General features: G+C 39.0%; 6 protein-coding genes across 7 annotated transcripts; 2 read left to right on the forward strand and 4 right to left on the reverse strand.

Annotated features, from left to right (window-relative positions):
- Positions 1 to 10,935: 10,935 nt before the first annotated feature.
- Positions 10,936 to 18,878, reverse strand: LOC131941965 (metabotropic glutamate receptor 8). Its single transcript, XM_059301601.1, has 6 exons — positions 18,719 to 18,878; positions 17,186 to 17,456; positions 15,915 to 16,044; positions 15,535 to 15,686; positions 13,503 to 14,999; positions 10,936 to 11,699 (listed from the first exon to the last, which is right to left on the reverse strand). The coding sequence occupies exons 2-6, from the start codon at positions 17,405 to 17,407 to the stop codon at positions 11,142 to 11,144; spliced, it is 2,559 nt and encodes an 852-aa protein (XP_059157584.1). The 5' UTR covers positions 17,408 to 17,456; positions 18,719 to 18,878; the 3' UTR covers positions 10,936 to 11,141.
- Positions 18,879 to 21,355: 2,477 nt separating this feature from the next.
- On the forward strand, positions 21,356 to 25,816 carry LOC131941972 (tumor suppressor candidate 2). 2 transcript variants are annotated; one of them, XM_059301609.1, is made up of 4 exons: positions 21,356 to 21,503; positions 21,549 to 21,763; positions 24,377 to 24,491; positions 25,024 to 25,816. In XM_059301609.1, exons 2-4 carry the CDS (start codon positions 21,621 to 21,623, stop codon positions 25,123 to 25,125), a joined length of 360 nt encoding a protein of 119 aa, XP_059157592.1. In that variant the 5' UTR covers positions 21,356 to 21,503; positions 21,549 to 21,620; the 3' UTR covers positions 25,126 to 25,816. The 2 variants fall into 2 exon arrangements, with proteins under 2 accessions (XP_059157592.1, XP_059157593.1); XM_059301610.1 differs by having other exon boundaries at positions 21,356 to 21,456.
- Positions 25,817 to 26,927: 1,111 nt separating this feature from the next.
- LOC131941940 (alpha-L-fucosidase-like) lies at positions 26,928 to 49,871 on the forward strand. Its single transcript, XM_059301569.1, has 8 exons — positions 26,928 to 27,319; positions 30,541 to 30,647; positions 30,997 to 31,127; positions 32,159 to 32,292; positions 33,073 to 33,170; positions 45,701 to 45,833; positions 46,813 to 46,983; positions 48,549 to 49,871. The coding sequence occupies exons 1-8, from the start codon at positions 26,949 to 26,951 to the stop codon at positions 48,802 to 48,804; spliced, it is 1,401 nt and encodes a 466-aa protein (XP_059157552.1). The 5' UTR covers positions 26,928 to 26,948; the 3' UTR covers positions 48,805 to 49,871.
- LOC131941941 (trichohyalin-like) lies at positions 34,623 to 37,028 on the reverse strand. Its single transcript, XM_059301571.1, has one exon. The coding sequence runs from the start codon at positions 36,920 to 36,922 to the stop codon at positions 35,723 to 35,725; it is 1,200 nt and encodes a 399-aa protein (XP_059157554.1). The 5' UTR covers positions 36,923 to 37,028; the 3' UTR covers positions 34,623 to 35,722.
- Positions 49,872 to 53,513: 3,642 nt separating the features above from the next.
- On the reverse strand, positions 53,514 to 112,743 carry LOC131941954 (uncharacterized). The gene is made up of 5 exons (XM_059301589.1): positions 112,598 to 112,743; positions 62,410 to 62,521; positions 56,300 to 57,107; positions 55,321 to 55,586; positions 53,514 to 54,795 (listed from the first exon to the last, which is right to left on the reverse strand). Exons 2-5 carry the CDS (start codon positions 62,480 to 62,482, stop codon positions 53,966 to 53,968), a joined length of 1,977 nt encoding a protein of 658 aa, XP_059157572.1. The 5' UTR covers positions 62,483 to 62,521; positions 112,598 to 112,743; the 3' UTR covers positions 53,514 to 53,965.
- Positions 112,744 to 128,592: 15,849 nt separating this feature from the next.
- Positions 128,593 to 129,153, reverse strand: LOC131941955 (protein LIAT1-like). The gene has a single exon (XM_059301590.1). It carries the CDS (start codon positions 129,151 to 129,153, stop codon positions 128,593 to 128,595), a length of 561 nt encoding a protein of 186 aa, XP_059157573.1.
- Positions 129,154 to 142,442: the final 13,289 nt, after the last annotated feature.

Below are 142,442 nucleotides of genomic sequence, written 5' to 3' on the forward strand. Positions count from 1 at the left end.
TGGCGAAGCGGTGAGATCAATCTTAAAAAGCTGGGGTAGGCTTTCTGAAATAGAAAAATGTCGTGCACGTTATTGTAGTAGTATTAAAGACCTAAATGCTGGTCGGTAAAACATCATTAGGGATGGAGGTAATTAATTACAAGCGCGGTCAGTGTCCAATGGTTCCCAATAAAACGGCCCCCTGGACAGGACATGTGCTTATAGCACACTACATGTGTGAATCCCGACAATTAGTTCCTATAACTATATTATCCCTCTATATGGCACATTTCAATAAGGCTCCTGACATTAAGGCTCCCAACAATAAAACACCCATTGCTATAGTGCGTATAGCCACCGACAAAATGGCTCTAGTCCATATGGTCCCAAAAAAAATGGCTCTAGTCCATATGGTCCCAGAAAAAATGGCTCTAGTCCATATGGTCCCAGACAAAATGGCTCTAGTCCATACGGTCCCAGTAAAAAAATGGCTCTAGTCCATATGGTCCCAGAAAAAATGGCTCTAGTCCATACGGTCCCAGTAAAAAAATGGCTCTAGTCCAAAAACGGTCCCAGACAATACTCACAGTGAAAATAAAACTTTTTTTTTCTGATTTTAACTCTTGCCTTCTGTATCTCATTACGATTTAGTCTTGCACGATGTAGTTTAGGGGAAGTAGCTCCCACTTATTTTAGATGTGAAGTGATGATGAAACAAAATAATGAGACCCTAGTTTACTCCTTAATTGGCCTACTAAACAGAGTTTCTTTAAGACATCTTTCTCTTTGGGGTCATGAGGTACTTGAAACATCCGTGGTGGGGGGAAGGGAGGGGGGGGGGAGGGGGGCATATAAGAACAAACACTGGCTAGAGCATATATTTTTTAGTGTTTTTATATTTTTATATTCAGTTGGGGGGGGGGGCGTTGGACGTGACCCGGGCTATAGGGACCCCCCCCCCCCCTTTCGCCTCCCCGAAGAGATGCCTGAAAGAAACACTGCTAGTGAATATGATGGTATCTGTATCAGCCTGCCTTATTACTCAGTTCGTCAAACATTGTCGAGAAGTTGATGACTGGAATCTCAACGGCTCCCAACAGGCTGGAGATGATGGTAGACAAAAAATTGAAGATCGGCCCGATACCCCCAATCACACGGTAGCTACGCAGCATTCCATGCCGTACTTGAGAAAAATAGAAAGAGAATTACTTTGTTTGAAACAAGTTTTTATTGCTAGAGTTTGTACGTTCTCTAAATAGGAGGGGGGGATTTTTTTTTAAATTTATGTGTAGGTAACATAAGTGATTCGAAAATTAAGCTATAAAATAAAAAAAAAATATGGAAACTAAGAGATACTTCACATCTAAGTTAATTTACATGGTGTCAACTAATAACATTTTAAGAGGTACTTTACATATAAGTTATTTAACATGGGGTCCAACAAAAACATTTTAAGAGATACTTCACATCTAAGTTATTTTACATGGTGTCAACTAATAACATTTTAAGAGGTACTTTACATCTAGGTTTTTTTAACATGGGGTCCAACAAAAACATTTTAAGAGATACTTCACATCTAAGTTATTTTACATGGTGTCAACTAATAACATTTTAAGAGGTACTTTACATATAAGTTATTTAACATGGGGTCCAACAAAAACATTTTAAGAGATACTTCACGTCTAAGTTATTTTACATGGTGTCAACTAATAACATTTTAAGAGGTACTTTACATATAAGTTATTTAACATGGGGTCCAACAAAAACATTTTAAGAGATACTTCACGTCTAAGTTATTTTACATTGTGTCAACTAATAACATTTTAAGAGGTACTTTACATCTAAGTTATTTAACATGGGGTCCAACAAAAACATTTTAAGAGATACTTCACATCTAAGTTATCTGACATGGGGTCCAACAAAAACATTTTAAGAGATACTTCACATTTAAGTTATTTTACATGGTGTCAACTAATATTTTTTATTTTTTTATGGTGTCAACTAATAACATTTTAAGAGGTACTTTACATCTAAGCTATTTTACATGGGGTCCAACAAAAACATTTTAAGAGATACTTCACATCTAAGTTATCTGACATGGTGCAGGGGAATTACCTTTACCCTATTTTCTAGAAAGACACCATTTTCCTGAAAGTTTTTTTTTTTAAAGCATGGTCACTTCCCCTTACTCATGAATTATTCCCTCCCCCACATCACCGGGTAAAATCTACGCGTTTACGTACCCCCTAAACACAAACACAGACACCCCCAGACACACACGCACGAACACACACACACACTCATACACACACAGAGAGACACACACTGCCTATTTCCATTACCCTCTGGGCTTACTGCCCCGCCTAAGACAAATATTTCTCTGGCAAATCTGTTTGAGGCCAGATATATGGTCAGTGTACGATGTACAGGCATAGCAGACGGTCACCTGGCCTAAAGCTTTTGGGACGGACGGGCATTATGCCAAGTAGGGAACACAACACCCGGCCTGCTGCTAACCATCCAAGTGTGTTGATGATTGGACATGCTCTACCAGTGGCGTAGCCAGGATCGTCTCAACGGGGGGGGGGGGTGCCAATTTTTACCCGGGGACAAGCTTTCGATTTGCACCCCCCCCCCCTCAGACTTTTGTTTTGCACCCCCCCCCCTTAAAATTTTCGATTTGCACCCCCCCTCATACTATATATATATACCGGTCTATGGGGGGGGGGGGGGGTTATGACCCCCCTCCTAACCCCCACCCCCCCTGCCTACGTCACTGTTCTCTACAAAATTACTTGACTATAAACGTGACCATCTCTCAGTGACTAGGTTGATTTTGTTGTCTTTTTTATTCCCACGTTTTCTTTAACTTGCTTTCTCTGTTTGTTTGTTTATTTGTTTGTCTTTCCAATCAAATCTTGCGATCGAAATTTCTGGCACTTCCCAGTTAGCTAGCGCGCTGAAATTTTCAGGGAAGCTTTCTTTTGGATGACCATAGAATATGCAATTGTTATTATTACTAAATTGATCAATGGAAACATTTTATTGAGCATTTTAGACCGCTATATAATCTATATATATAATTCTCCTCTGCGAGCCATTAGAAAAAAAACGAGCGACGCGTACCTCGCGCGCAGTGAAGCGAACGATCCCACGTCGCCACAGGCTTAGGGGCAGATAATTTAGTTTGAACCGAGTTTAAAGTTACAGGAGGTAGGCCAGTTTGGGGGGAGACGATATGGTCGAGTGGATTGGGCACACGATTGCTATCCCACTCGACACGGGTTCAAATCTATGTGTTCTAGTCAGTAACGTATTCACACAACAAAGCCATTGGCCTAATTTCAGACGCGACCAGATTGATAAAGGACATTCTCCCGACTTAAGCATTGACTTTGGACCAGATGGAATCCATCGGATTTTTTGGTGTTCGTCCTTTGTGAGTGTTTGTCTTCGTTTACCCAAAACAAAAGTGAATGCGAGAAGATAAAATCGATAGCAAGATTTTAATGCAAACAAACAGACAAAGACTAAAAAGTAGAAAATAATAATCATTAAAAAAGTTTTAAAAACCCACGTTTTCTGATTGAACTAAAAAGTAGAAAAATAAACGCTATACATCACAATAATGCAAGCGATCACTCTACTATAAGCGATCAAAAACGTGGGGGCTCCGTGATTTTCTTACAGTTTCTAATACTGCTGACTCTCGTACAAGCTCCCTAATAAAAGTCAATAGTATTATCTAATCAATAGTAATATAAACTTTTACTTCGGCGCCCCACGTTTTTCATCGCTTATAGTAGAGTGATCGCTTGCATTATTGTGATGTATAGCGTTTATTTTCTACTTTTTAGTTCAATCAGAAAACGTGGGTTTTTTAGAACTTTTTTAATTATTATTATTTTTACACTAGGAATAAAACAGTTTACGGTACACGATTTTCACAATGTATTTTGTTACTATTAGTTTAGTAAGGAGTTAATGTTGGAAGAATTACGTTAAGGAGGGGGGGGGGGAGAGTTGGGGACAGTGTTTCTTCCAGATTTTTTTTCTCGGGGGGGGGGGGGGGGCTCTTGAATTTTTCGGGAGGAGAGGCGGACAATATTTTCAGGATGGGGGGGGGGGGGCGGACACTGGTAAAAGTATATGTTTTCTATATTTGTTTCCATTTCGTTCGAAGGGGGGGGGCGATAGGACCCGAAGAGATGCCTGGAAGAAACTCTGTTTCGGGGAAGTAATAAGGTGGTTAGTGACGAGGGGGGGGGGGAGGAGACAAATCAAAGGTGTGGTAATTAGGGCGAGGTCGGAGACAAATCTCAAGTAATTGGTACGGTTTGGTTTGGACAAAGAAAAAAGTTTGGTAATTGATAGGGGTTAACTTGATGAGAACCTTTGACCTTTGACCTAGTACCTGTGAGATCAGCCGTCGCGTTCTGGTACTGGACGAAGCGTAAGGTGTTGAGGGCGCCGATCTTATCGCTGAAGCAGTCGTCTACTACCACAAATCCAACCGTCAGCCCAAGGACGCTCTCGACGTACTGCAGGAGATGGTGGTGTAGCAATGGACACCAGCGAGAAAAGTCTCAAAGGTATTTGAGAGGTCCATAAATTAATTTAAAAATCATGCACAGCGTAGTTACAATTAATATGGTTATAAAATCCTGCCTGTCTGGTTTTTTTCGGGACTTTACTAAAGATTGGATGTATTTGATGTTTTTAATATTTTCGGTAACTAAATAAAAATTTAAAAAAAGCAAAAACAATTTGGTTTGTCACGTGTAATGGCGACATAAACAATGGCATCCTGCTATTGGATAGGCCGCCATAAAGTTTTATTGTACACATTATAAGCTAAAAATAGAAAACTAGGTCATAGGGTTTTAAATTTGCATTGTTATTTAAAAGCTTGATCTGCAAAGTTTTGAAAACAAATAGTTATCGATCACTAAGTTACTGTACAGCCAATCAATATTTGTCTTACGAAAGTGAAACATCCGGTTATAACTTAGGCTTGATGAAAATTAATAGAAATGTAGCCTTAAACTCAACAAATTATTTTCAAGTTTTCTGGATTTGCAACTTTTATAGCATTTATTCTAAAAATATAAAATTTCTAAATTAATTTTAGGCTTAAGTTTTTATTTTTTATTTTTCTGGATTTGCAACTTTTATAGCATTTATTCTAAAAATATAAAATTTCTAAATTAATTTTAGGCTTAAGTTTTTATTTTTTATTTTTTTTTTACGGTCTAAATCTAAAAAGCACGTTTTTATTCCATGTCAACAACGTTATGGAAGGAATCTCGTCAACTCGCTGGTGTCCATTGTTAAACACGGGCGTTTGAGAAACTGTCTGCTTGAGAAATTGTCTATCAGTAAAACAGACGGAAATGTATTTAAGGGCGTCAACCATGAGACGGTACATATGTTGCCTGAGGGTTATTAAATATCACACATATTACCCCCCCCCCCATGTTAGTTATCGCCTGTATATTCCTCCACTTCAGTTAAAAAAAACTGAAGGGGTATAGAGATAGTTAGTGATAGGGATATAGATAGGATGGTTTAGTGAAAGGTCTTAGAGAGCTTAAGATAGGATAGTTTAGTGAAAGGTCTCAGAGAGCTTAAGATAGGATAGGTTAGTGAAACGTCTCACACAGTTTGATATAACATAGTTTAGTGAATGGCATCTGACAGCACAGATGACGCCTAAATGTGACAGTTCATGTGACACACAAAAGTGACAGTTCATGTGACGCCCAAATGTGACAGTTCATGTGACACACACATGTGACAGTTCATGTGACACCCAAATGTGACAGTTCATGTGACACCCAAATGTGACAGTTCATGTGACACCCAAATGTGACAGTTCATGTGACACCCAAATGTGACAGTTCATGTGACACCCAAATGTCACAGTTCATGTGACACCCAAATGTGACAGTTCATGTGACACCCAAATGTGACAGTTCATGTGACACCCAAATGTCACAGTTCATGTGACACCCAAATGTGACAGTTCATGTGACACCCAAATGTGACAGTTCATGTGACACCCAAATGTGACAGTTCATCTGACTACCAAATGTCACAGTTCAAGTGACACCCAAATGTGACAGTTCATGTGACACCCAAATGTGACAGTTCATGTGACACACAAATGTGACAGTTCATGTGACACCCAACTGTGACAGTTCATCTGACACCCAAATGTGACAGTTCATGTGACACCCGAATGTGACAGTTCATGTGACACCCAAATGTGACAGTTCATGTGACACCCAAATGTGACAGTTCATCTGACTACCAAATGTGACAGTTCATGTGACACCCAAATGTGCCAGTTCATGTGATACCCAACTGTGACAGTTCATCTGACTACCAAATGTCACAGTTCATGTGACACCCAAATGTGACAGTTCATGTGACACCCAAATGTGACAGTTCATGTGACACCCAACTGTGACAGTTCATCTGACTACCAAATGTCACAGTTCATGTGACAGTTCATGTGACACCCAAATGTGACATCACAGGTGACGCCCAACTGTCACAATGCACCTGTGACAACACCCGCCCCTTACCTTACTTATCCTCTCTATCTCCATCCGGAAGTACACGGTGTACTCAACACTACCGAAGTGCAACATGTCGTGGCACTCCGTGTCGTTGAAGAAGTCGGGGCTCCGGATTGACACGAAGCTAGCAATGAGTATGTCTCCGGGCATGAAGTACACGAGATCCTCCACCCCAGGGGCGATTAAGTAAGGACAGCCCGCCCTGAGTGTCATGAGTAAGATGGTTACGGTCATCACGTGCTTCTCAGGCCTCATGTTGTTAGTGCTCCGCCTTCCTGTTTTAGGGACTTTAAAAAGTAGATTTATTTTCTTTTGAAACAATCTATTTCTCTTAAAACAGCTTTGGAGACGATTAAAGATCAAAGCTAATTGAAGAGAAACAGCTGTGACGTTGAGATTAAACAGATTTAAACTTTACATTTGTTTCGATGTATAAGTAGATTTTAATTTGAAATGTTTTGATTTGAAAACAGATGCAAACTATATCAATTTATAGTTAAGTTCCTTTTTCCAACCTAATTATCCATGGGACAAGTGAAGTAGAGTTCCCCTGTTTCAGTAAGCGCGGGTTTTGAAGGGATAGCGTGGCAAGCACTCGGTCGAGACCACTTTACTTTCCTAACGTGAGTTAATAAGGTTGGTAAGTAGGTCACCAACCAGTTCTATGGCTCATGCAGGTTTTATTGAGCCGTAGAACTATTTGGTGTCCTACTCACCAGCCCTAATTACCTATCAGAACTGGGTGTAATCTGGGATGTTCTACTGACTTGAACCTAGATTCGAACTAGTGAATATCGGGATAGCAGTTTACCGCTCTACCGCTAGGCCACACCGTCCCATTTACGATTCAAAAACAGATTTAATTAAACTTTAAATTGTTCGATTTATGAGCAGATTTTTGTCTTTAAGTGTTTCGATTTATTACAAGTTTTGAATTTTTTTTTTTAAATTTACAAGCAGATTTAAACTTTAAATCGTTTAATATAAAAACAGATTTAATTATACTTAAATACTTTGATTTATATGATTTATGTGTATATTTATGTTTTATTTTTAGATTTGGAAACAGATTTAATTCGACTTTAACTTGTTCGATTTATAAGTTGATTTAACTTTGAATTTCCTGATTTATAAGCATATTTAAACATTGAAAGAGTTAAATTAAAACGTAAACATTTCGAGAAATATTTGTTTTAAAATTAGGAATTAGACAAAATACACCAAACATATATAAACGATGACAAGTAACATGGTAAGCAATCATGACAAACGTGTTACTCTAGAGCAGGGGTCTCCAAACTACGGCCCGCGGGCCGGATGCGGCCCGCGAGGTCCTCTCATCCGGCCCGCGGAGATCTTTTTGTCCACGGAAAAAACGTTTGTTGGTAATGGCTGAGGAACTTTGCCCAGAAAATCAAAGATATGCGTGGAAGAAACTGGCCCCCGAACTGAAATTTGATAGTTAATGCGGCCCTCGGACTGAAAGTTTGGAGACCCCTGCTCTAGAGTGCCCATAGCACATTTATATAAGTGTTGTTAACATATCATAGTTAACATATCAGTGTTGTTAACATTTCACTGTTTTAACATATCGTTTTTTTAACATAACAGTGTTGTTAACATAATATTGTTGTTAACATAACAATTTTGTTAACATAACAATGTTGTTTACATAACAATGTTGTTAACATATTAGCGTGGTAAACATAACAATGTTGTTAACATAACAATTTTGTTAACATAACAATGTTGTTAACATAACAATTTTGTTAACATATCAGTGTTTTAACATATTAGTTTTGCTAACATACTAGTGTTACTAACATATCAATGGTGTTAACATACCAGTGTTGTTAACATATTAGTGTTGTTGACATACTAGTGTTGTTAACAAACCTATGTCATGTTTTAAACGAAAGAGGCATTTGTACATTTTTACCTTTATCCAAATAATACTCACCAAAGTACGTAGAATGTATATACAAGTGATACAAAACATATTTTTATAACAATGAAATAATATTGTTTTAATACTCATGGGAGTCGTCATGGCTGGGTTGGTATAACCCATGATTGCTAAACCGAATAGTCCAAAGTACAACCCCCCCCCCCCCACCCCGGCTTAGGCAGATGAGGTTCGATAGCTGGGGACAGCTAAGAGAAACAACTCTAAAATCAAACAACTGCTGCCTTGTAGTTTGGTCTTGGGTGTACAAAGGCTATAGAAGCAAATATAAAAAGAAAAGCAGGCTGAAATCGGAGTCAACGGCCTAATTGGCGCATAACAGTTTGACATAAAATAATTAATTCAGTTAGAGGAAACCCAGTCCAACATTACAATTAAGATCGAAGAAGAAGAGGGAGAATACCCCAACTCACTTCAGTAGTACAGTTCAGCTACTGACATTTGTTTACGTTTGTTTTGTTTTTTTTGTTTTTTACACTTTTCTTTTCTAAGAATGGCTATTGCGTTTAGTTTGTGTGATAAACTTCTTACGTCAATGTTATCATTTTATATTATGTTAGCTGATATGGCCCACATCTGGAGTACTTGCAGTGTTTACATTGTAGTGCAATTTAGTGTCGTCGTAATCGAGTAAATTGTGCGAGAAAATACACTAAACAGTATGTAGGATATCCTTTTCAGCTTGCTTAGCATCGGTGCAGATCAGTGCTCAGTATTTCTTGTCGGTGCGAAAATACAACGCGATATTCCCCTTAAAGCGGAAATAATATTACAAGTGGAAATTTTTTTAATGCCCTATCAATATGTAAGACCTTTATTATTTTCTCGTCTACAGAATATCGAGGAAGTATTGTATTCGTGCACAAAAATTAAATGAATTTTTGAGAGTTTTACCCCTGCCTACTGTATCGTATTAGTTAAGGATATATATTGTAATGTTGTGCAAAAATCAAAATCGAGATTTAGACAAATTTTGATGATTTATATTCTTCCGAAACCGAAAAACTTAATTTTGCAATTGTGTCTGTATGTCTGCGTGTCTGTCTGTGAACACAATAACTTGAGTACCGTATCAGTAAGATTGGCGAAATTTCATATATAAGTATTATTTCGGATCTGATGTTCTGTATCAGTTTTTCAGCGATTTCCAGTAAACTGTTGTACTTACTCTACTTCCGGTTTCTCAAAAGCCAATAACTGGAGCATCGTTTAAGCAACGTGAACGAAATTTCACATTTTAGTACTATAATGTTTCTTTCAACTTTTGAACTATTTCCGGTTACCGGAAGTGGTACTTCACTCTACTTCACTTCAGTCTCGACACTCTAACTTGAGTACTTTTTACTTTCTCGTATATACGTAGTATAGAGAAAGTATTGTAATCGTGCAAAAAAAAAAAATCAAGATTTTTACAAATCTCGACGTTTTACACCTCACTGATACGGAAAAACATAATTTTGCAATCTTGTCCGTATGTCTGTGTGTGTGTGTGTCTGTGTGTCTGTCTGTCCGTGTGTAAACACGATAACTTGAGTACCGTTACAGCTAGGTTGATGAAATTTCATATATAAGTATTTTATCAAAATCGTAGATCCGTATCAACTTTTGAGCGATTTCCGATAACCGGAAGTGGTACTTTTCCTACTTTGAATTTTTCAAAAGCCTATAACTTGAGTACTATTTCAGATAGATAAATGAAATTTCACATGTAAGTAAAAGATCTAATTCTCTACCTTCTGTTAAATTTTGAGTAATTTCCGTTGACTGGAAGTAGTAATTTACGCTACTTCCGATTTCTCAAAAAACTAATGTAAATTTTTAAAGTACTAATAATATTGCGCACTATTATACGCGTTTTTATTCGGCGTTTGCTTGGTGCGCAATGTTTTTTTTATGAGATTCTATTCTATTTTTAAAAGTTTAAGTATTTAAAATGGATTAAAAATCATAACTATATCCACAGTTACCATCCCCTGTTGTTTTATATAAGAATATTCGAGAAAGTTTAGGGGAGATCACTACCGGTTTATTTAAGCTAGAAAGACGAAAATGTATTTATAAGGAAACTAATTATATAGATGCATTTTTTTTTTCATTTTTTTTTAATGGCATCGCTGCTAAAATAGCCACAACGTTAGTACCGTTTCATTTTGGTGAACGATATTTTATACATTGACATAAGGGGAGGTCACTCCCACTTCACCTTTTTTTAAACCAAGAAAATAGCGGTATAGCTCGACATTTCTTGACGTTTTTTTTTTTTTTATCTTAACCTTGTGTTTGAGAAAAATGAAACAATTTTGTAATTTAAATCTTTCAAATTTCCCTTAGCCAATCACGTTCAGCGATATTATAAGAGATTTCTTCCAGATTTCTGTAGCATCGCAACAATCAAAGCCCGAAAAATAAACTTTCATTATACTTTAATGCAAACTTGTATAAAAAAAATTACATGACAATGTATGTACAAAAGTATCTCAATTCTTAGAAGGAAATTAATGACAAATAACATAGGAAAGATACAGTTTTAGAATCAAACCCTCGTTTTGCGGTCGACTAAATGCTAAAGGATTGATCTAGAATACACCGTCCCGTTAAGTTATGTGCTAGCTTTAACTAGATGCTTCCTCGACCTTCTCTACTCTACTACACTCACTGCTATGTGGGTCTGTGATTCGGGGTTGGAGCGTCACTTCCAACTTTGTTTTGTCCAGTGGCGGTTGTTTAGCAACCTCCGACGCGTTGTTCAGTACCCTGATGAAAGTCTGCTTCGCTTTGTAGTGCACGTAAAAGTACCGGCCGACGTGCGCCATGATGGGGGTCAAGGCCGTCGTGTGGTTGGCTAAGGACGTTATTGAGATGTAGTACAGCTTCAGCAGTCGTTCGTTGGTTATGACGTAGCCGATGATGAAGGCAAGCCATATGATCATGGATATGGAAATGCCGATGATGGTGTACTTGGTCTCTCGGCGACACTCCCTGTTGGAGTCGGTGGTCTCGAAGCAGAGCATGAACGACACGGTCAGGAGGACGAAGGTCAAGCCTAGGAACATGTAGATGTAAAACTCGTTGAAATAGCAAGCCCACTGTGCCACTTGAATGGACTTTGTGGGCTGGTAGGCTTCGGCTGTTATGGGCTTCCAATTCCCTATCTGGTTAAACATCATGGTCTGGGAAAATAGAAATAAATCAATTAAATTAACGTAGAGCAGTTGTTCACTTTGATTTTTTAGAACTTATTGGTGTATAATAAGACTTTTTGGTGTTGCGAGTGTGTGGTATACTGTCTTTTGTTTCGCTACCTATTTGTTTTTTAAATTAAAAGTTCATCTAGTTATGCGATTAAAAAGTGTACAGGAAAAAATCTATAAAAATGTATCCTCTATCATAACAGCTGCGCCTCACCTTCCACGCCGCTGGGTACCTAACTCATATTGGGGAAAGTAAAGGCGGCTGGGCAAAGTGCTGACCGCACCATCCCTTTATATGCCGAGGTCTAACTAAATACATATGATCTCTATTTCTTCTGTCCAATGGATCGGTAGGTCTAGAGAGAATTCTTTTTTAACCTTATCTAGTGCTAGAGGTAATTAATATATGAAAACATGTTTACAGTAACAAGTTTTAATACACGCACTGATAACAGTAAATTAAAAAATTGTCTCCAAACTTAATAAAGCACCACTACTTAAATTACTATCGAGGAAAGCATTGGTCGCTCATAAAATGTGCAAATACATTCGAAGTTAATATCCATTTGTCTTGCATTTTCCTAGTTGCCCAAAATCTAAATCTAACTAATCACTTAACCCCTGTTAGTGTCGTTAGGGCAATTAACGTCATCTCTTTATATAAATTACCATTGTGGGGTCCGTCTGTCTGTCTGTCCGTCCGTCCGTCCGTCCATCCGTCTGTCCGTCTGTCCGTCTGTCTGTCTGCCAGCCTGCCTGTCTGTCTGCCTGCCTGTCTGTTGTGTGTCCGTCTGTCTGTCTGTCTGTCTGCCTGCCTGCCTGTCTGTCTGTCTGCCTGTCTGTTGTGTGTTTTTTGTTTGGCTTTTTTTTTTGGTTTTGTGTTTGCTTATTTGTTTGTTCGTTTGTTTGTTTGTTTGTTTGGTTTTCTGTTTGCTTGTTTGTTTGTTCGTTCGTTCGTTCGTTCGTCCGTTTGTTTGTTTGTTTGTTTGTTTGTTTGTTTGTTTGTTTGTTTGTTTGTTTGTTTGTTTGTTTGTTTGTTTGTTTGTTTGATTGATTGATTGTTTGTTTGTTTGTTTGTTTGCTTGCTTGTTTGTTTGCTTGCTTGTTTGTTTGTTTGTCAGCTGATGACAAAATGATGACCAATCTGGTAGATGCCAGCAGTTGACATCAAGATGACGTATTAACATTTGGATACCGTAAGGTTTTACGAAATAATTTCCTTTTTTTGCGAAAAGAAGTGGCATTGGTAAAAATTTTGAACTATATTTACTCCATACGGACGAAATGATCGCGCGGGATAGCTCATAGCTGCTAAGTCCAAAAGCCACGAATTTAGATCCAGGGCTCATTTGCTTTAGACAGCAGCCCATCTAGGAGAGACAACTCCGAAATCAAACAACCGCTGCCTTGTGACCTGGCCACATGGTATCGAAGCAAATCCAGAAAAAAAAATCTGGCTGAAGTCATGTTGACACGTACCAGTGGATTGTTTTGGAGGAAATATCCTCTAATATATTACAATTAAAAACAAAGAAGAAGCGTGCTCGCCAAAATGTTGCTACTCATACATATTGTTGACAGGATATTACATTCTAAGAATCTAATCGTAGAAAAATAGAGTACTAATAGTAAATATGGTAAGTAGTAAAATGAGAATGAATATACTAAACCACCCCAATGGGCAAACATTTAGAAATGTCAGTATTACATAAATGTCAATAATAATAAAATTGCAACAGAATGGACAATATATTATAAAAATCAAAACAAAATTTCTCTTACCTGCAGAAATTGACATAGCAGAATTGTCAAGAATAGGTTAAGAGTCTTTCTTCTCGCTTTTTTATCCGAGGGCATCCTGCTCCGGATGTACTTTGTGTAGGCTTTCAACGTTATAGTTGTGTAGAGAATATTAAAACTCAACGCGAAATTTATAAACCAAGCATAGCATTGGACCGCGGTGGCCTGTTCAACAAACAGAGGCACCGTGACGTACCCCCACACGGCGCACACGATCTCGACAATCCGGAACGTCAGGAGCTCCGTGTCTTTCGTGTTGATGCGCTTGACCAGAGCGAACACTAGCAGCCAAACCGCGAAGGTGGCCCCCGACCCAGACAGGACAATAAGCGTGGCCGACATGGGGGACGAGAGGCTGGGAATCTCTACCGGAATGGGCAGACACTTGTCTCGAGTGCCGTTTGTGTAGCCAGGCCAGTGAAGATCCGGACACACCTCGCAGCTGGTCTTGTTGCCGGTGACCACTTCGTTGTCTTGGCAACTCCGGCATTTCCAGCAGCATCGTATGACGGGGTACTTGTATTTATTCGGCTCGCAAGGCTTCTGGCAATGGTGTTCAATGTACACTTCGCTTTTATTAAATATATAATGATCCCAATTTATCGGGTCTAGGAGGACGGTCATCCTATTTAGCGTGGAATAAAACCCCACGATAGCTTTGTACTTCTCCTCCGTATTGAGCATCTGATGGATGATTATATCGCTGTATCTGTCGCCTTGCTGGTTGAAAAATAGGGTTCCAGAACTACCAACGAATTCAGTTTTTTTTACATAGCTATTGTAGCTACGGTAGTTTTTGTAGAAACATTGAACGGCTGGCCGGCCAACCAACCCAGGGCATTTTTCCGACAGCATTTTTACCAAAGACACGACTAACACCTTGACGCCGTCCACAAGTTCTCGAATTCTGACAAAACTGTGCAGTCGTAATTTCGTCAACTGCTCCGCACAAATGTCATCCGTGCAGTTATGTATATCATGAAGCGCTTGTATGAACCACGGATTATTGTGATTCATGCCTAGGTTCGCGTAATGTTCTTGGAATCCTGTAATCCCCAGGAAAGGCGGTACAAATATAACAGCACCCTTGGGACCGCCAGTCATTAAAAGGTTGTACCAGTTCTCCGTGGTCACGACAATCAGACGCTGATCGGCGCCGAGCTTTATAATAGCGTTAGACAGTTTGCTTATGCACCGCTGCGTCACGAAAGTCACAAGGACCCGCGAGCCGACTTTGGTCAGGAAATAGTCCACAACCTTCTCAAAGTGGGAGGTCGCGGTAACGGCAACAACTTTGGCGATACAGATGTGCCTCTGAAGAGCTCGCTGGCGAAAGAACTTGAAAGAGGACTCCCCATAGAGGCCGTATTCGAAGATTACGGCGACGAATCGCCAGTCATTTTGGATGAAAAAATCGACCATAGCATCAATCTGGAAACTATTCTTTGGCACCATTCTTACAAATGTCGAAAATTTGCGCTTAAATTTGTAAATTAATACAGTATTAATTACAGTATATATATATATATATATATATATATATATATATATATATATATATATATATATATATATATATATATATATATATATATAAGGCCTAACGTTTAAGGTAACATTAGCAAAACAGTGGTACACATATCTTATAATACAATCATAATATAAGGTTTAAGTTTATACTAACAAAACATACATACATATTTACATACATTATATATGGGTGTGTAATTAAGTATGTATATATATATATATATATATATATATATATATATATATATATATATATATATATATATATATATATATATATATATATATATATATGTGTGTGTGTGTGTGTGTGTGTGTGTGTGGAAACTGTGTGAGCGAGAGAAAAGAAAAGCGAATTTGTGTGTGTTTTTGTGTGTTTTTGTGTGCTTTTGTATGTGTGGCTGTGTGTGTGTGTGTGTGTGTGTGTGTGGCTGTGCATTGTTTGACCTTGTTCCTACCATGTACACCAGACAGATCAAACTACCTTGTCACTTGTCAGTATGTCGGCTGTGGAGTACGCGCTAAGTATGGGAACGTTAAAAGCGCCGAACAGTGGCGCCACAGCGTACGTTGTGATGCTGTCTTCTGTTCCTATAACGCCTATCACCCTAAAACTGCGATCGATTGATTTATGCTCTGAAATATTAGGCTTTCGTTGATATGCACAAGTTGTTGTTTATGTGTGTGTGTGTATATATATATATATATATATATTTTTATATATATATATATATATATATATATATATATATATATATATATAGATATAGATATAGATATGTTCAAATATATTATTTTTATAAATGCACATTTCTTTAATTTAGATAAAGGCTTTCGTGTAGAGAAAGTCCTTGTAAACCTTACCTGTAATGTTATCATAGTCTACACCGCTGTGTTCAAGAAGTCGGAGCGTTTGTCTGATGGCCATCGACTTATGTCTACACACGTCCATCATAACAAAACCAAATTTAAACTGCAACTGCTCAGAAAATTCCTGAAAGATACAAAGGCAAGGAGTGACATTTGAAGAAAAGAAGGTGCAATGCTTATGCCTTCTGCGCATAGGACAGACGTGTTCCATGTAATGGAAATGATATGTAATGAATTTGATATGTAATGGAGTTGATCTGTAATGTAGTTGATCTGTAATGTGTTTTCGTATAAGACATTCGTGGTATATGTAATGGAGTCAGTCGATCGGTAATAAAGATGATCTATAATGGTGGTTATATGTAATAGAGTTGATGTGTAATGGGTTTGATTCGTACATGTGTTCCCATTTAATTAATTACCCTAATGATGTGTAGTGGGTTTGATGCAGTGGCGTAGCGAGGTCGGGTGTCACCCGGTGCGGCACTTAATGATGTCACCCCCCAGAGGGGTAGCGACACTTCCCGGGGACAAACTTAATCTTCGATTTGCACCCCCCCCCCTCCTCAAACTTTCGATTTGCACCTCTTAAAATACTATTTGTCATTTTTCTCTATATATTTTGCTATTTTTTGCCTTGGTGTCACCTCCCTAAATGGTGTCACACGGTGCGGTCCGCACCCCCTCCCCGCCCCCCCTTCCCCTCGTTACGCCTCTGGTTTGATGTGTACATTAGTTCCCATCTATATATATAATTCTCTTCTGGGAGACGCTAGAAAGCAAGCTGTAAACGCACTCCCTACCACCCCCACCCCTACATGGTCTGGTGAGCTGTGGTTCACTCTAAATGTTTACAAACAGAGCCGGGTTTAGTGACGACTATTAGGGGCAGATAATTTAGTTTGAAACGATATTAAACGTAGGGGGGGGGGGTAGCTAAGTGGAGTTTACTTTAACGGAGGGGGGGAGGAGGGGGGGTTATGGTCCTTAACGAGCTACTTATAGTGTTTTAAATACATATTTTCAGTGGCAGCGTTGGTAGTGTCGAATTTCCAAATTATGAATTACTGAAAAGTAGAAAAAAACAACAACTAAATAGCGGCGTATGATATGCCGCGGATCGGCTCGTTTAATTAACTACTCTAATGAAGTGTAATGGGTTTGATCTGTACATTTGTTCCCATTTACTTAATTACCCTAATGATGTGTAATGGGTTTGATGTGTACATAAGCTCCCATTGAAATAATTACCCTAATCCGCTCACCTCGTTCACCTTCTTAATGCCATACGCGAGCGCCTCCATAGAGTCGACGCCATCAAAGTTTATGATCGGGCCGTCACAGGTTTCAGACTCTGATGATATGGACCAGAGGGCCCCAATCATGAGCTCCCCGTGCTCCACGTACGTTGCCCGCTGCAAGTTTTCGCTGGTCGAAGTATTTAAAACCATAGCGAAGACGAGGTACAGTGTACGTCGCGTGATCATCACTAGTTGCGAGAGCTCTTCAGCATCGGGAGGAACAATTTTAAACTCACTGAAGATGGAAAGAATGAAAACGACTTATAACTTTTACCTTGACGCCATCCGTTAGTGTATAGCTATACTTAGTTCCAGAGGCGTAGCGAGGGGGGGGAGGGTGGCGGGTGCGGACCGCACCGGGTGGCATCATTTAGGGGGGGGGGGGGTGGCACCAAGGCAAAAAATAGCAAAATATATAGAGAAAAATTTGAGGGGGGGGGTGCAAATCGAAAGTTTGAAGGGTGGGGTGCAAATCAAGAATTGAAAGTTTGTCCCCGGGAAGGGTCGCTACGCCTCTGAGGGGTGACACCATTAAGTGCCGCACCTGGTGACACCCGACCTCGCTACGCCACTGCTTAGTTCTAATATCCGCAGCAGCATCGCTAGGCCCTGTATTTCATCATCATCAACCTTCCTCAACCCTTATTGGGGACGTTGGGGCACCACAGTTGATCTTATAATTCTCCGCAGTCCACCTCTGCTACTTTGATCAGGTCTAAGACGGTCAGCCCCGTCAAATCCTAGATGTCTACCAACCAGTGTCGTCTTTGCCTTTCCCTTTTATCCCACCTGGCACAGTGCCTTGTAATACTGTTTTGGATAGGCCGTTGATTCGAGTGACGTGTCCATACCGACTCAATTTTCTTGTTTTGGCTAAACTCAATAGACTCTCAAAGGACCAATCGCACTAGTGATCCTTTCCCGAATTTCTTAATTAGTAATAATTAGTAATGTATATATCCATGCGTCTGCTATGCTACCACAACACAAACTATTTCCCCAGAAATATGTACATACGGAAAACTGCGCAACAGAAAAGAACGCAAATTAAAACTAATTATATTAATACACTTTAATTGTTTATCGTATTTTGTGGAAAAACTTTTTATTATGCTAGAGACATGCAGTCATTTTTTGATAAGTATAAATGTTCGATTTAGATTAATTTAGAAAGAAAAAACATTTTTGTGCGCAGTTTTTTCTTTACACATGTAAATTCTTCTCAGATACCAAAAAGCAATTTGTATTTAGACTCATCCTAGACCAGTGGTCCTTAACCTGGGTCCTATCGAACCCCAGGTGTTCGGTGAGTCAGTCTCAGGGGTTCAGCGGAGGTCAAGACACACACTCGACTCAAATGATTCACAGTATGATTTTGTCAGTGCGAACAATAGAACTATTAAGAAGGGTTGGGTCAAGACACATATGAAACTGGTGGGGTTCAGTACTCCAAGTCCATTATTATGTATTTTTATGGCAATAAGGAAGAAGAATTACCATTCGGCCTACTCTATTCTGTGGTCCTAGGTAGACGAAGATATGCAGGTGCTGCTACAAATGGCTTGTGCTATTGTAAAGACATGCTCTTAAGCAAACCCTACGCACTCTGGTGAGATAGTAATTCTCAAAGTATATATCTACTGAACATGCAGTTTACTTGAACATAAAAGAATTACAAACTTTTTGTTCTGTCAAATGGTTTATGCAGTTCCGTTCGTGTGTTCAAGCACGGTGTAAAGACGTGCTCACTAGCTAAAAACGACTAGCAAGTTTGCTGGAAAATATCTTCAAAGTAAACGAGACGTATCAAGGCGTGAAAATAAAATAATACCCAGTACACATTTTTAGTGAGATTTTTTTTAAAGTGAAAGTGAATAACTTTACAGGAGTTGGAGATTGGGAGATTTGTCGGGGGGGGGGGGGGGGATTGGGGGATTTGCGGGGGAGATCGTGCACATTTAAAAATTTTAAACAAAGAAGTAGATTAAAATTGTAGTCAGTCATAGCCAGCATGTTTAAACTCCCACGAAAGAAAGAAGCCCTTTTTCGGTGAACTAATTATACAAATAGGCCTTCAAGCCAGAGGCATAGCGAGGGGGGGGGGGGGGAGGAGGCGAGGGGGGATGGGGTACATATGTCCCTGGGCGCAGACCTTAGGTGGCGCCAAAGTGGGTTGGAAAAAAATGAAAATTTCATTTTAGCTGCAGTTTTGCATTATAAATATAAATAAATAAATATATATATATATATATATATATATATATATATATATATATATATATATATATATATATATATAAGGGGGGGGGTGGAAATCGAAAGTTTGAGGAGGGTGCAAATCGAAAGTTAGAGAGCGGGGTGCACATCGAAAGTTTGAGGGGGAGGAGTGGAAATCGAAAATGCTCCCCGAGGAAGGCGACAAATTGAAAGTTTGTCGCCGGGAAGGGTCGCTACGCCTCTGCTTGAAGCGCCTCCCCAGGCGGCGGATAGTGGTGACATGGAAAATAAAATATCTGTGACTGACTAAAATCAACCCTACAAAAGAGGCGGGCATTTAAAGTTTAAGACTTCGATAGTAAGGAAATCTAGAAAGAATACCACACAGCAGCGGGGTTAAACTGGTATATAACAACAAAAAAACCAAAAGGTAAACAACCAAAGTGCAGACCAAACTCCGATAGATAGACAACAGACAAACAGCAGCATGGAGTCCAAACACTAACAGCAGACAGGCCTGAGCAGGGGGGGGGGGAGAGAAGGGGCTGGCTACCAAGGGAAACTTAAACGAGGCCCACCGGGATTTCTTACCAAGGTGTTGAAGCAGGACAAAGCCCTCCATGGGCTGGAGAATAACTACGATGGAGGATGGAGATTACAAAAGCCACACAGCTATCGTCCTCTAACTAGCGTTCTCTATACATAGCGGAAACGCGTTCAACTCAAATCGATGTAAAAAAATTATTTTGAGAGGAGAGCATAGCATTACACACGAACACGTTTTGCACGGCAGCCATTGATTAATGAAATGTTTTAAAAAGATAGGGCTACCAATCAAATTAAAGGAAATCCTAGGTTTTTTTAAATGTAAATAACTAGCGTGCCCATCCCCGCGCGTTGCCGCGGGGATCGAAGAAAGTCTGACGTAATATATAATAAGGGTTTCATTAATGCGTTACCAACCCTATATTCTAAGACGTACGTCCTTGTTTTCTAATACTGAGTTATTTAAATGTTAACAATGCTAGCGCTTGGATAATATTTATCGGGACATGGGTTTACCTACACTACCGCACGAAAGCCCTGAGTGTACGTTAATCACTAACCGTAATATTGAGGTAGAACACACTTCAGTGACCACACGGACGTAGAGGGGCGTTCTCGGGAGCTCCCGATTACACTACCTCAGGGGCGCCGCGTACGGCCCATTAAAACTATCGTAATCACCATGGTGCTCAAAGCATAACTAAGGAGGCCAAATAGAAATCTTCGCATAAACCTTACTTATATTTAAATTTCTATCCACAAAACGAAAAAGGTACTCAAGTTATAGGCTTTTGAAAAACTGGAAGTTACCGGTTACGGGAAATCGGCGAAAAGTTGATCGAAAACTACAAGTTCGATAATAATACATATTGATGAAATTTTCGTCAACCAAACTGAAACGATACGCTAGTTGCTGTATTTACACACACCTACACACACACACACACACATCCACACACACACACACACACAGAGCGAGACGGACAGGCATTGCAAAACAACTTTTTTTCAGGCTCAAGAAGGCTTCAAAACGCAAACATTTTTCAAAATCTCAATTTAGATTTTCGCATGGATACAATACATCCTTCTTAGCCTAATAATCCGCATGCTACAAAGCAGGGAGGTGTAAAACTGCCAAAATGTATGTAAATTATTCAGCCTACAATACTTCCCCTATACAATACTTCCCCTATACTCAATGTACGACAAAGTAAAAAAGGTACACAAAAATGCACAATAATATTTTCATTTTTTTCTCATTTTAATAGCACTTTAAAACAAAACATTTAAAAAAAAAAAAAAAAGGAATAAAGAAAATAAAGAAAAGTTGTTTGGTATTGTTCGGTGTTTATAATGACCAATCAGGGGACATAACATTTGTGAACTATTTCCGGAATAGGAGTCGTTACTTTCAATTCATTACCTACAAAATAAAAAGCACAATTTTTCGAGGATAAAATCAACATTTAGCTGTTAGATTGATCAAAATTATGTAGACTTTACGCCTTAAGAAAATTAAGTAAATATAGATCTAAGCTGAGTCAAACATTTCGTATTTATTTAGATATGTTTCGGGGGGACTTAGAAATCTAGATCTTCTAAATTTCTAGATTAGTTCATTTTGGAAATAGAAAAAATGGGACAGACTGCATCTCTTACAAAAAAACTTGTTACCCAACCATTTTCTTGGCTACGAGGACAAAGGCACGACGACGAGTCTGCTTCAGCAGCTGGTTTGATTCCTAAAGGAGCCACTTTATATGTCTTTAAGAGAAGAGGGTTAGCTCAATTTTAAATTAGTTTTTTAGGCTAAGTTTAGTATTGCATAGCCTAGTACGAGTAGGCCTATGCCCTGGGCCTATACACACTATGTCACTATGTGACTATACAGTGGGGCAGCCTAGGCCCTAGGCAAACTAACTAGGGCCTATAACTAGAGCCCCCCGAAGAGATGCCTGGAAGAAACTCTGCCTAGAATATAGTAATAATAGGCCTATTGATAATAAATAAAATAATAATCTATAGGCCCTATGTCTTGCAGCTAGCGTGTGAAAGAAACATAACGGAAAGTGCAAAATAGCACACTCACATAAGATAATTTAGGGGTCGTCCATAAATGACGTCACACTCGAAGGGGGGAGGAGGGGTCTGTAATTTTGTGACGGTGTGTGATGAAAGGGGGGGGGGGGGGGTTCAGATGGTGGGACATCACACTTTTGCATTATAAAAAGGCCAAGACTATTCCCAGCCGGTTGTGAATAGCCCCAATACAGCTATTCACAGTCGGCTGTCATTTCATGCTAAATACGACTGTGAATAATATCTTAAAAATAGGCTACTTAAAATAATAAAAGCATTTATTGTGACTGGGGAGTGAGGTATAGAATAGATTAGGCTCATATCAGACATATCTGCTACAGGCTAAGTATGTCATAGATGATCAATTATGCACTCAAAATATTTAGGCCTACACTAGAATAATAGATGTAGATCTAGTAATTTTTAAATAAATAATACTAATTAGCCTAAGTATTATCAGTTTAGTTGCTTGTTCACATTGCTATTCAACTATCAATTACCATTAAAAATTCACATTATCACATAGAATAAATATCAGGTGAAATAGGATGTCCTTTTTCATCAGCTATAATTCACAGTTTCCATCACGCTTTTGTTTTTTTTCTCTTAGCAAAAATCTACGTGACAGGTCTTTTTTTTTTTTTGCTGATATGTCAACAATTACGCCACAACAACAAAAAAATAACAAAAACAACCCTTCCATGAGTAACTCAAGTAACTGGGAAAAAATATTTTGATATTTAATAAAAAATAGAAGGCATACATTAAGAGTCATAGCATGGATTTGAACCCACACCTTCTGGCACGACACTCACTCCCCATGACCACTCGACTACACATCTTCAAGCCCAGTTGGGTATTTTAAACATTAAATCTATCAAAAACGGTCACGACTGTGAATAGCCCCATTACGGCTATTCACAGCCGGCTGTGAATAGACACTTTGTTATAAAAAAGAAATGTTAGAAAATGAATTTTAGCTGTTATTTCGCGTTTTAGAAAACTGTTTTAATAAATTGTAATAGGAATTGATTACAACACTCTAAGTTGAGAGAGTTCAGACAAGATTTTGGAAAAATATGGATTTTTTAAGAAAAATTCAACTGCAATTTTGAGGGGGGTTGTATGCTGAGGTGTGACGTTATTTTAGGGGGGGTGGGTCTGGCTTTTGTGACTTCAAAAAAAGCGTGACGTCATTTATGGATGACCCCCTTATTACAAATGGGTTTTTATTAGGGCCTTTGTGTTATGTCAGTCTCTATGGAATTCACTAAATCTGAATGGCTAATGAAACGCAAGTAACACAGGTTTTTAGATGACCTAATTGTCAGGCATTTGTTTACCCAGCTCTCCCAATATTTGAATTTTTATTACAGTCACATCATACTGTATATACCATACACATACGCAGTGGAGTTTATATAAGTAATGTTACAAAACAGTACAAATCCTAGCCTGGCTTTTCAGTTTCAGGCCTACAGGACGTTTGTGTTTATGTCTACATGGGTGGGCTAAATAAACAATATAGTCATATTAAAGTGAAATAACTATTGATTTGTTTGTAATGTCACCCTAATTAGTCTCTGTAATTAATAAACTAGTAATTAGCTTTGTTCAAGTCAAGTTTCTTATCTTTGATCAATGTAATGTAACATAGCATGATGGGACAGAGTTAGATTCAAAGACTGAGCTCGTTATCAAATTATAATTTAATATTATTTATAAATGACCTCACACTTTATAGATAATTTTTACCTTCCCTCCCCCGCTTTTGTTCACAAAAGCTAGACCCCTTGTCCACCCCCAGCCCCTCTCACCACACACACAATTTTATTGAAGAAGTTTTAAAAAAATGAAAAATAATGGCTAGGTTTGTCTACAGTTTGTCTCAAATGGATTAGTGCTTTAAAAAGTCTGGGTTCTGATCCTAATAGTACCCTATGCTTCAAAATAGGGAGTCATATTCATTTCTCCTCACCTTTTTTTGGCGATTCCAAAATGCCTATACTTTTTTAATAAAAAATTTTCAACTGTACAAATGCCAAATAGGCACAGCAAAAAAACCAAGTTTATTTTTATTCTTCTTGTTTACAATGTAATTGCTGTTTTTTTTTTTTTAGAGAGAACTTTTTATCTTCAATTGATGCATAATCAATCATCCCGTGATAGCTAATACTTCCTGTAAAACTGAACCACCCCAGGCAATTTGTTTAGTGTAGTAATTTTTTAGTAAAGACTACTAGGCAAATTATTTTAAATGACAACATGATTGTTTAGCCTAATGGAGTAAAACCTGCCACACTTTTTCCCCAGCTCGATGTACTTTGATGAGGATGGTGACCTTGCTCATGAATTTTATTGTCAAGTTTTTGATAGAAATACCAACAAGGTTGTGATGCAAAAGTACAGTGGTGATTTAAAACCTCAGGTAAATAAGCTAGCTAATCATTCATCATTTTCAAGTTATATACCATTATAAATACAAATGCAACTTTTCTCAATTAATATATCTGGCATGAACAGTAAAGATAATATCTGCTTTTGCCATTGTGCTCTAATTTGAGCATAGTATTATCATGTTTAGCAAATAAGTTTTGACTTTCACAAACTTTTACTAGCATGCTGATTTAGATTAACTTCAGAAAATTAGTTAATTCATGCATGATCAGCTGTTATTCATTGAATAAGAGCTTTTTGTGGCTGCCCTGTGTATCCTGTGCACAGAAAAGATGATGATGATTCATTGAATAAAGCATACTTGTTTAGATTTTGTTTTAAATCAGAAAAAAATTGTAATTTCACCATCTCTCTTGTTTCACATCTTGACAAAGATTCTGGGTTTCAGTTTGTGATAAACCCCTTCACCATGGCTTTTTCATTAATGTGTAGCTTACTTAAAGCAGAAGTAGTTCTTATTTATTTGTGTTTCTTAATTCCCTTCATCTTTTTTTAATTCTAAGGGTGACATTGATCTACCATATCCAAGGCTGCATGGTGATTTGCCTGTAATTTTATTTGACACAACAAGTCTTCAGATGCACGCTTCTAATCAAACGCGATGACCATTATAGCATGGGGCTATTTGTTCTCATTACGGTATTAGGCAATAGCTCTCTTAAAGAACATTGAAGCAGTTTCTTGATGCAGACAGAACAGAAAATAAGTTTCTCATCAAACAGTAGTAATTGTATAAATCTAGTTTATTTTGTGTCAAAATAATTGTTTTAACCAGTGGTGAGGATTATTTTGTCAATAATAAATTAATCTACTCATTCAAAACAAGAAACTCTAAAAATAGTTTCCTTCATAATTCACATAGTAATTGTTTGTTGGCATTTAACATTTTATTTTCTTAGTCAAAATCTATAATATAAAATTCTATTATAAAAACCATAGACTAAAAAATGTAACAAAATAGCTGTAGTTATGTTTCTACTGATGTATATAGTATTTATAAGAGCTCTAGCTAAAGTCAAAGGCAATTACTTTTTCCTTCATCAGCAAGTTCAATCAAACATTTTTTTTACTATTGTGATAAATGTCTTAAAATACTTCGATATTTCTGCCATTGAATTTTATTTGTATAGCAAGTTTTTGAGACATGTATTCTGTATATCCAATCTGATAAAACATTTGATCATTGTACATGTGCCATTTATGTTTACAATGTAAACAGCTACTGCTTGTCTAGACTATTCATTGAAATGCTGTGTAATTGGTCTTCTAACCAAATAAATTCATTGGATGATTCACGTATTGCTGTTTTAATTCATTTATTTAAGTTGTTTTAGTAATGTTGCTTTATTTATTCTTTTATTTACAATTATTTACAAGTTTTTATCAATGTGAACATCACTTGCTGTTATTGTTTTAGTAAAAAGCTGTCTTTCAGTGCCTTGTTTAATGTGCTTCTTCAGTACAGTGAGTCTTTTGTAACATTAATGATCATTAATTTAGCCCAGATTAAGCTTCATGAGATTGGGGTACCAAGAAGTAAATTTGAAATAAAATGTTAATGTGAAATTATTTATAGTACTGATAAGTTGAAAGTTAAAATATGTTGCAGCAATTGTCTATATTGGGCTGCTGATTATAGGCTTTGATGCTTTTTATCAATTATTTTACAGTAATTATTATGAATACCCTTGTGAAATCAAATCATTTAGATTTTTTTAAATTAGAAATATTCTCATTCAATCTACATTGACTTGTTTTGTGTTGCTCTACATCAAAAAAGATTTTTTTCCTGCATTTGATTCCTGATCTTCTCCATTCCACTCAGATGTTTGATACAAGCATTAATTACTTTACCGAAACAGTTATTACAGGTAACACAAATGGAACCTTCATAAAAAAACTGTTTCCGTTATATATAACTGTTTAAGTTGTATATATATATATATATATATATATAAACGTTTGGGTTAAAGTTTAAAAAACAAGAAATGTTAATAAAATTAATATAGGAAGAAAAAGCCAAACAGAGATACTCATAGTTAGTATAGGTATCAGAAGGGAGTTATAGTAGGTTATAACCACGGTTAGCGCTTAATGAGTAGTAAACTTCACTAATAAATTATTAATATGTCATGGTAGAAGTCATTACACAATAGGAATGATTTCAATTTATCATTTTTTTTCAACAAAAGTCAATTTTATTTAAAGGCCCTAGGTTTGAATAGTTCGAATGTGCAAATAGCTCACAGCCAACAATGTAATAAATTCTTTGTACTAAAGAGACAACAGTGTTTTATACTTTAAGTTATTTTAGTAGTTTTTTAAGATATTAATATGTTATGTAAATCACAAGTGATAGAATTTGACAATTTTAAAAGGAATTTATCTGGCAAATCACGTTACTAACAATATCACATGATCAATAAAGATGGCAACCTCCACAAAATTAAAATTTAGAAACAAAAATTTGTTTTTTATGATATTCGCTTTATTTCTGCTTGCTCAAAAAGCACTGTGTTATGAACCTACTTGGGAATCCCTTGACTCTAGACCTCTGCCATCTTGGTACGATGAGGCAAAGCTTGGTATTTTCATTCATTGGGGAGTATTTTCTGTTCCAAGTTATTCTTCCGAATGGTTTTGGTGGAACTGGCAAGGACAGCCTACTCCGGCAATTGTGGATTTTATGGCTTCAAATTATAGACCAGATTTTACATATGCTGATTTTGCTGAAGATTTTACTGCCGAGTTTTTTAATGCACAAGAATGGTTGAAAATGTTTCAAAGCTCTGGTGCAAAGTAAGCAATTTGAATTGGGGTTAATTGAATAATGGACACGAGCGAGAAAAGTCTCAAAGGTATTTGAGAGGTGTATAAATTCATTTAAAAATCATGCACAGCGTAGTTACAATTAATATGGTTATAAAATCCTGCCTGTCTGGTTTTTTTCGGACTTTACTAAAGATTGGATGTATTTGATGTTTATAATATTTTCGGTAACTAAATAAAAATGAAAAAAAAAGCAAAAACAATTTGGTTTTCACGTGTAATGGCGACATAAACAATGGCATCCTGCTATTGGATAGGCCGCCATTGATTTTATTGTACACATTGTAAGCTAAAAATAGAAAACTAGGTCATGGGGTTTTAAATTTGCATTGTAATTTAAAAACTTGATCTGCAAAGTTTTGTAAACAAATAGTTATCGATCACTAAGTTACTGTACAGCCAATCAATATTTGTCTTACGAAAGTGAAACATCCGGTTATAACTTAGGCTTGATGAAAATAAATAGAAATGTAGCCTTAAACTCAACAAATTATTTTCAAGTTCTCTGGATTTGCAACTTTTATAACATTTATTCTAAAAATATAAAATTTCTAAATTAATTTTAGGCTTAAGTTTTTTTTTTTTTTTTTCTTACGGTCTAAATCTAAAAAAGCACGTTTTTATTCCATGTCAACAACATTGGGGACGGAATCTCGTCAACTCGCTTGTCTCCATTGGCATTTTTTAGTTAGCTAGGGGGGGGGGGGGGGGGGGGAGGGCCTATTTAATTTAATAAATATTATTATGTAGGCTCAGAGTTTCTTCCAGGCATCTCTTCAGGGGGGGGGGGGGAGGGAGGGAGGAGCCCACCCGAAGAAAGTCTAGCCGCCCCCCCCCCCCCCCCCCCAAACAAAATGGAATTTATATAGGGCCTATAGGCCTAGCAAACATACTTTTACCGTCCGTCCCCCCCCCCCCCCCCCTGAAAATATCAAGTGCCCCACCCGCCCTGGAGAAAAAGTCTGGAAGAAACAGTGTAGGCCTATGTAATTAATTACTAATTAAGTCTACTATAATTACTTTTTTTAGGCCTATTAAGTTATAATTCATAACTTAAGTCTAAGTAGTAGCCTACTTACGAGTAGGTATTTTTATGTTCAAACACCAAATTGAAAGTGTCTTGGTAAAATGTAAAAAAAGGGCGAGGTGGTAAAATGCTCGAAGGATTCAAAAACGGCGGTCACTTTATATGTTTATTCAGTTTATCTTGCATTTGCCCCCAACCGACTGGTAAGCTTGATGGTGGGTAAATTGTGTTGATATCTGAAAAACTTGTAACTTACCCATATTCCAATATGCTGATGATTTACATGAGCTTTGATGCAGACTTTATTTTTAACCATTAATGTCCCATTCATTCTACCAAAACTCCACCCATGACGGCCCAATGTAAGGAGCATAACTCTGTATGATCAAGTGAATAGTTTCACAAAACATTTGTTTTTGTCTAAATGAAATAGAAAATTAAGATAAAAACTACTGCTTGATGTTGGGAATAAACCTGGCTTTCCAACAGTATTAAATAGAATATATTATATTCGGTACAAGTTCAGTATAAAAATAAAAAATGTCGGAGAAAATTCAAAACAGGTCATTTTCGGTAGTCAACTTTATTTATTTTTGTCTAAACAACTATGCATCGAATTTAACAAATAAATATCAATTTGGTTATGTTTAAGATATATAATTCATAAAATACATGCCTAGATACGTTTAGAGGCATTATTTTATTTTATTTTTAATATTAAATCTACTAAAAATACGACAGATGAGTCTAAAATTTCGAGATAGAAAGAAACTATTATTTTTTATCTTTCAAAAGCGCCATTGAAATTAGAAGACCGGAAAAGGATGGTGAAACTATCCGACTTCCTGTTTAGTTAAAAATTAGGATTTGTAGGCCAAATTTTAATGAAACAAATTTAATTTTTCTATGCGTATTGTAAGCGGGCGGCAGCGGGCGTTACGGGACATTAACGGTGTCGGGCGGCAGCGGGCGTTACGGGACATTAATGGTTAAATTTTATTTTTATTAAAGATTATATTGTTATAATATAGCTGCACCACCAGAAACAAATGCTAATCTTGCATGCATGATAATAGGTCTATAAGCTTCTGTGAACTCACAATAATCCTAAGTGATATCTCAAAGTCAAAAAGATCCCTCAAACACAAGCACGAAGCCATAATAATATCTTGCAAATTGTATCTCGCTATTTACATAATTCTTCAGGTAGGTCCCACAGCTACCTCTAGCATTTTACTACCTTGCTGCTTACCATTTTTTAAACTGAATTGCCAAGCTAGCAATGTATTAGACTACCAGTTATCATTAGTGACTAAATTAGGGTAGCATTTAATGATTTGTTATTATAAAAAACTATGGTAATGTATTTAGCACTCAAGAGCACATAAATGAATACTTTAGGCATATATAAGACTTAAATTTGGCCTTGTTAGTCTACATCAACATCATTATTAAGTATCTTTGCCATTATGATTAGTAAGCTATGATTGTATTGAGTTAATGAAGTAGAGTTAAGCCACCTTTGTGGCTAGAACATGCCCTTTGGACTTGACTAAAGAAAAGTACCCATCTTTAAGAGCCAGGAATGAGAAGCAAAATTACTAAAATTATTGTCCAATTAAAAAAATTAACTTAAATTATAAATTTAAAAATTTAAATAGCAGGTACAACAGTAAAATTTATTTTTTAGTTATGATTACCTACATTGTATTATATTATTATTTTTAGTGAACGGCATAAATTTTAGGCCGATTCTAGTCGGAATAAGATACGCATGCGATACGCATGCGCAATGGAGAGAAACTACGACTTGCCTTAGCGGCGATGTTTTCGATGGCACTGCGCATGCGTGTGTTTACAACCGCAGAACCCTAATACCAACCCTAATCCTATCCTTAAACCTATTCCTAATCCTATCCCTAACCCTAGCCCTAATCCTAACCCTAACCCTAGCCCTAATCCTATCCCTAACCCTAGCCCTAATCCTATCCCTAACCCTATCCCTAATCCTACCCCTAACCCTCATTCTAGCCCTAACCCTAGCCATAGGTCACTGCGCATGCGCAGAACTATCTTTTGCCGAAAAATCTTATTCCGAGTAGACACTTCGTAAATTTTATCCTATTATCGTTGTTTGATAACAATGCAATGCAATATCTCCCAGGTACATCGTGTTTGTTAGCAAACACCACGAGGGATACACCAACTGGCCATCCAAGTATTCTTTTAACTGGAACTCTGCAGCCGTTGGGCCAGGACGAGATATTGTTGGTATGGAGTTTAGTTTTAATGCTGCGGTTTACATAATGAATTCAAGTTAAATATCATTCAAAAATAAATTAATGTGATGCTGCAAAGTTGATTAATATTTACAATTAAATTGATTTTATGTTTTTATTTTTGTAACCAATGATGCTAGGTTTTAAAAAAAAATTTATAATTATAATATAGATGGGATGGTATCTAGATCTACTATTTATCAATATACCTGGAAGTTGTTGAAGAAAATATTAAGATTCTTGAATTTTAACTTCCTTTTTAAAAATATGACAGTAGAATTTACTCTAAAGTTGTTCGGTGATAGAATAAAAAATTTTTTTTTGTGAAAACATTCATACAGGTGAGCTTATGAATGCAACACGTCAAAATACAGACCTGAGGTTTGGCTTGTACCACTCATTGTTTGAGTGGTTTCACCCCCTCTATGTGGCTGACAAGAACTCAGGTTTCAAAACTCAGGACTTTGTCAATGTAAGCTTCATACTAACATTACAATATAACACTCTTTAAAAATATCTTGTTTATTGAAAAAAAATAGCTTGTGATTTTATGGCCATTAATCAGTGAATAAAGCACATTTTGGAGCAGTCTGGGATATTAAATCCCAAAGCTATGAGAATATTGTCCCATGACTCATTAGTTTATTTATCAAGCTTATGCTGAAGGATAAATATTATTTACTGAGTAACTGAGGCATAGAAGTGCCCATTATACTAGGTTAAATAATATGCTTTAGATATACAGTTAAACAAAATGGGTAATTATAACCTCTACATACGGTTAAGGTTAATTGGTCTGTGTCAGCAACTTCATTAAATTTAAATTGATTAAATGTTGAAATATCAGCAAATTTCAATTGATTAAATGTTGAAATATCAGCAAATTTAAATTGATTAAATTTTGAAATATCAACAAATTTTAATTGATTAAATGTTGAAATATCAGCAAATTTCAATTGATTAAATTCTGAAATATCAGCAAATCTCAATTGATTAAATTCTGAAATATCAGCAAATGTCAATTGATTAAATTCTGAAATATCTGCAAATTTTGATTAAATTCTGCAATATCTGCAAATTTTGATTAAATTCCAAAATATCAGCAAATTTCAATTGATTAAATTCCAAAATATCAGCAAATTTCAATTGATTAATTTTTAAAATATCAGCACATTTCAATTGGTTAATTTTTAAAATATCAGCAAATTTTAATTAATTAACTTTTGAAATATCAGCAAATTTCAATTGATTAACTTTTAAAATATCAGCAAATTTCAATTGATTAAATTCTGAAATATCAGCAATTTTCAATTGGTTTAATTTTTAAAATATCAGCAATTTTCAATTGGTTTAAATTTTGAAATTTCAGCAAATTTCAATTGATTAAATTCTGAAATATCAGCAAATTTCAATTGATTAAATTCTGAAATATCAGCAATTTTCAATTGGTTTAATTTTTAAAATATCAGCAATTTTCAATTGGTTTAAATTTTGAAATTTCAGCAAAAAACTTTGCCGGAGCTGTACGAGATAGTCAACACCTACAAGCCAGAGGTGGTTTGGTCTGATGGGGACTGGGACGCCCCTGACATGTACTGGAAGTCTAAGGAGTTTCTGGCCTGGCTTTACACTGATAGGTAAACATTTGTTCCAGCTTTTTATTGGTAAACAGTTGTTCCAGTTTTTGATTGGGAAACATTTGCTCCAGTTTTTGATAGGTAAACATTTGTGCCAGTTTATGATTGGTGAACATTTGTGCCAGTTGGTTTTTGGTAGGTAAACATTGCTATTTTTTGCCTTGGTGTCACCCCTCTAAATGGTGTCACCCGGTGCGGACCGCACCCCGCGCCCCCCGCCCCCCCTCCTCGCTACGCCTCTGATTACACTTGTGGGTCCAGTTAAAGTAAAGTTTCTTTTCAAACCTGCTGGTCCATGGGGCAAGTGAAGTAGAGTTCACCTGTTTCTGTGACATTGACATATGAACAGATAGTTGGTCCAGTTGTTAAAGAAAAATTCCATTTTGAACCTTACAGCATATCAAGGGATAGTGTGGTCAGCACTCTGTTCTGGTCTAGTGATTACTGCCCAACAAACCACAAACACACACATGCACACACAGAACTGAGGGAGATAACCTACAAATAAGGGACACAATGCACATGTAATAATGAAACAAATATAAAAAAAAACCTTTATAGTTATAGCAACAAGCTTTTAAATGCACTGAAATGAAGAGAATAAAACTAATTTGTTTTCTTTCATAAAAGTTTTTGTTGTGGCTAAAATATGTAAAAGATTTCATGAGTGTTGTTCACTAATTTTAAGCTTGTGATATAATAAGATAATTTATTTTCAAATCTACAAATATAAACTAAAAACACATTTTATTACCCTTGGTGTTTTTTTTTGTGTGATAGCCCAGTTAAGGACACAGTGGTTGTGAATGACAGGTGGGGTCAGAACATTTCCTGTAATCATGGTGGGGTGTACACCTGTGGTGACAGGTACAATCCAGGTGAGTCTTTGTGTCTTGGGGGTCTTGATAGGGTCATATATCTATAGGTACAATCCAGGTGAGTCTTTGTGTCTTGGGGGTCTTGATAGGGTCATATATCTATAGGTACAATCCAGGTGAGTCTTTGTGTCTTGGGGGTCTTGATAGGGTCATATATCTATAGGTACAATCCAGGTGAGTCTTTGTGTCTTGGGGGTCTTGATAGGGTCATATATCTATAGGTACAATCCAGGTGAGTCTTTGTGTCTTGGGGGTCTTGATAGGGTCATATATCTATAGGTACAATCCAGGTGAGTCTTGGGGGTCTTGATAGGGTCATATATCTATAGGTACAATCCAGGTGAGTCTTTGTGTCTTGGGGGTCTTGATAGGGTCATATATCTATAGGTACAATCCAGGTGAGTCTTTGTGTCTTGGGGGTCCTGATAGGGTCATATATCTATAGGTACAATCCAGGTGAGTCTGTGTCTTGGGGGTCTTGATAGGGTCATATATCTATAGGTACAATCCAGGTGAGTCTTTGTGTCTTGGGGGTCTTGATAGGGTCATATATCTATAGGTACAATCCAGGTGAGTCTTTGTGTCTTGGGGGTCTTGATAGGGTCATATATCTATAGGTACAATCCAGGTGAGTCTTTGTGTCTTGGGGGTCTTGATAGGGTCATATATCTATAGGTACAATCCAGGTGAGTCTTTGTGTCTTGGGGGTCTTGATAGGGTCATATATCTATAGGTACAATCCAGGTGAGTCTTTGTGTCTTGGGGGTCTTGATAGGTGTTAACGGTAAAAGATAATAATTGGTACCGTATAATATTGATAACCTGTAAAATGGATGAATTCAACCGGTAAGAGGGTCTGTGCCGCTTCTTTACCGGGAATATAGATTCTAGCGGTAATATTATTAAGGTCTGATGACTAAGGGTCAATTCAATGCCCAGAGTTTACAGCCTTATTAGAATAATAATGGGTGTTACCAGGTCCGATGACCTCTTGTCTCTGGCAAGGGTTTACGGCCGGTGAATAAAATAAAATAGCAGGTCCGATGACTACGGGTCAACTCAATGCCCGCAGTTTACGGCCTGTAGTAAAATAGAATGAGGCTGTGTATAATATAATATCTACTGCTCCGTGGCTGATACACGTGCAGGATAAAAGTAGTAAAAAAGGTAACTGAAATATCTACTCAACTGCCACGAGGAATTAAGTCACAGGCAGGAATAGTTTAGGTCAAATAAGTATTCAAATGCCCTGGGTGCTAAGACACGGGCAGTGTAAAGTTTAGTTTAGTAAATCAGGTAAGTTATCAACTGTCACATGGACTAAGCCACGAACATGGTAACCGTGTACAGTAACAGTATGTAAGTAATAATGCATAACAGCAAGATAATATATATGATATTTATTGACTACTTGTTACAATGGTAATCAAATATGCATATCAAAACTGGTACAGTGAAAATAAGAAATAATTAAGTAAAACCAAACCCAAAACACGTGGAGGTCGGGCCGACGGCCCCAACGCCGCGTGCGACACCACCAGCTGAGCTCAGTGCTGGAAAAGTGCGAGATTTCTTTGTTGCATCCCCTTATATGCCTTAACATTGGCGGTGTGTCACGTGGACAATCTAGCCAACTAGAGAGGAGCCTGTGAGGGGGACGAAAGATAAGAATGTACGTAGTTGTATAGAGGGGGGGGGAAGTATAGAGCAGGTAAGGGGTGGTGTAAGAATAACGTGGAGCTAGGCCTAAACGGTTTTACCGTCACACCCCCTTTCCTCGCTAAAATTTCGTGGTAACGCAATTTTCAGCGGACCAGAAATAAAACAATATCTTTTCATGTGTCTTTCAAAGTATAGTTAAGCAAAAAAATGTAAATAACAATGTCTTTAGACGAAAATTAATAACATTGAAACATAGGCCATTTACAGGCAAAATGAGTAAACATTGGCCATGATAGGCGAGTACAACATCAATTACAACATTGTGATATGCCATTAGAGGCTATAGAAAACAAAAATTGTTTTTATGTAAATTGTAATAAGACAACGGTGAATAATGACATTTTTTTGTTCAGTATAAGTTTACATTGTATTCAGGAAATTAACTAACGCCAAGTTCTGTTTTAGAAGTATGACAACCAGGTCTAAGAAGTCAGTGGAAACCTGTGAAAAATACTGCAAGAACAAGGGAAAAACAACGAATTTATGACATAGATATGAAGTTATGAGTACATAAGATATGACAATTATAAATGTCCTTGGAATTTTTTTAAAAGTATTGCTTGTGTAAAAAAATATATATCAAAGTAAGTCATAACAAGCTTCACTATTGTTAAACTGGGCAGCTTGCATCAATTAAGTGCAAGGCTGGAATAGAGCTAAGTTCAGGCAATCGACCATGACTTACTAAGAAATTCCACCCTAAGTCTAACTAGCTAAGTTACGCTTAGTGACTTGTCGAAACTCAGTATGGGGTGGGTGGCAAAAGGTGAAGCACCAGTAATGTGAGATGGGTAGACCACGGCACAACAGCTATAGAGCAGGCGGCACGTCTACCGATAACTTAGGCCGGTGTCCTTGGACCATTGTTTTATCAAGGTGTGTGTGGGTGGGCGGGGTTTTGGACCCAGAGCGATTCTTCTCTCGTCGGCGAATTTTTTTCCATTAGCGAGGGGCTTGTAAGGTTTAGTATGTAGACCTATGGTGGGTAGAACCATGGGGCCGATAAGGCTGACAGTGGTTGGTTTGTTGTTTTGTCTCCTCGGCTCTTGACGTGCTGTGTAATTAAGGTCGACCGGAGCATCCGGTGTTGTGTTTATTGATGATACAGTCGGGGCAGGGGAAGTAATTTTAATTAAGTCTCTTTTATGGCTCAGTGTAGCATCATGATTCTGAATATCTGGTAGGGTTGGTGTGTCGGGTGTAGTTGCGGGTGTTGGTTTAGGTTCTATGGTCATGTTTTTCAGCTGCTCAAGCATAGCCTGCTCGGCCATCTGCAAGCGTGCTTTCGTTTCTGTCATTCTTTTTATTCGTTCCTTAAAAATAATAATTCTCTCAGCTATTGATATGCTGGTATCTTTTAGCATCTCGTCTTCTTGTTTTTCTATTGTTTCGATACTACCCCATTCCGATCGTTCAAATTCATAGAACTTGGCCTCTATAGCCCATTTTCTCTCTTTTAATTGAATTTCTTCCTCCCACTGCAGCTCATTTAATCGTTCTTCTTCGTCTAATCTTCTTCGTTCCTCTTCTTCGTGTAAGTCCTCTAAATTCTCTTGGTGTCTTTGTCTTCTTCGTTCCTCTTCTTCATGTAAGTCTTCTAAATTCTCTTGGTATCTTTGTTTTCTTCGTTCCTCTTCTTCATGTAAGTCCTCTAAATTCTCTTGGTATCTTTGTCTTCTTCGTTCCTCTTCTTCATGTAAGTCCTCTAAATTCTCTTGGTATTTTTGTCTTCTTCGTTCCTCTTCTTCATGTAAGTCTTCTAAATTCTCTTGGTATCTTTGTTTTCTTCGTTCCTCTTCTTCGTGTAAGTCTTCTAAATTTTCTTGGTATCTTTGTTTTCTTCGTTCCTCTTCTTCGTGTAAGTCTTCTAAATTTTCTTGGTATCTTTGTTTTCTTCGTTCCTCTTCTTCATGTAAGTCTTCTAAATTCTCTTGGTATCTTTGTTTAACAAATGCACTGAGTGCCGCCCCTTCGTAGCCATAGTCAATGGCGTACCTGATAAGGGCGGGGATGCTAGTGGAGCCACTCATTATGCAGCCTGGCTAGGACGTTGACACGGGTAACGTGACACGCGTGTGCTCAAGCCGTGTACCGGGTTACGCTTAACAATAACACCAAGTAACTAAGAGAAAAGTATTTGACAGACTAGGCTAACAGAAGTAGGCCTATTCTACAAATAATAGACTACTAAGGTAACTACAAGAATTGGAGACCAGTTTTAAAATTAAAACTAAAGGAATCAACGTAGTAAGTCAGAGTCAAAAGCTAAAACTTGACACTTAGCTACAATTCCAGTGGTCTTGCCCTTCTTGTGCAGCCGTCAGTTGTACAGAATACTTCTTGACCAGGTAGCAATAACACACAGAAATATTTTTTCTGAAAATTCAAAGTAAACAACAGCAGTAAAATTCAAATATGTGAAACAGCAGGATTTATTCAAATACGAGTGGCTAACTCGTGTCTAGTATTTAGTTTGACGAGCCCCCATGTTAACGGTAAAAGATAATAATTGGTACCGTATAATATTGATAACCTGTAAAATGGATGAATTCAACCGGTAAGAGGGTCTGTGCCGCTTCTTTACCGGGAATATAGATTCTAGCGGTAATATTATTAAGGTCTGATGACTAAGGGTCAATTCAATGCCCAGAGTTTACAGCCTTATTAGAATAATAATGGGTGTTACCAGGTCCGATGACCTCTTGTCTCTGGCAAGGGTTTACGGCCGGTGAATAAAATAAAATAGCAGGTCCGATGACTACGGGTCAACTCAATGCCCGCAGTTTACGGCCTGTAGTAAAATAGAATGAGGCTGTGTATAATATAATATCTACTGCTCCGTGGCTGATACACGTGCAGGATAAAAGTAGTAAAAAAGGTAACTGAAATATCTACTCAACTGCCACGAGGAATTAAGTCACAGGCAGGAATAGTTTAGGTCAAATAAGTATTCAAATGCCCTGGGTGCTAAGACACGGGCAGTGTAAAGTTTAGTTAAGTAAATCAGGTAAGTTATCAACTGTCACATGGACTAAGCCACGAACATGGTAACCGTGTACAGTAACAGTATGTAAGTAATAATGCATAACAGCAAGATAATATATATGATATTTATTGACTACTTGTTACAATGGTAATCAAATATGCATATCAAAACTGGTACAGTGAAAATAAGAAATAATTAAGTAAAACCAAACCCAAAACACGTGGAGGTCGGGCCGACGGCCCCAACGCCGCGTGCGACACCACCAGCTGAGCTCAGTGCTGGAAAAGTGCGAGATTTCTTTGTTGCATCCCCTTATATGCCTTAACATTGGCGGTGTGTCACGTGGACAATCTAGCCAACTAGAGAGGAGCCTGTGAGGGGGACGAAAGATAAGAATGTACGTAGTTGTATAGAGGGGGGGGGAAGTATAGAGCAGGTAAGGGGTGGTGTAAGAATAACGTGGAGCTAGGCCTAAACGGTTTTACCGTCACAATAGGGTCATATATCTATAGGTACAATCCAGGTGAGTCTGTGTCTTGGGGATCTTGATAGGGTCATATATCTATAGGTACAATCCAGGTGAGTCTGTGTCTTGGGGGTCTTGATAGGGTCATATATCTATAGGTACAATCCAGGTGAGTCTGTGTCTTGGGGGTCTTGATAGGGTCATATATCTATAGGTACAATCCAGGTGAGTCTGTGTCTTGGGGATCTTGATAGGGTCATATGTCTATAGGTACAATCCAGGTGAGTCTGTGTCTTGGGGATCTTGATAGGGTCATATATCTATAGGTACAATCCAGGTGAGTCTTTGTGTCTTGGGGGTCTTGATAGGGTCATATATCTATAGGTACAATCCAGGTGAGTCTGTGTCTTGGGGATCTTGCTAGGGTCATATATCTATAGGTAAAATCCAGGTGAGTCTGTGTCTTGGGGGTCTTGATAGGGTCATATATCTATAGGTACAATCCAGGTGAGTCTGTGTCTTGGGGATCTTGATAGGGTCATATATCTATAGGTACAATCCAGGTGAGTCTGTGTCTTGGGGATCTTGATAGGGTCATATATCTATAGGTACAATCCAGGTGAGTCTTTGTGTCTTGGGGGTCTTGATAGGGTCATATATCTATAGGTACAATCCAGGTGAGTCTGTGTCTTGGGGGTCTTGATAGGGTCATATATCTATAGGTACAATCCAGGTGAGTCTTTGTGTCTTGGGGGTCTTGCTAGGGTCATACATCTATAGGTACAATCCAGGTGAGTCTTTGTGTCTTGGGGGTCTTGATAGGGTCATATATCTATAGGTACAATCCAGGTGAGTCTGTGTCTTGGGGATCTTGATAGGGTCATATATCTATAGGTACAATCCAGGTGAGTCTGTGTCTTGGGGGTCTTGATAGGGTCATATATCTATAGGTACAATCCAGGTGTCTGTGTCTTGGGGATCTTGATAGGGTCATATATCTATAGGTACAATCCAGGTGAGTCTTTGTGTCTTGGGGGTCTTGATAGGGTCATATATCTATAGGTACAATCCAGGTGAGTCTTTGTGTCTTGGGGGTCTTGATAGGGTCATATATCTATAGGTACAATCCAGGTGAGTCTGTGTCTTGGGGATCTTGATAGGGTCATATATCTATAGGTACAATCCAGGTGAGTCTGTGTCTTGGGGGTCTTGATAGGGTCATATATCTATAGGTACAATCCAGGTGAGTCTTTGTGTCTTGGGGGTCTTGATAGGGTCATACATCTATAGGTATAATCCAGGTGAGTCTTTGTGTCTTGGGGGTCTTGCTAGGGTCATACATCTATAGGTACAATCCAGGTGAGTCTTTGTGTCTTGGGGGTCTTGATAGGGTCATATATCTATAGGTACAATCCAGGTGTCTGTGTCTTGGGGATCTTGCTAGGGTCATATATCTATAGGTACAATCCAGGTGAGTCTGTGTCTTGGGGGTCTTGATAGGGTCATACATCTATAGGTACAATCCAGGTGAGTCTTTGTGTCTTGGGGGTCTTGCTAGGGTCATACATCTATAGGTACAATCCAGGTGAGTCTTTGTGTCTTGGGGGTCTTGATAGGGTCATATATCTATAGGTACAATCCAGGTGAGTCTTTGTGTCTTGGGGGTCTTAATAGGGTCATACATCTATAGGTACAATCCAGGTGAGTCTTTGTGTCTTGGGGGTCTTGATAGGGTCATAAATCTATAGGTATAATCCAGGTGAGTCTTTGTGTCTTTGGGGTCTTGCTAGGGTCATACATCTATAGGTACAATCCAGGTGAGTCTTTGTGTCTTGGGGGTCTTGATAGGGTCATACATCTATAGGTACAATCCAGGTGAGTCTTTGTCTTGGGGGTCTTAATAGGGTCATACATCTATAGGTACAATCCAGGTGAGTCTTTGTGTCTTGGGGGTCTTGATAGGGTCATAAATTCATAGGTACAATCCAGGTGAGTCTTTGTGTCTTGGGAGGTCTTGCTAGGGTCATACATCTATAGGTATAATCCAGGTGAGTCTGTGTCTTGGGGGTCTTGATAGGGTCATACATCTATAGGTATAATCCAGGTGAGTCTGTGTCTTGGGGGTCTTGATAGGGTCATACATCTATAGGTATAATCCAGGTGAGTCTGTGTCTTGGGGATCTTGATAGGGTCATATATCTATAGGTACAATCCAGGTGAGTCTGTGTCTTGGGGGTCTTGATAGGGTCATATATCTATAGGTACAATCCAGGTGAGTCTGTGTCTTGGGGATCTTGATAGGGTCATATATCTATAGGTACAATCCAGGTGAGTCTGTGTCTTGGGGGTCTTGATAGGGTCATACATCTATAGGTACAATCCAGGTGAGTCTTTGTGTCTTGGGGGTCTTGCTAGGGTCATATATCTATAGGTACAATCCAGGTGGGTCTTTGTGTCTTGGGGGTCTTGATAGGGTCATACATCTATAGGTACAATCCAGGTGAGTCTTTGTGTCTTGGGGGTCTTGCTAGGGTCATATATCTATAGGTACAATCCAGGTGAGTCTGTGTCTTGGGGGTCTTGATAGGGTCATACATCTATAGGTACAATCCAGGTGAGTCTTTGTGTCTTGGGGGTCTTGATAGGGTCATACATCTATAGGTACAATCCAGGTGAGTCTTGTGTCTTGGGAGGTCTTGATAGGGTCATAAATCTATAGGTACAATCCAGGTGAGTCTTTGTGTCTTGGGAGGTCTTGCTAGGGTCATACATCTATAGGTATAATCCAGGTGAGTCTTGGGGGTCTTGATAGGGTCATACATCTATAGGTACAATCCAGGTGAGTCTTTGTGTCTTGGGGGTCTTGCTAGGGTCATACATCTATAGGTACAATCCAGGTGAGTCTTGTGTCTTGGGAGGTCTTGCTAGGGTCATACATCTATAGGTACAATCCAGGTGAGTCTGTGTCTTGGGAGGTCTTGCTAGGGTCATACATCTATAGGTACAATCCAGGTGAGTCTTTGTGTCTTGGGGGTCTTGCTAGGGTCATACATCTATAGGTATAATCTAGGTGAGTCTTGTGTCTTTGGAGTTCTTGCTAGGGTCATACATCTATAGGTACAATCCAGGTGAGTCTTTGTGTCTTGGGGGTCTTGATAGGGTCATACATCTATAGGTACAATCCAGGTGAGTCTTTGTGTCTTGGGGGTCTTGCTAGGGTCATACATCTATAGGTACAATCCAGGTGAGTCTTTGTGTCTTGGGGGTCTTGCTAGGGTCATATATCTATAGGTATAATCCAGGTGAGTCTGTGTCTTGGGGGTCTTGATAGGGTCATATATCTATAGGTACAATCTAGGTGAGTCTTGTGTCTTTGGAGTTCTTGCTAGGGTCATACATCTATAGGTACAATCCAGGTGAGTCTTTGTGTCTTGGGGGTCTTGATAGGGTCATACATCTATAGGTACAATCCAGGTGAGTCTTTGTGTCTTGGGGGTCTTGCTAGGGTCATACATCTATAGGTACAATCCAGGTGAGTCTTTGTGTCTTGGGGGTCTTGCTAGGGTCATACATCTATAGGTACAATCCAGGTGAGTCTGTGTCTTGGGGGTCTTGATAGGGTCATACATCTATAGGTATAATCCAGGTGAGTCTGTGTCTTGGGGGTCTTGCTAGGGTCATACATCTATATGTACAATCCAGGTGAGTCTGTGTCTTGGGGGGTCTTGATAGGGTCATATATCTATAGGTACAATCCAGGTGAGTCTGTGTCTTGGGGGGTCTTGATAGGGTCATATATCTATAGGTACAATCCAGGTGAGTCTGTGTCTTGGGGGGTCTTGATAGGGTCATATATCTATAGGTATAATCCAGGTGAGTCTTGGGGGGTCTTGATAGGGTCATATATCTATAGGTATAATCCAGGTGAGTCTTGGGGGGTCTTGATAGGGTCATATATCTATAGGTATAATCCAGGTGAGTCTGTGTCTTGGGGGTCTTGATAGGGTCATATATCTATAGGTACAATCCAGGTGAGTCTTTGTGTCTTGGGGGTCTTGATAGGGTCATATATCTATAGGTACAATCCAGGTGAGTCTTTGTGTCTTGGGGGTCTTGATAGGGTCATATATCTATAGGTACAATCCAGGTGAGTCTGTGTCTTGGGGATCTTGATAGGGTCATATATCTATAGGTACAATCCAGGTGAGTCTGTGTCTTGGGGGTCTTGATAGGGTCATACATCTATAGGTACAATCCAGGTGAGTCTTGTGTCTTTGGAGTTCTTGCTAGGGTCATATATCTATATGTATAATCCAGGTGAGTCTGTGTCTTGGGGGTCTTGATAGGGTCATACATCTATAGGTACAATCCAGGTGAGTCTTTGTGTCTTGGGGGTCTTGCTAGGGTCATACATCTATAGGTACAATCCAGGTGAGTCTTTGTGTCTTGGGGGTCTTGATAGGGTCATACATCTATAGGTATAATCCAGGTGAGTCTTGGGGGTCTTGATAGGGTCATACATCTATAGGTACAATCCAGGTGAGTCTGTGTCTTGGGGGTCTTGATAGGGTCATACATCTATAGGTATAATCCAGGTGAGTCTTGGGGGTCTTGATAGGGTCATACATCTATAGGTATAATCCAGGTGAGTCTTGGGGGTCTTGATAGGGTCATACATCTATAGGTACAATCCAGGTGAGTCTGTGTCTTGGGGGTCTTGATAGGGTCATACATCTATAGGTATAATCCAGGTGAGTCTTGGGGGTCTTGATAGGGTCATACATCTATAGGTATAATCCAGGTGAGTCTTGGGGGTCTTGATAGGGTCATACATCTATAGGTACAATCCAGGTGAGTCTGTGTCTTGGGGGTCTTGATAGGGTCATACATCTATAGGTATAATCCAGGTGAGTCTTGGGGGTCTTGATAGGGTCATACATCTATAGGTATAATCCAGGTGAGTCTTGGGGGTCTTGATAGGGTCATACATCTATAGGTACAATCCAGGTGAGTCTGTGTCTTGGGGGTCTTGATAGGGTCATACATCTATAGGTACAATCCAGGTGAGTCTTTGTGTCTTGGGGGTCTTGATAGGGTCATAAATCTATAGGTATAATCCAGGTGAGTCTTTGTGTCTTTGGGGTCTTGCTAGGGTCATACATCTATAGGTACAATCCAGGTGAGTCTTTGTGTCTTGGGGGTCTTGATAGGGTCATACATCTATAGGTACAATCCAGGTGAGTCTGTGTCTTGGGGGTCTTAAAAGGGTCATACATCTATAGGTACAATCCAGGTGAGTCTTTGTCTTGGGGGTCTTAATAGGGTCATACATCTATAGGTACAATCCAGGTGAGTCTTTGTGTCTTGGGGGTCTTGATAGGGTCATAAATTCATAGGTACAATCCAGGTGAGTCTTTGTGTCTTGGGAGGTCTTGCTAGGGTCATACATCTATAGGTATAATCCAGGTGAGTCTGTGTCTTGGGGGTCTTGATAGGGTCATACATCTATAGGTATAATCCAGGTGAGTCTGTGTCTTGGGGGTCTTGATAGGGTCATACATCTATAGGTATAATCCAGGTGAGTCTGTGTCTTGGGGATCTTGATAGGGTCATATATCTATAGGTACAATCCAGGTGAGTCTGTGTCTTGGGGGTCTTGATAGGGTCATATATCTATAGGTACAATCCAGGTGAGTCTGTGTCTTGGGGATCTTGATAGGGTCATATATCTATAGGTACAATCCAGGTGAGTCTGTGTCTTGGGGGTCTTGATAGGGTCATACATCTATAGGTACAATCCAGGTGAGTCTTTGTGTCTTGGGGGTCTTGCTAGGGTCATATATCTATAGGTACAATCCAGGTGAGTCTTTGTGTCTTGGGGGTCTTGATAGGGTCATACATCTATAGGTACAATCCAGGTGAGTCTTTGTGTCTTGGGGGTCTTGCTAGGGTCATATATCTATAGGTACAATCCAGGTGAGTCTGTGTCTTGGGGGTCTTGATAGGGTCATACATCTATAGGTACAATCCAGGTGAGTCTTTGTGTCTTGGGGGTCTTGATAGGGTCATACATCTATAGGTACAATCCAGGTGAGTCTTGTGTCTTGGGAGGTCTTGATAGGGTCATAAATCTATAGGTACAATCCAGGTGAGTCTTTGTGTCTTGGGAGGTCTTGCTAGGGTCATACATCTATAGGTATAATCCAGGTGAGTCTTGGGGGTCTTGATAGGGTCATACATCTATAGGTACAATCCAGGTGAGTCTTTGTGTCTTGGGGGTCTTGCTAGGGTCATACATCTATAGGTACAATCCAGGTGAGTCTTGTGTCTTGGGAGGTCTTGCTAGGGTCATACATCTATAGGTACAATCCAGGTGAGTCTTGGGGGGTCTTGCTAGGGTCATGTATCTATAAAGTTTCAGCTGTTGTAGGTCTTGCTAGGGTCATCCATTCAGTACTGTGCTTTAATTTTCATTTCCTCTATTCTATGTATTGACCTTTGACCAGTGTTGATCAAACCTTTTTGTTAACTTAAAATTGTGTTTATAAGATTCCTTACATAAAAAAACTCACCTCCACACTACTCTTTTACAATTGTAGTTCTGAGATATTTTATTGTTGTTTCTTTAAACTATGAATCTCTTATAACTTCTAGGTGAATTGAATTTCTATATATTATTACATGTCATGTCAGGTTTTGATAGTGTTTATTACACGCATGGAGTTTGTTTAAAGCTGGTTTAGATATGATCGTCTTTTCAAAACGTTCAAGTCAATTGCAATGTTTTGGATAAAATAGTATTATATTTAGCTAATTTCACATGGTAAAGTCATGTACATTTAGATGTAATAGAATTTTAAATGTATTTATTTTGGCACCTGTTCTAAAATGATAGGTGTACTATAGAAACACAAATGTTTGTTTTATAATGACACGAGTACTACTAAAACATGTACTAGAAAAACACAAATGTTGTTTTATAATGATATGTGTACTACAGAAATACAAATGTTGTTTTATAATGCTAGGAGTACTACAGAAACACAAATGTTGTTTTATAATGATATGTGTACTACAGAAATACAAATGTTGTTTGTATAATGATATGTGTACTACAGAAATACAAATGTTGTTTTATAATGATATGTGTACTACAGAAATACAAATGTTGTTATACAAGTGTTGTTTTATAATGATATGTGTACTACAGAAATACAAATGTTGTTTTATAATGATATGTGTACTACAGAAATACAAATGTTGTTTGTATAATGATATGTGTACTACAGAAATACAAATGTTGTTTTATAATGATATGCGTACTGCAAAAACACAAATGTTGTTTTATAATGCTAGGAGTACTACAGAAACACAAGTGGGTCAATGCAATGACCATTGACAAGTATTCCTGGGGTTATCGCAGGAATGCCCACCTGTCTGATTACCTGACCATTGAAGAACTGCTGCAAACATTTGTCATGACAGTCAGGTAGGCAAACCTCCACCCACTCCACCCCCACAATGATGGTTGTCATAAGTTGTCATCACAGTTTGGTAGGCAAACCTCCACCCCTCCCCCACCCACCCCCACAATGTTTGGCACAGTCTGTGTCATCTATTAGGTAGGTAACCTCCCCCCACCCACCCACCCCCACAATGATGTTTGGCACAGTCTGTGTCATCTATTAGGTAGGTAACCTCCCCCCACCCACCCACCCCCACAATGATGTTTGACACAGTCTGTGTCATCTATTAGGTAGGTAACCTCCCATCACCACCACCCCCCCCAGCTTGATGGTTGTCATAATTTGTGTCATCAATAAGTAAGATAGCCTCACACACCAGCCATACATTATTTTAGCTGGGTGCTAAGAGAACATAGTTCTAATGTAATTTAGTTGGTCAAAATAAGTCAAGATTGCTAGAAAAGTAGGTCTACTTTAGTGTGTCAAATTAAGTCAAGATTGCTGGAAAAGTATGTCTACTTTAGTGGGTCAAACCAAGCGGTTTTAAATTGGTTGACCATACTTGGTAGTTGAAAGGAATTCTGCAACTCTCCAGCTGGCTTTTACAAAGTGAGTTTGTTTGTTCCAAGTTTCCACTGGAGACTTGAACAGATTAGAACTCAACTATTGAACTAACAAACTAATCAAGCTAATATTTGAACCCGATTGTCCATGGGGCAGGTGAAGTAGAGTTTACCTGTTTCTGTGATCTCAGCTAATGAAGGGACAGTGCGGTCAACACTATGCACAGCTACTTTTACTTTCCTAAATGCAAGTCAGAGCTGGGTGGACTCAGGGGCTTCTTACAGAGTTGAGTCCAAGATCCAAACTTGAGAGTTTTGTGATACCAGTCATGTACTCTACCATTCCACCATGCCATCCCTAACTGACATTCAAGCCTTAAATTTAAAGTAAAAAAATTCTAAAGCTATCAAAATATGAATGTCTTGTTTATTAACGTAGCTGTGGGGGCAACATGTTGATGAATGTGGGCCCGCCGAAACACGGCCACATAGACCCAATCTACGAGGAGCGCCTGGTACAGATGGGGACCTGGCTCAAGGTCAATGGTGAGGGAATCTACAGCACTCAACCTTGGACGTACCAAAATGATACGCTCACAAAAAATGTCTGGTGAGTTGGTGTTTAATTTCTCCACGTTGTGTTCATAGTTTGGTCCGGTTCAGTTGTTTAAGCATGGAAGGTTTGAGATGACGTGAAATTAATTTTGTGAAAATATAATGCTTTTACTCCACGTAAAAAGTGGCTGGGCATAATGCTGACCATATTATCCCTTCATATACCGAGTTCAAGAAACATGAACTACACTTTATCAGTCTAATGGATGGCTAGGTCTAAATAGGAATCTTTTTTTTTACATTACTAATTACTAAGCTTTTTTAAGGTAGCATTGAGGTAATTGAATATGGTAATAGAAAAGTACATTCCATACGGTTTATATAAAGCTGCAGGGTATTTTAGTAAGATGAACCTTCGTTACCTGATACACTGATTTATTAAAGCATTTGAAAATATTTTATTCCAAAGCCCTTAATTATTCATCAAAGCCTTCAATTAATCTATTTGAATTATTTCATCTTAACAAAGATTTAACTTTCTTTTAATTATTTAATGAAAATTAAATTTTTTCCTTTGTGGCGAACATTCCACCACAATTTTTAACGAGGGCAGTTTTTAGAATAAATTATTTACACTAATACTTCCTTAAAGAATATAATTTCTACAAGGAAAAACGAGAATTTGTTTTATTTTTTTTATAAGAAACATTGCTATGCATCATATTTCTGACTCAAAAAAAAAAATTCTCTGTTAGTTACAAAAAGTAGTCATTAATTCATATTTCTCTTGATTCTTGACCAAAAAAATTTATTCCACCAGAAAGTCCTTTAAATGTTTAATTTTGTTTGCGTGGTCGAGTCGGTAAAGCTCATGGTTGCTAAACCGAAAAGTCTCGAGTTCGAACCCTCGGGCAGATGAGGCTCGTTAGCTGGGGACAGCCACTCTTCTAGGAGAGACAACTCCAAAATTAAACAACTGCTGCCTTGTAGTTTGTTCTTGGTTGGACAAAGGCTATGGAAGCAAATCCAAAAAGAAAAGCAGGCTGAAATTGGAGTCAATGGCCTCAATAACCAGTTGACACATAACGCTTAATTGTGTTGGAGGCGTGGTCGAGTCGGCAAAAAGCGCATGGTTGATAAATTTAAACAAAGTCTCGAGTTCAAACCCACTGGCAGATAAATCTCGATCCCCTTCAACACTAATAATTAAGAACGAAGAAGAAGAAGAAGAAGTTGAAGCATACTTTAAAGTATTTAGTTAGTCTATAAAAGATTTTAAATTTTAATATCTGAGTCATTTCCCAATTTTTCCTGAGAAGCAAATTTTTCATGTCAGCTTTTTCTGTGAAATAGGGATTTCACCACTTGGCATGTCTAGACTAATTGTTTTGTTTTGTTTTCTTTTTTAAAAAATTCAAATAGTTTTTACATTAATCTTTTAAAAACTTCAAATGTTGCACAAATTACAAAAATATAATCATTTTTCAAAAAAAGAACTAAATTCTTTCTAAATGTAATCAAAGTAAACTTAAACCTATGCTCCATCTGTTAAAATATTAATCTAGTGGCTTCATATCCATTGTTTCATTTTTTTTTAAAAATGAATTTTTAAAATTCCAGGTACACAATGAAAAAAGGGGAGAAGAGCACAGATATTTATGCCTTTATTTTCAACTGGCCGAGCACTTCCGTTCTGTCCCTGGCCAGACCGACGGCCTCGGCTGCCACCACGGTCTCCCTGCTGGGGTACCCTGGCAACCTGAACTACAACACCCGGCAACCCACTGGCCTTGACATTATAATTCCAGCTGTGCCGGTCAACAAGATGCCCTGCGATTGGTTGTGGACGCTCAAGATAACCTCTGTGGCTAATTAACGCTGGGTGTCGCCGGGCTCGATGGTTAACATTCCATGGTAAACTGTAAAGGTTGTCTGCACATTGTTTTTATTTTTTTGTGTAAGACGAAACTCCCTGTAATCTTGTTCTGAAATTAAAATATTGCTCATCTGACAGCTAAAAAAAATTGTTTTTTATGAAATTATTTTCATCCAATTAAAACAATTTCATATTTCTTCTAATGTACATGCACAATGTGTTTTATTGATATTTAAATACAAAGTAAATTTTTTTTTGTATTTTCTTCTTCTTCTTCTGCGTTATTAATTAAGTATATGATGGAGGATTTAAACAACAAGCCCAACTTTGTGTATGAACTGGACTGTGGTCTCCAGATCAGCGGGGGCCCATTTAGTTTTTCCTTGAGTGGGGTGTATAGGGGCCAGTGTTTACTTCTTATTTGATTTGTTTTAAAGTGGTTTAATGAAAATGGGGGTAAAATTAGCATGACACAGATATAAAACTGTAGAATTCCATTGTGACATTGTTATCAAATCTGCAGCTAAGGGAGGTAAATGAGTCATGTGTAACATGGGAGATAACAAATGTTCCAGGCTGTTTACCAACTGGATTTTTTGTTTGTTGCAAAACATTTTTTTTAATTTAGAAGAGTTTTTTTTTATCTTTGTTTACTTTGTACAGACAATCATATTTGTTTTTCTTTTTTTGTAACCGAAAAGACTTTTCCCTAAAAACTTTTTAATTGTATTTTGTAAAGTCAATTTGCTCATTTTTGAAGATTTATTTTTCTTGTATTTAAGGTGCAATATAATTTATGTTACTGGCAATTTTTCAAATTTTTTTATCAATGAGGTAAATAAAAAGAGGAAAATTAAGTTTGTAAACCTGTTAGAAATTGTATTTTAGTTATTTTATTTCTGTTATATTTACTTAATTAGTTTAATCAGAGTATATATTTTCTTGTGATATTTTAAAAGAAGTTGTTTTTATATTATCAAAAAGGGTGATAGTTTGTTCTCAATCTTAACTAAACTATCACTTGTAAAAATCCTAAAAAAATAAAAATATATTTTATACTTATGAAAATTTCTGTTTTTTTATTTCTTTTACTTACTTAGTGTTTATTAAATAGTTAATTACTATAACTCTCTTCTTGTATGTGTACATGTGTGTGTAATATGTGTACTCTGCTTATGTGCTATGTTGTCGTAATTTTATTCAGCTAAAATGTATTAAAGATATAGGAATTCTACTGCCATAACTGAAACAATGTTTTATTTGTCATTTTAAAAAGCTGGTAGCTGTACACAGTGGTCTCCTTGTGATGACATGTTTGGTCTCCTTGTGATGACATCTGTACACAGTGGTCTCCTTGTGATGACATGTGTGGTCTGCTTGTAATGACATCTGTACACAGTGGTCTCCTTGTGATGACATGTTTGGTCTCCTTGTGATGACATCTGTACACAGTGGTCTCCTTGTGATGACATGTGTGGTCTGCTTGTAATGACATCTGTACACAGTGGTCTCCTTGTGATGACATGTTTGGTCTCCTTGTGATGACATCTGTACACAGTGGTCTCCTTGTGATGACATGTGTGGTCTGCTTGTAATGACATCTGTACACAGTGGTCTCCTTGTGATGACATGTTTGGTCTCCTTGTGATGACATCTGTACACAGTGGTCTCCTTGTGATGACATGTGTGGTCTGCTTGTAATGACATCTGTACACAGTGGTCTACATGTGATGACATGTTTGGTCTCCCTGTGATGACATCTGTACACAGTGGTCTCCTTGTGATGACATGTGTGGTCTGCTTGTAATGACATCTGTACACAGTGGTCTCCTTGTGATGACATGTTTGGTCTCCTTGTGATGACATCTGTACACAGTGGTCTCCTTGTGATGACATGTGTGGTCTGCTTGTAATGACATCTGTACACAGTGGTCTCCTTGTGATGACATGTGTGGTCTGCTTGTAATGACATCTGTACACAGTGGTCTCCTTGTGATGACATGTTTGGTCTGCTTGTAATGACATCTGTACACAGTGGTCTCCCTGTGATGACATCTGTACACAGTGGTCTCCTTGTGATGACATCTGTACACAGTGGTCTCCTTGTGATGACATGTGTGGTCTCCTTGTGATGACATCTGTACACAGTGGTCTCCTTGTGATGACATGTGTGGTCTCCTTGTGATGACATCTGTACACAGTGGTCTCCTTGTGATGACATGTGTGGTCTCCTTGTGATGACATCTGTACACAGTGGTCTCCTTGTGATGACATGTGTGGTCTGCTTGTAATGACATCTGTACACAGTGGTCTCCTTGTGATGACATGTGTGGTCTGCTTGTAATGACATCTGTACACAGTGGTCTCCTTGTGATGACATGTTTGGTCTCCTTGTGATGACATCTGTACACAGTGGTCTCCTTGTGATGACATGTGTGGTCTGCTTGTAATGACATCTGTACACAGTGGTCTCCTTGTGATGACATGTTTGGTCTCCCTGTGATGACATCTGTACACAGTGGTCTCCTTGTGATGACATGTGTGGTCTGCTTGTAATGACATCTGTACACAGTGGTCTCCTTGTGATGACATGTTTGGTCTCCTTGTGATGACATCTGTACACAGTGGTCTCCTTGTGATGACATGTGTGGTCTGCTTGTAATGACATCTGTACACAGTGGTCTACATGTGATGACATGTTTGGTCTCCCTGTGATGACATCTGTACACAGTGGTCTCCTTGTGATGACATGTGTGGTCTGCTTGTAATGACATCTGTACACAGTGGTCTCCTTGTGATGACATGTTTGGTCTCCTTGTGATGACATCTGTACACAGTGGTCTCCTTGTGATGACATGTGTGGTCTGCTTGTAATGACATCTGTACACAGTGGTCTCCTTGTGATGACATGTGTGGTCTGCTTGTAATGACATCTGTACACAGTGTTCTCCCTGTGATGACATCTGTACACAGTGGTCTACATGTGATGACATGTGTGGTCTCCTTGTAATGACATCTCTACACAGTGGTCTACATGTGATGACATATTTGGTCTCCCTGTGATGACATCTGTACACAGTGGTCTCCTTGTGATGACATCTGTACACAGTGGTCTCCTTGTGATGACATCTGTACACAGTGGTCTCCTTGTGATGACATGTTTGGTCTCCCTGTGATGACATATGTACACAGTGGTCTCCTTGTGATGACATGTTTGGTCTCCTTGTGATGACATGTTTGGTCTCCTTGTGATGACATGTTTGGTCTCCCTGTGATGACATCTGTACACAGTGGTCTCCTTGTGATGACATGTTTGGTCTCCTTGTGATGACATGTTTGGTCTCCCTGTGATGACATCTGTACACAGTGGTCTCCTTGTGATGACATGTTTGGTCTCCTTGTGATGACATGTTTGGTCTCCTTGTGATGACATGTTTGGTCTCCTTGTGATGACACGTTTGGTCTCCTTGTGATGACATCTGTACACAGTGGTCTCCTTGTGATGACATGTTTGGTCTCCCTGTGATGACATGTTTGGTCTCCCTGTGATGACATGTTTGGTCTCCTTGTGATGACATGTTTGGTCTCCTTGTGATGACATGTTTGGTCTCCCTGTGATGACATCTGTACACAGTGGTCTCCTTGTGATGACATCTGTACACAGTGGTCTCCTTGTGATGACATGTGTGGTCTCCTTGTGATGACATCTGTACACAGTGGTCTCCTTGTGATGCCATGTGTGGTCTGCTTGTAATGACATCTGTACACAGTGGTCTCCTTGTGATGACATGTTTGGTCTCCTTGTGATGACATCTGTACACAGTGGTCTCCTTGTGATGACATGTGTGGTCTGCTTGTAATGACATCTGTACACAGTGGTCTCCTTGTGATGACATGTTTGGTCTCCTTGTGATGACATCTGTACACAGTGGTCTCCTTGTGATGACATGTGTGGTCTGCTTGTAATGACATCTGTACACAGTGGTCTCCTTGTGATGACATGTGTGGTCTGCTTGTAATGACATCTGTACACAGTGGTCTCCTTGTGATGACATCTGTACACAGTGGTCTCCTTGTGATGACATCTGTACACAGTGGTCTCCTTGTGATGACATGTTTGGTCTCCTTGTGATGACATGTTTGGTCTCCCTGTGATGACATCTGTACACAGTGGTCTCCTTGTGATGACATCTGTACACAGTGGTCTCCTTGTGATGACATCTGTACACAGTGGTCTCCTTGTGATGACATGTTTGGTCTCCCTGTGATGACATCTGTACACAGTGGTCTCCTTGTGATGACATGTGTGGTCTGCTTGTAATGACATCTGTACACAGTGGTCTCCTTGTGATGACATGTGTGGTCTGCTTGTAATGACATCTGTACACAGTGGTCTCCTTGTGATGACATGTGTGGTCTGCTTGTAATGACATCTGTACACAGTGGTCTACATGTGATGACATGTTTGGTCTCCCTGTGATGACATCTGTACACAGTGGTCTCCTTGTGATGACATCTGTACACAGTGGTCTCCATGTGATGACATGTGTGGTCTGCTTGTAATGACATCTCTACACAGTAGTTTCCTAATTAACTGTGACCGTTCAACACTAAAAACTCTTACTTTCTCATGCGCACTAACGCACTAAATTAAGGCGAGCTTTCTCTTTAAAACCAGACAATAAAATGAACAACTGCAAACAAATTTCCCTATTCAGACATCTTTATTGCTGCCATGTTTCTCCAAATCAAAATAATTTGAAAATTATACTAAGCAAAGACCTATATATTAATAATAAAACATTTCAAAATTTCTTTCTTCTACACGATTTGATCTAAATATAATTTATTCTACCTTAATCTACCTTAAAAGTTTTCAAATGTTTTTCTTGTGGTTCTGGGCGATAGTCTCCTTCACATCAAGACATCTTGTACCAATATAAGAATGTTTTTGGTTGGTAGATAGCAGTCCATATCTTTAAAACAAAGCGGATAACTCTTGTTTCACGTACAATATTCGCAAAGATCAGCAGTCAGAAGCCACGAACGGACCAAATTACAAACCTACAAAAAATAAAACACGAGACTTGAAGCCACTGCTCGTACATTTCTTTTATTACTTGTTACATTCTATTTTTTTCTGGCAAACAAGAAGTGGAGTTTATTTGCCGATGAACTCTGGGATATGTTCTTTGAACCTCTGCGACAAGGCTTGGGACAACCGCTTTCGAAGTTCGGGATTCTGGAGAATAGCAGCCAATCTCTCGGAAACACCCGGTCCCAGTTCTTCCGATCTTTTACCCAAGAATTCTGAATACCTTTTCATTGCGCTGATGTCTCCTGCAGAGCTGGGTGCGTTCGGACTATGTCCCACAATTCCAAAGCCATCGTCGAATTCGTATGCGGGTCGTTTACCTAAAAAGTCGTATCTTTTCCCAAGGAAATCGTACGATTTTTTCCCAAGGAAGTCGTAGGATTTTTTCCCGAGGAAATCGTATGGAGCACGTTTGCCCACGAAATCGTATCTTTTCCCAATGAAATCGTACGGTCGGCGTTTCCCTAGAAAGTCGTACCTTTTCCCCAGGAAGTCGTATCTTTTCCCGACAAATTCGTACTGTCGCTTGATCGAATCCATGGTGTGAAGTAACCGTCGGAGCTGGTTCCAGTAGGTAGCTTTACTGATGGAATCCGCTCGGTCGCTCGACACATCTCTTTCATCCTCAGCTTCATCGTTCGCCTCTGAGTACCCACTGCGTTTGCCGACAAACTCGGTGAATCTTTTGGCCACTAGCTGCCCGGGGGCGTCAGACTCCGGACCCTGACTGACAAAACCCCCGTCCCCCTTGAGAGCGGCGTCCTGCTTGTCTGTTGGTTCTTCGAATGAAGGTTCCTCCACCACGTCGAACGGACCCTTCTCGTCGTCCAGTGAAGGTTCAATGGACATGCCCTGTGACCTGAGATCCCGTTTGACGGGTGATGTGTTCTCTGCCTCTGTCGACAGCAACACAAAAATGGTCACGTGAGAAACAACAGAGAAACTTTATTTAAAGGTATCTTGTCATTTTCTAATCATATTACCTTTTCCTACCATCTTAGTCTTCAATCTTTCAATAACTTTAATTCCAGCAATTACTTTAATTCTAGCTGTAACTTATTTTCTAAGAATAACTTTTATTGTAGCCTCGACTCTTACTTATATTCCTGTACTAACATACATTCTAATAAAATAATTTTAATAACTTTTACTCTAGCCGTAACCTTTTGAGACGACTTAACGATTCTCCCTACTAGTAGATATCAACTTTGTTGTTCATGCTCTAATAGGAAAATAAGCGAATACATTATCAAACGAATATCAAATCTTAATATAAACCACACCTCTTAATACAAAAAACTTACTATGTAGTGAACATCACAATTGAAATTTTAAACAAACATAAAATCTTAGAATATTAATGGATTATTGGTTTAGTTTTTTCAATTAGCGTGCGAAAACAGTGTTACCTCATTGCTTGCCGTCTGCGTGGCGGTCGCCTGCTGCGATCTCGGTGCTGCATCGCTGCCATGTGTACTTGCCTGCCGCATGCCCACATGTTGTGCCGCTTGCCCAACGTTTGTGCCGCTTGCCCAAATTTTGGGCTGCATGATCATCTTTTATGCCGCATGACCGTCGTTTGTGCAGCACGCCCAACTTTTGTGCAGCACGCCCAACTTTTGTGCAGCACGCCCAACTTTTGTGCAGCACGCCCAACTTTTGTGCAGCACGCCCAACTTTTGTGCCGCTTTATTTCTGCTCAATGCTGCATGACAGTCCCTCTAGCTGTCATATCAGAACCCACGCTGCATGACCGACTTGAAGTTTGTTTCGTCGCATCAAAAAATAAAAATAAAAGTGCACTACTCTTTTCCTAACTAGCGCGTGCGCTAAATCGATGCGCAGCCTGGCCCAGCAGCCTCAGTCTAAATATAAATATCTGACATAAAGAAAGACTATATTAAAAAACAGAGAGTGCGACCCCCCCCCCCGTCTTTTGATCGTGATTAAGGGTAAGATTTTTAAAAAAATGTAACTAATAGCACTGATAACCCAAAGCAAGTGATAAATAAAGCTTGTACTAGCTAGAAGAGTCCACACCTGTAGTCACAGAGGCAGTAGAGTTTCCGATTGGTAATTAAGTTGTATATTTATGGTGTGATATTTTAACAGTTTTGTAACAAGACAAAGCGAATAAATGAACACATTTGTATTCTATTTTTTCACTCATTCCGTTTAATATGTTAGTCTCAATGAATATTAGAACCTATTTTTGCATTCAATAAAATACAGGAGCAAGGAGTAAAGATCATATTTTTGTACTCTTATTTTGGTGTTACTTTTAACTGCAGTAGAAATAAAAGAAACGAAACAATACATGCCAATAGAATTCAAATTTTTGTTTCGAGTCGAAGATCAGCCTAAAGCTGGAGAACTTTCAAAATGGTGGCATCTAGCTACCGGCTGTCTTCTTCTGCTTCTTGGGCGTCTTCTGTTGTCGTCTGCAAGTCTTGAAGACTTCTGAGGTATGGAACAACCTCTCTGAGACTCATCATATAGTCGGCGTCATCGATCTGATCAAAGCTATCGTTTACCCCGTACAGGTCATCAAATTCATTTTCGTCACGTTTTCCGACAAATCTTGGCGCTCCGCGTTTTCCGACAAATCTGGGCGCTCCTCGTTTTCCAACGAATCTTGGGGGTCCCCTTTTCCCGACGAATCTTGGAGGTCCCCTTTTCCCGACGAATCTGGGTGCCCCGCGCTTGTCGAATAAGTCCGAGTCTTCTGTCTCGTCCAGTACACGCTTGCCAACAAAGTACGGATCCGTTCTCCGGAAAGTTTCCTTGAACTCTTGCGCCGACAGGTAGGGGGAGGACGATGTTCTGCCGGGGGACAGGTAATACCCGGAACGTTTCCCGATAAAGAAAGGGGCGCCGCGCGCGCTGTACGCCCGCTTCTCATCCAAACTTTTCTTCCCGATGAAGTAGGGAGCCGACCTCTTGTCTAAGCGATGGTTGTCGCTAAGTATACCGCTACTGACCTCTTCGCTCGACCGTTTCTGAATAGCGTCATTGGCACTCCTGCCTACAAACCTGGGCGCGCCTCTGGAAGCAAGAGACACAAAGTCGTCAGCATCGCTTGCGCTGCTGGCGGGCGCGTCCCTCGGGCTCAGCGCTGAGGGGTAGCTAGAGCGAGGGGGGAGGAGCGAGTGGAGGGGCTGCTGCTGGGGCGCGGGTGAGAGGCCGCCTTCAGAAGCGCTTTGCGAATCTGGAATCAGAACAATGCAGTAAAAGTACCCGTCTCTAGAACAGTTCAGGTACCTGTCAAGAACAGTAAAAGTACTTGTCTCTAGAACAATTTAGGTACCCGTCTCTAGAACAATGCAGTAAAAGTACCCGTCTCTAGAACAGTTCAGGTACCTGTCTATAGAACAGTAAAAGTCCATGTCTCTAGAACAGTAAAAGTACCCGTCTCTAGAACAGTTCAGGTACCTGTCTCTAGAACAATGCAGTAGAAGTACCCGTCTCTAGAACAATTTAGGTACCTGTCTATAGAACAGTAAAAGTGCCCGTCTCTAGAACAGTAAAATTACCCTCTCTAGAACAGTAAAAGTACCCTCTCAAGAACAGTAAAAGTACTCGTCTCTAGAACAGTAAAAGTACCCTCTCAAGAACAGTAAAAGTACTCGTCTCTAGAACAGTAAAATTACCCTCTCTAGAACAGTAAAAGTACCCTCTCAAGAACAGTAAAAGTACTCGTCTCTAGAACAGTAAAAGTACCCTCTCAAGAACAGTAAAAGTACTCGTCTCTAGAACAGTAAAATTACCCTCTCTAGAACAGTAAAAGTACCCTCTCTAGAACAGTAAAAGTCCATGTCTATAGAACAGTAAAAGTACCCTCTCAAGCACAGTAAATGCACTCGTCTCTAGAACAGTAAAATTACCCTCTCTAGAACAGTAAAAGTACTAGTCTCTAGAACAGTTCAGGTACGTGCCTCTAGAACAGTAAAAGTACCTGTCTCAAGCACAGTAAAAGCACTCGTCTCTACAACAGTTCAGGTACGTGCCTCTAGAACAGTAAAAGTACTCGTCTCTACAACAGTTCAGGTACGTGCCTCTAGAACAGTAAAAGCACTCGTCTCTACAACAGTTCAGGTACGTGCCTCTAGAACAGTAAAAGTACTCGTCTCTACAACAGTTCAGGTACGTGCCTCTAGAACAGTAAAAGTACTCGTCTCTACAACAGTTCAGGTACGTGCCTCTAGGACAGTAAATGTACTCGTCTCTACAACAGTTCAGGTACGTGCCTCTAGAACAGTAAAAGTACTCGTCTCTACAACAGTTCAGGTACGTGCCTCTAGAACAGTAAAAGTACTCGTCTCTACAACAGTTCAGGTACGTGCCTCTAGAACAGTAAATGTCGCTGTTTCTAGAATAGGTTAGGTGCTCAAACCTAGGCCATAACGACTTACCTGTTAATTGGAATACTGGGAGAGTGGGAATTTCGTACACTACATACACATACACTTTTATATAAACACACGCGGATCTTGTAACCCCCCCCCCCCCCCTAAAAGTTTTGGATGGAAATTTGGTTAAAAAAATGATTTAATTAATTTATTTTCTATTGTTGGTGTTACTTAATACATTTGACCGAAGATGTGAGGCTTAGCCGTACCCCTACACTCTAGAAACATAAGTAATCACCTGAGCTCTTTATATATATATATATATATATATATATATATATATATATATATATATATATATATATATATATATATATATATACATCTATATATATATATATATATACATCTATATATATATATATATATATATATATATATACATATATATACTTCTATAAAATATAGGACCTTTGACCACAGGTGCTTTGACCATAGGGGGTTTGACCATAGGGGGTTTGACCACAGCGGAGCTTTGACCATAGGGGCTTTGACCATAGGAGGTTTGACCACAGAGGGGCTTTGACCATAGCGGTGCTTTGACCATAGGGGGTTTGATCATAGGGGGTTTGACCATAGGGGGTTTGACCACATGTGTTTTCTCAGCAGAGGGTCTTTGATCACAGTTGGTCTATCAACGGGTGTTTGATTACAAGCGCTGTGTCCGGCTTCGATCATAGGTGTTTTGTCCACATAGGGTCTTTGATCTCTGGTGGTTTGTCCAATGCTGTCCATATATGGTAAGGATTTATTTTAAAAGTTGCTAAATTATATTTTAAATTTCGACATAATGTAATAATATGGTCAAACAGATGTACTGACATATTTGCGTGCTATAGCACATCTGTCATTTAGTTAACCAATTTACGTATTACATCTTTGACTATATTGTTGGCAAGTTTTGTATCATTTTTTTATCTTTTATATATGCTATGTATTTTCAAGTACTTCTACATTATTTATTTGTGAAACTTGTTATATGTCGCATTATTTGTGTTTCATTTATATTTAAAATAAATCTATGAGGCCTAGCACCAGCCTTTATGTGGAGACTAAAATATAGTTCTTGGCTTTTTTTAAATACATGTTAATTTCTATTAACGTACTCTCAGGAAACATGTATAAAATCGTGTTAATTGTATCACACCTATGATCAAAGCCGGACACAGCGCTTGTGATCAAATACCCGTTGATAGACCACCTGTGATCAAAGACCCTCTGCTGAGAAAACACCTGTGGTCAAACCCCCTATGGTCAAACCCCCTATGATCAAACCCCCTATGGTCAAAGCACCGCTATGGTCAAAGCCCCGCTGTGGTCAAACCCCCTATGGTCAAAGCCCCTATGGTCAAAGCTCCGCTGTGGTCAAACCCCCTATGGTCAAACCCCCTATGGTCAAAGCACCTGTGGTCAAAGGTCCGCGCACCACAAATAATTAGGTATTTTAAAAAAAAAAACGTTTATTGAGAAGAAACATCTTTGAAAAATAGACACTTGGTTGAAATTATTTTAAATGATCATCTTTCTCTATCACGAAATATAATCACGTAGAAAGAGTGACGCCACGTTGTTATATTTCAAAAGTAATGTTAGAAACTGAATATTAGCCGTCTGTCGCATTTTTAACAGATTTTTTTTTTTTTTGTATAATGTAAAATAAATTAATTTTCAATGTAGCTAGCAAATATTTTTAGGAAAGGCAAATAACGACGTTTTAAAAACAAAACAATAGCAGTTTTAAGGGGGTGGAACTATAGGATGAAAAGGTCTTTTTTTTTTGTTGGGTTGCTGTGTGTGACGTTGTGTGACTGTGGGGGAAGGGGGAGGGGGAAATTTAAGTTAGAAAGCATGACGTAGCATATTGATGAAACCCATAATAAAAACTAATAAAAAGTTTACAATGTTGATTCATGTTCTAGTTTATTCGAGGCACTTAACATGCTAATACTTTATTTTTTAAGGCATAACACTATTTATTGTGCATTGAACAGCTACGGAGTCTAACAGGCAGCCACTGAAATCAATAAGTACCCGACCACCGACCGACTAACCAGCACATAATGTGTTTAGAATCTCGCGCTAAATGACGTGCTTTGTATGCGACACTCGTCTGAGCTTAATCAGACGGCAGACATGTTTCAAAGCTGTCGTCCACTTCCGGTTTTTGTCCCGGCGTTTAGGTCATGTGATTGTTAAACCAATAGTCTAATTGTGCTTCCGGTTCAGTTTTTTTGTTATTCGATTGATGAAGCACCAAGTGTTTGTTGACTTGATTACACACGAGGTAAATAAGTTTACACGACCGAGTTACTCGCATGAGTAACTTGTATATTTATAGCAGAGTTTCTTCCAGGCATCTCTTCGGTGGGGGGGGGGGGGTCAGAGACCCCCGAAGAAAGTCTACCGCCCCACCCCCTCCCCCTCACACCCCCCCCCCCCCCTTAACGAAATGGAATTTATATACAAAACATACTTTTACCAGTTTCCGCCCCCCCCCCCCATGGAGAAAAAAATCTGGAAAAAACATTGATTTATAGGCGGTGTTGTAGAACTGAATTTATTTAGGTAGGTAAATCAAGAGAGATTGCATTTACTAATGCAAAGAAAAATGCATGCAAATAAAAAATTCTATAGTAGCAGTTTGAATTTATAGTTAAATCCCTGGTCGTTTTAAACGAGAAAAGTCTAATTATGTAACTTGAAACTCGTATGAAAAAATAATCGCCAAAAATATTGTTGAAAAGTGTGAGGTGAGCTAAGTAGTTGGCCCTTTTTCGAAGCTTTTGGTTGCTTTTTTAGAAGAAAGATTCTCAACCTGTGTTCGATCGAACCCCAGGGATTCGGTGAGTCAGTCTCAGGGGTTCGGTGGATGTCAAGACACACACCCGACTCATATAATTCACGATCGGGTTTTATCAGTGCAGACGATAGAACTTTCAAGAAGGGTTCGGTGAATGCGCGTATGAAACTGGTTGGGTTCGGTACCTTCAAAGAGTTGATGGACCAATTACTCATCGAAGTTTAAATTGTGATTTTAATTAGAAATTTCATTAATGAACGTTTGAAAAATGATATATAAGATGTTGGTATGATACTATTATCCCAAATTTAAAAAAAAGTTCTTTAAAAAATCCGTTAAGCTTTTTAACTGGCTCTATAGTTGTTGTTGTTGTGTGGGTTAAGACCAATTGCTGTTGTTAAGAGTGTTAAGACAATGTTACTGTTGTGAGAGTTAAGACAATGTTGCTGTTGTGTGTGTTAGAACGAAATGTTGCTGCTGTGTGTATTAGAACGAAATGTTGCTGTTGTATGTGTTAGAACGAAATGTTGCTGTTGTGTGTGTTAGAACGAAATGTCGATGTTGTGTGTGTTAGAACGAAATGTCGATGTTCTATGTGTTAGAACGAAATGTTACTGTTGTATGTGTCAGAACGAAATGTCGATGTTCTATGTGTTAGAACGAAATGTTGCTGTTGTGTGTGTTAGAACGAAATGTTGCTGTTGTATGTGTCAGAACGAAATGTTGCTGTTGTATGTGTCAGAACGAAATGTTGCTGTTGTATGTGTCAGAACGAAATGTTGCTGTTGTATGTGTCAGAACGAAATGTCGATGTTCTATGTGTTAGAACGAAATGTTACTGTTGTATGTGTCAGAACGAAATGTCGATGTTCTATGTGTTAGAACGAAATGTTACTGTTGTATGTGTTAGAACGAAATGTCGATGTTGTGTGTGTTAGAACGAAATGTCGATGTTCTATGTGTCAGAACGAAATGTTGCTGTTGTATGTGTCAGAACGAAATGTCGATGTTGTGTGTGTTAGAACGAAATGTCGATGTTCTATGTGTTAGAACGAAATGTCGATGTTGTGTGTGTTAGAACGAAATGTCGATGTTCTATGTGTCAGAACGAAATGTTGCTGTTGTATGTGTTAGAACGAAATGTTGCTGTTGTGTGTGTTAGAACGAAATGTCGATGTTCTATGTGTTAGAACGAAATGTCGATGTTCTATGTGTTAGAACGAAATGTTACTGTTGTATGTGTCAGAACGAAATGTCGATGTTGTGTGTGTTAGAACGAAATGTCGATGTGAACACTTTACCTGCTGAAATATATGCGATCAAACATGACGTGACGACGATGGCGAGAGAGAGGAATTTGGAAGAAAGAACCATTATTTCCGTCTACTTGTCTTTAGCTTGAGCTTACCCGTTCTGCGGGAAAAATGGAAAGAAAAAAGTCGTTAATATAGTCAGTATGAAACTTTTTTCGAAGACGAAAATTTGCAACTGATGTATCACACAGCATATTAATACCATAGGCGGTTTAGAGAAGTGCATTTTAAAAAGGCGAAATCAGTTGTCATTTAAAAACTAATAATGAAAACATAAATAGATAAATAAACTTATCCTTAAAATAAGAACCACGATTAACTCGAAATAGAAAACTAATCTAGTTATTAATTTCTGCAAGCTTAAAATTGAAATTGCTCTAAAATTCAGCCCTTTTTCCTAAATTTAATGATAATCACCAATACTAGATATTACTACACACACACACACACACATATATATATATATATATATATATATATATATATATATATATATATATATATATATATATATATATATATATATATATATATATGCGTGTGTTTGAGAGTGTGTACACTGTATAAACAGAGAGAGCCCAAAACTTGTTTATCATTGAATCACTTGAGTGATATGAGCCACAAACTATTAAGGTAATTTTGTCATCCCCGCGAAGATTTGTCCAGCCCAAGCCCCTGAATTCACTACACCCAGACGTCAAGACTGCCCCAACAAATGAATGTGGGCAGACAACTGATGTGTGTTTTGTGCAGGAGTTACCTCGACATTAACCGCCCCTGTTTGACAGGGCTATGGGGCTGACGGAGAGGCTCCTTGGTTCATGAATATCTAATTCCCATCTAATTCCCATCTTTCAAATAATATTTGTGCGTACACCAGTTTCGATGACGTCATACGTATGCATCCATTACTGACGCAGAAATGGCACGGAAGGGGGTATGGCTAAGGTATAAGAGAGTTATCACAAATTGTCCCCATACAAGAAAAAAAAATGGGGTCTCTACTTGAATTAGTTTTTACACAGTTGCGACATTTTTTGCTAAAGGAATATATATATATATATATATATATATATATATATATATATATATATATATATATATATATATATATATATATATATATATATATATATGGAATCAAACATTTTTTATGTTGCGTATGTAAGTTAATTTGATATTATGCACTATTTTGGGACATTGAATTGTATAGTGCATAAAATAATTAACGTGCATACGGTAGTAGAATGTGTAAGGATAACGCATTCAGTCTCGATGCTTTTTTGTAGGGTTAAAATTTCACTAAGCTATGCTAGTTTATATGGTAAGAAAACCCTCCATGTTTTTTTTTTTTTTAACTTTAGAATTGCAAATCCTTATTTGAATAAAATATCACTTTTAAATTATCTTTTGGATTTAACATTAAAATGTAATGCGGTGCACTAAAATTGACTAAAAAGATGCAAAAGTCAAATACCATGGCAACGAATATGTTTTTAAATGAAAACCGAATTCACATCAAATTCTTGGCTTCCATTTACAGAAGAATCCCAAGAATTTTTTTTCTGTAAATTACAGTTTTCTAAATAATACTCTAATTACACATTTTAACTTGGGGAAAAGCTATTAACATTTCAACAAAATGAAAAAAAATGGTCAAAAGTTTAAAAGTAGGAATCAACAGAGAATAACCTTATATTTTAGCCTACCATTAATATTAAATAATGTTACGAGTTAGTATTGCAGTTGCAGTTTAATCACACATTACTGGTGACTGTAATTCCCTAACAGGGGCAGGTAACCCGTGGTGTGCATCTGACAGCCAAAGGGAGACAATCCGCAGAATTGTATTTGGGTTGTATCACGATAGCAGGAGAAGACAATTTTCAAATAACAGAACCGACAAGCAAGAGAAGACAATCGGGTACAGCGTAATTAACCGGCAAAGGGAGCCAACTGACGAGGCGTGTATCTGGAATGAAGAAGACAAAAATTTGTTTCCCCTCTCATCCTTCCAATATTTAAAAGCCATTTCGTCAATAAGATAAAATTTGGCGAAACACGAAAAAAAAAAAAACCCATGCGGACTCTAATCTAAGAAGCCTTCTCAAGACTGATCAAGTCCTGCACGGCTTCTTCATTCAAAGAATGTTCATACCGCAGGATGGATCCTGACTCACACTATTAGCCTTTCAATGAAGAGGCCAAACTGCTAACTAGACTGGGGGGGGGGGGGGGGGGCGGGGCTGCCTGATGATCAGATGCGAATTGTATCAGCATCTTGTGAGCGGTGAGCGACACCATACGTATTAGTCTATCAGTGGGCTCGGGGTGGTATCAGATAGAGAAGTCGTAGAATTGCAAGAAAATGATTTCCAACTTAATTAATCTGCGCTTGTATGACGTTTGGACAGATGGAGAGAGGGCGATACCTTGAACTGGACACCCACAGATGGAGAGAGGGTGATACCTTGAACCGGACACCCACAGATGGAGAGAGGGTGATACCTTGAACTGGACACCCACAGATGGAGAGAGGGTGATACTACCTTGAACTGGACCGGCTGTTTACTGAGCATCGTAGGAGTGTAATTTGAGGTAGTATTTTAATGATGATTTGTAACTGTCAGCAGAGTATCAAGGTTTAATAATCGATGACACCAGGAAGTCGAGTCTGTTCTTAAAATTAATTTAGGGAGGGGGGGATAGCAAGCAGTGGAGTGAAAGTTAGTTATGGGTGGGAGAAGCAGTTTCTTCCTGGCATCTTTAAGCTTCCCCTCCCCCCGCAGAAAGTCTATCGCCCCTCACCCCGGACGAGATGGAATTTATATAGTAAACATATACTTTTACTAGTGTCCGCCCCTCCCCCCCCCCCCCCAAAAAAAAAATCAAGTGCCCCCCCGCCCCCCGGAGAAAAAAGTCTGGAAGAAACACTGGGGAGAAGGGGGTGTGATCCACACCGGGTGACACTTTTTCACGGATAGCTTCAAATTAACAAAAAAGTAAAATTTACTGTGAAAAAATAAACCGGTAGTGATCTCCCCTAAACTTTCTCGAATATTCTTATATAAAACAACAGGGGATGGTAACTGGGGATATAGTTATGATTTTTAATCCATTTTAAATACTTAAACTTTTAAAAATAGAATAGAATCTCATAAAAAAAACATTGCGCACCAAGCAAACGCCGAATAAAAACGCGTATAATAGTGCGCAATATTATTAGTACTTTAAAAATGTACATTAGTTTTTTGAGAAATCGGAAGTAGCGTAAATTACTACTTCCAGTCAACGGAAATTACTCAAAATTTAACAGAAGGTAGAGAATTAGATCTTTTACTTACATGTGAAATTTCATTTATCTATCTGAAATAGTACTCAAGTTATAGGCTTTTGAAAAATTCAAAGTAGGAAAAGTACCACTTCCGGTTATCGGAAATCGCTCAAAAGTTGATACGGATCTACGATTTTGATAAAATACTTATATATGAAATTTCATCAACCTAGCTGTAACGGTACTCAAGTTATCGTGTTTACACACGGACAGACACACACACGGACAGACACACACACACACAGACATACTGACAAGATTGCAAAATTATGTTTTTCCGTATCAGTGAGGTGTAAAACGTCGAGATTTGTAAAAATCTCGATTGTTTTTTTTGCACGATTACAATACTTTATACTACGTATATACGAGAAAGTAAAAAACAACGTTTTGTATATGAAGGATGATGTAATAGTAGGGGTTGAGGGTGGGATCATATGCAAATTTGTTGTAGCGAGTTGGGGGTGACACCCTCACCGCACCCATTGACACCCGACCTAGTGACGCCACTGGTAACAAGTAAAAGGTGGTATTCACCAACCCATTCGTCAATAGGTGGGGTGTTCTTGTAGTTTCATTCCTCCTAGCTATTTTGCATTTTCAGGTTGTTGTCACCCTTCATCTCCTTCTATTTTATTATTTTAAATGGGCAAAACACCGTTTTTTAAGGAGATTTTATGATTTATCGATTTGGTGTCACCCGGTGCAGACCGAACCCCTCGCACTCGCCACTGTGACGCCACTGAACGCACGCGTCAATCCCCCAAGAAGCAGACAACTCAGGAGTCCTGTAGGAGACTACTGGTAACATGTACCCGTCCAGTGACCATGTACCGTGACGTCATAGGCCAGCATCACGTGACTGGACCAAGTGTAGACCCCCCCCCTCTACTCTCAGCAACAAGACTCGCGCAGTCAAAGCACACAAAAAACGAACTCTTAAAATCCGCAACACCTGTAATAATGAGATGATCAAACAGCCAGCGAGAAAATAATTTTACGATCCACCGTTGGCTTCACCAATTTAATGTGACCCACGGGAAAAAAAAACAAGTTTATGAAACTTTTTCTCTGATGTCTTTATCGATGGTCAGTATTCATTAGGCTGCCCACTGAACCACGAAGATTGGCTATGAAAGATGCTGGTCACTATTCATTAAGCTGATGTCTACTCGACCACAATGATTGGCTGTAAAAGATGACACATTTCTAGAAGTTTAAGTTTGATGGGGCTGCGTAAACAACTTGGAAGTTTAGTAAATGCCCTACTAAAGTAAACTAAACAACTTGGAAGTTTAGTAAATGCCCTACTAAAGTAAACTAAACAACTTGGAAGTTTAGTAAATGCCCTACTAAAGTAAACTAAACAACTTGGAAGTTTAGTAAATGGCCTACTAAAGTAAACTAAACAACTAGGAAATTTAGTAATTGATTTTCTAAAGTAAACTAAACAAGTAGGAAGTTTAGTAATTGATTTACTAAAGTAAACTAAACAAGTAGGAAGTTTAGTAATTGATTTACTAAAGTAAACTAAACAACTAGTTAGTTTAGTAATTGACCTACTTAAGTAAACTAAACAGCTAGGAAGTTTAGTAATTGACCTACTTAAGTAAACTAAACAGCTAGGAAGTTCAGTAATTGGCCTACTAAAGTAAACTAAACAACTAGGAAGTTCAGTAATTGACCTACTAAAGTAAACTAAACAACTAGGAAGTTTAGTAATTGACCTACTAAAGTAAACTAAACAACTAGGAAGTTCAGTAATTGGCCTACTAAAGTAAACTAAACAACTAGGAAGTTCAGTAATTGACCTACTAAAGTAAACTAAACAACTAGGAAGTTTAGTAATTGACCTACTAAAGTAAACTAAACAACTTGGAAGTTTAGTAATTGACCTACTAAAGCACAGGGGGGAAAGTTGAATCATTGGATGGTTAGCTGATAGTGGACTTGAAGGGAGACAATCGAAACAAAGTAAACAAATCTATTAAAGATTTGATGTTTCTTCTGTTTAGATCGACAGTGACACTATTTCTAGCTATTAAGAGTTTTAAGTGTGTGTATTGCGACGTTTAAAAACTATGCATAGAGCGTTTAATACAGCTGCTCACATTGACAGCGCTGGAATAAGCACACAAACTTCTTATAAAAAGTCTGAACAGAAACACGTTGAAACAGCAGAGGTACAGCAGTGCTGATGGCTATAGGCACGGTCAGTATTTATCATTAGACACTTGGTTTAGACGTGGGCTGATTAAAGTCTTGACGATTTAACACGCACTCTAATTTAAGTTGGTGAAATATAGATCTATATTTCTAATTTTCGATAAAAGATGAATACTTGAGGTCAATTTTAGTTGGAAAAGTATTATTTACTGTGACGTAGGGGATATCTTGAGCCCCCCCCCCCCCCCTCCTCCCCAGCCCTTGGACTAGAGAACAAGTGCCCTTGTCGTGACGTGGTAGCGATGACCCAACATTGCACTTCTGTTCGACGCTAATCTGAAAACACAGCCATTGATCTCTGCTACAGTACCGACCTCAGATAACACTGTCCTTATCATAATCCTAATCCTCCCATAAACCAATCCTACTGCCCTGCCCACACACTTTACCTGTATTTGATACATCCCCGCCTCCACACTAAACCTAAAACTCGTGTTATAATAACTGACTTTAAACCCTTACATCCACAACTTTAACCCCTTGCATCCACAACCAACATTAACCCCTTACATCCACATCTTTAACCCCTTACATCCACACCTTTAACCCCTTACATCCACATCTTTAACCCCTTACATCCACAACTTTAACCCCTTACATCCACAACTTTAACCCCTTGCATCCACAACCAACATTAACCCCTTACATCCACAATATTAACCCCTTACATCTACAACCAACTTTAACCCTTACATCCACATCTTTAACCCCTTACATCCACAACTTTAAGCCCTTACATCCACAACGTTAACCCATTACATCCACAACTTTAACCCCTTACATTCACAACTTTAATCCCTTACATCCACAACTTTAAGCCCTTATATCCACAACTTTAACCCCTTACATCCAGAATTTTAACCCCTTACATCCACAACTTTAACCCCTTACATCCACAATTTTAACCCCTACATCCACAACCAACATTAGCCCCTTACATCCACAACTTAAACCCCTTACATCCACAACTTTAACCCCTTACATCCACAACTTTAACCCCTTACATCCACAACTTTAACCGTTTACATCTACAATTTTAACCCCTTACATCCACAACTTTAACCCCTTACATCCACAACTTTAACCCCTTACATCCACAACTTTAACCCCTTACACCCACACCCAACATTAACCCCCGTCGACCAGCCCCCAAATCCCAGAAACCCAGTTTGTGTATCGCGCCATCACTCAGACCTCACACGGAAGTGGCTGACTCTCCTGACGCTGCCCCCCAGAGACGCGGCATTTCACTAATCTCCTACTAGACGCTCGAGGAAAGTTCCAGTACTTCTCGCTGCTCACTCCCAGTCCACTCTCAGCTTTATAACTTCCGCTCTCTCCCGGATTAACCCCAACTCCAAAGTTTCTGGATTTAAGAACCTAATGGAGCTTTCATAATGCCTTTTTTAAAATATAATTCTGTAAAAAGAAACGTATACTTAATTCCAATTCATTCGTTACAAACTGGGGAGATTTTAATTCAGCTTTTGTAATATTTGATGATGTAATTTGATAAAAAGTGTATTTTAAAAGCTTAACCGGCTTGTACAGCTCGAGTTTGTACTCACGTTTGGAATATTAAAAGCGTAACATTAAAGATATTATGGATACATAAACAGATACAGATGATATAATGTAGCATCTCACCCAGTAACGAGGATATATAAAATAAATTGCTATATCTCATATACCACTATTATTTTGCAATTCTAAAGGTCGTCATTAATTTTCGATAGCTAGGAAAAAGTCGAAATAAATAAATTCTGACAAACTGAATACAAAATATGAATGTCCTAACATCCATTTTTGACAGCACATAGGACAAAGTGTCCACTAAGACAAAAAATGTCCTAAGTCTTTTTAAGCTAGTAGGACAAAAAGAAGTCCCTACTAGGAAAAAAAAGAAGTCCCCAATAATAAAACTTAAAAATAAGCCTCCACTATGCTTAACAAATCACAACTAGGACTAAAGGAAGGGCTTAAACAAAGTCCTCACTAGGATTAAAGAAGTCCCTTTAGTCTAAAAGAAATTCCTACTAGCACTAAACAAGGTAATTAAAAAGTCTAGTGACAATTTCAGCGCAATTTCCTTATGTTATCTAAAAATAGCTCTGTCGTAGCATAAATCAAGAGCAGGGTTAGTAAAACCATTGATTAGTTATTAAAACGTTTTTTATTTTAAAAAAATTCAGTATTTTACATGTTTTATTTACAATAGAGTTACATGACTAAAAACAATTGCGCGCCTAGCTACTGAACGTGATGACGCAGCCATTGAACGTGATGGCGCAGCTATTGAACGTGATGACGCGTGTGGTGTGGTTGGAAAAAATGCCTACTAATTCGGTCTAAATTTTAATTAATTAAAAAAAAAATTTGTGACCAAACGAAAGGATATTTTTGAAAACTTTCTTCGGCAATATTGTTCTAAATTATGGCAGAAATCGATTGGTACATGTTTCAAGTCGCTAAGTGGTCTGGTTGCCGAGATATGGGCCAAAAACTGAATTTTTTCGAGGTTTTTTGGCTTTTCCGGGAAATACATGAAAGAAACCCGGAATTTTTATGGCCTATGTTCATTCTCGTAACTTGCTTAACATAATTGCTTTTGGAACTAGTCATCGATATTGCTTCGTTGAGGAGGAGATACGACTTAAAGCCCGGACACACATTCATCCATACATTCATTCATTCATTCATCCATCCATCCATCCAGAAATGACGAGTTAATAAACGCAATTCTCCAGAATGGAAATTGCGCTAAAAAGTATTTAAAATGTCCTCATTAGGACTAAAAGTGGTCCTGACACCCAGTAGGACAAATAGATTTCCCCTCTCAAAGTCCTCTCACTATACTGTGACTATACCCATGACTCTTCACAGTGACTGTTCGCTCCATGACGTCATCTAATCAACCAATTAACAGAACCAAACGAACTAGCTTCTAAGTTATTTCAAGCCAGTCCATCCCCTGAGAATCTGACCGCTTCCCAACACCTTTTAATTTTTAACACCTACCTATTTTAGCCACGTGATTGAAACTTCTAACCTTTAAACCTTATATCCTGTGTCCGCTTTCAAATGTCTGCACTTTAATCCACCTACATCAATTTACTTGAACTTTTGTTAATAAAATATGCGGTATTTTATTTAATTCCCAGAATATTTAAAAATGCATTATTTTATTAAAAATGTGTTTGAAGCTAGTGTCGCCCTTTATCATTGTGCGACAGTTAGCAGATATGCCCGACCTCACACCTTAAACTCGTATTACCCTGCACACTCCCCTACCATGCACCTTAACCCCTCCCCTACCCTGGACCTTACCCCTCCCCTACCCTGCACCTTAACCCCTCCACTACCCTGGACCTTACCCCTCCCCTACCCTGGACCTTAACCCCTCCCCTCCCCTGCACCTTAACCCCTCACCTACCCTGCACCTTAACCCCCACCCCTACCCTGCAACTTAATCCACTCCAACACTGCACTATAAAAACCCAGCATAAACTGTACCTTAACCCCTCCCCTCCCCCCCCCCCCTGTTTTCTATTAGCCCACGTGTATTCTGTAAGCTCAATGTTTTCTAATTGCCCACTTGTAATTTGTCAGCTCTATGTTATATGTTAGCCCATTTGTATTCTGTCAACCCTATATTTTCTGTTAGCCCACTTGTATTCTGCCAACCCTATATTTTCTGTTAGCTCTGTTAGCCCGCTTGTATTCTGTCAACCCTACGTTGTCTGTTAGCCCTCAGGGCACGCAGAAAGAGGCTCACTCTTCACTCTACGCCACGACAAACGCGTCCAAACTCCACAACAACAACAATCTTCAATTTTCATTACGCTGAAAGAAAACCAGTCTCCCAAAATAAATACCTCTGCACGCTTTAAAGTGTCAGACCCCCCCCCCCCCATTTTCCCCGTGCAATCAGACAGCCCCCCCCCCCTTTCTGTTTGAACTCTGTTTAAAATGTTGTGAGTGTTGAATTAGTGAGCGGATGTTTTTACTAGCGTACATGTGGAAAAGACGACCTCAACTTAATGTCAAACAATTTTTTTTTAATAAATACAAATAGAAAAATGCAACGTTTAAATCTAAGACTACGAGCTTCGCCCCAAAAAAATATAATAAATGCATATAGAGAAAGGCTAGGTTTAAATCTAAGACTACGAGCTTCGCCAAAAAATTTAATAAATACATATAGAGATAGAGATCTAGGCGACCTATACATCTTAGACTACGAGCTTCGCCAAAAAAATGTAATAAATACATATAGAGATAGAGATCTAGACGAGGTTTAAATCTTAGACTACGAGCTTCGCCCAAAAAATGTAATAAATACATATAGAGATAGAGATCTAGGCGAGGTTTAAATCTTAGACTACGAGCTTCGCCAAAAAAATGTAATAAATACATATAGAGATAGAGATCTAGGCGAGGTTTAAATCTTAGACTACGAGCTTCGCCCCCAAAAAATATACACGAGCTTTCAGTTTTTAACTTGTTTTAATTATTTCCTTCGTCTGAGATAGGACCGGACAAAATCACGACATAATCTTATATTTAATTTCAGTATTGATTTCATTTTCAATCCTGTAATCTGATTTCAAATTTTTTAAATTCTTTTGTTTCGTCGAAAGTAAAAATCTGATATTCTTGTGAGGTATGATGCTAAAATGTCTACGTTAAAATCTGGAATATTCTGATATTTTTGTGAGCTATGACACTAGTATGTGTACCGTGTGAATCTGGAATATTCTGATATTTTTGTTGGCAATGTTGCTAGAATGTCTACCGTAAAAATCTGGCATATTCTGATGTTCTTGTGAGCAATGTTGTTGTCTACTGTAAAAATCTGGAATATTCTGATGCTCTAGAGAGGTACGACACTACCGTGTCCAGGGGCGTAGTGAGGGGGGGCGGGGGGTGCGGACCGCACCGGGTGACACCATTTAGGGGGGGTGACACCAAGGCAAAATATAGCAAAATATATAGAGAAAAACTTGAGGGGGGATGGGTGCAAATAGAATGTTGGAGGGGGGGGGGGGGTGCAAATCGAAAACTCGAGGGGGGGGGGGCAAATAAAAAGTTTGAGGGGGTGGGGTGCAAATCGAAAACTTGAAAGTTTATCCCCAGGAAGGGTCGCTACGCCTCTGGGGGGTGACACCATTAAGTGCCGCACCGGGTGACACCCGACCTCGCTACGCCACTGACCGTGTCTACCGTAAAAATCTGGAATATTCTGAAGTTCTTGTGAGCAATGGTGTTGTCTTCTGTAAAAATCTGGGATATTCTGATGTTCTTTTCAGTTATGACACTACTATGTCTAGTGAACCAGGATGTTTTAAGTCGTTATTGATATTAGTACATTTTTTGAAGACCATTTGCATTATCAAGTTAAAATAAAATTATAAACTAACTAAAATGCACCAAAGTAGTTTATCAAAAACTTTAACGATACAACCTACAAAATAACCCATTCACTCTTTAATCGAGTTTTTGAAAAATTGCAATCAACTTCGTAACGAAATAATAATTGGGTAGGTGGATACAAGTAATTCACAACGTATTTAAATTTCGTTTCGTTTTGTGATTCATTTTTTAACAAGTTTTATACCATCTTCCAACTGAATGGCGTTTTTGTGGGTCGTCCTTTAATGACGTCACAGGTCAATGGACTAATTTAGTCATTTAACGTCGTCGTCGCAAACTCGTTAACGTTGATTTAATTACAGCAGCTATGCAGAAGTTGTAGGAATTCAACAGCTATTATACCTTTTAGGTGATAGCTTCAGTAAAATGTCTATACCACCTTTTCTTAAGGATATAAAACGAACATACATGAACTAGACGCAAATGCTACGACAAGCAAACAATATGTTCATCAACATTACAGCTATACGAATCGATCTTTGCCTATAAGGCTCCTATTAAATATCAATTACTGTAACAGGTATACTAAATAATTTCAAACCTAAAGTATGTGTTAACGTTCATGTTCTTTTTTAGAAAAATATTTTATTATAATTTATCTGATTCTTTTTTTTTTGTCTACACAACTTTGATGGGCGTTGGAACTATGCTGTAGGTGTGTGTGTGTGTGTGTGTGTACAACTTTAATGTGATGTAGTTCATGGTGCTTTTGTTGAGTTTGTACAATGTTGATGTTGAATTGATGATGTTGTACTAGTATTTGTACACCATTGGTGTGATGTTGTTCGTGATTTTGTCGCTATGTTTGTACACCTTTGATGTTTTTCAAGATGTTGTCGCTATGTGTAAAAACAAATCTACTCCCGGCGAAAATAACTGAGTCAGATACACTTAGACCAAACCTATCCGTTGATGCTGATGTTGTATGCCGTAATTGTTGGTGCTGATGTCGCATACCGTGATGGTTGATGCCGATGTCGTATAACGCGATCGATGGTGCTGATGTTTTATCATGTGATGTGATTTTCAGCATGAAAAGAATTCTCTGACCGTAGAAAACAGGTCATCACATCGCGTGACACAACTAACCTCACACAACCCAACATTACAGGCACCATTCACATAACTGGCCAAGATCAGAATAGATTTTGGTTCAACAATAATACACCAGTATAAGCAACTGGTTTTCGCTTATACATTTTCCAATTAGTGTATTTTTATACATTAAGCTTTATACTTTATACCATTGAAAGCACATTTTATTTGTTTCGTATTCGAGAATTTGTAATCTCATCTTTTAAATAGATTTGCTCCAGCACTTTCGTTTGTCTCTTGCCGATACCCCCTCCCCCTCAACCCCACCTTCTAGCCTGGAGAACATACTCGGTACGAAAAGTAGAGACTGATCCTCGTATAAATTTTTTTTAAGTGCCCGTTTAATTACGAAGAAAAAAAATTAATCGAAAGTCTACTGTTAAAAAAAATTGATTTTATAAATACAAGATTTATGAATTTTTTGAAAAGAGAGAATAGTAATTTTCACCCCGGTAAGAATTCTGATAGAAATACTAGGGTAGAATTTCAAACCTGATAAGTGATATATATATATATATATATATATATATATATATATATATGTATATATATATATATATATATATATATATATATATATATATATATATATATATATATAATTTACATAGCCTATGTATATATGTAAGTATAAGGTAGAGGCCTCAGAATTTTCTTTTACAAACTAACTTTCCCAGTGAAGAGGCTTGTAAAAGTGTGTGAGCATATTTCATGTCTGCAGGCCATTGATTGTAAGAAAAACTGCGAGAAGTTAAAAAAGCACGATCAACTCTTTTAGCGGAACAAACTAGGCGATGGCTCGTAGGGTGTAGCACATAGGGGCGTTAATTTGACAGGAATGTTGGGTGACGAGCATATAATTGGATGACGTAATGGCTGATTGATTCGGTTTTCTCCCTTTGTCGATGATGTGATGTATATGCTGGGTTTTTTTACTGGGTAATGATATGAGTTGTTTTTAAGTCGAGGGAATTTGGAAATATATGTCAACATCATGGGCTGATAGATTAAACTTCCTACACTGGTTCTAAGTCCTTCTAAAAGCCGATTTATTAAATAAATACAGTTCTATGTCTAATTTTGCTTGATTTGTGGCATATTCACAAACTTTTACAATGATTTAATCTGAAGGTTTTAAAGCTAAATAAGCACTCGTTAAATTTGACGAACTTGTTCACCATTTTACTAATCATCCTATTTAACACCGAACGCATTACATTCGATATATTAACTTACGTATGATGTCAATCGAAAAAATCTCCATGTAATGACAAACAGTGTTTCGTCATGGGAATGTCACCAACTTTACTCGCAACATAATATTACAAGTTTAAAACTCCAACGTAAAATCGACGTTTAGAAAACAAAATGCAATTTTTAGTTGTAAGTTGTTTTTTTAATTGTTCTGACGGAGACCTAAAACTTTTTCTAGCCTACGTCGTAAGAGCCGTGTCTATTGTTGATGATGTATTTTGCTTTTGTTAGGATGTCAGCAGTCTGGTATTGCCAAGGGAGATTATGGTACACAAACATGCAAAATCTTACCTCTAAGGAAAAGCCCAGGAATCGGTTGTTGTTTTTTAAGCTATTGTTTTAGATGTCATCTGCTCGCTACGTGAAGGGGACTAAGGTACAAAAAAACATGCTAGGACACTTCACTAAGCTTAAGACGTGGATGTTGTTATCAAAGCTTCACACTTGTGTTAAATTCTAGCCCCAGGAGGGGGAAGGGGGGGGGGGGGGGGTGAGTCTGCTTAACATCTGTGTAGGAGCTTACCGTCATGTCGCGACGGATAAAGTGTGTTAATTGACAGTTGCTTCAGTAGACTAGGCGACAGCTAAGTCGCGGGACTATTTTTTTACGCGGAGAGATATTTTACTGTTTTTTGTCATGATCTTTATCGAACTTTTTAAAATTGAATAACTGTTTTAATAAAAAATATTTTTTTAACTTTTAAAATTCTTGTTAAAATTTCGTTCTAAATAATTATAACAGATTATTTTTTTTCCAAAGTGAAATGTTTAAAAATCAACTTTAAGTCTAGCAGTTTATGTTAAAAACTGTATGCTGGGATAATTTTTCACCCAGACTATGTTTAAGGGGGTAATGTGTAAACAAACTATGTCTATGCACTGACTACACACTAAATAATGTTTAATAAAATTATCGGCATTTACAGTAATATACTTCCATTAAATCCCTTTTATCTAAATCCCAAGTATGGCGGTAAGGTATAATATTCGCATAACTCTGCACCTTTTCAGATCGTCGATTCTCTCCCTTATTTCTTGTTTATATTTTTTTGTTTACTTCCAATGATACGTAAACCTTCACTTAAAAACATCCTAACCTTTCTTTAAATTATCCTCTATCTCTTAGCTCTGTTAAACATTTTTGCAGCTCTTCAAATATTTTCCCGTCTAACTCTTCAGCAATTTATTCTCATTTTTTTTTCCCATTTAACGTCTTTCAAATCCCCCTAAAACATTTTTGCCTCTCTTCCGTCCCTTGCTGCCAAATATAATTAACTCGATATTTCTGCGCATATTTCTAGAAATAAATTTTAATTAGGATATTGCATGCCATGTCATAAAGGACACCACGCGGCACGACAGTTTAAGCCTTTTAGTCGTTTAGGGTCTGGTGTAATAATGCGAGAGGGAGGGGCGGCTTGAATAAAACACCTGCAATTTGCTGGTCGTCTGCGCAAAAAGCGCCAGCGTCACGTAAGGAGGAGAAAACGTATATTTATACTTTACTTGAGTCATAAGTCATTATTGGTACGTCATAAGCCATGAGTTTTAAGACATTCTTTAGTTTTTGAAGGCGTTAAGAATATGTCTAGAAATGAAATGTTTGGTGCTTGAGGTATGCCACAAACATGTCTAAGTCGCGTCCTGACTTGTGACAATTAAGTGACGTAGAAATATAAAATTTTAAGTCGTGTTCTATTTTGTGACAATTAAGTGACGTAGAGGCATTAATGTTTTTTAAGTCGAGTTCGGACTTGTGACAAGAAAGTGACGTAAATGTAATGCATGGGAAAAATTAGCGACCTGCGTGACGTCAAAGAGCCATGGTGACGATGTTTAGAGGATATTGTCGTCTGATGTTCTTCTCAGTGATTGGATAAGACTCAACATTAACACGGATCTGCGGTTTTAAACATCTGATTCTAAAATCAACTATCCGCCTTCGGATGGAATAAAACTGTCATTTTAACTTATGTAAGGCTACACGATTTGAAAAAAAAAATTAAGTTGATTCTTACTTCAACTAAATGCTAGGTGATGAAAACAAGCTGATTCTCAGTTCGTATAAACGCTGGGTTAAAAATGCGGCTGATTTTCACTGTTCCTAACAAAACGCTAGAGACGGACAATCCTTGGTGTACTTTGAGCTGATGATGGCCATACGACTCTAGCCAGCCGTAGACTTGGGAGCTATAGATTACTGTACTCATTGTAAGTCGTGTCAGACGCGGTTTGATTTCGTTTTATTTTTAAATACAGACACGACAAAAAGACAAAGCTTAAGAGTTTTTTAACACCGACGCTACAAAAAAGAGAGTGGTCTTTAAACACCAACTTAACCGCTTCTTTAAACACAGACACGACAAAAGACAAAGCTTAAGAGTTTTTTTAAAACACCGACACTACAAAAAGAGAGTTTGTGTTCTTTAAACACCGACATGACCGGTTCTTTAAACACCCACACGACGAAAAGACATAGTTAAAGATTTTTTAAAACACTGATAGACAAAAAGAGAGAGTTAAAGTGTTCTGTAAACATCGACATGACCAGCGTTAAGGTGTTTTTGAAGTCTTAACACGTCATCTCCAACACCGTTGATGACGTCATCTCTAACACCGTTGACGACGTCAACCCTCAATTTCCCGCGTCACTTTGGGTTAAACAAAAGCTGCAGACGACGAGGAGATGAACATCTTCTGATGTAGATGAGCAGTTGATGGGCTGGGTGTGATGACGTGTATCTCACACCGTGAGGCATTGGTCCGCAGGAGATGGTTTCATCGCACGATTAGTCGCCCAAACTTGACGTGTGTTGTGTGTGTAACGAGCCGTGTGTTGCTCACGTTTTCTGTGTGCTGGTTGATGTAAGCGCGCGAGGTGAGCGGTCATTTGCTTAAACGTGATGTTCACTCAACTGTGACATTGTGAAGGTGAGGGGTGTGAGAAGGCTGATGTGAGGAGGGGGGGGGGGGAGTAATTTCTTGTTGCACTTTGTGGCGTGAAGTCGTTTGAAGGGAATATTTTAAAAAACAAAAATCGGTATTATTCTGATCATAATTATCTTTATTTGATTAAGTCTACACGACAAAGGGCCTTAAGTGCCTATGTGTCCGTTAAATCTTATTAAATATTTGTATCGTGTTGTAATGTTGAAACAATAATGTGGGGTCCATGAAAGCAGTGTTTCTTCCAGACATATTCTCATGGGGGGTGGGGGGGGGGGGTGGGGGGCACTTGATATTTTTTCCGGGGGAGGGTGGTGGGCGGACACTGGTAAAAGTATATATTTTCAATATAAATTCCATTTAGTTAGGGATTGAGGGGAGGGGTAGACTTTCTTCGGGTGGGCAGACCCCCCCCCCCTCCCTTGCAATTTTTCTTTCTGGTGTCACCCCTAAAAGGTTTCACGTGCGCCGCGTCCCCTTCCCTGCCTCGTGAAGCTACTGTGCAAAATTAGCACTTGAAGTATATGGCTGAAGTTGGCAAATTATTTTAACGTCTACTTCTAATACAACTTAAAAACAGCTACCCTCATTGATTCATTCATTCACTGACCGTCACCATGCTGAAGTATGGACCGACAACCATAGATCTCAAGTACTCTATCTTTTGCCGATAACTAACCCATTAGTTCCTATCAATTATAGTTTCCTAATTACACCACCACAACAAAACATTTTACCATTGTATTTTAACGCTTTTAAATATCTAATTTAAAAAAAAAGTGAAACAACATTTCCTAATTACCATTGTGTAGTACTTAAAGGTTTTAGCTACATATTTCAAAACTTGGTAGTAATCGTACAGACAAAAAGATTCCAAGTTCAGAAAAGAAAAAGTTACCTAATGGAATTATTTTATTGGTTGGTTTGTCGTCGGTTGATTGGTTGGTTAGTTTGGAAATACTCAAAAATACAGGTTCAAGCTTTGTATTCGAGGATATGTGTTTACTATTGAAATTATTTGTTTGTATTCGAGGATATGTGTTTACTATTGAAATTATTTGAGATAAACAAACCATACACACACACTAACACACACACACACATATATATATATATATATATATATATATATATATATATATATATATATATATATGTAGTATGATGTTGTTTATGATTGTGCGTGGTGTTTATGGTAAGTGTTGTGTTTATGGTGCGGATGTTGTGTGTAAGCGTGTGTCCGTGTTTTCTCAGTACGTGACCTTAGCAATCAACCTCTACGACCGATATTGTGTGGTATGAGTGTGGGGTGTGTGTGTGGTGTGTGGGTGTGTGGGTGACTTTGTGTCGTCTGAGTGATCTATCTGTGAATGTTTGGCGCGTGAGCTATTAGACCAATGTCGTCTGCTGAACGTCCATTAACCTAGACAAACACAGGCGTGAGTCAGTGACGCTTGATCAATGCCGAGAGTGATGGAAGATACTTGTTTCAACTGTTTCATACGGGGGGGGGGTGGAGGTGGGGGGTTAAGGTAGGGGGAGATACTTGTTTTAACTGTTTCATATAGGGGGGTGGGGGGGGGAAGCGGGGGGGGGGGGGTTGGGGGTGGAGGTGGGGGGTTAAGGTAGGGGGGAGATACTTGTTTCAACTGTTTCATACGGGGGGTGAGGTGGAGGTGGGGGGGTTAAGGTAGGGGGGGAGATACTTGTTTCAACTGTTTCATACGGGGGTGGGGGTGGAGGGGGTTTAGGTAGGGGGGAGATACTTGTTTCAACTGTTTCATACTGGGGGGGGGGTTGGAAGGGGGGGGGGTTAAAGTTAGGGGATACTTGTTTCAACTGTTTCATACAGGGAGGTGGTGGGTGGGGGGATACTAGTTTTGGAGATGGCTGGCGGTAGTTGAGGGTGGATGACTTTTAAAAAATTATTTTTCAAAAAGGGTGCGGCTTTGTGGGTGTTGTGGGGGGGGGGGAGGGGTGGATTTATATTATAAGGAGTTACAGGTTAAGCAGTGGAATAAACTTGTTTTAACTGTTATACAGGGTGGTGTCGGGTAGGGTAGGGGAAGGAAGTATGGTGGTTGAATGAAGGATACGTCTTTCAATTACTTTCTACAAGGTAAAGGAGGGTCAGTTCATTGGTTTTTTTTAAATTGTTTTAGAGATACAACTAAGCTGAAGGGGGGGGGGGGGTGACTCAAGGAGAAGTGGTGGAGGAAGAAAGTTTTGTTCAATAAATTGGCTCTTGTTTAGGCGAGATATAGAAAGACCGTCCACATCTCCACCACCTCCCACACGCCCTTGGAGCGCGTTTAACATACAGCTTCAGATGTAGCGGTGTGTGTGTGGGGGGTGGGGGTAGTCTGTGACAGAACGTGACGTCACTAATACGTCCCTGGTGGGATGGACGTGCGAAAAAGGTCGAGCGAGCACAGAACACAGTACTCAGGTTCACACAACACGACCGAAGGTTGGGCCATGTCGCGATAAGGTGGGGGGAAGGGGGGGAATGCGGCTGAGATGTTGCCAATTAAAGCAGGACTATTAAAATTAATTATGCAACGTCTTGGTTAATTAGAGGTAGAGCTAATCAAATCCGGAGGGTGTGGCTTACAAATGAAACACAACCCTGAGGTATGGGTTTACACGGCGCATAATTTATAAATAACCGGCTGAGTGATAGACTGTTATCAACAAACAATACGTGTTTCTGTACGCTGTTTGTGGTTGGCTAATACTTACAACACACCGTGTGGGTTCATTTCATAGTCAGTGGTTTGTTAATCCACTAGAAAACAACATTTCTTACAATTTACCTTGGCAGTTAATCAAACGGTAAAATGATTTCTTCAATAGTGCGTAAGACATTAATTAATTTAATTACAAAAAGTTAATTAGTGGTTAGGACACGAATTAAATTACACAAAGTATTTCCTAACTAGTGTTAAGAACTTAAATTTACCTACACAAATTACTTTTTAAATAGTGCGTAACACAAACTTTAATTGCACAAATTATTTCCGAAATCGTACATAGGAAGTTAACCATTTAATAGATAACGATGCTGTACTTGGCCCATTGGTTGGACGTTTGCTTTTCTCGTACGTTTTCCTCGTGGTTCCAAAGCCCCTACATTTCAACACGCTCATAAATTATCCAGACAATCTGTTCTTTTAAAGATGATAATTGAAAAAAAGTGGTTTTAGCTGTGTCTGAATTAAACGTTGCGCAATACAGAACAATATGTTTTTTTTTTAAACGTAAGACGATTTACATTTTTTTTCAATGTATGAATTAGAAATCGATACAAGAACACAATCATTTTTTTTTGAAAACTCTGAGATAGTTGTAAAAAACAAGTTTCAAGATTTTTACAAATATTTAGGCAGTCGTGTCCTGAAAATAAGTTGTGTTGCAATGAAGCGGTCCTTCATTATTTTTTCTCTATGGATCACAGAAGGTCTTAATACACCACTATAAACATATATATATATATATATATATATCTAATATATAAAGCTCAGTTCTGTATGTAATGCATTTGTATGTCGTTGGAATTGTACGAATTTAAGTGTTAGAAAATTATCGTACGCATTTGTCTAAATTTATGAGCTAAAAAATTACTATTGAAAGTGTTGGGAAATAATTTTCATTTTTCAAATTATAGTAATAATTGTCGGCATGTTCATTAAACACAAGTTTTAAAAAAAATATCATCTTTTACAAAAATTCTAATTATGTCTTTATTTAGTCCTATAGCACTTACTTCCCTTTGATAAATTAGGAAAAACACAATTACTTCCCTTTATAAAACCATTGCATTCCGTGAAAATAATTTACTTTTTAATTACTTTGTTTTGGTGTTGGGAAAAAAAATAATTACATAATTAGCGGGGATTGATCAAGTGCAAATGTTGTAGGTATTTTACGGATAAGCTTGGAGTATTAAAATTGTTTATTAAATTGAAACAGGCGCGTTCGTTTAAGTGAGTGCAAAAGACTGTGAATAAGTTGGGGTACTATAGTCGTTCATTAAGCTAAAACAGGTGATTCCGCCCCGGGCGTTTATGTTCGCGTTAGTGTTTTCTTTGTGTTTAGGTGGGTTTGCGTTAGTGGTTGCGTTTTAATTTGGTTCGTTTTTGTTCTTTCTTTTTTCGTTTTTGTTTGTGTTTTTTTTTGTTTGGGTTTGTATTTGTGTTTTTGGTTGGTTTTGCGTTTGGATTTGGTTTGTTTTCGTTTGCTTTTTTCGTTGATTTTTTTTGTTGGTATTGGTGTTTGTGGTTGGGTTTGTTGTTAGGTTTTTGTTTTCGTTTGCTTTTTTGTTTGTTTTTTCTTTGTGTTTGTATTGGTGTTTGTGGGTGTGGTTGTGTTTGTTGTTAAGTTTTTGTTTTCGTTTGTATTTGTAATTGTGTTAGCGTTATGTTTGCGTTTTGTTGTTTTGGTTTTGGTTGGTTGTGGTTTGGGTGGGCAATGCCGGGTTTATGATGATTACTAAACACACAGGTAATGGTCTTTAACAGAAAGGTTTTTCACAGAAGCCAGAGCAGGGCCTGGCCGGGACGGCTAGTATATATATATATATATATATATATATATATATATATATATATATATATATATATATATATATATATATATATATATATATATATATATATATATATATATATATAAACATATACATATATATATATATATATATACATATATATATATATATACAAATATACATTTATATATATATAAACATATATATATAAACATATTTTTATATATACAAACATATATATATATATAATATGTATATATGTTTATATATATATATATACATTTATACATTTATACATTTATATATATATATATATATATATATATATATATATATATATATATATATATATATATATATATATATATATACTTAAATCTATATAAAGTTTGGTAATACAGTGCCCACCCTACCAATGACTCTAGAAAACGACCTATATCCGACAGGAACCAGACGTCACCACTCCACTACCCAGCCATATTGCGACCGGCGTAAAAAAAAAAAGTCTATTGTCGTCTTAATTTCGCCTGTCAGCACAAAGGCACACGGTAAAGTAATTCCCTCATTGTTTGGGTCTAACAGGGAAGTTGAGACCCAAAACCTTTTTGTTGAGTTAAGAATGTTTTCAAGTAACCAAACTGTTGTATATATGTATACTTTCAGTACGCGAGCCAAATCAATATTGAAATGTATTTCTCAACTTGGCTAAAGGGTGAGCTATGAGCTCTTCAGTCAACGGAAATACGAAAACTCGCCATTTTGTTTGCCCTGGCGACGACATTCAAGCCATAAACAAACCGGTTGCTCTGGGCGATGTGAAATTTACAGCGTGAAAACAAGGACATGGTTACCTACGCCTACACCGAAAACTGCTGATTACACAAGGACAGCAGTTTTAAAATTTCAACGAATACTTCGTTACGGAGACGTCGATGTTAGATTCTGACTCTCCTCACGGCGGTGATTTGAGCTTTTAACGACGAATTTACTAAAACACCACCGATGGGGAATCGAACAAGAGTTCTACAAATGAAATGATCACTGAAACACAGCATGTATAAAAGTCCATGGGATAGGTGGATGAGAATCTGTAATTTTAGCTTCTATATAAGAAAGGATTGTATAATGAATTTAATATGCCGTACCACGTTACCATTCCCAACTCGTTCCAGGTACCCAATAGAGCTGAGTAGGCTCTGTAAATCAGCGGTAACTAAGGTAAACTCCTACCTGCTTCCCCACATCTTAAAGCCATAAGGACACAAGTTAATCAAGTTTAAACCACTCCATCGACCCTCCCCCCCCCTCCCCCACATACACACACCATCACCAACACCACTCTCACATCAACAAACCAACGATGATTTTGTCGAAATTTGTTTAAGAGATCCTGATCTAAATCGTTAACAGCTTCAAAAGCTCGGGAAACTTTGAAAACAATCTGACTGGAATGGTGGTGGGTTGTATGGTAGTGCTTTGTGTTTGTCTGTGTATGCTTGTTTCTGTTTCGCCTATTTGTATTGTGTGTTGGTATGTGTTTGTGTATATGTGTTAATCTGTCTATCTGTGTGTGTTTTGGTGTGTGATATATTCATGATGACAAACTATGAAGTGTGTATGTACAACGCGGTCGGAGAGAGCTACATCATCATGATGTGTGAGGCAATTATCATGATGTGTCACTTACGCTATTATTGTGAGGGTAAATGATATCATTATCATAATGTGTAAGTAATGCCATTATAGTAATGTATGAGGCCATTATCGTAATGTGGTAATGACGTCATCACCATGACATGTGCATGACGTGATCACCGTGATGTGTAAGTGACTCCATGTTGACCAGGGGACACACAAGGGGAGACCAGCGTAAGTTGGCAATGAGCAGTAAGCAGTTATCTCAGGGGAGAGAATCGGGTGTTGTTTTTCAGACTACTGCAAGTTGCCAAGGTGCAGGGTTGTTCGGTACTTCAATCACTCCCAACATCATGCGTATATCGTCTGCCAGCGAGCATTGATCGGCGGCGCTTCGTTTCATTAAACTGTGTTCACCTTACCATACTACTCGCCAACACACCACCACACCAACACACCTCATATGGAGCCTATTACGTGAGTACATTCTTGTTCCTAATCTAGAATCAAATATCGCTGAGTCAAATTTCACAATCACTAGTACCACAATATTTCATGGTTGGTCTGTTCATTACAACGAATGTTATAATGACTCATATGCATACTATTTAGTACGTTTATGTTCTTTGCACAAGAAGAATTCATACAAAATTATTTATACAAACACAATCTACAAGACAGAGATATAAATTTCAGTTCTAAGATAAACATTAAATATCCAGCTCGGCGTAATTAGCCGTGCATGCCCTACTCAATGTAAACGTGCGTAATCTCACTTTGATCAAGGTGTCAACAGGAATAGCGCATTAATATACTAGTGGCTACGTCACTAGAACCGAGTCACACCGGGAAAGATCCGCGTATTAAGCACACTACTTGAGGTTCGATTTCTCCAGAATATAAACCCACTACTTAATCTCCCACCATCAAAAGAGAAAAGTTAAGACTGCAAGGGGGATTTAGTTTCTTTCATCTTCTGGATACATCTCGAAATGTCAACGGAACAGTTCAGAAGTTTCTTTAGTGAGGTTATAGAAAATTCTAGAAGAATAGAAGGCTGCTGGTGTAACTAGGGTAGAAATATTAGCCTGGTTTAAACAAACAGTTATAGATGGGGATTAGGGTAAGGATTAGGGTAAGGATTAGGGTTTAGTGGTCAGACATTATTACGCCATATAAGTCGCAATTTGGGTCAGCTTTTATAAAAAAAAACTATTAACCTATTACGATGAGGTACAGTGTTTCTTTCAGACGTTTATCTCCGGGGGTAGGGACACCAGATCCTATTTGGCTGAGGGGGTGCGGACACTGGTAAAAGTATACATTTTCTATATAAATTTTATTTCGCCCCGGGGAGGGGGGAGGGTGTTATGGAAGACGTGCTTCTTCGGGGGGGGGGGGGGGGGGGGGGGTTAAGAGTTGCCTGAAAGAAATGTCGATTACGTAACGAACAGGTCTAAACTAGAAACGTTGGGGCTGTTAAAAAACATCGCCTCATAATCACGCTTGTTGACTGTCTCCGCCATATTGGTACAAAACTTCCGGCGTATTCATACACCACATCCGGTATTGGGGACAAAATGGACGGGATAAAAAAAAACACTTCTAAACCGCTTTGCGTGTGGCTAACTAGGGGTGTAACATTTCGGGGCATTTCGTGTGTAAGATACAACATTTTAAATCTAAAAATCGAACAAAGCCAATATGGAAGAGAGGGAAAAAGGTTTGGAAACAAAATCGATTTGAAGAGATTTCTTTAAATGTGAACGCCCGAGTGAATGGCCGATAGTCTTGGAAGACAGGACAGACATTGTTGATCAGACAAAATATTTATACGGGGTGTCTTACTTCCGGCAGTGGGAGGGGGGTGCAGTGGAAATATCGAGCTAAATTTAGCGGGGGGAATATTGATTGAACGCAATGATTGTGCGGTTATTGTGTTTATGTACGTCTGATTTTGGCATGGGGGTGTTTGATTGTAACAAGTTTGATTATTGTCTTCATCGTCAGGTTTTGGATTATGGTCATCTTTAATGACCTTAACACATTGGGTTAGTGCCATCTAAGACAGATTAGCTTAGGGCAATCTTAGACACATTTATTTAGGCCCATCTGAGACACATGGGGACCGTAAAAAAATATAATGCTGTCTAAAGCACATTTTGTAAATAACGCCATGTTGCTTTTCTTCTGTATTTTGTAGCAAAGCATTCTTCAATGTAACTGTAGATTTAAGATAGGTAGACACATTCAACAGGAATGTAGACAGGACACACATCACGATAGACACACTCAAACGGAATGTAGAGTATCATTAATGATCGCAACCGTTTATGATAAACAAATCACCGTACTAATTAATTCCTCCAATACGCGATCGAAGTCTCATTTGTTTTCTCTAACTCGCTTCATTATGTCCTAAAAGCATGCTTATCAGTCCCTAGATAAACTAATGATTTTAACACACTTAACAGAATGTAGAGCCAAAATACGGTGAACAAAACTGATGATCTCCTAGTTTAAACTAGAGAATCGTGTTGTCTGTGGGTTAGAAAAAGAGGTGGGTTTTTTGTTGTTGTTGTAAAAGTAGAGGTTAAAAAAACTGGCCAATAACGAAAACAAAATGTCTACGGCCTTTGTGAAGCTCAGTGCGGACTGGATCACAGAGCTAGCAGTAAATGCTACAGTAGAGGGTTACATCAGGGGCCGCTACTCTAATTTAAAATGAGAGCTTTTAGGGGGGCTAATCTCAGTCTACAATTTACATTTTAAAAAGTAGGATTGGATTGCAGACAGTGTTTTGTTTGTAAATTGGGTCAGGAGTTAGAAACAAGCGTACAAGTTGAGCTTAAAATTGGATACATTTATCATATACGAAAGGGATGGTTATATTATTGATTACTTAAAAATGCTTAAAATCATGTATAGCAAAATCGCGTTTTTGTAAAGTAGAACAATATATTTAGTACAAGTATTAATGGTATACTTGGTTTCATGAAAATAAATATTTTGAGTCACAAAAGAAAGTTTGAAAATACACTGCGCATTTGAAATGCTTCATAGAATAAAATATATTTTCAGTTTTTTTACAAAACAAAATAAATGAAAGCTTGTATTATCCGCCATAAACAAATGTCATCATGTTCGTGATTTTTGCAACATAAGGCCTATTTTATGGTTTCATTGGTTTTTTTTTTTAAATTATTATATTATCATTTAAAAATTTGATAAAACATGTGAATGGCTATTCTGGTATTGAGTGTATCACCATTCACATATTATTTTCACAAGATAGAAAACTTGATAATTAACTTTTGGTGTTAACTGTGTAGTAAAAATATGAATATATGGTTAAGTAATTTATAAGTTCTTTGTTGAGACAGCCCGAGCATGATTCAAGTATTTTCTGTAGCTAAGAACCCAGAAATCAGTCTTTGTTGTGTATTTTCAACCCCAATCCGCACGCATCTAGTGGATTTAAAGTCTTTGCTAGACAGGTGGTGGCGATAAAAACACTAAGCTCTGATTTATAATCATTCTCTACAACACAGCGGACCAGTCTTGCATTTACAAAACACTTGGCGTAAGGGAGATACTCTATATTCTATAAAGTAGAAGGGCATTGGTCCATTCAGATATATAAGATAACAGGGCGGGCTACTTACAAAGTAGAAGGGCATTGGTCCATTCAGATATATAAGATAACAGGGGGGTGGCGGCTACTTATAAAGTAAAACAGCATTAGACCATTCAGATTGATTGAAGAGATGACAGTGGGCTACTTAACTAGAAGGGCATGCATCCATTCAGGCTGATGAGATGGCGTTCATGGATTGACAAAACCGGTAACAGATATCATCCAGACACAAACAGATCAACTCTACTTCAACTGTCATCTAAATGCCTTGATGTACCTCTATTTTTCGTATACAGTCACTGCCAGTTCATGTAATGCTCATTAGCCAGAATGACTTGAAAAGGTTAGAAGATTCGACCTTTTCTTCCCCCCTCCCCATAGTTAGACCCGTGGGTGCCCACCAGCCTTTTGCTACCTTACCTGGCGCATCTCACATGATCATGGGGGACAGTTCTACCACGTGACGACCTAGGGTCTCACCCGGGATCCGAACTCACGACTGGCGTGTTGCAAGACGGGCGTTCTACCTTAACTCAATCTACCAGAAAGCTCCAATCTATCTTTAAAAAAAAAATTGTTTTAAAATATTGACTCTGAACCCCATTTTTGTGTAATCTTCTCCCAGTTTATGTTTTTAAAAACTTGATTATTTCACATGATCGTTTTTTTTTTTAAAATCGTACGTGACGTAATCATTACATATGTGCAAACAACTTGTGACGTAATTATGCTAATACGTTATTTCCTTAATAAAAAAAAATATATGTATGACGTAATAACATGTATGGAAATGCATTTAGTCTGTTACAAGAAGCATGTTCTAATGTTATAGCTGTCCTGCATCATTCATAGAGCATTGATGGGGGTCACAACCCCGTATTGATAAACTTGTTGTCTCAAGGTTTTGTCACGATATCCTCCCTTGGAGGGTTACTTCCCTTGTAGCACTTTATTTACATGTCGGCTTGCCAGGCACAGCGTTCTATGGCAATGTTGTTATATATTATACGGTGTGTTATATAGGGGTGGTATATAATATGGGTGTGGTGTATGAGAGAAATATTTTAATATGTGGTGTGGTGTTATATAAGAATTGTATATACCGTGGGTGTGGTGTTCTATATAATGTTATATAATAAGGGATGTGGTGTTATATAAGAATTGTAATTAGTGTGGGTGTGGTGTTTTATAATAAGGAATGTGGTGTTATATATGAATTGTATATACTGTGAGTGTGGCGTTATATAATAAGGAATGTGGTGTTATATAAGAATAGTATATACTGTGGGTGTGGCGTTCTATAAAATGTTATATAACAAGGAATGTGGTGTTATATAAGAATTGTATATACTGTGGGTGTGGCGTTCTATAAAATGTTATATAACAAGGAATGTGGTGTTATATTATAGTGTAATATACTGTGTGAGAGGTATTCTGTAAAAATGTTATATAATATGAAGCGTGTTATTTTATGAGGTTGTTTTATATCTGTATACGGCTGATGGTTGGTAAAAACTCTCAAGTTTTGTGTTATATATCTTGTACTGGATTCATTCTTGATTGATAATTAACTACACTTCAAGGGTATAGACATTTGTTAAGTTTGTAAGTGATAATTTATCATTGTGACTAAGTGTTAAAGTGATAATTTGTAATTAAGCTACTAGGTGTTAAAGCGATAATTTGTCATTTAAGTTACTATAACAATGGTTGTATAACCCAAGAAATTACACATAAATTGTCGATTAAAATTAAAAAGTAGATACAGATTAATAAATTGATTAGGATTACAACGTGATAAAAGATTAAACTGGCGATTAAGAATAGAAAGTAGTAATTAAAAATTAAAAAGTAGATTAACAATTGTACTAAAGTTAAATAAGATAATAGTGCAGGCTTTGTTAAAAATTAGGGTAAAAAACACATTGATGTAGTTTGTCTTGAACTGTTTCTTACATTAAACGCAATGATAGAACTTCGGGAAAGATTTAAATGTTCATTAGGATTATAGGATTAAAATATAGGCTAATATTAAAATGCATTCTTACATTAAATTTAGACTAATATTAAAATAGTCTAATATTTAAATATCAGCTTATATTAAAGTTTAGGCTTATACCAAAATATAAAATAAAATTTAAAAAAAAACGAATTTTGGTAATTTTGAATAATGATGTTGAAGGGAGGCTTGACAATAAAAATACGTCTGAAGCGGACAAGAGAAATTCTGTTAACATCTGGAGCAGCTGTCTGTCCAAATGTCAGGATGAATCAGTTTGTCAATATTAGACAACAAGACAATATCAAGCCTAAATGATGGCCTGCTAATTACAAACTTAATCCAAGTTTCGATAATTAAGAGCATGTTTGAATCAGAATCCTCTCAGCTGATCAACATCTGCAGAAATCAGACAAACGTCAACAAGTTTTATAATATTTTTACTAACATGAAATCGATATAAGTTTTCCTGTATGTCATCTGTAACATAAAAAAGTAACATTTTTACTATGGTTTATGGGGATATGGGCTGATTCCTGTGCGCCCTACTCTGGACTTGTTCCACTTCCTGCGATAGCTCTGTCAAACACTACCCAAGCAGATCAAAGCCACGCACCCTCTCCACGGAAGCCTCCCCGGGGGAGGGGAAACTCAAGCCAGCGTGATCCAGGTCTGGGGGAAGAGCTGCCGTGCCCAGGAATAACCCGTCCCCGTTAGGGGGGAGAGATTTATGAAATGGTTGTGGACAGACCCTACGCCGCAGCCGACTCTGGTTTCACCGGTAAAAACTGCCGGCCATTAGCAGACTGGAATGAAAGATTTGACCTCCCGTTCTGCTGATTGGCGCTCTTGTTGTATGGCTCGTAGATTAGGCTCATTGCTTTTTTTTTTATATATAAGATTGGAGTTCCAGTTACAAAGGGATTCGCAATATGCACGTCGGAAAAAAAAAACGATTGTTTTGTTTTGTAGGGTGTATCGTGTCAAGTTTCGGTTGTAAATTGTTGCTTTTGTTCAAAGACAAAAAGATTTTGTCGTTTCATGGCTGTTGTCGATAGTTAAGTAGATGTAGGGTTCCTGAAGTTGAGCTTTTTTCTTTAAATGTTTTTATTGGTTAATCGTTTGGATTTTAAAGAAAAATTATTGTTATATTTCAAGTTTTGGATTTAGTATTTAAACAATGTGATGTCAAATGAAGTGGATTAAAACTTAATGAAAGTTGATAAAGCTAATTAAAGTCTAATTATACAAATGAAAAAAATATTTTAATTACTGTTTTTTTTCCTTCGGAAATAAAAGAATGTTTAATTGCTTTTTATCGATTATAATGGGCTTTTAGTAAAAATTTAAATTGCTAGAATTATAAGTATAGTGGCATTAAGTTCGTAAAAGATGAAAACATAATTAATTTTTATCGGTAGCCCTTGTTTAAAAGTCGTGTTAGTCCTATTTTAAAAATCGCGTTAGCGTATATTTTTAAAATGGTGCTAGTCTTTGTTTAAGAACAGTTCCGACCAAGGGCCGAACTTAATTTGTAATGAGACAATCGATGGGTGAAAGGACACAGCCCTAGGTGTGTTTATCTTGTATCCATCCATTAGGCTCGTCAGATTCGTCGCGAAAGGAAGCTATGGAGCGAGCCTGTTGGACGAACCTCACAAATGTCAGTACAATAGCGAGCCTGAAGGACGAACCTCACACATATCGGAACTATAACGAGCCTGGTACGAACCTAACATACATCAAAACTATAACAAATTTGGTACGAACGTCACTTATACCGAAACTATGACGAGCCTGTACAAACCTCACACATTTCAAAACTATAACGAATTTGGTACGAACCTCACACATACCGAAACCATGATGCGCCTGTACGAACCTAACACATAAAAAACGAATCCTGTACGAATCTCCCATATATCGATACAATTACGAATCTTTTGGACGAACCCCACACACAACGATACAATTACGAATCTTGTTGACGAAGCTCACACAAAAATAGTTTACTAATCGCTAGAATTATTGAGGGAGATAATTCAGCGAGCGCTAAGATAACTCTTGACATATTTTTTTCATCTCACGGAAGCATCCCATATTTTTCCCCATTCTGCGACATTTTTTTGTTCCCGACATTGCTGGTTTGGGGAACCCAAGAAGGGCACATAACCGGTGACAACAAAATCACAAGGGCACACAACCGATGACAACTAAATCACAAGGCAGATAATCCATGATTGCAGAATCGAATGGCACATAACATATAACATCAGAATCAAGGGGCACACAACCTATTACAATAGAATCAAAGTGCACATAGCCTATTTCGAAACTAGTGCTACAAGTCTAACAGGAGATAATGTAAATGACATTTGTTTGACTAAAGTCTAACTGGAGATAATGTAAATGACATTTGTTTGACTAAAGTCTAACTGGAGATAATGTAAATGACATTTGTTTGATTAAAGTCTAACTGGAGATAATTTAAATGACATTTGTTTGACTAAAGTCTAACTGGAGATAATTTAAATGACATTTGTTTGACTAAAGTCTAACTGGAGATAATGTAAATGACATGTGTTTGACTAAAGTCTAACTGGAGATAATGTAAATGACATTTGTTTGACTAAAGTCTAACTGGAGATAATGTAAATGACATTTGTTTGACTAAAGTCTAAATGGAGATAATGTAAATGACATGTGTTTGACTAAAGTCTAACTGGAGATAATGTAAATGACATTTGTTTGACTAATGTCTAACTGGAGATAATGTAAATGACATTTGTTTGACTAAATTCTAATAGAAGGTAATTAGTGTAAATGTGTACAATTTGAGAACCGTATCAGTAGATAATTCGTTCAAACTTCAGGAAAATTACGGTGAGCGGAAAGAATTTTTTGTTTACGTTTTTTTTCATTCCACATTGTAAATGCCAAAACAAAACAAAAAACTTCAACATAAGCCTGTGATAAAAAAAAAGTTTCTTTACAAGAGTTTTAACTTTTTTAAAACAGCATTTTGTTAAAAAAAATTCTTTGTATTGTCTATTTTTGTGTTGACAACGTCCTTGTGGCTAAGCTTTATTTTTTTTATCTTTGAATCTAATTAGAAAGATTTTTTACGTTTGTCTTTACTGAATGAAAGTTGGTACTGTTGTACTTTTTGGTGTACGTTAAAACGTGTAGAAGTTGGTACTGTTGTACTTTTTGGTGTACGTTAAAACGTGTAGAAGTTGGTACTGTTGTACTTTTTGGTGTACGTTAAAACGTGTAGAAGTTGGTACTGTTGTACTTTTTGGTGTACGTTAAAACGTGTAGAAGTTGGTACTGTTGTACTTTTTGGTGCACGTTAAAACGTGTAGAAGTTGGTACTATTGTACTTTTTGGTGTACGTTAAAACGTGTAGAAGTTGGTACTATTGTACTTTTTGGTGTACGTTAAAACGTGTAGAATACAATCATAAAATTTAAAATATGGGCTTACAAAAATGTTTTGTATAACCAATGATATAATATGCTGATAATATTGTTTGGTTGTATACAGTGTGGGTTCTTTTCCGTGAGGCGTTAATTTTTAGGCCTAACTATACAAGTAAGATTTTGATGAGCTTTGATAAGCATCAGATAAAAGTGTTAGAGCTACAAGTAACCTTCACTCTGACGGGAAAAGATTATGTTCAACGTGTATTTTGTATGTGCGGTGTTTTTAACCTCTCATACACGGATGTTTTTTTTTTTTTTACAAATGACTGCGCGGCAATTGAAAACTACTGCGCGGTCGCGCAAACAGCGAACCCTTTAGGGAAAATAGGTTACACCTCAGACAAACGTTGGCACATTGCTGATTATGTCGATTGCACAGTGCGCCCGCGAATATTACGGCGGTAGAGCAGATGAAGTAGAGTTTATACCTTTCTGTGGTCGGTTTATGAGTAGATAATATGGTCACTGATTAGAGTCAGATTTCGATTAGAACTTGCTAGACTCTGGGCGGCTAAATTAGGATCTAGAAAATGATCAGGACACATGGATATATGAGGACAGGTTAGGGTTAGGATTGTGGGTTCTCTTGCTGGTTTACAACGTTTATAACAAGTTAAAGAGACACCGAGTTCTAAACGTAAACTGACAGTGTGTAAAGAACCACCTAGAACTTCCAACGTTCATGCATGTAAATCTATCTAAACCAGTGTTTCTTCCAGACTTTTTTCTCCGGGGGGGGGGGGGGCACTTGAAATTTTCGGGGGGGGGGGGGGGGGGGGGGGGTAGGCGGTTGACTTTCTTCGGGTGGGGGCGGACATTGTTAAAAGTATATATTTTTTATGTAAATTATATAACTTTCATTTCGTTCGGGGGGGGTGGTAACATTTTTTTATCTAAACGTTACCTGACTGTGGTGTTGTTCATGTTTACTGATGAAAGCTAACGTGGAATACTTTTATCCTAAGATTCATTAAGTCTATAACCAAAATCTTTCATGTTCCCCATCAATCATACCGCCCCCCCCCCCCTTCTCTGGGTAATCATTGAACAATCATCAGTTGATTGAGACGCCACATCCGGATTGCACGACGGCCGGGCGCCGAGTTTAACCCCATCATACCCGCGTCTAATTCGTCATCACAACATCCGGTGTTTATGCAAATACCCGTCTGAATTTTGAAACCGTCCTCCCCATTGGGCTCGGACAGTCACGTGGTTAAGAAATCAGAGCCCGGATTAGAATTGAAAGAAGTCGTCCATCGTCTGCTCCAGTGTGTGATCTGATGGCGCCACTTTACTTTGACAGACGTCCTTACCCCACTTCTGCAGGAAGACTCTCGCTAAGGTCGCCAACGCCTGCAAATCTGCACTTTTATTTACCCTCGGCTTCAATCCGAATTCGGTGATCTAAATCTCGTTGAGTTGGTGATGGGTAAACTCGTTGATCAATCTTTTCATCGTCCCCTCGTCCTCACCGTCTCATTGAAACCAACTTGTGTCCATTTTCCACTCTTTTCATTTCCGCTAGATTGCATTTGTTGTTTCTATTTTAGCCGTGCCGTCTTTTTTTTTTTTTTTTTTTTTTTTGTAAAGCCACCCTTCCAGTTAACCTCCCATGCCCCTTCGTTAGACCGGCCCTCGAGTCTGGCCAATTACCCCTCGCCCCCGACCCCACTCACCCACACGAGTTGCGAGCCTGACTACCCCAGTGAGGATAACAAAGCGGTCGTCAGCTGGCACACAACGTCGGCCGGCGGGCCACGTCCGGCCCGTAAGAAGAAAAACGTGACAAAACCACGGGCTGTCGTTTCGTTCATCGTCCTCTGCGGTTTGACAGATAACAAAATAACCAACGCGAATCGTGGAAGGGTGGGCTATCAGCTTATAAAAACACCTTTTATTTAAAAAAAAACGACCGTTATATTTAGAGTAGTTTGCTAATTAAGATGTCCCCTCAATTTACTAACATCCCTAGACGTATAGATCTATATCTATCTCTCCAATATATAGGCCTTCTTTTTCTTCGTCGTCGTTCTTAATTTTAGTGTAAATTAAGTATACGATTCAACTGGTTTTGCGCCATTGAGGCCATAGACTCCGATTTCAGACTGCTTATATATATATATATATATATATATATATATATATATATATATATATATATATATATATATATATATATATATATATAAACTTCTTCAGCGATTTAAAAAAAAGTAATTACAACTGTTTTATCTAGAATTCGAAAAAATTGATAACAGTTGCCAATGTCCTCGTTAATTAACTTATATACTAATGAGTTTAGTTAACTGTTCGTGTTATAATGTGTCTGCTAGTCGCAGTGTAATTGAGCAATCATTAGTGCTGAGTGTTGCAACTCTTTATTTTTTCCTTCGTTAGTTAAACTTTAACATTTTTAGTTAGAGTAAAAAAAGATATAACGTGATGTATAGATTTGACATCAAAGCCAAAACAAATAGCATTAAGCACGCAAGCTAGGCGCGACCTAGTTTTATCGTTTTAAAATGGCGCTTGTTAACACGCGAATTAGCTGCTCGACTTCCGGATCGCGCTGATATCGAAGCGCGATGCCTTATCACACATCGAAAGATAACGCCATTTTGTGGGCGCGACATTAGAAGGACATTAGCCCGAATCAAAAAGATTTGGGAAATATCAAGATGTCAACGTAACAATGAATTCTATTGCAGTTTGAAGGGACTTATGTTATAAATGTCATCTTATTGCGTTTGTTTTGATATCGGTTATTGGTGCGGTATCGCTCACAGTTTTAATCATACTCGCATTCAACAGCAGTCGCTTGCTGAAGTAGCATTGTTTACTTTTAATAACAGTGTTATTGTGTTTAGATTTAAAATTAAGAAGTACTGTAGAATGCTCAGCAGGTTTTACATCCTTTAAGTGCAGAAGACTGGTACGAAAACCCAATCTTGCTAAACATCAGAACATCGGTTTGAAAAGAAGAGGAAGTTATAAACATAGCATTAATTTATGCTTGATTACTGGTATTGCTTTATGACTTATCAACACATTTAATTGAGGTTGAAGTTTTGTATAATCCATCTTGTAATTAGTTCTTTACATTTGTGGTTGAGAGGCGATCTGACACGTTTGATGGTGTGGTTTTGTTAGATTTAAGAAATTATTTCTTACTGAGGTAACTACTTGTGAATACTCTCAAAGTCTCACGCTCTAGGTAGTCTCACACTGTTGGCAAAGTCTCATTCTTTGAGTAACAGTTGGCATCGCTGTCCGGTCAAGGTCACCACCGTCCGAATATTTTCACTCCATTATTCTGGAATGTTCGACCTTAAGTATGGACAGTACAATTTCCTAGAAAAAACTTTTCTTGTCTATATTAAAAAAAATAGAATCTAGACAATAGACGTTGAAATAGGTCGTGAAATAAGATCATCCGATGACCCCCCCCCTCCCCTTATGTCCACCACCCCCTGTCTTGCCGCCCCCCCCCCCCCTCCCCACGTGTTTACCTTACAAACGATGTCAGAGACACACCACAACAACCAAAAAATAAATCTCATTTCCATCGATTGGCCAGCATGGTCATGTGACCGTTTAAGAACCGCTGCCAGATTTCAATGCGGCAGATGATGCCGAAAATTGAAGGCAGTCAGCGGGATAAAATAACGTCTCAAGCCCGGGCTGCTTTTAGTGGGGGGGGGGGATGTTGTATGTATTCCCCCACCCCCCTTCAACAAATGAGTCTACATTCCCTGTAAGACCACAATAAAAGCTGGTCGAGAAATGCCTTTGTTTGGCAATAAACTAGATTGTGATGCGTCTTCAGTGATGTTCAGCGAGGATTTGAGTGGCGTCTCGGGCGAAGATTTTCAATGGGTTTTTTTGATAGAGTTGTCGTACTTGGTGGAATGGGAAAGGTTTTAGTTTTTAATGCAAAACAAATAAAGGAAATCTAATTTGTGGTGTACACATACACATATATATTGATGACCAAAAATAAATTAGAAAACATTTTGACATTTCGAGTTGGGGTTCATTGAGTTCGACATTTGGAGTGGGTGTGTGGTTGGTGTGAGCGTCCTTAAAAAGAATGCTTTGTGAGGTTTCGGTAACAATACCCAAGAAAAAAATCTGCCAAAATTGTACCAACCACAATGACCTACAATAACTGTGGCAGAGATTGCCATTCAAGAATTAATATGATGAGCCACAACAGAACTAAATCAGAGTCTAAGACTTAAGGTACGAATTTGAGGTAGTACCTCTCTAAAGTTCTCTAAAACTTGTCGCTTTAGTCAAAGATTCTCTAAAAACTTGTTCTTCTAGCTAAATACTTTCAAAAATTTCTCATACATCGGGATAAAAGTTCTCTAAAGTTTGTAACAGAATTTCATAAATTTGTAGTGACCTTGTCTTTAATGAAATGTCACACGGATGACACATAGGTGACATTATGGTCATCTAGCCACATCCAACAATAGCTCATGTAACTTTTACAGCTGTACGACAGCCAACAACAGCTTATCTAGCTACAACCAACAATTCATAGATCATAGAACTTGACAAGAAAATGCACGTTTATTATGTTGAGAATTTTTCTCCAAGACAGCTGAATTAGCATTTTACTTCCACCCGCAGAGGCGTAGCGACCCCTCCCGGCGCCCGGGGACAAACTTTCGATTTGCACCCCCCCTCGAACTTTTCATTTCACCCCCCCCCCTCAAACTATCAATTTGGCGCCCCCCCTAAGGTCGGCGCCCGAGGACATATGCCCCCCCCCCCCCCGCCTCCCCCCCCCCTCGCTACGCCTCTGTCCACCCGCTATGATCCAAGGACCTTGAGACACATTAAAATAGTTTCTACAGCCAACGCCCACTGCGAGCCATAATTACCATCTTATCTAACATCGATCAACGATATCTTGCCGGGTAGATAACTCCTGCCGTTTGATTCGAATTTCTGACATCACACTGGTATCAAGAGTTAGTCTAAAAACCGAACATCACCGTGGAGTTCCGGAAACAAACGGAAAAAAATTTTGACTGAAGATATGAAACATATTTTTGTGTTTTAATCTTCCGATAATTTTTTTCTCTGGTTGGTTGGTATTTAATTGTAAAAAGAGGCCTGTTCGACCCGATGTTTTGCGTATTGATACAAGTCTGATTCATGTTTCGTGTCTGACAAATTGTCTATGCTTTCAGGTTTTAAATAACTTTTTCAAATTATCAGCATCACGTGATCGTGCTACAAGAGGACATGGTGATGTCATACGTGGCCGGAAGTTTGGTCATGAATGGATGTTGTCATTTGTTTGTCAGAAAATTTAGAACCTGCAGTCATCTACATATGAGGCATAAAGCTGAAGGAGGTTTTAAAAAACCTAAAATATTCACCAATTCACATTTGTATGCACAGTGTATATATATATATATAATATATATATATATATATATATATATATATATAATATATATGTATAGTATGATATGTTTATCTGTCACACATCATAATTGGCCATAAATTCTGATAAACTACAATAAACCTCGACCTCTGACAAACATTTTTAAAAAACATTTAATCCAAGTCGTTTCCTTAATGTTGCTTTGGCCCTGGGTCGGTACCGTTCTAAAGCCAAAGATTATTGCTATCTGTGTGACGTATAGGCAGTGCTTCTTCCAGACTTTTTTCTCCGGGGGGGCAGTTGAAATTTTCGGGGGGGGGGGGGGGGGGGGGGGCGGTAGACTTTCTTCGGGGGGGGGGGGGGGCGGACACTGTTAATAGTATATATTTTCTATATAAATTTTATTTCGTTCGGGGGGGGGGGGGGGGGGGGGAGGGGGGGGGGGGGGGGGGGGGGGGGTCGGTAAAAAAATTTCGGGGGGGGGGGGGGGGGGGGGGGGGGCTTCGCCTCCCCGAAGAGATGCCTGGAAGAAACTCTGCGTATAGGGCGGAAACTCTAAGAAACTTGTACTAGAGCTACCGCCGCAGTGAGCTTTGTTCAAATAGCACTCACGTTTTAGTCCTAAATTTATAGCCTGTAGAGTGTATAGATCTAGGCTCTTCACGGGCTAAGTAATGTATAACCGTTTCGGTAATTACGGGAATAGGTCAGTGTGGGTCAATGCGAGGTCAGCCGGCGGTTGTTGAGTGGTCTGGGAGAAGTCAGTCACTCCGATTAACAGAGGTAGTTACCAAACTTGTGGACACACAGCGCTGACTTCAAACTCTAAATTTGGAGTCCACTCCAACTCCCGAATGCATTTATATACAAGCTACTATTTTACTAATTACAATAATAATACAATGTGCGAGATTATTCTTTATCTAGTCTATCAATGGGCTTGGTTCGTGTATATATTTTAAAAAATAATCTTAACACTTCTGTCCAATATTTAATAAATCATTTATTTATTTTTGTAATTCAATTTTCACAAGATCAATTTTTCATGTAAGCTTTTACTAATAAATTTTGTGTATCTAAAAGTTGACGTCCACCGTAACTGCGAAAGTATCAAATAATTTTAGCAAACGGCATAAGCTTAATAAAAATATTCTTCGTCACTTCTGAAACAAGTCGATCTGTGATCACATCTTTATCTTTTATATCATATTTCTCCAAAAATTTAAATCCTCTACAAGCAACAAGCAATTTTTGTTCATCCCATTCCCCCCCCCCCCCCCACTTTCTCACCCTCTGCCCACTTTTTGTTAACCAAAGCGGTGCAATAAATAGAGTTAGTTCCCTTAATATTAATGCTTAGTGTAGGGGAAGTTACTCTATTGCATGGCGTTCTTTGGTGTGTTTGAGTTTTTGTTTAACCCTGTAAAACTACACTGGTAATGGTATTAGCGGTTTTTTAAATTCATCAGTTACAACCAATAGTTTAACTATAAATAAATGATCCCCGCTGTTCTTCTATTCGTGACCCACGCCTTATAAGGCACTGAGCCCACTCCCACTGACTCCTACACTCCAGCGCCACTGACTCCCCCCAACCAAGCTCACTGCCACCATCCCACTGACTCCCCCACTCAAACCGCAGTGACTCCCCCACCCCATACCCACCGATTCTCCCATCGTCGTGTCTTTGACTCTTCCAGCCCCGCGCCCATTGAATTCCTCCCCCTCCCTCCGCGCACTGACTCCCCCACTCCAGCACCACTGACTCCCCCCCAGCCAAACTCACTGCCACCAGCCCACTGACTCCCCCACTCTAACCACTGTGACTCTCCCACCCCGCGCCCACCGACTCTTCTATCCTCGTGTCATTGACTCTTCTGACCCCGCGCCCATTGAATTCCCCCCCCCCCCGCGCACTGACTCCCCCACCCCAGCGTCACTGACTCCCCCCATCCCGCGTCACAGACCAAACCAACGGAAGAAACTGACGTCAGCATCATGTAACATCAACAGCTTTTGTCGGCCATGACGGAGAACCGGAAGTGGTAAGTAAACACGGTCTGGGCATCTCTCTGTGCCAGGCTATTGACCCCGGGGAGGAGGGGGTGGGGGTCACTCACGTATCACGTGACTGGCGTCTAATTTTCCTCTTCTCCTAATTTTTTTTAAAACTATTCGCATTCTTACAAGTCAGGACACCTAGCCTTCATTTTGTTTTCTGTTTAGCCGTACCTCATAATGGGTTCGCGTGCTGGTGCGTAACAAAACAAAATCCCACTTATTATTAGCAGTGGATAACACAACTTAAAAATAATTGATGGGTTAAAATAGCCCATCACCAATATGCAAAAAACGATCTACATTTGAAAACTGATCAAAGAGATTTTAAAAACTATATCAGTAAAGAAATGGAGGTGAATTTTATGTGTGTCTAGCAAGGAGAACAGCTAGATAACAAAGACATCATTTCTGCCCAAGGAGGTCATCCTAGATCACAAAGAATTTACTTCTACCAAAGGTCACCTACATAACAAAGAAAGCATTTCTGACAAAGCATGACAAATACATAACAAAGACAGTACTTTTGTAACGGAACGATACCTAGATAATAAAGAGCATTTCTGACAAAGTAGAACACCATAGGACACCCAAATAACAAAGACAGCGTATCTTTGAACACTCGATGAAAAAAAAATAAAGGGCGACCAAATACTACCTGGCATGGTTGAGCAGTAAGCCAGATGAAGAATGAAGATCAGAGCTTGAGGTGGCTGAGAAATCTGGCCAATGACAGACGACAGTGGAAGAACATTGTTGCAGCCATACACGGTGGAGAGGAAACAATGAAGGAACGTACCTCGATATACGAACTTTGGTTGAGTTCTGATGTAAGCGAGGTCATTATTGGGGTGGGGAGTTACAGCCCGAATAGCAGGGACTGTCTCTTAAGTGTGGGGGCGGGACTGCATAAGGGTTGGGGTCGGGACGGTGTTAGGGATGGGGTCGGGACTGTGATCGGGGTGGGTTCAGGACTGTGTTATAGGTTGGGTCTGGAATGTAGGGTCTGCCCTCACAGTTCATACAAGATTTTAGGGTACGGCTAACCGAAAAGAGCCTGTCAAGATATCTCTAGCTGCGAAGTTTACGAGCCACAGCCAACTGCGGTCACTCTATACGGCATAGGGGTGGGTGGGGGCGGAGGGGGGGGGGGGGTCGCGCAACCCCGCCGCTCATATTGAATTTCTAAAGGGCTACGGGGAAAACTGAATCAACACACTTGTTATGTGAAATTCGTAAGTAGCTATTTTGAAAATAAAAAATCAATGTTCTTAGTTGTTGGTACTACAACTGATTTTCTCTGTTCCGGTCCTGGTTTAATGAGCCCCCCTCCACCCTCCCCCTCCCCCTGTGAAAACACTCCAGTTTACGACATAGCCTGAAACCATTAGTGACGCGACAGACTCTGTCTCCAACTGAGTGACGTAAAGTATTGGCTCTTTGCTTCTCAAGGAAATTATGAATAAATATTTTATTACTCTCAAACAATCTTGTATAAATTATTTCCTTCTAACGAAAAGGCCTCTTAATTTAAAATCACACTTAAGATACGCCAGCTATGTTGAACAATGAGATAACTGAAAGTTAAATTTTAAATACGTTGACTTGTTTATATTCTGCAACATTGTGATATTATTAAATGTTAAGATGTGTGTTTCTTTTTTAATTAAATATCTACTTTGTAGTTCGGTATTGGACGTTTGCATCAGATTTTGATGTTTTGCTTTACTGGACAATTGCTTTTCATGTCACTTCTCCCTCTCTCTGTCACTCTCGATAACTCCCTCTCACTCTTTCTTTCTGTATATATATATATATATATATATATATATATATATATATATATATATATATATATATATATATATATATATATATATATATCCTTTATTCTCCATTTCTTTCTACACAGCTAGTGCGTTTACATATAGATATAGTAAGTTGATAACATCAACTTTACAAAACTTTTGTTAATTTAAAAACACACTCGTTATGAAAGCTATGTAGAAAAATAAGAGGTCATATTTAAAATGCGTTAACATGTTTCTAACAATGATCGTATGGCAAGTGTCCAGTAACACAGGTGTCTAAGGACAAGTGTCCAGTCAAGACAAGTGTCCAGTCAAGACTAATGTCCAGTCAAGACAAGTGTCCAGTCAAGACAAGTGTCCAGTCAATACAAGTGTCCAGTCAAGACAAGTGTCCAGACAAGACAAGTGTCCAGTCAAGACAAGTGTCCAGTCAAGACAAGTGTCCAGTCAAGACAAGTGTCCAGTCAAGACAAGTGTCCAGTCAAGACAAGTGTCCAGTCAAGACAAGTGTCCAGTCAAGAACCAACGGATAGCCCCGTGGATTAATTATGGAAGTGATAATAGGTACAGGTACTTGATTGGACGTCGTAGTGGTGACACTGTGTGTCGTCAGCTTAAGGCGAGTCTTCACACCGATAAGTCAATGGATTAGCCCAGCGCTAGACAAACAGATCAATCAATCAAGTATTTATTGATCTCTTGCTAGCGGAACAAGCTAATGCTTTTGTTTAAAGCGTGCTGTCAAAGACAGCTGGAGCATATATATATATATATATATATATATATATATATATATATATATATATATATATATATATATATATATACATATATATATATATAAAAGTGTACAGATAATTATGTGTATTCTTTCAAACAGTACTACTTAACGTTACGGTTTGTCAACGAATAGTTATCGAGTATCAGCCTCCGATATACACGGCTCAAGATACACGTTTCCTATTATTAAAAGTCCTACCAGATAAACAGCAAACTCTACAAGATCCACCCCCAGACCTCACAACCTCCTAGTTACACACCCCTATCACCCCACCCTCATACACACACCAAGACCTCACACCCCTACTCTAATCTAAACGTGTGTATCCAAATTAAACCTTAATGACTTTCACCACCCACGACCAGTAGACTCAAGTAATTCCCAATTTCCTGCGTCACCTTTGAGAGAATTAAAACAACACCTTTACGACAATCTTGTGATATATAACGGCGTTAAACAGGAATTCGCGATCTTTATTTTATCAGAAAACGTTCGGGCAGAATGGAAAATTCAATTACTTTTAATAAAACAATTATTTTAGAGTTTGAAATTCGACCTTTTTTTTTAATGCTACGTAACGGCATGAAAGATTATTTTTCTTTAAGGCTCTGGTTTGTTTCGTCGTGTCGATCAACTGGGTTCCTGTTTTTTAATGTTATTATTCTTACTGTAAGTGGGATGTTTTTATGTGGAATGAAAACGAGTAGGAAAATGGATTCCGTCCGAGAAAGTTTAAATTGGTTTATGATTTTTTATTCCCATGTCGCACAATTGCTTACTTAGTCCGTGGCGTCAAAAGGGTTAATAGGTTTCGTTGCATGGTCAGCGTATGAAAATGTCGTAGCAGTTAAAAAAAATAATTATCGAAATGTGAAACGTAATTTTAATTTTATTCAATTTCATAGCCTATATCTATTTATGTAAAGGTTAAAATCCTGAGCAAAATGTAAATAAACACATACATATATGTCGGAATAGACCTTTAATTACCTAACGCTGAAATGTTTACTCTTTGTTTCAAATTCAGTAAATTTAAGTATCATTTTCGAAAGAAATTCATTTGATATATTACTACCACAGACTTTAACCTTTATATATATATATATATATATATATATATATATATATATATATATATATATATATATATATATATATATATATATATATATATATATATATATATATATATATATATATGCTTACAATTATGCTTCACATTTCGACAATTAGCTTCTGGTAGTATATTTTGATATGCTTGCGACCTTTGCACTTTGTATTTACCTTTGAAAACGTCAGACGACATAGCAGACACACCAGACACTTTAAATAGTACTAGACACATCGGACACATAACATCTTAAAATTGTGAACTGGTAGACTTAAAACATCATTATGTCTTTATAAATCTCCATCTTAAAACGTTGCTCAACTTATAAACGTGTAGGCCCCAAACTTAAAAATTAAGAACATAAAAACTAAATATAACTCAACTCATAAATAAATTAACTTAGAACATAAAACTCATGCACTTGTTAGAGTAATAGATAATTGCATTCTTGAACTATAATTCAAAACGTCAATAAACATCTGAAAACAGCTTTCAACATTAGCTTAGGTGACGCGCTCAACATCAAAAACTGCGATTCATTTAGAAGCTACGGCATTTGTTGTTCATTAATTTTAAAATCAGTAACACTATACATCATTTGTTTCTTTAACCTTACATTTTGTGTGTCCCGCTAACCTTATACATAGTTTTTCCCGGTTAATCTTATATAGTGGTTGTCCCGGTTAATCTTATATAGTGGTTGTCCCGTTAACCTTATACATTGTTTGTAGGACGTCCCTGAGTAACCCAGCTCTAATGGGTACCTGGCTCACATTTGGGAAATCTATTTGACATGTGCCGAGGTCTCTGAAACAAGTAAACTCCACTCCAGCCCATTAGGAGTTATCTTTCACTGTAGTAAAACTGCTACTAATTAAACCGGTAATTATCCTAAACTATTTATAGCGAGTGGGAGATTTTAAAGTGTATGGGACGTATTGTTGAACACTATGTAATGTTGAACACTATGTAATGTTGAACACTATGTAATGTTGAACACTGTATTGTTGAACACTTTTGAAAAATGTAATAATACTGTACTGCTCCCGAACTTTAAAATATTTTAATGTTTTATTTATCTAGTAACTATTTCACTAACAGATTTTTTACCAGCTAACTAGTTAAAGCACGGCAAATAAATGACTAATTCTTAATTAGTTTATTACATTTAATGTTACCATGAGACACTGTGATTCTCAATAACTTACTCTATTATAGCAAACAAAATATTCTTACCGTCCCCTTAATAAACAGACTATAACTTAATTGTATAGAGTTAAATAGTTTTTAAAGAGTAATTTGTAAAGTTTGAAGTTGTAATGCTGAATTCTGCCACAGTTATAGTTAACATATGGCCACGATTTCATCTGTAAATATCTATGGGCGGGTATTTGTTTTAAAATAATAAAGTGCTCATCTAAGCCATTTTGCAAAAAAAAAAAAAAAAATAGATTGATGAAACAGGACTACGGCACTTTGGCATTCAAAAAGCTTATAGAGATAATATTAACATTTTCCGACTACTTAAAATGTGTATAAAACATTGGATAAATAACATGAAACAAAGACAGAAAGAAGTAAATATTCTCAAAAACAAAAGTTAAAATGAGTAAAGGTTCACTTACATAAAATATGATAATTGCCGTTCTCGCGTATTTGAGTATTTAAATAGTACCTTAAATTCTGGAACGAGTCTGGTTATTTTCATATGTATTATTGTTTTTATTTTATTTTTGAAAAAAGTTTGACCGGTTGCGCTAAAAATAGCTGTTAAGTGGGATATACGAGTATCCCCAGGGTGAAAGCTCCGAGTGGCCCCAGGGTGAAAGCTCCGAGTGGCCCAGGGTGTAAGCTCTGAGCTGGCTCTAAGCTCTGTGCGCAGCTCTTGTCCAGCTTCAGTATCACGTGACACAGCACGGCAGGTAACATTTCAGGTAGTGGATCATACCTTGAGATCACGTGGTTCATACCTTGAGATCACGTGGATCATACCTTGAGATCACGTGGATCATACCTTGAAATCACGTGGTTCATACCTTGAGATCACGTGGTTCATACCTTGAGATCACGTGGTTCATACCTTGAGAGATGCTATCTGACCTGGAAGGTGACACGCCCGGAGTCGCAGAATCAAAGCCAACCACGCGATCAAAGCCAACCACGTATCTCAACCAACCACCTATCTCAGCCAACCACCTATCACATCCAACCACCTACCTCAGCTATATTACAGCCAACCACCTATCACAACCAACCACTTATCACATCCAACTACGTATCACAACCAACCACCTATCACATCCAACCACCTATCACATCCAACCACCTATCACATCCAACCACCTATCACAACCAACCACTTATCACATCCAACTACGTATCACAACCAACCACCTATCACATCCAACCACCTATCACAACCAACCACCTATCACAACCAACCACTTATCACATCCAACCACCTATCACAACCAACCACTTATCACATCCAACCACCTATCACATCCAACCACGTATCACAACCAACCACTTATCACATCCAACCACCTATCACATCCAACCACTTATCACAACCAACCACTTATCACATCCAACCACTTATCACATCCAACCACTTATCACATCCAACCACTTATCACATCCAACCACTTATCACATCCAACCACCTATCACATCCAACCACTTATCACAACCAACCACTTATCACATCCAACCACCTATCACATCCAACCACGCATCACAACATGTACCATGGAGTGTACCAGTACCCCTACACTCCTGCACCCCCCATGGAGTGTACCAGTACCCCTATACTCCACCCCCATGGAGTGTACCAGTACCCCTATACTCCACCCCCATGGAGTGTACCAGTACCCCTATACTCCACCCCCATGGAGTGTACCAGTACCCCTATACTCCAGCACCCCCCCCATGGAGTGTACCAGTACCCCTATACTCCTGCACCCCCCCTCCCATGGAGTGTACCAGTACCCCTACACTCCAGCAACCCCCCCCCCCCCCATGGAGTGTACCAGTACCCCTACACTTCAGCACCCCCGTAACACTCCCTTCACCTTATTTAAATCCGCTCCTTCGAATATTTTTAAAGCAACTCGCGCTGTGATAACTTACAAGATTCATAATTAATGAGCATTGCGTCAGAAAGATAATGGCTTCCGCGTCTTCTTAAGAAAAATTATTTTCTAATCAAACGAATAATTTTTTTTTCTAAAATTAACAGAATTCACACTCATCCAGCTATGATTGTTAAATACTGCAGCGAAAGGAAGGAGAACATTTCATTTGTTTTCAATTGATTCGTAATATATACTGTGTGTGTTTGTGTGTGTTGGAGGGGGGGGGGGGGTATTATGATATTTAAACACATAACGGTGTAATCAATTTCAACTAAAAGTAATCGGTTTTACATTGGTAGTTAATGTTTCTTTCATTTCTCTCACTTTGTGCCTTACTTGCTAACTGCAGTATCAGTTTCTTTTATTTAAATGTTGTACATTAAAAATATAACGTAACGTAAAATACGTCTTTTATTAAATGTAATACCCAGATTTTTGTATACTTGCAACAGCCTTCCAACAAATGCCAGATACCCAATTCAGCTGTGTTAGCTCTGGATTTAAACGCGTAGAACGCAAATTCTTCCCAACAACGAATCGCTGTGAAATTTCAATCTATTGCAAATCTAATCCCGCTTTTTACAGAGAAAAAAAAACAATTTTAAAAAAAAACCTAAGCTTTGTTTTAATCTTTGAATCGTTTGATGATCCTTAACCTCACCTTGAAAAGTTGTGTTCCTGGCACCATTTACAACAAATTGGCGCTGAGATGGAGTGAACACATTAGCAGACGCGAGGAAGAATGGGGCCTAATCAAAACAAACATGGACGCGGGAGAGCTGATCGTCTGCTATAAACTGTAATCTGTTTTCTTGTCTAGTCATGATGGCCAAAGCGCGCCTTGTTGGCCAAATTTAGATGGCCAAAGCGCGCCATTGTTGGCCTAATTTAGATGGCCAAAGCGCGCTATTGTTGGCCAAATTTAGATGGCCAAAGCGCCCCATGTTGGCCAAATTTAGATGGCCAAAGCGCGCCATTGTCGGCCTAATTTAGATGGCCAAAGCGCGTCTTGTAGGCCTAATTTAGATGTCCAAAGCGCGCCATTGTTGGCCTAATTTAGATGGCCAAAGCGCGCCATTGTTGGCCTAATTTAGATGGCCAAAGCGCCCCATGTTGGCCTAATTTAGATGGCCAAAGCGCGCCATTGTTGGCCTAATTTAGATGGCCAAAGCGCGCCATTGTTGGCCTAACTAAGATGGCCAAAGCACCCCATGTTGGCCTAATTTAGATGTAGTGTTTGATAAACAAGATTGGGCTTTTAAAAAGTTTGAATTTATGGCGAGAGATAAAGACAGCTAGGACAGCTATCAGAATTATACGATACAGTTTGGACGTAAGACTTAAAATATTTAGGTCAGCTATCAGAATTATACGATACAGTTTGGACGCAAGACTTAAAATATTTAGGACAGCTATCAGAATTATACGATACAGTTTGGACGCAAGACTTAAAATATTTAGGACAGCTATCAGAATTATACGATACAGTTTGGACGCAAGACTTAAAATATTTAGGACAGCTATCAGAATTATACGATACAGTTTGGACGCAAGACTTAAAATATTTAGGACAGCTATCAGAATTATACGATACAGTTTGGACGCAAGACTTAAAATATTTAGGACAGCTATCAGAATTATACGATACAGTTTGGACGCAAGACTTAAAATATTTAGGACAGCTATCAGAATTATACGATACAGTTTGGACGCAAGACTTAAAATATTTAGGACAGCTATCAGAATTATACGATACAGTTTGGACGCAAGACTTAAAATATTTAGGACAGCTATCAGAATTATAAGTTACAGTTCGGACATAAGACTTAAGATATTTAGGACAGCTATCAGAATTATACGATACAGTTTGGACGTAAGACTTAAAATATTTAGGACAGCTATCAGAATTATACGATACAGTTTGGACGCAAGACTTAAAATATTTAGGACAGCTATCAGAATTATACGATACAGTTTGGACGCAAGACTTAAAATATTTAGGACAGCTATCAGAATTATAAGTTACAGTTCGGACATAAGACTTAAGATATTTAGGACAGCTATCAGAATTATACGATACAGTTTGGACGTAAGAATTAAAGTATTTAGGACAGCTATCAGAATTATACGATACAGTTTGGACGCAAGACTTAAAATATTTAGGACAGCTATCAGAATTATACGATACAGTTCGGACATAGACTTAAAATATTTAGGACAGCTATCAGAATTATAAGTTACAGTTCGGACATAAGACTTAAGATATTTAGGACAGCTATCAGAATTATACGATACAGTTTGGACGTAATACTTAAAATATTTAGGACAACTAGCAGAATTATACGATACAGTTTGGACGTAAGACTTTAATGCGAGAGATAAGGACAGCTTATATAGTTCGGACCTGAGACTTTAGGGTAATATTTGGGACAGCTAGCAGAAACATACCGATACAATTTGGACATAACAATGCTGGATAGAATCAATTCACGATTTTAAGATGTTATGACAGACTTGATATTCTGTTATTGGACTCGACACTCAATTAGACGTGACATCATACTAGTCGACGTGACATCATACTAGTCGACGTGACATCATACTAGTCGACGTAACACCAAACTAGTCGACGTGACACTCAGATGTGACATCAAACTAGTCGACGTGACACAGAGACAAGCTACCCCCTAGGTATCAGCATCAAATAGCAGTAGCGCATATGACGTCACAACTGAAATGGACTCAACCGTTGAGCTGCGTACATTGTAATTCTGATGTTACATAACGCGTTGTCTTAAAGTAAAATATGCAAGAATCTCCTGCTCAAAACCTGTGAAATAAAATTTTGAACTCCACATCAAGCACATTTCTGAACACCACACCACCGGTTTTGAACACCACACCACCATTTTTCATTTTTGAACACCAAAGCATCGTTTTTGATAACCACACCACCAGAAGACGTCTAAAAGGTTGGTTTTTGTAGGTATAGTAAAATATAAATGTGTGACCTGTGTCTAAGACATTACTCTCTGGTAATACTATCCTATAGTAATCCCACCCCCCTTACACCAAGCAGGAGAACCAGGTAATAGAATAACAAGATAACCCTAATCTTAATCCTAAACCTAATACTCTAAACCAATCAATATTGCCACCATTATGACTAACCCTAATTAAAATCAGAGTCCTATCTCTAGCACGTACTCTTGCTTTAGCCCAAACTACAACCGGGAGGTAACTGATGGGGGGGAGGGGGGGGGGTTGTGCTACATCATCACCACATCAGAACACCCATAGTGACACGGGGCATCAACATGTGAGCGTCGTTTGGTCCTGTCTCCAGCTCTAAACTCTGCCTGATGGAATACTAGGTCTCTCTCCTTCAACCCTCCCCACGTTGATCTTTAAATATTTCGGTTTATCAACTATTCTCAGCCAACACAATAAAGGCTAATTAAATACATTTGACCAAAAACCATTAGCCGTATATCACGAGCTAACTAAAAAAAATATCCATTATAAATATGTATAAATAAATAAGGTTTTAAATGTGTATCTTATGAAACAAAAAACATTCCGTATGTAGCCAGAAATATGACCCGACAGACACCACCACAATCACGTTACCCTGGGCAGAGAACTGCATTGTACCACATCTCACTTTACGGTCAAACTTATCATGAAGAAAAGCTAATTTACTCTTTTTATTTTATGTTCTTTGTTGTTATATAAGACATGTTGGCAAACTTGTCTACAGGAAAAGCTAATTTAATCTTTTTTATGTTCTTTTTATTTTGCTACATATATAATGTTAGCAATAGTGTTTTAAAGTCGGTTATATCAAACGTGTTGGCTTAATTATTTATCCTGTGTAATTGCTATGAAAAACGCCATATTTGCAAATGGGAAAATTCAGCAGAAATAAAAATGCAAATGTACTTATCTTAAAAGTTATATATATATATATATATATATATATATATATATATATATATATATATATATATATATATATATATATATATATATATATATATATATATAATTTGGATACAAATCAAGTTTGTTGACTTCATTTCAGGCAAAGCAGTTTTCAATGCACGCTTTCTCAAAATATAAAAACAAATACTCATAAACTTTAAAAACCGATACTGTTGCATCAGGTTAAAAAAATGCTTCAGGACTCACTTTTAAATAAGTTTGGCGCGGTTCCACTAATTACACAACATAAACACATTTCAATCAGAATTGGAAAAAAAATAGCTTATGTTTTCTTACCTACTTGACGGTAAAATGGAGGACTGGTTTGTTTTGGTTTTTAGAGTGACCGCACCTGCTATAAAAATGGCCGAGTTCTTCAGTGGGAGTGAAAATTAAACTCAAACTTCTCCTCCCGGGGTTAACCATTCCAGCTTTTATACAACGCCTCGCCGCCTGGGCCCTCCTCCATGCCCGTCACGTGACCGTGGGCGACAAACGACACGGCAGTACGGGCTGTGACGTCACGGACTTGTGACGTCGAGGGCGGAGGCGGAGTGAGACCGGAGCGGAATGGAGAAAAACAGGGAAATGGTGTCATTGGGGTATGCTAGTAGCAAAGTGGATAGGTGGGGTATGGTATGCTAGTAGCAAAATGGATAGGTGGGGGTATGGTATGCTAGTAGCAAAATGGATAGGTGGGGGTATGGTATGCTAGTAGCGAAGTGGATAGGTGGCGTATGGTATGCTAGTAGCAAAGTGGATAGGTGGGGGTATGGTATGCTAGTAGCATTGTAGATAGGTGGGGGTATGGTATGCTAGTAGCGAAGTGGATAGGTGGGGTATGGTGTGCTAGTAGCGATGTGGATAGGTGGGGTATGGTATGCTAGTAGCGTTGTGGATAGGTGGGGTATGGTATGCTATTAGCGAAGTGGATAGGTGGCGTATGGTATGCTAGTAGCGAAGTGGATAGGTGGCGTAAGGTATGCTAGTAGCGAAGTGGATAGCTGGGGTATGGTTTGCTAGTAGCGAAGTGGATAGGTGGCGTATGGTATGCTAGTAGCGAAGTGGATTGGTGGCGTATGGTATGCTAGTAGCGTAGTGGATAGGTGGCGTATGGTATGCTAGTAGCGAAAAGGATAGGTGGGGTTATGGTATGCTAATAGCGAAGTGGATAGGTGGCGTATGGTATGCTAGTAGCGAAGTGGATAGGTGGGGGTATGGTGTGCTGGTGGCTATTTAGGGTATATGGGGTGTTAGTATGCTTTAATAGGTGGACTTAGTATGCTAGTAGCTGACTAGAATAGCTGCCACATTATATGTTGGCAGCCTACTAGGATAGGTACCATATGGTATGATAGTGGCTAATTAGGTGTCATATGGTACGATTCGTGATAATTAGGACAGGTACCATACGTAATGCTAATGTTAACTAGGATAGATGCCATATGGTATGCTTGTATGCAACAAGGATAGGTACCATATGGTATGCTGGTAGCCTACTAGGATAGATGCCATATGCCATATGGCATATGGTATGCAGCTAGGATAGGTACCATACCGTATGCTAGTAGCTAACTTAGATTAAGGTGCCCATTGGTCGTAGACCAGTTCAGAGTTTCTTCCAGGCATCTCTTCGGGGGGGCGAAGCCCCCCCGAAAAATTTTTACCGCCCCCCCGAACGAAATGAAATTTATATAATTTATATAGAAAATATATACTTTTAACAGTGTCCGCCCCCCCGAAGAAAGTTTACCGCCCCCCCCGAAGATTTCAAGTGCCCCCCCGGAGAAAAAAGTCTGGAAGAAACACTGGACCAGTTGTGTCGGTGAATTGGCCGTTGTCCATTAGTTTGCCATTAGATTGCCTGCTTACAATGGGATCTAGAATTTTATTTAACGCTCTGCAGAAAACTGGTTTGTTATGTAGATTGCAGATTTGATAAAAGGTCTCAAGTTCACAACATGAGTACACTGTCTAAATTTTACAACACAATTTTATTAAAAATCTAAATTCTAATTTTCTTAAATAACTTTAATCTAGTTTTATTTAGTGTCGAAAGTCTAAAAAAAAAGCTGGGTTTTTTAAATATCTAAAAATTAAAAAAAAAAAAATTAATAATTTTTTTTTTAATAAATAGGTGTCGAGTGTCTAAAATGTAGTTTGTAAAACATTTAAAATATATTTCTTTTAAATATAATTTTGCCAAGTAACTTATATTTTAGATATATAAGAAAATTAGATTTACTTTTGTTAAATATCTTAAAATCTAATTTTCTGAATTATCTAAAATCAAATTTTTCAAATATTTAAAATCTAATTTTGCAGTACCTGCAAGAAAATAATTCTTAAAAAAAAATTATTTTGAAAATTGTTCCACGCCAACATGTGTCACGTCGTAACAAGACGTGACAAGACGTGCCAAGACGTAACAAGACGTGACATTACTTGACTTCTGCGTAACTTGACTTCCATTACAGAAACCAACACGTGATGGCATCAAAAGAAGTACGAACGGAAACAAATAATTAATTCATGCTATAAATTCCAGATCTAATTAAACCCGTTTTGTAAATCTGTATGCATAATTAATGAATCAATAAACAAAAACCGCACTGCGAGGACGAAGCGTGATATAACGAACGACTCCGAGTTGCAGTTTTCAAAATCTCGGATTGATGTTTTCAACATTAAGTTCTCTAAATCTCTTTCGGCTTTAGAGACATACAATTTTATCCCGGAGTCGATTTTCTATTCAATCCTCGTCAAGTTTCATCACCGGTTTTTTAAAGCGGTAAAACAAACAGAATATCTGATGGCATCGTTTAATGTGAAATTAAAATCATTGTTCTGGGTTTGAAGTTCTATGGTACACCGTTTGACCTGAGAGGAATTGACATTGTCTTAAGGTGCGTCTGGTTATTTGAATAGAGCTTGGGCGATTTGATCTGGGCGGTGTACAAAAAGGTAGAGGATGGGCTCGTTTTATCTAGGTCTTGTAGGGATCGTTTTGTCGAAGTTGTGTAGGGGTCGATTGTCTAGGTTGTAGTTTTGTCTAGGTCGTGTAGGGGTCGCTTTGTTTATGTTGTGTAGGGGTCGTTTTGTCTAGGTCGTGTAGGGGTCGTTTTCTCTAGCTCGGTGCTAGAATGCGTACACTAATTCGACTGTCGTACCTGATTAGTCACACATTGCAGGTGAAGTAGATTTGACTTGGTTTGTTTTTGTTCGGCTGACCTTCACGTCCACCAACTCGAGTCAGGAACTACTTAGAGCTGAGTGAACTGAGCGATGACCTACGGACTCAAACACGGAATTTTTTAGACTTTCAAGCTGGTTATCTTGTGCTCTACCAACTGACCATGTCGCTCCACAATGATGGGTGTGCTCTGTAATTAATTAATCTTTTGTTTAATTGATCTTTTGTATTCCCAGGTACTGGATCTATATCATTGTGGCAAGTTACACATTCGACGATAATTACTGACGTAGTTTTGGTTTTCATTCCGAATTTCCAAGTGGCGTCATTACACTCCCCACGGAAAACATCAATCAAGTAAACTCTACTTCACCTGTCCGTCGAGACCAAAATATTTCAATACGACCATAAAAGAAACAAAATAACACAGACAAAAACCTCGGTCTACAGTCATATCGTAAACACGCCCCTGAAATTAAATTCTTCTCCATTAAATATAACCTCGTTAAAAAAAATCAAGCCGATTTATCCGTTATGTAAAACTAGATCTTCTAATATCCTCCTTTTATACGATATTAAAAACAAAATTTTCCCTATACGTTTTGCAAATCACTTTTTTTTTCCTATTTTAGCATAACATAAACTTTGGTATATTATCGTCAAAAAGAAAAACTGAATATTTTTCCATGCAAAAAAAAAAAAAAAAATTTCAAAGGCGCATTCGGGCTGCTGCCGTTTGGAAAGACAGGCTTTTTCTTCTTCTGCGTACCGGAAAGATCGTGTTATTATTTAGGCATGCGCTAATGGGTCTGGACAATATGGGGAGGAGAAATGCATGCTGGGAATGACGCGGGGTAAAAAACCGCGCGGAATGACAGGCTAATCATTGCTCTGTTGCAGGAACAAGTCCCAATCAGCGGGACTTTTTTTTTTGTTTTATTTTAAAACTGAATTGTTTGCGGAGCACGGGGCGGAATATTTCAGCGCAATTAAATTAATTAGTTAATTTTTGTCAACAGAGGCGCTCATTGGAGACATGGGAATGGCAAACAAAGTTCAACTGTCAGAGTGTAGGATTGTTGCTGGTGAGTCGTAGACTTCACTTTTGAAGTTCATTGCTGGATTTTAAAAAAAGTAGCAGCTTTTTAGCTTTTTCAAGTAGAAAAAAGAATTGCACACCAAGTGAACGCCAAACAAAATGTGGATAATAGTGCGGGATATTATTAGGTCTTTATAAATTCACATGCGTTTTTTGAGAATCAGGGAGGTGTAAAACTGCACAATTTCAATACTTTCTCTATACTCTGGGTGCGCGGACCTTTGACCACAGGTGCTTTGACCATAGGGGGTTTGACCATAGGGGGTTTGACCACAGCGGAGCTTTGACCATAGGGGCTTTGACCATAGGGGGTTTGACCACAGCGGGCCTTTGACCATAGCGGTGCTTTGACCATAGGTGGTTTGATCATAGGTGGTTTGACCATAGGGGTTTGACCACAGGTGTTTTCTCAGCAGAGGGTCTTTGATCACAGGTGGTCTATCAACTGGTGTTTGATCACAAGCGCTGTGTCCGGCTTTGATCATAGGTGTGATACAATTAACACGATTTTATACATGTTTCCTGAGAGTACGTTAATAGAAATTAACATGTATTTAAAAAAGCCAAGAACTATATTTTAGTCTCCACATAAAGGCTGGTGCTAGACCTCATAGATTTATTTTAAATATAAATGAAACACAAATAATGCGACATATAACAAGTTTCACAAATAAATAATGTAGAAGTACTTGAAAATACATAGCATATATAAAGGATAAAAATGATACAAAACTTGCCAACAATATAGTCAAAAATGTAATACATAAAATGGTTAACTAAATGACGGATGTGCTATAGCACGCAAATATGTCAGTACATCTGTTTGACCATATTAATACATCATGCCAAAATTTAAAATATAATTTAGCAACTTTTAAAATAAATCCTTACCATATATGGACAGCATTGGACAAACCACCTGAGATCAAAGACCTTATGTGGACAAAACACCTGAGATCAAAGACCCTATGTGGACAAAACACCTGAGATCAAAGACCCGATGTGGACAAAACACCTATGATCAAAGCCGGACACAGCGCTTGTGATCAAACACCAGTTGATAGACCACCTGTGATCAAAGACCCTCTGCTGAGAAAACACCTGTGGTCAAACCCCCTATGGTCAAACCCCCTATGATCAAACCCCCTATGGTCAAACCTCCGTTATGGTCAAAGCCCCGCTGTGGTCAAACCCCCTATGGTCAAAGCCCCTATGGTCAAAGCTCCGCTGTGGTCAAACCCCCTATGGTCAAACCCCCTATGGTCAAAGCACCTGTGGTCAAAGGTCCTAGGACCATACTCTGGTCCAGACGAGAAAGTAATAAGACAACCAACTTTTACAACGCAATAAAATTAACAAAAAAACTTTCAAAACTCAATAAAAATAAAAAAAACAACTTTCAAAACTCAATAAAAACAACAGAAAACAACTTTCACAAATCAATAAAAATAACACAACTCAATAAAAATTAGAAACTATAAACTTTTACAACACAATAAAATTAACAAAAAAAAACTTCTAAAACTCAATAAAAATAACAATCAACTTTCACAACTCATTTAACTCTTCTCTCAAACAAGCAACGAGATTAAAAATGTATCTAGTCCCCTGACGCAGGGGGGGGGGGGGGGGGGCAGTCTGTGAAGCTGGTAAAAAGGTCAACTCTACTATCCTACACTCGCGGAGTACAACTTGCAGGTTTGTTTTAATTAACGGCCACATTCAATCTTTTAACCCCCCACAAGCATTTAATTAACTCCACTCTATCTTACAAACGTAGGTGTGTGTTTGTTCACATCTAACAAACCGATGAAACAATCTTTTTTGTCAAAACTTCCTGATTTAAAAAGTGCGCTAGAAATATATTAAATGGTGAATGGTTAATTATAAAGTTATCTTATTTAAATTAAAATGTTTTTTGTGAAAACAATTAAATATACGTAACGTAAGTCTGAATTGTAATTGTTAACTTGAAACTGTCTGTCTGGGTTTTTACATCTTATAGCGTACAGTTATTGCTAGTCTCACTATTTCAATCAAGTTTCATAAGATATGAAACACCGACCTTTACACCTAGCTTTTCCTGGGTGAAAGGCGTTCCAGACTGTATTATGTGACTTTATCAGACTTCATCGTTTTGTAGCCAGCAATTTCTTTTGTGTGAGATTCTCAACAGAAACCCGATATTCCATAGTTTTGCTGGTAATTCGTTTTAATGTGTTTCTCTTCCCCCCCCCCCCCCCCCCCGCCTCCCTAGAGAAACGACTGTGCGATGGTTCAATGTTTCTGCACCTGCACGCTAGATTCACGTGTCGTGATTCTGGCATAGATCTGGAACATTCCAGAACAGACGTTGGCTTGTCTAAGCCACAAGGAAATAAAAACTTTAAAACTTCAGATGATGCAAGCTGTTTCATCATCTGGAGCGAGTTCGTAAGGAAGATGCAACTCTTCTGAAAATCTGTATCATTCCGGCTTTGTTCACTTCCATATATCACATCAGTGGCGTAGGCAGGGGGGGGGGTTAGGGGGGGGGTCATACCTCGGTATATATATATATATATATATATATATATATATATATATATATATATATATATATATATATATATATATATATATATATATAAAGTATGACGGGGTGCAAATCGAAAGTTTGAGGGGGGCTGCAAATCGAAAGTTTGAGGGTGGGGGGTGCAAATCAAAAGTCTGAGGGGGGGGGGGGGGGGTGCAAATCGAAAGTTTGTCCCCGGGTAAAAATTGGAACCCTCCCCCCCCCCCCCCTTGAGACGATCCTGGCTACGCCACTGTATCACATTATATTGTACAACACATCCGTATATCAAATTCTATTATACAGCTAATCCATATATCACATTCTTTAATACAATAAATAATATGCATAATATATCAAAGACATATCACATCCTTATTGAACAATTCATTCCCATACATTTCCATATATCATTTTCCCTGCTAAGGCAAATCTCATTATTATTCTTCTGCATATCCATATATCTCATTCAATTATACGGCACCTCAATATTTCCCATTCTTTTATACAGCACATCATATACCAAATCATATCTTTATTTAAGAGTTTATTCCTATACATATCCATAAAACATCTTCCATGCTAAAATGATGATTTAAATCTACTATTTCATTCTTATACACATCCATATGTCACATTTTATTATACAGTACATTATGTATCAAATCCAAGCTAAATCACATCTTTATTTAATAGTTTATTTCTATACAAATCCATAAATCATATTCCATACTCACGCAAATTCACATCTCATATATTATTCTTATGCACGCCGATATATCACCTTCCGTGCGAAAGCACTGAGCAATAGGTAATTCTAGATCTGAGACAAGGTGAGCGCATCCTTTATAAGAAACACATTTAACCATCTAGACTACAGCACCGCAAGTTTCGCCATCTCAGCAGCCAGATAGGAGATTCTAGACACGAACATTACGCCAGTCTTACCTAACCTGCACGTCAATGGTTCGGGTTGCCTGAAGGTTTTGGTTGAATTTCAGTTATTAAAACATTGTAATCTGATTAGTTTAATCAAGTCGAAGTGTTAGGTGGTGTATTGACATTCTTGCATAACGTCTTGGTTTAAAATATAGATTAGAAGGACAGATTTTTTCTGGGACTATAGGGAGTGGGTGACCTTGTTCGTGTGGGTGACCTTGTTCGTTTGGGTGACCTTGTTCGTGTAGGTGACCTTGTTCGTGTGGGTGACCTTGTTCGTGTGGGTGACCTTGTTCGCGTGAGTGACCTTCTTCGTGCGGGTAACCTGCCTACTATGGGTAACCTGCCTACTGTGGGTAACCAGATTTCTGTGGGTAACCTGCCTTCTGTGGGTAATCTGCCTCCTTTGGGTAACCTGCCTTCTGTGGGTAACCTGCCTCCTTTGGGTAACCTGCCTTCTGTGGGTAACCTACCTACTGTGGGTAACCTACCTACTGTGGGTAACCTACCTACTGTGGGTAACCTACCTACTGTGGGTAACCTGCCTACTGTGGGTAACCTGCCTACTGTGTGTAACCTGCCTTCTGTGGGTAATCTGCCTCCTTTGGGTAACCTGCCTTCTGTGGGTAACCTGCCTCCTTTGGGTAACCTGCCTTCTGTGGGTAACCTACCTACTGTGGGTAACCTACCTACTGTGGGTAACCTGCCTACTCTGGGTAACCTGCCTACTGTGGGTAACCTGCCTACGGTGGGTAACCTGCCTACGGTGGGTAACTTGTCTACTGTGTGTAGCCTACCTACTTTGGGTAACCTACTCTGGGTAACCTGCCTACTTTGGGTAACCTACTGTGTGTAACCTGCCTACTGTGGGTAACCTGTCTACTTTGGGTAACCTACTGTGGGTAACCTGCCTACTGTGGGTAACTCGGCTGGCACAACCAAAACAGTGTCTTTCAAACCGTAGCACAATATAGATTCAAGCATCTGTAGCACCCATGTTGAATGCCGCTAAACTTTTGTATTTTTACAAGCTTTTTTCTTCTGCGTGTGCTGGTCCATTACTTTGTTGAGAAGAGTTTGTAAGGTAAGTGTGTGAGTTCGGTTGAGTAGTTACCTCAGATTTTGAGCCAGGGCATCGAACTCGTGTCTTTCGGGTTAGCAGGCGCACTCTACCGCTACACCACACCATTCCCACATGCAGACAACTCACCGTTTAAATTCCTGAGCTTAATCCCAAGATGCACTTTTCTTCAAGGCAAGGCTTGTACGCCAAGAGTCTCAGCAGACGACAAAAGTTGCCTGAAATATCTCGACTTATGGAAATTTGACACATGAGTGTAAAAGGAACTCTGGGATACATCAAGAGAGTGTGGAATAACACACTGACATTAAATGTTGATGGGGTTTAGTCATAGAAAAGTTGTATACACACACACACACAGAGACACACACAGAGACACACATATATATATATATATATATATATATATATATATATATATATATATATATATATATATATATATATATATATATAAATATATATATATATATATATATATATATATATATATGTAGCTAGGGTGGGCCTAACTACTAGTTACAAATCTGATAACGAACGAGAAGCCGAGACGCATTATTGCAGTCTGACGCAACATAGCAGGTGGCTTATTGGGTCGGTCTGATAACAATCTCAAAGCCAACGCGTGCTATTTTGGGAAACGGTACGAGGAGAGTGAGACGGCCTGTCAACTTTGATTGATAGGATGCAGATGTTATTTCACGGACTGTACGCTAGAACTACGCAACTAGTGGTCGGAGACATCGAGTACAAGTATCGATTACGGAGGAATACAAGTACGGAGACGAGTACGGATACAAGGCATAAATAGGAGGGGACGACTGAACTCGCTCTCTTCCGTCGTCGTCGCTCGCTTTAGATCAGTCAGTCTGTGTGACATACTCAAGTTGGTTATATTGTGTTAAGAAGGACAATAGACATGTGGATTCAGTTATATGAAGCCTAGTGAGGACTGTTAGGGGGTCAGTTGATTCAGACTATTATTGTGAAACATTTCTGTTGATTCATTGTGTTATATTGAAGCATTTCTTGATTCATGTAATAAAAGGATCAATAGCGAACCTGCATCTTCGAGTCTTTCTACTGTAGTCGATGTTGTGTAGCATGAGTGGTTCAACTCGTTACAATTGGCGTTGTCGGGCAGGATAGACTCGGGGAAGGTCACATTTGGCGTTGCGAACAGGAAAGATGCAACTAGCCTAGGTCACATTTGGCGTCGTCGAGCAGGATGAATTCAACTAGACTTGCCGATTTAGGCACCCATAGTCAACCTTGTGCATAACTGTGTTTTGTGTGTATGTGAATTCGGACATTCAGGAACTGTGAAAATTGAGGAAAATTTTTTCATACACACACGGTAAGAAAGAACTCTTTTGTTTTACTTACGGGATAAAATGTCTACTCTGGACGAGAAGCAGACCCATATAGTGGTCCTACCCAGAGAGTCCCACATTAACAAATTTTACGGGGACGGTGATCCCACTTTAACCAACAGGTTCAGTGAAGAGGTCAAAGGGGCCTGGGCCTCGAGAGGCATGTCACCAGAGGAAAGATTAAGACTGCTGATGGGCAGCATAGGAGAGACGGTTAGGGCAGAGGTCAAATGCCACGATAAAACCATCCAATCAGATCCAGATAAGGTGCTGGATCTGATTATGGAGACCTTTGGGGAGAGACGGTCGGGATCGCAACTGCTAGCAGGGTTCGTAGGCTTGAGGCAGAGATTGGCGGAGAGTGTGATGGAGTACTCACACCGGATGAATAGGGCCTTTGATTCGGTAAAGGTCAAAACACCGGACATTGACGTACGCCTACTGAGGGACCATTTCATTGAGGGGCTGGCAACCCCGATCCTAAGAAGAGAGTTAAAAGAGGAGGTCCACAAAGAACCGCAGTTGACCTTCCTTCAGGTCAGGAACTCAGCGATCCGCAGGTCCGAGGATGAGGACCAATCGAACTGTTCGGTGGACAAAGTCTCGGTGCCTGAACAGAGACAATCCCCACCCACAGGGGCCGACACGATGGAGACCATGATGGCTCAACTGTTGGCCCACCTAGATAAGGTTGACCAACGTTTGGAGAGGTTAGAAAGCAGGTCAACAGCTGAGAATCGGGAAAAGAACGGGACAAAACAGGGACGGGTTGGACGGCCGCGTCCTGCCAAGCCATCACTCCAATGGACGGCCGACGGTCGACCAATTTGTTTGTCTTGTTCACAACCCGGACATATGGCACGGTACTGCCAGGGAAACGGTCGTCCTCTGTAAGGCAGGGCCAGGCTACAGAGGGGCGAGGGTATGGCCCAAGAAGCAAAATGATGGGAGTCTGTCCCGAAATGGTGATTACGATTGGGGACATCGCGGTGAAGGCAATTGTGGATACAGGCTCCCAGGTGACGACAATCACGGAAAATTTTTACACCAAATGGATGAAAGGAAAAGACCATAGGTTGAGGTCTGACACATGCATGCGCCTGACGGCAGCTAATGGACTAACCATTCCATACTGTGGTTATTTTCTGGCGGATGTCGTGGTGGCAGGACATAGGTTGAAGCAGGTTGGGGTGTTCGTTACGAAACACAACCTAGAGACAAATGTGTCAAATATACCTTGCCTGTTGGGCATGAATATTCTTGGCCAGTTGCCAGAATTTCTTACAAATATTGTCGGATCGACCACACCAGGTCGGGGATTCAAGTTGGCCAGGTTTGCCAAGACCAGAGGAAGGACAGCAGTCCCGGCAAACACGGTCAAGGCAATCACATTACAAATTGGTGATAGAAGCGTGAATGGTGATGTGATGATAGAACCATGTGGCGCCGCACTGAGGGCAGGCGTCGTGTTACTGCGGACATACACATCAGCGGAAAATGGACTAGTTCAAGGATTAGTGGCAAATGTTTTGGATGAAGAAATTTTTATACCACCTAATACTCTGGTAGGAGTACCACAGAACGTCGAGGTACTAAGGTCGGCACAGTGTATCGAACTGAGCAATACCAGCAGTAATGAAGTAACAATTAGGTCGGTCAATGTGACGGCCGAGGTGAAGAAACAGGATGGCCGATCATATACATTCCCGGAAACTGAGGACCCAAAACTAAATGAATTGCTGAATAAATACAGTGATATATTTGCCTCGTATGAGGGTGATTTGGGGTACACGGAAGTAATAAAACACCAGATACCCTTACTACAAGACAAGCCGGTGGCGCAACCTTATCGAAGATTACCACCGAGTCACTACTCGGCGGTGAAAGCACACCTGAATGATCTACTAAAAAAGGGAATTATTACAACCAGTACGAGCCCGTATGCGGCACCGATAGTAGTGGTAAAAAAGAAGTCAGGGGAGATAAGACTGTGTTGTGATTACCGGAAATTGAACAATATCACAAGAAGGGATGCATTCCCCTTGCCTCGTATTGATGAATGTCTTGATGCGTTGGGGGGAGCAAGATTTTTTTCTACCTTGGATTTGGCTAGTGGCTACCACCAAGTGGCCATGCACCCCAACGATCAACATAAAACTGCATTTATTTCTCCACTGGGACTGTACGAGTGGACCCGTATGCCGTTTGGTCTAACTAATGCACCTGCTACATTCCAGCGAGTAATGCAGAGTGCTATGAGTGACTTTCTATTTCAAATAATGTTGGTGTATTTGGATGATATTCTAGTTTACTCAAAAACTTGGGAGGACCATCTAAAAAGATTAGAACAAGTGTTTCTCCGTCTTAGGGAGATAGGAGTAAAGCTGAACCCAGACAAATGCTGCTTCGGTCTGAAATCGGTACATTTTTTGGGTTACGTGATTTCGTCGGATGGCATCGCCACTGACCCAGATAAAATTGCAGCTGTTAAAGAATGGAAACAGCCAACAACTACGGTAGAGGTCAGATCATTCTTGGGCTTTGCCTCCTATTATAGAAAATTTGTACCTGGTTTTGCAAAAATTGCCGCACCATTGCATGACTTGGTAAACAAAATGACAAAGAAACACAGTAAGGAGAAAAAGAAAGGTAAAACACAACTGATAGGTGAATTATGGACTGATGAATGCCTGAACTCGTTTAAGCTATTGAAAAAGGCTTTGACAGAGGCGCCGATATTGGGATACGCAGACTTTGACAAACCATTTCGGCTAGAAATTGACGCCAGCTCTAAAGGTCTGGGAGCTGTGCTATCACAACAACAAAAGCAAGGTTTCAGGGTTATTGCGTATGCAAGTCGAGCTCTGAAGGGATCAGAGAGGAACATGACAAATTACAGCGCCATGAAACTAGAACTTTTGACATTAAAATGGGCTGTGACTGAGAAATTCAGGGACTATCTATTAGGTGCTAAATGTGTGGTATACACTGACAATAACCCCTTGAGCCACCTAAAGACAGCAAAGTTGGGATCCATCGAACAGCGATGGGCAGCAGAATTGGCACTCTTTGACCTAGAGATCAAGTATCGCCCGGGGCGGTCCAATGGCAATGCGGGCGCCTTATCAAGGAATCCTTACGAGAGACCGGGTGATGAGGAAGAAACACTGACAGGAATATGTGAGGTCAGAGCGTCAACAGATATCCCTCATGGGGTACAAGGGATACAGAACGGGCAGACCGGGGTGGAGCACATATCCACGGAACCCGGACATATGGACAATAGTGATTTTAATTGCCTTAATCACCAAAAGATAAGAGATGCCCAGAGAACGGATAGTGGCTTACAACCGCTATTGAAATACGTCCAGGAACAAAAATTCCCAGGAAGAAGGGAAAGAGAACAATTTGGTCGAGAAACAAAGAAAATACTGAGTCAGTGGGACCGTCTCAGTATAGAGGATGGTGTTCTCATGCGGAGAATTCATGACCAAATTGATGGGACAATACACCAGGTGGTGGTGCCTGGACAGTTAAGAGAAGAAGTGCTAAGGTTGGCACATGACAGGGCAGGACACCAGGGTCAGGACAGGACGCACAAAATATTACGACGGAGGTGTTACTGGCCCAATATGGAAATGGAGGTCAAACGCCATTGTGAGGCTTGTGTGAGGTGTCAGCATGCGAAAATGCCAGTTGTCAAAATGAGACAGCCATCAGGACACCTACTAGCGACAAAACCACTAGAGATTGTGGCTATGGACTTTACGTCGTTGGAGCAATCATCGGATGGGACGGAACATGTGTTGGTAATGACTGATGTATTCACCAAATGGACGGTGGCGGTGCCCACGCGAGATCAGACCGCCAAAACAGTGGCAAAGGTCTTAATAGAACATTGGTTCATCAAATATGGCATACCAAGACAATTACACTCTGACCAAGGAAGGGCTTTCGAGTCAGAAGTAATTAACCAACTGTGCAGCCACTACGGGATCAACAAATCTAGAACAACCACATTTAATCCGAAAGGAAACGGACAGTGTGAACGGTTCAACCGCAGCATGCATGATTTGCTGCGTACGCTAGAACCTGAACAGAAAAAACGTTGGCCTGATTTTCTCCCAGAGTTGGTATATCTATACAACTGCACACCCCATGCCACAACCGGCTTTACGCCATACATGTTGCTGTTCGGACGGGAGGCTCGACTCCCTCTTGATTTGTTCCTAGGAAAAAGGGAGAGTATGACTGGCTCATACACAGCACTGGAATATGTGAATGAACATATGAGAAGAATTAGAGAAATGTACAGGGTAGTACAGGAAAGACTAGAACATGAAGCACGGCGAAGGGAACCGCCGGTACAGACAAAGGACCCGCCACTCAAACTGAATGACAGGGTATTACTGCGTAGCCACCCGTTAGGCAGAAACAAAATCCACGATCTCTGGGGACAGGAGATATGGCAAGTCGTGGAGATGCCTAAAGTAGCAGGTGGCCCCTTTAAGATAAGACCCATCGATCACGCCAAACCGGGTCGGTGGGCGAATATTGCTCAATTAAAGAAATATTGGAATAGGCAAGAAGAGCAGTTACACACAAGGAAATCCAAGACAATTAGGGAACCGGAAACTATAACGGAAATTCACATACCCATCCCGGAACCATATCACCATCAACAGAACAACCGCGATACACAAGTGGAGGATAACGGCAACAAAGAGGATCCCGTTCCTTCCAGAAGCAGAGAGACAGTAGACCATCAGATAAGTGGTCCGCGGAGAAGTTTGAGGAACAGAAGGAAGACGAAATTTTTTGTCAGCAACCATCAAGTCTTTCATGGTCGCGCTGGTATGAGAACAGACTGTTCAAAAAGCTATAAAAGTGAACTGGTGAAGGCACCAAACGAAAAGGGTGGATGTGAATTCTAGAACTGTTTTGTGTCTCAGGAAGACGATGTAGACACAGTTGATATGTGAAATAGGTATAACTGTCAATCGTATACGAATGGGACGTCGTAGACAGTGAGTGGAACAATAAAAATTTTTTTACGATTATGCGATTGACTTTGGAGGAGTGCACCTGCCAGGCGTTGTTTGTGGTTGAAAACACACAAAAAAAGGCAGGGGTGGATGTAGCTAGGGTGGGCCTAACTACTAGTTACAAATCTGATAACGAACGAGAAGCCGAGACGCATTATTGCAGTCTGACGCAACATAGCAGGTGGCTTATTGGGTCGGTCTGATAACAATCTCAAAGCCAACGCGTGCTATTTTGGGAAACGGTACGAGGAGAGTGAGACGGCCTGTCAACTTTGATTGATAGGATGCAGATGTTATTTCACGGACTGTACGCTAGAACTACGCAACTAGTGGTCGGAGACATCGAGTACAAGTATCGATTACGGAGGAATACAAGTACGGAGACGAGTACGGATACAAGGCATAAATAGGAGGGGACGACTGAACTCGCTCTCTTCCGTCGTCGTCGCTCGCTTTAGATCAGTCAGTCTGTGTGACATACTCAAGTTGGTTATATTGTGTTAAGAAGGACAATAGACATGTGGATTCAGTTATATGAAGCCTAGTGAGGACTGTTAGGGGGTCAGTTGATTCAGACTATTATTGTGAAACATTTCTGTTGATTCATTGTGTTATATTGAAGCATTTCTTGATTCATGTAATAAAAGGATCAATAGCGAACCTGCATTTTCGAGTCTTTCTACTGTAGTCGATGTTGTGTAGCATGAGTGGTTCAACTCGTTACAATTGGCGTTGTCGGGCAGGATAGACTCGGGGAAGGTCACATTTGGCGTTGCGAACAGGAAAGATGCAACTAGCCTAGGTCACATATATATATATATATATATATATATATATATATATATATATATATATATATATATATATATATATATATATGGTCCGAGTGAACATTTGTCCTGTGTTTATTTCTTATCGAACTATACATACATGTGTTTTAGATTAACTTTTTAAAATCTTTAGACAATATTCTTTCAATTTATTCCTAGAGCTGTATTCGCTGCACTATTAGGGGCTGGGATTGACTTCACTCTTAATGGGGTCTGGGTGTCCGTTCACTGCGCTAAAGGGATCTGGGTGTCTTTTCACTGAGCTAATGGGATCTGGGTGTCCATTCACTGAGCTAAGGGGGTCTGGGTGTCCATTCACTGAGCTAAGGGGGTCTGGGTGTCCATTCACTGAGCTAGGGGGGTCTGGGTGTCCATTCACTGAGCTAAGGGGGTCTGGGTGTCCATTCACTGAGCTAAGGGGGTCTGGGTGTCCATTCACTGAGCTAAGGGGGTCTGGGTGTCCATTCACTGAGCTAGGGGGGTCTGGGTGTCCATTCACTGAGCTAAGGGGGTCTGGGTGTCCATTCACTGAGCTAAGGGGGTCTGGGTGTCCATTCACTGAGCTAAGGGGGTCTGGGGGTCCATTCACTGAGCTAAGGGGGTCTGGGGGTCCATTCACTGAGCTAAGGGGGTCTGGGTGTCCATTCACTGAGCTAGGGGGGTCTGGGTGTCCATTTACTGTGCTAACACGATCTGAGTGTTTATTTACTGTGCTTGTGGGTTCCTCTTGTCCATTCATGTAAATATAAGGGATATGGGTGCACACTTGATATTCCGTGTCATTGTGTTCTGGTTGTAGTTGACCTCTATCTAATCCAACACTAGCCTTAACCCTCACCTTGATGATCTTACGTAGGGATTACCCGCATCAAAGCTAGACAGGAATTCTATTTTTGACATCCGTACAGGCTAAATTCTTCTGGGGTTCAACAACTTTAAAAAAAATATTATAATCTTCAGATCTAAAGGAACGAAACAAAAACCTTGATTGAGGGTAGAGCATTGTCCTATTCCTCAATATATCTGAGCTTTAAAACAAGGGTCAATTTCACAATAAATTTTGGAGACATTTTTTACCAACTTGTTTTCCTTGATGCACTACTGACCTCCCTTTATTTCCAAAGACTGAAGAGTTCTGTATGTTGATGAGTTACGTAAGTTACTGTTTCTAGAGTTACTTCCCATTCTTGAATATCTTTGATTACATTGTCTATTGCTTTATAGAGTAAAAATATGAAGAGCACCCCGTATCCTAGATGAGCTGGCTCTTCTCAGCTCGCTACCTCTCAACAACGAGGTGTGTTTACAGTTCAGTGTTGCAAATATATATCAAGTATCTCATCTGATCATGCCGACTTAAATTATTCAAACTTTTCACCGCAAGAATAATACGCCACAGAATCGAGACATCTAATTCTAAAACCATCCATTGTAAAGAAAATTCCGTTTATAAATCCAGCGTACAATAGTTTATTTAAACAGAGGTAAAATTAATATCACAATTATAGGCGAATCTCAAGAGAATAAACTTCTGTAAGAAAAGTAAAGATTAATTCAGATATTTTTTTACCTATGCTCGCCTTATCTATCTATCTCACCTGTGTTCAGATAACTTGCACATCACTACCTCACCCTATATTTTTACATACTTTCAACAAGTTCGCAGTTTTACTTGAAGGTTAATTTTACCTGTAATTAGCTCAACAAAATGTGCACCTGATTAGAACAAAAAATCCATCACTTATCCACAATTAGGATTATTGTGTTGATGTTTCACCAGAAAGGTTGGAGCATTTTAAAACTTTTAAAATCTTATTTGTCTTCATTAATTTTTTTTCACTATCTGGTGAGAGGTGAGCTTCTAGTTGTAAAGTTTCAAAAATCAATAATGTTTCTTTCAGACATTTATTCGGGGGCGGGGGGTTACACGTCTAGCCGACCCACCCCCCCCCCACCACCACCATCCCCAAACGAAAAAGAATCTATATAAAAATGCATACCTTTACCTGTGTCCACCCCCCCAGAAAAAAGTCTGAAAGAAACACTGGCAACAAATGTGTTTGCACGTGCAATGTGATTTTCTCAGTAATCACAAGTCGTTTGACTACACAATCGGGTTCTGGACTTATGTGCGTGTGTGAGTGCATATGTGTGGGTGCGCGTGTAGGTGTGTGTCCGCGTGTGTGTGAGTGCAAATGTGTGTGTGCGCATGTCGGTGTGTGTCCACGCGCGTGTGTGTGTGAGTGAATATGTAAATGCGTGTGTACGATTTATATGTAAGTAATCATCAAAAGCTATTCACTCTAATGGGGACTCCCTTAATGTTTCCACTCTGTTGGTGATTCCTTTAACTTTTACAATGTATTGGTGATTCACTTTATTTTTCTGCAGTATTGATGACTCCAAATAATTATCTACTAGCTTAGCGATTTTTTTTTAATCAACACTTATTGTGAGAGAATAATTTTGATAACTATTTCCAGTACAAAATTGTTGACATTTTCTCACCTGGGTATGTGTGTTCATAGCACATATACTCAAGTAAGAAAATATTTTAGGCCCAAAGCAACACACTCAGGTAAGAACGTATTTAAGGCCCGTAGCAACACATACTCAGGTGAGAAAGTATTTCAAGTGTTCTGATTGATGTTGTGGTTGGATCCGAACCACTTGGCTCTTTCTACACCCCAGCCCTACCGTCTATACCACTACACTCTGTCTATAGGCCACACCATCCAGACTTCTGATCATTTGAAACAAAATCAAACTAGTAAAAGATTCCACACTCACGTTATTGGCAATCACTTCATATCCTAACAATAAAATCGATTCTCGCAGATCGAAGAAAAAGTCCTAAAGCTAACACTTGAAGTTTTCACATCGACTTACCTAAGAAGGGCCTATAGTATTCAAAACTTATATGCAGTGGCGTAGCGAGGTCGGGTGTCACCCGGTGCGGCACTTAATGGTGTCACCCCCCCCCCCCCCCCAGAGGCGTAAAGACCCTTCCCGGGGACAAACTTTCAAATTTTCGATTTGCACCCCCCCCCCCCTCAAACTTTCGATTTGCACCCCCCCAAGTTTTTCTCTATATATTTTGCTATTTTTTGCCTTGGTGTCACCCCTCTAAATGGTGTCACCCGGTGCGGTCCGCACCCCCCGCCCCCCCCCCCCTCGCTACGCCCCTGCTTATATGTTGTATTGGCTGGGGGTACTTTTATAACTATAACAACTCTTTGTACTGTCTGACGCAACTGATAACTGGGTGATCTGAGCTCTTTGTGTTGTGTGACGCAACTGATAGATGTGTTGAGATGAGATCTAAATGGACACTAGAGCCATAAAAAGACAGATTTGCTTTTCTATGTTTGCCCATAGTAGGGCACCTTTGTGACGGCTTCACCAGTAGCGTAGCAAGGGGGGGGGGGGGGGGCGGGGGGGACATATGTCCCCGGGCGCCGACCTTAGGGGGGCGCCAAATTGAAAGTTTGAGGGGGGGGGTGCAAATGAAAAGTTCGAGGGGGGGGGTGCAATCGAAAGTTTGAGGGGGGGGTGCAAATGAAAAGTTCGAGGGGGTGGGTGCAAATCGAAAATTTGCTCCCGAGGGGGCGCCAAATTGAAAGTATGTCCCCGGGCGCCGGGAAGGGTGGCTACGCCTCTGGGCTTCACTGAAATAAGGTCATCATACCATACATCAGTTACTGTATGTCATTCACCACCACTAATCACATAATACATTTAACAATTAGGGGCAGCGTGGCCTTGATGTGGAGCGCTAGACTGCATACCCGAAAGTCTCGAGTTTGAATCCGGGGTAAAGTCAGTAGACCGTCCAACCTCTGATTGACACCATAACCCCCGTTATGGAAAGGTCATAGCAACAGGTGAACTCTACTTCACTCGATTGTTTGACCATCAGGTTATAATAGTGAACTTTACACAAGACAACACATACCACTCTTGGGTCGTCTGTCAACTAGAGTAGAACTTGAGTCGACAGATCTGCTGATTAATCCACTTCTTGTATAACTAATAGACTTAACCTCCTACCATTTTAAAACTGGAATTTAATTATCAGCATGCTCAAATTATATCATATTAAAATGATATTCTGAGATTTTGTACAAATAATTCTCACATTTAAAAAAACAATTAAGGAAAACTTTTTTTTTTTTATATTCACACACCAAAACAAAATCACAAATGAAAAATATGCACTAAAAATAAACAGTAATTTAGTTTGGTGTAACCTTACTAAAGCTATACGCTGGTATGACTAAAAATAAAAACCTGGAAACTCAAGGATGAAAATTGAACTCATTACTTACATTACTGAACGTAAACCTACCTATGCACTCCATGTGAAACAGATTATATTCTACATAATAAATGCCTGTGTTCACGTTTTCCTTTTATTTATTTTTTATTTTTTTATTTTTTTGTGAGAACTATTTTTCACTTTTTTAGTCATTCGTTTGAAATGAAGTTGACACTGCATAGGCTAGGACTAAAAACATGTGTGTTAAAATACATCCAGTCGCTTGCGATCACTAAAATAGAGTTATCTGCCCCTGGTTAGTTTACAGTCTACGATAGGGCACGAAATCAACCAATCGTGAACTGAAAAGAGTTCACCCTCGACTACTGTAATTTTTAAATTAATGTTTTATGACTAATAGCCTAACTAATTAGTTTAAAATTTCAATATTCTTGCATTGTTATCTAAGATCTACCACTGTGCCTAATTTCAGCTCAATTGCGCAATCGGAAGTGGATTAAATTAATATTCCAAGATTTCCGGAGTGCCCCCTCCACCCCCTCTCACACGCCTACTTTTTAATGAGCCTAAAAATTGCTCACTTACTATTGAAAGTTGTCCATAAAATGTATGTACAATCTGAGCCCTGGAAACGAAAATAGCTTACTTTTGAGAGTAATAATATTTTTCTATAAATAAGATCACACACACAAAGCGGTTTAGCATCATCGTTCAGATTCTAATCCGAGCTAAAAATAGCTTGGTGTTAGTTCAATGAGAGCGGCGAAGGTACAGTTGTAGTGCACCGGTGTAAAGTAGTGCAATTTAAGGCCGGGAGTAGGTGGAGTAGAGTCTGCCCTCTATTGTCATGACTACAGTAAATCAGAACAATGACGCTTATTTTGTTTTTTATTTATGTTGGGTGCTTGTTTCGACCGTTTTCTAAATTAATCTCGCAATGTTAAAGAATGTAAGAGATGTATCTATTCAACACAATTTACATTAAAAAGTATAACAAGCGGTGGGTAGGCTGGGGGCTGAGGGTGGGGGGGGGCTATTAAAGGGATCTACCCCCACCACATATAGATCCCTACACTGGGTAGTTGGGGTCGGCGTGGTCGAGTCGGTAAAACTCATGGTTGCTAAAAAAGCTAAACCGAAAAGTCTCGAGTTAGAACCCCCGGGCAGATGAGGCTCGTTAGCTGGGGACAGCCACTCTTCTAGGAGAGACAACTCCAAAATTGAACAACTGCTGCCTTGTAGTTTGTTCTTGGTTGGACAAAGGCTATGGAAGCAAATCCAAAAAGAAAAGCAGGCTGAAATCGGAGTCAATGGCCTCAATGGCGCATAACCAGTTGACACGTAACGCTTAATTGTGTTGGAGGCGTGGTCGAGTCGGCAAAAAGCTCATGGTTGTTAAATTTGAACAAAGTCTCGAGTTCAAACGCACTGGCAGATAATTCTCGATCCCCTTGAACACTGATAATTAAGAACGAAGAAGAAGAAAAAAGAAGAACTGGGTAGTTGATGTGGTGACAGCTGCCGGCGTGTCGATTTAACACATTCACTCACACAATTTAAACTGCTAAAATCGCAATGTTACGGTCTCAAAATCGCTATCTACATGGATAGAATCAGAATCAAGGAAGAGAGAAACTGTAAATCTAATCATGTTCAGGGGGTAGGCTTGGTCGAGTCGGTAAAGCTCATGCTTGCTAAACTGCGGCCTTCTAGTTTGTTCTTGGTTGGACAAAGGCTGTGGAAGCAATTCCAAAAAGAAAAGCAGGCTGAAATCGGAGTCAACGGCCTAAATAGCGCATAACCAGTTGACACGTAATACTTAATTGTGTTGGATGGAATCTCTTTCGACACTAAACTTAAGAACGAAGAAGAAGAACATGTTATGGCTTAGGGTCTAAAATCTAGTCAGATTATGGAATATTTACATTGCACACGAAAACTGTCTTTTCAACTTGTTCCTCCGTTTTGATTATAGATTCAGTTGCAGAGGTGACTATTAATTCCCGAAGATCAAATTTATTTGTTTCTCTAAGCCTAGATCATGTTTCTACAAGAAATTAAAAACGTTTTAAAATCAATCAGATTCCGGGCCGACAACATTTGAAGAAAAGTTTATGAAAGACAACACTTTTAATTTTGGAATAGGTTATTTGTGTCGTATTTTAAAAACTGGTTACCATGGCAACGCATATTTCTCCGAGCCAGCAGTTGATACGTTCAAACTTCTTTATATTTTATTCCGTAAAAATATATTGGTTTGAAATTTTTAAAATATTGATTTTTTTTTTTCAAACTAAATCATTGGCTGTCATGGTGCTATCTTGGTCTTCGGGCAACAATACGTTTTGGTGGATTTACTGTCAGCTAAGGTTATAATTAACCCAAATAACCTTGAACTTTACCCATAACTAACTCATATAAGTCGACAAAATAATATTCATCTGAAACAGAACCGGTGAAATGTTTTCGAAGAATTAAAAAAAAACTACATCCAATCTTTCCCGCAAACCGACGCGACCAACAGTTCATTAGACCCCCCCCCCCCCCCGCCCCTCCCCCACTCGCGTGACGCCACGAAACGCCTTTATTAAAATAAGCGCAGCACCCATTCCGTTCAATTACCATCGGTAGTTTATCATCATTGATAGCTCTATACCGGGGCCTCTGACGGTTACACAGCCCAGCGCGTGGGTCTCAACGCCCCGGCCCCCGGGCAAAACATATCATCCAGACGAGAGGCCCGGGGGTGTCACGTGATCGGCACGCCATTGTTTGTTTCGTCATCCGACGGTCAAGTCAAGTTGATTTCGCTCCATTCAAAACCTGTTTATCTTTTATTTCATAAGTTGGTTGGCTACAAACAAACAAACCAACAAACAAACAAAAACTTACATAGTAAAAAAAAAAGTGTGTAGGGACTCTAAGTGTTCGGTTCGAACCAAAGTTGAACGAGGGTATGGAACAGGTTTTTGAGGTGAAGCGGGGTCTGTCACAAAAGTTTTTTTAACTCGCTTATTGAAATAGTTTGCAGACGTCGAGGCTAAAACCAGAGGCGTAGCGACTCTTCCCGGCGCCCGGGGACAAACTTTCAATTTGGCGCCCGATCAACCTGTCAATTTTCTATTTGCACCCCCCCCCCCTCGAACTTTCGATTTGCACCCCCCCCCCCCCGTCATATTTTTTTTATATAAATAAAGCTAAAATGCAGCTAAAATGAGATTTTAATTTGTTTTTCCAACCCATTTTGGCGCCCCCTAAGGTCGGCGCCCAGGGACATATGTACCCCCCTGCCCCCCCTTCGCTACGCCTCTGGCTAAAACCTACGTGATGTAGTTTTTGAAAAAAAATAATTTGATAATATTTGAGGGGGGGGGGGAGGAGCAGAGGAAGGAGTAATCTATTTCTGTTAAGAGTTCGAGTACCTTCTTCACCACCCTAGATTATTACGATGGGGGTTCAGCCAAGACATTACGTTGTGCGCCACACCGCTCGTTGTATCAGCCTGCTGTTCCTTCTAAACTTGCTGCCATAGCTTTTGTACACTAAAGAACAATCTGCAATGCAGCAGTTGTTAGATTTTGGGGTTATTTAGTTGGGTCGCTGGCCCTGGTTCAAGAGTCTCAGCGACCAGTGAATAGAGTCCTTGCAAACACGTGACCTAAATCACGTGATACCTACGCCCGCCGCCACAGTGGTGTACATCAGACGTAAACACAATCAGCTGTTCGCCAGCGCTGGACGTGTTCACCAGCGCTGAACGTGTTCACCGTATGTAAAGAATCGCGCCCGCGGAAAAGGAAAAATATGTTAAAAAACTTGAACTCTTAGGAATTGAAGATCCTTATACAGTTATTGACAGTTTCGTGGATAATATAAATATGTGGCCGAAATTTCTAAATAAAAATACTGTTAGTAATACCGTTTGCGTTTAGAGTTTAAGTAGACGAATCTGATCAAATGCAGTAATATATTATAGGTTATCTACTGTAGCAAACGTGAGACCACTTAACTCCTACAAAACCCACACTACAACGGCTAATATAATCCATGGGTAATAACCAATCTGGGTAGCATGTTATACAATTTAAGACCCTTATAATCCAGCAGGGAAGTAATCAGACACATTAATACTGACGTTCAACCCTCATGATGGCTGCCCCCACCTGTATCTAGCCCACAATAAAACCAAAGAGGAGTCTGCCCTCCCCTGAAAATGTCTCACCTCCGTGATACCCAGCCCCACAGAGATAGTATTTCTTATATAATTTTAACCCTCAGGGCCCAGGAGGGAGAACAAAGGGGAAAGTCCCACTGCTCTCCCCTCAACACTTCTCACCTCGATGTCATGTTATGTCATTTATAGCACACATGGCTTATCAGGGGAAAGCATTAAGGCATTAAGAATCTTAACTCTGGACAGCTACACACTAGTATACTAGCTACACACTAGGTGCCTACTGTAAACTACTAGACTGTAGACCCTATGTAGACCTGCAATTGTATCAATTGTAGACTGGGTCCATTGTTATTATTCTAAACCATCTCACTTATAATGTTTCTAGCTTGATTTGTTTCTTTTATAAACAGTGGATTTAAAAAAAAATTAGCCTAATCATTAACCAAATAATAATAATGTGGTTATTTGTTGTTGGCTGGTATGATCTAGATTGTACTACTAGGCTACAAAAACTTAGTAGACCAATTACTAGATATGAATTTGAATTTAATTAAACTCAGTCCAGTATCGGATACATATTGATGTAAAAAGACAACAAAGTAGGTAGGCCTTAGTAATTTATTAAAGCCTTCTACTACAATAATATCAACTACATGCTTGTATAAAGTTTTTACAATTTAATTTAAGTAGCAGATTCTAGATCTAAGTCTAGTCATACAATCTATTTCAATTTCAGAAAATTTCGTTTGCTAAAAAAATGATTAGATAATAGAGCGAGATTTTAGATCTTAGAGACAATTAAATGCTTTATTAGGCCTATTATGACTACTTTTGATTTATTATGGGTGTATTTTGAATCGAATGTAGATCTAAAGTAATTAAATTTAAGTAAAGAAGTAGATTCTAGATTCTATGTCTACCCAGCGGAGCCAGGTATTAGGCCTACTATTAGATCTTATTATTCTTATTATTACTTTTGACTTTGTCTTTTACTATTAGTATTTGTGAAGGTCGAGCATATTTGTTTTATTAATAGTTATCTTTTATAATTAAAATGAAGTTTGTTATTTTACTGTCCTTACCTGAAACAAAGTATCGAGAACTGCATTTGATCAGATTCGGCTACTTTAACTCTAAACGCAAACAGTATTACTAACAGTATTTTTATTTAGAAATTTTGTCTACATATTTATATTATCTACGAAACTGTCAATAACAGTATAAGGATCTTCAATTCCTAATAGTTCAGGTTTTTTAACGTATTTTTCCTTTTCCGCGGGTGCGGTTCTTTACATACAGTGAACGCGTCCAGCGCTGGTGAACACCTCCAGCGCTGGCGAACAGCTGATTGTGTTTACGTCTGGTGTACACCACTGTGGCGGCGGGGATAGGTATCACGAACGGACGTGACGTCATATGAAAGGACTCTATTCAAACTCATGACTTTCTGAGTTAGCGACCAATATATACAATATATAAACATATATAGGTCGATGTATATATACATGTATATGTATATATAAACATATATATGCCTAAATGTGTATGTATACATACATATACATGTATATATGAATATATATGTGAATATGTATATATGAATATATATATATATATATATATATATATATATATATATATATATATATATATATATATATATATATATATATATATATATATATATGTGTGTGTGTGTGTGTGTGTGTGTGTCTGTAAAGAAGGAGGAAGTGTGGGATTTTAAAATTAAAAAAGATTACCAATATAAGTTGAACTTTAACGAAATCAAAAAACAAATTAATAAAAAATAAATCAGCTCTGCATTTAGCTGAATCAAAACACGTTCTAAATTCAAAAAGAAGTCAGCTCTAGTTTTCACCCACTCTTGAGACAAAATTAGGCCCGTTGTATCTTGTCCCCACGCTGTTTTATGAGACAATTAAAAATAAACTTATCGTATTCGTACGTCAATTTCTGTGTCGTTAGTCTCCTACTCTACTACAGTCTGGTGTCAGTCACTTTAAACTTTTTTTCATTAAACAACAACACGTATTTCTGTTTGATACTTAGATCGGCTTTCAATAAATGATTACTTAACTGATATTTTGATGGTGTTTTAATTTCTTCCGGTTGATTGTACTGGGATGTAGGTGTTTGATCCAGTCATCGTGAGGCGGTTGTGGTATGTAGGTGGTATATTATGGTGATGGTGGTATGTAGGTGGTATATTAAGGTGGTGGTGGTATGTAGGTGGTATATTAGGGTGGAGGTATGTAGGTGGTATATTATGGTGGTGGTGGTATGTAGGTGGTATATTATGGTGGTGGTGGTATGTAGGTGGTATATTAAGGTGGTGGTGGTATGTAGGTGGCATATTAGGGTGGAGGTATGTAGGTGGTATATTGAGGTGGTGGTGGTATGTAGGTGGTATATTGAGGTGGTGGTGGTATGTAGGTGGTATATTGTGGTGGAGTGGTATGTAGGTGGTATATTAGGGTGGTGGTAGTATGTAGGTGGTATTTGAGGTGGTATGTAGGTGGTATGTTGTGGTGGTTGAAGAGCATGTTTTATCTTATAATGTCGTCGTCTTGAGGTCGGTTTACATGTCAGATGGTTTGTGATATGTCATAGGACTGGCTGACATAATGACACCTATATATGTCGTAGATCACGTTACGGTGTAGATGTTTAACATGATGTCGTGAACTTAACTACGTCGTGTACTTGAGTAGTGTCCTGACGTAGATTTTAGCTAATTGATATCCCTAATTGTAACCACTCATCTGGACTCGAGGTTTGAACCCTGCACCTTCTGGTATCAGCCCCAGAACACATGGGGTCTGTCGTTGATACCAAACTTCCTGCTTCAAATTGTGCTCCACATCTCAGCTCCGTGAACCAAGGTCGTCACGCTACCCACATGTGCACGGTTCGAATCCCGGTACCGACATACCATCAATTAAATGTCAGTAAATGAAAGAGGCCCTGCTTTGTATCACTTAATGATTGCAATGAATTTAATCCTCAATCAACCACACAACCAACATGTATAATTAGGTATACTCTACTGGGATATAACCTGTTGTTGTTTTTTTTTTCATGTTGAACTAAATGTACTCGAAAAAGTGTTTTTTTTTAACAAAATTAAAAAAAAAATTCTATTAAAAATAGCCGGCGACACAACAGTGTAAGGTGAAGGGGTGGGGTGTTTGAAACGGGAGTGAAAACGGAAGTTGACCAGACTCAAAGATGGATGACGTCACTCTCGTCTGCTGCTCAGTTTTCCCGCCCTGACAGCCCGTTACGTCTGACAGAATCCTGGTCTCGCGTCTCACGCATCGGACTGGATGGGTTTCGTTCCTGAAGCTTCTGTAACAAATATCTAGTGGATTCATATTCATCGAAATGTTAATCGTTTATCCGACAATTATATTACTTAGGGATCTATTACAAAAATCAATTTGATTAACATAATCGAAATGTTAATTACTTATCACTTATCACACAATTGTATCACATTTGTTATGTAGGCCTACCTCTCACACAAAAAAGTTAATCGCACTATTAGGGACAGTGCATTTTATACATCACTCACGCTAAACAGTTAACCCAGCAAAGGACCCCGTATAACAATTTAAATTAAAAAGAAACATAGACCCCCACCCCACAATATCATAATCATAACGACTACCTCTCTCCTCCGGTGTTTCTTTCGGGTATCTCTACGGGGGTGAGGGGGGAGGCACTTTTACCCGTGTCCGCCCCACCCCCCCCCCACCCCCGGCCCCCTCAGGAGAGAAAAAGACTGAAAGATACACTGCTCCTCTTCTATGGAACAATGAACTGCAAAAACTAAGTTTATACATTGTTAAATTAAATAACAATTTTAAATATCATTGCTCATGAAATGTTCCTATTTAATAATCAAGCTACAAGTCGTCAAACGTGTTGCAATTTTTCGAGAATTGAAGAATTAAACAGGAATTAATCTTAACAAAGGTGTTTTATGGCGCGGATGGTGACTAAAATGTCACAACTAATGACCCAATAACATAATACTAATCAATGTGGGATCCATTATAATTGAAGAATTGTGTAGATCAAAATCGATCTATTGATACGAGGGAGTATCAATAGATGGAGTGAACTTCTTCAAACAAAATATGGCTATATAATGACTAGGTGTAGTTGCTCATAAGAGTTGTCAGATTTTATTTCTTTCATGCATACCTCGTTCGCCGACCCACCCCCCCCCCCCATCCCACCCCAGACGAATTTTTTTAAAAAGATATATACCTACATACTTTAACTATTTCCGCGCCCTCACACCATCACACCTACCATGTTTTCACCCAACACCACACCTACCATGTTTTCACCCAACACCATTACACCTACCATGTTTTCACCCAACACCACACCTACCATGTTTTCACCCAACACCACACCTACCATGTTTTCATCCAACACCTTCACACCTACCATGTTTTCATCCAACACCACACCTACCATGTTTTCACCCAACACCACACCTACCATGTTTTCATCCAACACTACCACACCTACCATGTTTTCACCCAACACCACACCTACCATGTTTTCACCCAACACCACCACACCTACCATGTTTTCACCCAACACCACACCTACCATGTTTTCACACAACACCACACCTACCATGTTTTCACCCAACACCACCACACCTACCATGTTTTCACCCAACACCACACCTACCATGTTTTCACCCAACACCACACCTACCATGTTTTCACCCAACACCACACCTACCATGTTTTCACCCAACACCACACCTACCATGTTTTCATCCAACACTACCACACCTACCATGTTTTCACCCAACACCACACCTACCATGTTTTCACCCAACACCACACCTACCATGTTTTCACCCAACACCACACCTACCGTGTTTTCACCCAACACCACACCTACCGTGTTTTCACCCAACACCACACCTACCATGTTTTCATCCAACACTACCACACCTACCATGTTTTCACCCAACACCACACCTACCATGTTTTCACCCAACACCTTCACACCTACCATGTTTTCATCCAACACCACACCTACCATGTTTTCACCCAACACCTTCACACCTACCATGTTTTCATCCAACACCACCACACCTACCATGTTTTCACCCAACACCTTCACACCTACCATGTTTTCACCCAACACCACACCTACTATGTTTTCACCCAACACCTTCACACCTCCCATGTTTTCACCCAACACCACCACACCTACCATGTTTTCACCCAACACCACACCTACTATGTTTTCACCCAACACCTTCACACCTCCCATGTTTTCACCCAACACCACCACACCTACCATGTTTTCACCCAACACCTTCACACCTACCATGTTTTCACCCAACACCTACCATGTTTTCACCCAACACCTTCACACCTACCATGTTTCACCCAACACCTTCACACCTACCATGTTTTCACCCAACACCACACCTACCATGTTTTCACCCAACGCCACACCTACCATGTTTTCACACAACACCACACCTACCATGTTTTCACCCAACACCTTC

This window comes from Physella acuta, unplaced genomic scaffold (genome assembly GCF_028476545.2).
Source record: "Physella acuta isolate Inbredline_101_S28 unplaced genomic scaffold, ASM2847654v3 ptg000378l, whole genome shotgun sequence".
Lineage (NCBI taxonomy): Eukaryota > Metazoa > Mollusca > Gastropoda > Physidae > Physella > Physella acuta.

Excerpts from the sequence above, each read along its gene's own strand:
- LOC131941965 (XM_059301601.1), bottom strand. The coding sequence starts at position 17,407 with ATGATCACGCGACGTACACTGTACCTCGTCTTCGCTATGGTTTTAAAT. Across the intron at positions 16,045-17,185 it reads GCATTAAGAAGGTGAACGAG|GAATTTTCTGAGCAGTTGCA; the intron begins GTGAGCGGATTA and ends TGTATCTTTCAG. Across the intron at positions 15,687-15,914 it reads AGACTATGATAACATTACAG|AGCATAAATCAATCGATCGC; the intron begins GTAAGGTTTACA and ends CTAATATTTCAG.
- LOC131941972 (XM_059301609.1), top strand. The coding sequence starts at position 21,621 with ATGGGACAGACTGCATCTCTTACAAAAAAACTTGTTACCCAACCATTT. Across the intron at positions 21,764-24,376 it reads TATGTCTTTAAGAGAAGAGG|CTCGATGTACTTTGATGAGG; the intron begins GTTAGCTCAATT and ends CTTTTTCCCCAG. Across the intron at positions 24,492-25,023 it reads GTGGTGATTTAAAACCTCAG|GGTGACATTGATCTACCATA; the intron begins GTAAATAAGCTA and ends TTTAATTCTAAG.
- LOC131941940 (XM_059301569.1), top strand. The coding sequence starts at position 26,949 with ATGGCAACCTCCACAAAATTAAAATTTAGAAACAAAAATTTGTTTTTT. Across the intron at positions 32,293-33,072 it reads GCCTGGCTTTACACTGATAG|CCCAGTTAAGGACACAGTGG; the intron begins GTAAACATTTGT and ends TTTGTGTGATAG. Across the intron at positions 45,834-46,812 it reads ACATTTGTCATGACAGTCAG|CTGTGGGGGCAACATGTTGA; the intron begins GTAGGCAAACCT and ends TTATTAACGTAG.
- LOC131941941 (XM_059301571.1), bottom strand. The coding sequence starts at position 36,922 with ATGAGTGGCTCCACTAGCATCCCCGCCCTTATCAGGTACGCCATTGAC.
- LOC131941954 (XM_059301589.1), bottom strand. The coding sequence starts at position 62,482 with ATGGTTCTTTCTTCCAAATTCCTCTCTCTCGCCATCGTCGTCACGTCA. Across the intron at positions 55,587-56,299 it reads GAAGCAGAAGAAGACAGCCG|CGGCACAAAAGTTGGGCGTG; the intron begins GTAGCTAGATGC and ends GCAGAAATAAAG. Across the intron at positions 54,796-55,320 it reads AGGCGACCGCCACGCAGACG|AGGCAGAGAACACATCACCC; the intron begins GCAAGCAATGAG and ends TGCTGTCGACAG.
- LOC131941955 (XM_059301590.1), bottom strand. The coding sequence starts at position 129,153 with ATGAATGGACAAGAGGAACCCACAAGCACAGTAAATAAACACTCAGAT.